Genomic DNA, 144,179 nt, shown 5'->3' on the forward strand with positions numbered 1-144,179 from the left:
GCATCTCTGGGTTATCTGAAAGCTCCCCATATTCTGCAGCAGAGACTGGCATGGATTTTCTGAAAAGGGCCAGGTACAAAGATTCCCAGTTCCACTGTCTACATGGTCTCCCTCTGAGGCAACCACTGCACATTTCTGCTATCCATAGTACAAAAGCAGTCATTGACAATGACAAACAGACGTGGCTGTACTCCAGGGAAAGTATTCAAAAAGACAGATCGGGCACACAGGTGGGCCACCTCCTGTTCTCTAGTCATTTCTGTGACCCACACAGCAGGAGGGGTCACTGTCCTCCCTCCCTCTAAACTACAACAGCAGGGAAATTCTTTCCCATTAAAATACCACAACCAGTATCAGCTCACATATATGCTGTACATGAAACGCCTTCTAGGGAAAAACGCATTCAAAATCTTATGTCATAAAGAGAAAAAGAGTGAGTTACAAGGGAACCCCCATAAGGCTCTCAGCTGATTTCTCTACACAAACACTACAAGCCAGAAGGGAGTGGCAAGACACACTCAAAGTCCTGAATGAAAAAAAAAAAAAAAGCAGCCTAGGATACTTTATCCAGCAAAGTTATCCTTTAGAATACAAGGAGAGATAAAGAATTTCACAGACAAGCAAAACCTAGAAGAGTTTAGCAACACTAAACCCAAGCTGAAAGAAATATTGGAAGGTCTACTCTAAATAGAGAAGAAGCAGGATGCTACAGAAATGAGACAACTGTAACTGGAAAGTTGATAACTACCATGAATTACAAATAGAATAAACACGAAATTGTAAATGAAGACATCTAAATCATTAGGTGTGGGAGAGGGAAGCAAGAAAATACAGAGTTTTTTTCTTCTTTTTAAAATATTTTGTTCTCAGTAGGATGGGTTTGAGCTTATACTACTATCTGTTTAATACAAACAGTTATACTAATGGGTTAACACACTTACAAAAAAACGGTAACCACAAGCCAAAACCTTACAAGGGAGTCACAAAAACTAAATAAAATCCATGATAATACAAAGGAAAATTACCAAACCACAAAAGGAAGAAGAAAGGAACAAAGAGGAAATACCAAATCAACTGCAAAAATTAGTTCAAAATGGCAATAAACACACACCTATCATTAATTACTGTAAATGTCAATGGACTAAATGCTCCAATCAAAAGACATAGAGTGGCAGACTGTATAATAAAGCAAGAACCTTCAATATGCTGCATACAAGAGACCCACTTTAAGGAGAAGGACATACATAGCTAGAGAGAGAGAGAGGATGGAAAAGGATATTCCATGCAAATGGAAATGACAAGAAAGCAGGAGTAGCATTACTGATTTAAGACAAACTAGACTTTAAAACAAAGGCCATAAAGAAATATAAAGAAGGACGTTTTATAATGATTAAAGGATTAATAAAAGATGAGGATATTACACTCATTAATATATATGCACCCAATATAGGAGCCCCTAAGTACATAAAACAATTACTAACAAAGATAAAGGGGGAAACTGATGGGAATGCAATCATTGTCGGAGAGTTAACACCACATTAACATCACTAGACAGATCTTCCAGACAGAAAATAAATAAGGTAACAGAGAAATTATATGATACAATAGAAAAATCAGACTTGGTGGATATTTTCAGAACTTTACACCCCCCCAAAATAGGATAAACATTCTTTTCAAGTGCACATGGAACATTTTCTAGGATTGATCATGTACTTGGGTACAAAAGAAGCCTCAACAAATTTAAGAAGATAGAAACTATCTCAAGCATCTTTTCTGACCACAATGCCATGAAACCAGGAATCAACTACAGAAAAACAAAGGAGAAATAATGACAGCATAACGATTAAGCAACATGCTACTAAAAATCCAGTGGGTCAATGATGAAATCAATGTTGAAATTAAAAAATACCTTGAGACAAATGACAATGAAAACACAACCACACAAAATTTATGGGATGCAGCAAAGGCAGTGCTTAGAGGGAAGTTTATAGCAATACGGGCCTTCCTCAAAACAAAACAAACAAACAAAAAAAAACCCCACCAACCTCAAATAAACAACCTAATCCACCAGCTAAAAGAATTAGAAAAAAAAGAGCAAAAAATCCCCAAAAGGCAGCAGAAGGAAGGAAATGATAAAGATCAGGGAGGAAATAAGTAAAATACAGATTTTAAAAAATATAGAAAAAAACAATCAAACCAAGAGCTGGCTTTTTGAAAGAGTAAGTAAAATCGACAAACTTCTGGCCAAGCTCACAAAGAAGAGAAAAGAGAGAGCACAAATAAGCAAAATAAGAAATGAAAATGGAGAAATTACAACCAATAACATAGAAATACAGAATATCATATGAGAATATTTTGAACAACTATATGGAAACAAAATGGACAACCTAAAGGAGATGGACAAGTTTCTGGAAACATACAGTCCACCAGGACTGAACCAAGAAGAAAGTGACACTTGAACAAATGAATCGCTAGAAATGAAATTGAATTAGGAATAAAAAACTTCCCTGCAAACAAAAGTCCAGGACCGGATGGCTTCACTGGGGGATTCTACCAAACATACAAAGAAGAACTCATACCAGTCCTTCTCAAACTCTTCCAGAAGATTGAAAAGGAGGGAATACCCCCAAACTCATTCTATGAAGCCACCATCACCCTGATACCAAAACCAGGCAAAGACACCACCAAAAAGAGAATTACAGACCAACATCACTGATGAACACAGATGCAAAATTCCTTACCAAAATATTAGGAAATAGAATCCAACAGCACATAAGAAAGATTATACATCATGACCAAGTGGGGTTCATCCCAGGGACACAGGGGTGGTTCAACATATGCAAATCAATCAATGTGATACATCACATCAACAAGAGAAAGGACAAAAGCCACATGATCATCTCAATAGATGCAGAAAAGGCATTTGATAAAGTTCAACACCCATTTATGATAAAAACTCTCACCAAAGTGAGTATAGAGGGAAAATACCTCAACATAATAAACGCTATATATGACAAACCTACAGCCAGCATAGCACTTAACATTAAGGTGAAAAACTCAAAAGCTTCCCACTAAAACCTGGGACAAGACAAGGCTGCCCACTGTCACCACTCCTATTCAACATAGTCCTGGAAGTCGTAGCCACAGCAATCAGGCAAGAGAGAGAAATAAAAGGGATCCAAATTGGAAAAGAAGAGGTAAAAGTGTCACTATATGCCGGTGACATGTTACTATATATAGAAAACCCTAAAAGGTCCACACAATAACTACCAGAGCTGATGGAAGAATTCAGCAAGGTAGCAGGTTACAAAATTAACGTTCAAAAATCAGTTGCATTTCTTTACACTAATGATGAATCAATAGATAAAGAAAGTAAAGGATCAATCCCCTTTAAAATAGCACCCAGAGTAATACAATACCTAGGAGCAAATCTAAAGTTTCGTTTTTAAACGGCGGTTATTGCAGCGTTAGGCTGTGTAATTCCGTGTAGCTGTGTTGATGGGTATGTCTCTCACCTCTAAGGTCTTCCACTCTCAGGCCAAAGCTTCAGTCAAAGCAGGGCCCAGACTGACTGCCATTTCACTGGGACCACAAGTGGTAATGTCATCCAAGGAACAAATATATCTCAACCCTGAAAGCCTAATTCAAACTGGTTAAAAGAAAAAATTTGAAGGGCCTTTAATTTTTTTTAGGGGATTTTTATCAATTTTGGAAATTCCTTCCTGATATTTAAGTAAGCATGAAGGCAAATTGAGAATTAGAAATTAAATTTCAAAACGTGTAATGGATTACGATTTGTAAATAACAAGCAAGAAAAATTCAAGTATAGTAAACTAGCATTTTCATATTCACTGGAGTATGCATTGCTAATCTAAGAAATGCTGAAACTGAAAACCATACATATTTCGTATATATTATTTATAAGCATATTTATGATTTATATGCTTATGTGCAAATAGAAGATCAGCCCTCAGCTGTGTTATCTTTTTTTCATTAATTATTTACTTTTAAGCATACAAATAACAGGTGAATACTATATTTTATAAAATCTCAAACAATATAAAGGCAAATCTCCCTCAATGAGAGAAAAAATTTTTTGATGATCGTAAACTTTCCATTCTTCGGACCTTTCCTCCTGTTATGCCTTCTCCCTCCTTAAGGTCCAGATACTGAGATACCTTGGGGTGTGAATTTAGGTGTTCACAGCGGCTGTGGGTGACTTTGGGAGGATCAGGTACCCACAGTCCGCATTTCTTTGTCACAGAGTCTTGTGTTTCCTAGCAAGTTGGCCTCTTTTGAAGGGCTTCTGCTATGTCCGTGGTGAAGTCTGTAGGCGGTGAGGGCACTGACTGAAGTGTGTCTCAGAAATCGTCCCCAGCCCTCCTCCAAATGTATCTGCTACTGACACACATTCTGAAATTATGTCATTATAGATTGTTGTGAATTCAGTCCTTCAAAGTGTAAGATACTTTGTGTTCAGAAATTTATATTTCAAATCCACGAACTCTAAGGAGGGATAATACGCTATTTATCAACTTCCATTTTAATAGATTGATTGAAAGATAGCTGAGAGGCCAAGGAATGAGGGTGTGGGTCTCCAGAAAGCAGAAGCAGCCCAGAGAAGCTTCCTGTGCTTTGGTATTAGTTAAGAGTGACCCTGATTCTAAGATTTCAGAAGAATCAGGTTGTGGAACCAAGTCATGACCATAACGGTGCCATCTTCCATCACTGCTTACAACCTGCGACCTCCACAGACCTTCTCACTTCCTGCTGGATTCTAGGGCAGCGCCCCAGCTGTCACGTGACTCTCCTTTGCAGCAGTCACCAGGAGCACCTTTCTGTTACATGCTGCTCTCGCTCATCACCTTAACTCCATTTGGCTGAGTAACGTACCTGCACATTTGAGGGCAATTAGGGCTGATTTTGCCAGACCCTATCATGACTCCCTCAGCGCCATGAGGCTCCATAAATGACTTTAGCTGCTCTTTGTAGAGGGGAGTGGCCACCTGTCTTGTGCCCAAGAACTGATGGCAGAAGTCAGATTACTCACCAGGTGCATTGTCTGGCTTGGTATCTGAAATTCCACCCTTCTAGCCTCATTCTTATGGGTCTTAAAAATTTCTAGATATGGATTAAAGTGAAAGTATAGTATGCTCACAGTAAACCTCTAGGCCCTAAGATGCCAACACCCTAGTGACGGGAGGTGGCTCGTGAGGTGCTGACCGCAGCCCTGCAGGGGACGTGGTGAATTCAGTCCTTCGAGCTGGAAGATACTTTGTGTTCAAAAAATCACCAGGTCTCTTCTGTCTCGTGCCGGGCGGGCTTGTCCGGCCTCAGCTTGTGCAGCACACGTCTCTCTGGAGCGCTGCTGCCTCTTGCATGTACAAATCAATAGGCTAATTCCAGGAACTGGGCGGTTAAAAAGTAATTGTGGCTCCTTAATTGAGAACAAGTGCTAAAAAGCGGAAAGGTCACTTGGCTGGGAAATTCGCACAGAGGTTCCCACTGCAGAGAAGCTGCAGGACCTGTCGCGCCCGAACGTGTGTCCGAGTTGAACACGATCACACAGTCCTCCCCGTTCTCTGATGATGCTAAAAGAAGCAGATGGCGTGAGACCTCGGCGACACTTAGAGGCATCACCCACAAGCTAAGGAGGGGACAGCATCTCAAAACTGTTGCAGAGGGAGAAGAAAAGATGTCAGATGATCTCACGATGGCTGTGTCCAAGTTCATCAGGAAAACTGAGTCTTGCCAAATATTAAGTAAGTGATTAATAAACAACACAGGTCTGACAGAGTCTAGGCTGTGACTGAGGAACGGGCAATTTGGCAGAGAATCTGGTCTCCCACGGTCACTTATGGACGTGACTTCTGAAGTCATCTTGGACAACACTTATGGGCTTAGCAGCTGTTCATCCCCTAGTCTCAGCTGTGCTAAGTGCATGGGAGAGAGGGCTGGGGTGAGGGCTGGGAGCGGCGTGGGGGGAATGAGCAGGTGGGAGCCCCCGTGGCTCTGACAGCTCAGGTGAAACGGGGAAACACAATGTCTTTCCTCTTGTCTTGAGGCCCAAATAAATCTGTCACACTCTATTTAAAATTAGCTTTATAACTGATTGTATCTCCCAGCAAATTGTAAGCTTCATTTGCTCTGGTCAGTTCTGTGGTCCCCAAGCCCACACAGGTGCTGGAATGTAATGGCTGCCCCACAGACCGTCCTTGGATGAGAAACTGGACACAAAGCCCAGGGGGAGGGTCTGGTGTGGATGGGGAGGGTCTGGCGTGGATGGAGAGGGTCTGGCGTGGACAGGGGGACGGTCTGGCATGGACAGGCAGTATGATGGAGGAGAGAGCCTTTCATGTCTTCTCAGGTTCTCCTTCAGTTGAGTCTCTCCTGAAGAGGTACAGGACTGGGGCAAATAACACTATATATTCAACCAAAATAAGCAAAGCGATAACCTGGGTCTGAGAGGATGGGAACGTGGGTCTGAGGGGGTGGGGATATGGGTCCTCAAAGGTGAGAGCTAATCATGAGCAAATGTTCTGGAGAACAAGGGTTGCAGGTTCTTCCCTCCCCAGGCCCATGACTCCTTAACCCCCTGTCACAAGTGTGCCCTCCCTGCTCCAGTAATGAGCCCTCTGCCCTCTTACCCACAGTGTACTCACCCCCTCACCCCAGACCACCCCAAGCCACCCAGGTTACAGGTCAATAGGGTCATTTACACCGACAGTCTAAATCAGCAGGAATCTGAAGGAGCTCTTGGTTTAACTCAGGGAACCCAGAAAGCCTTTTTCGTCCAAACAAAATCTTAAAACATTTACTTAACTGTTTCTTTACTTTAGTTAATAAACTATATTAGAACTTCTGTTTGATTACTGCAAAAAAATTAGTTTTACTCATTTAAGAGAATGCTTACAATGCTTTTGGCATAAGAACACTTATACAAAGCACATACTCCAACTGAGTTTCTCAAACCATGCCCCACTGTGACAAATGGCACAATTTATGAGCTCCCTTAATGATGCTTTAAACTTCCAAATAAATAGCATAACTAAAACCAGACCAACGCCGGAGGCAAAGCCCCCCATAACCTCCCCAAACATCCTCACCTACTCCTTCGAGAAGTCTCCGCATTGTGTGATTTGACCTCCCCTGCAAACCTATGGAGTAAGCTGAAGCTATGTTATTTCCATGTCTCAGAAGAAGAGCAGGAACACATTATTTGAGCCGAGGGACCCACCCCCAGGGCACTGCAGGCAAGTAGGACCTAGTTTATAATTTCCTGGCCCTGCCTACTGGGGTTTCTAAAAATTGAAGCTGAGTGGTATGGGGTTGAAGGACTCTCCCCCACTAAAATTATGAAGTCAATATGAGATGTCTTCTGGAAACGCCTTTTTACTTTTAAAATAAAAAAAATTCCTACACTGACTTTTTTCTTACATTCTTTATTTCTCACAAACAATTCAGGTCAATGAAGGCACATGAGTGTTTACATTTTCTACTCAGTATGTGTGAAAAACATTCTTTTCAAAAGAAAAGAATTGATCCTTTGTGATCATAGCCAGCAATCAAGTTAAGTCTAGGAGTCTGACAATCAGTTACATTAAAGTAGTGCCTTTTTCTTCCCCCAAACAATGATTAGGAGGAAAATCTGTAAACAGGGTTGTTTGAGCAGGTCAAGCAACAGAGACTCACTGTGATGACCGCACCCACGGAAGCTTCTGAAACCCCTTCCTCGGGGAGTGTAGGAGCTGAAACTTTGTGCTGGTTCCCGAGAACCCACCGAGGCGGTGAGCTCCAAATCCAAAGCTGATCTCGTGGGGATCCGCTGCCCCCGCTGAAGGGCAGAGTCACGTCCTTGGACTCGGTGTGGGGCTCCTGAGCTCTGCTCCTGCTGAGTGCGGCTTGTCCTCGCTGGGGCTGCCGCAGGCCCCAGTTCTCACCGCTGAGTTCACCCCAAAGCACAGCCCCTGAGTAAGCCTCCTAGAGATCCCTGCGACAAACGTGAATATGCAGGGGGAGGGGAAGGAGAAGGAAACGTGGGCAAAAGAGGAGGGTAGAAGTATGCTGATGATAGAAAAAAAAACAGAGTTAAGAGTGGAAAAAAATTTCCCAACACCAACATGGAAAAGTGTCAGAGCAGAAAAGAATCTCTGAAGCTGAAGCTTTTCATTCACTGAGTTTAATTGCACAGCTTCTCAAAGGGATTTTAGGAAACCCAACTTCATAGAGAAACTAGCGTTCTCATGATTTATTCCATTGTTTATAAGGAGGAAGATTAATGAACAATGCCGACCAATAATACGACAGTGACGGGTGATGGTGATACTGAGCTCTTGCTACGTGCTGGGTGTGATGCCAGACACTTTCCCCACAGCGATCACAAACTGTGGGCATGATTACCCCCACTTTAGAGGCAGAATAAATAGCATCCCTGGGAGTCAGGCCCTGGCTGACCTGACTCCAAAGGGCACCATTTGCTCTCCACATTTACACTTCAAGCTGCTGTGTGGGGGGCCAGGAGCAGGTGTGCAGGGGCTGTGCTGTAACGTAGGGCACCTTCCTGAAGTGGCAGTTTTCCCTGAAGGGTTGGTGAAAAGGTTTTGGATTTTTTTCTAATGAGTATTAAACAGTTCATTCAAAGATTTTAAAGTTAAAAAAAGGTACACAAATACAGATTACATTATACCAAGACAAGATTACATTATACATTATAACAAGACAGTAGTCTACATGACAAAAATCAAAATAAAAAAATTAAAAAGTAAATATACAGGTACTAAGCACGCATAATACCCGATACCCACTTCAGGCTGCATACACACAAAATGCCCTGACTACATACATGCTTATGCAAAAGAAATTTTTCTTAGAACACAATTCCAACCATTCTGACTGTCAACTGCCTTAGTCCCCTGGCGACTAATTTGAGAAAACTTCTATGTAATATAAAAATAATTGGCAATGGCACATAAAGACTACAAAAAACAATACAATTAAAAACATATTTGTAATGCAATTCTGTTTAAAATACTGAAGTAAATTAAAATACACAGAAAATGTTATTAGTTAAAAAAAGATTTAAAAACAAAAAGCCACTCTGAATAATGGTTAAAACCTCATCACAGAAAAATGCCCATCAGTTGTAACATTATGGACAGAAAATTGATTTTTTTTTTGAGAAGATATCTAACTTGAAAATGTCATTCATTCAAAATTTATTTAAAGTTGTAGATAAGATAGTAACTCGCTGTCTCCCCCTTTGCAAAACGTTTTTATCATGAACACTCTAGTGTGTAGCTAAGGACAAAATAAAAAAAAAACTCAGGCAGAGTTTCTCAAAATGAGGCCCAGGTGGGTCAGGTCCCGGTGCCCCTGTAAAACCTCCAACAAAGCAAAGGTTATTTTCTATTCTGCAACTTGTTATTTTTATAGGAGTGCAGAAGTGTCAATATCCTTAAAGGTCAGAGCACTGAGAATAGGCTCTCTGGTACATTTCAGGCTAAAGGCAACATTGTTTTACACAAAGTGCAGAGCTGGCAAGACTAAGCCTAGAAAACAGGGCACAGGTTTAAAGGAAAAGAAACAGATCTAATGGAGTCAGATTTGTTCTTCTCTACTACAGTGCCTTTTGGTGAGAGGTAAGAGGATGTTTCTGGGCAGGTCCTCATCTGCCCAGGCTGGGGTTCAGGCAGGAGCCCTGCCAGGTTCACCATGACTGTGGACCTGCTCTCCCGCAGAGAAAGTAATAATTACTGGTGATTAAAATTACCTCTTAAAGTACCTTCAATTGCCTGTAAAGTATACCAAGGTTGGGGGGTATGAAACGTCTCATTGGCTGGTCAATGGTCAGTCTCCCTGTATGCAAAGGACCAGTGTCATGGCAGGCTCCAAGGTGGCCTGGCCAGCACAGCTGCCTGCTTTGCTCTCCAGCCTTGGCTTCCTAATGTGGACACTTTCAAAGCTCCAGTCCCTCTTCCTCTGCCCTGGCGCTAATGGACAGGGTCCCTGTAACCACTGGGCTGAGCCCAGGCCATGCACACATCCCACCCGCCTGCTTGTCCATGCCGCAAGCTCAGCTGCACCCCCCCCACTGGTCCGCAAGCCCAGCGCCTCCACCCTAGGGGGCCCGATCACCATCAGGGATATCAACAACGGATGGCCCACAGGCCAGTGGCGGGCAGCCCTGAACGACCCTGACCCGCTGGCTCAGACGAGGCACAGAGCAGAGTGCAGGAATTGGAACCGCCTCCAGCCCGACCCGCCGCAGCCTGTAGCCTTGGACACTAGCTGTGTGGCCAGACACTAGGCCAGATCCCCTGCTCCTGGCAGTCGCCATGGAGACCGGAGCCCAGACTTTCCCGCCCCAACCACGGGGTGATGGGTGAGGGGGTCAGATGGGGGTAGTGGTGCACTTGGAGTGAGGGGGGACAGGCTGAGCAGTGAGGGGCCGCTCCGAGTGGAACTGACCCGGCTGAGGGCTGAGGCGGACCATTTCGGGATGTTGCGGTGGGGGTCCTGCGGTGAGGCAAGAGGGGTGAGCAGTGTGAGGGCGGGGACCTCGGTGTGAGGAGGAGCCCCATTTTGGAGGTCCTGTCAGAGACCGGGCCTGGCTGGGGCTACAGGGACAGCAACGGGGTGGGAAGGGGAGTCGAGCATTGGGAGAGGGGCTGGGGGTGTTGCCTGGCCCGCGCCGGCGGTGGTGCTGGTTGGGTGCCAGGACCAGTCAGTGGCGGGATGGAGACCTTGCAGGGCGGTCGTGGGGTGGGCCCGCCCCGCCGCCCCGCCGCCCCGCCGCCCCGCCGCCCCGCCGCCCCGCAGCCCCCAGTCGCCGGGCCCCGCACAGCAGGAGCCCCAGCCCGAGCGTCCGCGCTGCGGGCGGGAGGAGGAGGGACGCAGACGCCGGAACCCTCCCAGAGCGTGTGGAAGCTGGGCGGGAGCCAGGTGCTCCTGGACCAGGTCCCCGAGGAGGAACGCGGCCTGGGGTCTGGGCCGCCGCTTGCCGTCGCCTCTGCTGCCGTCGCCGGGCAGGTAAGGGGGCGCAGGTCGGGGAGCCGGCGGGTGAGGCCCGGGCCGCGCAGCTCCTTAGGGCCCTGAGGCGGGTGCCGGGCGCCGCCCTGGTTCGCGGTGCCCCTCCCCCACATTGGTAGTCCCTGAACTCCGTGTCTTCCCTGCCGGGTATACCCGGGTTTGAGAAAGCGGGTGCAGCTCCAGGAGATGGGAGGGCGCTGGACGGCCAGGGAGCAGCTCCGACCAGCCTTCAGGCCATGGCCTGCTCTTAGGAGGCGGATGAGTGTGGTCACGGGGCCGCAGGTGGCGCCGCGGTGGGATGGGGGCTGCCCCGTGCAAGCCGTCTGGCGGTCAGCCTGCCCCTGGGAGGCAGACGCGGTGCCGTCAGGGTGCGGAGCCCGCGGCATCAGAGGCGGCGGCGGGGAGAGGGGTCTGCCTCTGTGATCCTGTGGGTTTGCTCCCATCTCCCCTGCGTCCTGTCCTGGGTGCGGCCTCTGTTGCCCCAGGTTCGCGGGACGCAGGTGACAGGTCAGTCTGCTCCTGGAAGGCGGGCGCGGTGCTGCCAGTGTGCGGGGGCAGCGGCAGCGACAGCGGGAAAGGGGAGCAAATCCCCGCGCCCGCTCAGGGCAGCCCCAATCCCGCCATCGCTTCCGCAGCCCCCTGACGGCACAGCGCCCGCCTTCCAGGAGCCGGATGACCTGTCACCTGAGTCCCGAGAACCTGGAGTAGCACAGGACGAGCCTAGGGCAGGCTGCGGGGGAGGTAGAAGCAAATCCACAGGCTCTCATAGGCAGATCCCTAAACCCGCCGCTGCCGCCGCCTCTGACCCCATGGCGCACGCCTCCCGGGAGCAGGCTGACCTGTCACCTGCGTCCCACGAACCTGGGGCAGCAGAGGCCGACCCCAGGCCCTGCCGCGGGGATGACGGGGAGAAATTGATCAGTTCACTAGGGGCAGCTCCCCTCTTCTCGCCGCTGCCCCAGGTTCGCAGGACACTTGTTTCCAGGTCAGTGGGCTCCCGGGAGACAGGCGCAGCGTGTTCGGGGGGGCGGCTGCGGGGAGGGGTGCTGCCCCAGGGGGAGAAGGTGGACTTGCTCCCATCTTCCCCCAGGCCTATCCTGGGAGCAGCCTCCGCCTCTGCCTCGCAGGACCCACGTCTTCATGGCAGTCTGCTCCTGGGAGGAGGGCGAAGTGCGGTCAGGGGGCAGCGTCAGCGGCAGACAGGGACTTTAGGAGGACTGGTCTCTAGGGTAACAGCTCTCCTTTCTGATCTTGTTTCCGTCAGTTGGTGGCTGTAGCCGCTTTTCCTTTAGAGGTTATGACCAGATACTGAACATAGATTTCTATGCTATACAGAAGCCACTATATTTAAAATCTATTTTTACGTACAGTGGCTAGCATTTGTAAATCTCAAACTCCCAAATTTATCCTTTCTCACCCCCTTTCCCTGGTAACCATAAGATTGTTTACGAAGTCTGCAAGTATATTTCTATTTTGTAGATGAGTTCATAGTGTCTTTTTTTTAGATTGCACAAATGAGTGATATCATATGAAATTTTTCTTCCTGTTTCTGGCTCACTTCACTTAGTATAACAATCTCTAAGTCAAACCATGTTGCTGCAAATGGCATTATTGTATCCTTTTTTATGGCAGAGTAGTATTCCATTGTATAAATATACAACCTCTTCTTTATCCAGTCATCTGTTGATGGACATTTAGGCTGTTTTCATGTCTTGGCTATTGTAGATAGTGCTGCTATGAATATTGGGATGCAGGTGTCATTTTGAAGTAGGGTTCCTTCTGGATATATGCCCAGGAGTGGGATTACTGGGTCATACGGTAAGTCTATTCCTAGTCTTTTGAGGAATGTCCATACTGTTTTCCACAGTGGCTGCACCCACCTGCATTCCCACCAGCAGTGTAGGAGGGTTCCCTTTTCTCCACAGCCTCTCCAGCATTGGTCATTTGTGAACTTTTGAATGATGGCCTTTCTGACTGGCGTGAGGTGATATCTCATTGTAGTTTTGATTTGCATTTTTCTGATAATTAGTGATATTGGGCATTTTTTCATGTGCCTATTGGCCACTTGTATGTCTTCATTGGAGAATTGCTTAAGTCTTCTGCCCATTTTTGGATTGGTTTGTTTGTTTTTTCTTACTATGTCATATATGTGCTGTTTTGATCGTAGCTCTGTAGTATTGTCTGAAGTCTGGGAGTTATTCCTCCAGCTTCGTTCTTTTTCTCCAGTAATTCTTCCGTAATTCTGGGTCTTTTGTGATTCCATATACATTTTAGGATGATTTATTGTAGTTTTGTGAAAAATTACCACTTCTTTCTACTTATGCCCCTTCTTGAGGGTCTTTTCAGGGAGTAGGATTTCTTAAAAGCTTACCCACTAACTCTGAGCACTGAAAGAGCCAGTCTCTTTCAAATTGAAACTGTCAGATAATTAAGCTACAAAAATTAAGCATTTTGAGAGCTGTGCTGATTCTTTGTGGTAATAGTGCCTGGCTGGGAGGATGAGACTCAGGTAAAGAACACAGAATAGCAACAGTGAGCCCTTTCTCTGCACACCTGTGGCTCCCTGACAGCTGCAGACTGTCTTAGGGAAGAGAACAGCTGCGAAAATTTTGATTGTCTCTTTAATTACATTGAATGCAAATAGTAAGATGGAGCCCTCGTTGTGCCCCAATTTTTTCTATCGGCAGGAAAAGTGAAGCATGTTATGCATGGTAAAACATGATAAAAGCTTCATGTAACTAACTGAATAAAACAAGTTAAAACCAAGCCTAAATGTAGATGCCAGACCTTTAAAAGTAATCATAGTACAGTAATAATCTGTTGTTGGGAATCCTCTTTGGGATTATCTGGGGCTTTTCCCACACCGATTTTAGAAATGTAGAAAGAAAACCGATGCAGTAAATTGCTCCAGGTCACAGCTAAGATGAGAACCCAGTTCTTTGCTTTCTAATCCTGCACTTTCTCTTGTACTGTTTGTTATGTGTCAGAATTTGTTCACGTGGTTTATTTGAATATTTTCTAGTGGTTTGCTAATAAAAGTTTGACAACTGGTTCGTTCTGATATGGATGTTGGGTGATACGTTCATTTTTGTAAGTGAATGAGATGAAAGTGCACCTGTGAAAGCATGTCCCAAGTTCCCTCATTCATCAGTCACGGGACTTCTTTGCTGAATCGTGTAACAGCTTTTGAATATTGGAAAAAAAATTCCTTAATTTTTTTTGTGCTATTTAAAAGTAATGACTCCGACATGCACACTTTTGAGTTTGATTGTCTTACTATCCCTGTTAATTTCTTAACCAGGAATAGGGACACTTTTTCTATAAAGGGCCAGAGAGTAAATATTTTAGGCTTTATGGGCCAAATATGGTCTCTGTCACATGTTCTTTATTTGTTTTACAACCCTTTAAAAATGTCACAAGCCCTGATTTACAGCATTTGCCAGTTTCCATGGCATTAGGACTCCCACCACAGCTGATCGCGATCTACCGCTGCGCCATCACAGTGCGCGTGGAGTGGGGAAGAGATGCGCACCACCTCTTACGCGGTGCTTCCAGCACAGATACGGCACAGTCACGGACCTTGAGAGCGCGCACAGTCAAATGCAGGACAATAAAGAGGGAGGACTGGCTTCAGGTATTAATTATCTTTCTTATTAACTTAATTTATTTGTGTAAGTTTATATAATTTGATCTTTATCAATGCCTGCATTTGACAGCTGGCGTACAAAGTCCCTGAAAAGGCAGCAGTGGGCTGCAGGCAGCTGGTTAAGACGGCCTCAGCAGCGGCGTGGGGATAGGCTTCCAGCAGGTGGGCTCACCGCAGCCTTGCTCCCCTCGACGGTACATTACAGTACTCAGAGTGGATTAAGTTAGGGTTCTGAAGTGTAAAGTTGGGAGGTTTTATTTCTTTTATGTCTTTAAAATTTTTTTCACTTGAAAGTAATCAAATTATCTATGTTTGAAAAATAGTTTGTTAAATGTTTTCCTGGGTTCTGAGAAGGGTTGTGTTACTCTGGATCTTGAACTTAAATACAGGAGAGAGCTTTCTCATGCTACTCTAAGGACAATGTAGTGATTCTATTATATTTTGAGGTTGATTTAAAAATATTGATGTCTCAATCTCAAAATCCTGGTCACCTTTTAAATGCAGCTACTTGGTGTGATAAAGATTAATTATAAGAATCCCAATATTTTTGTTCATTTTTTTATTGTGGTCAAATATATATATCATAAAATTTGTCATTTGAAGCATTTTTAGTGTACAGTTCTCATGAAATATATTCTCATTGTTGTTCAGCCATCACCACCTCCATCTCCAGAACATTATCTTCCCAAACTGAAACTGTACCCATTAAGCTGTAACTCCCCAGTTACCCACTTCCCAACCCCCTGGTAACTATCACATAACTTTCTGTCTCTGTGAATTTGACTACTTTGTGTGCCTCATATAAGTGGAATCGTACAGCATTTGTGCTTTAGTGACTCATTTATTTCACTTAGCATAATGGTTTTAAGATATATCAATGTGTAGCGTATGTCAGAATTTCATTCCCTTTTAAGTATGAATAATACCCCATGATATTTCTATACCTTATCTGGTTTATCCATTTAACCACTGGTGCACATTGTGGTTGTTTGGCCCTTTGGCGGTTGTGCATATGCTGTAGTAGGAGAAACCCCATGTTTAGGTAGAAAAATTAACATGTGAACATGGACACTACCTGTAGGCCACAGATTTTGAAGAATCATAAGCCGTAAAAGCATTAGACAAAAATTTGCTTCTTGAAAGAATATGTATGGACATTTTTAGCTTAGTGGGGAGGGTCAATTAGATGTTCTAATAAGGCTTTGTTTGCAAACACTGGCATTCCCTCCATGTTGGAAAAATAGAACTGTTGTATCTTTTTACCAGACTTAAATACAATATGATCACTTTATAATGGCGGTCTAACAATCCCTTGTGTACGTGAAAGACACGCTGAAAAATCAGCAAGTTATAAGACCAAAAAAAGATACGGTTTGTGTGGCTAAATGGATTCTTAAAGAGCTAGTAAATAAAAGTAGATTGCAAGTATTCTTACTGGTTTATTTTAAATATTAGGGTCCTTTTAGAACTGCTGCAGGCTGGAGGCATAGTTCAGTTTGAAGAGAGTTGGCTCATCCGGATGGTAGAAAAAGCAGAGTTGTAAGTTGTTTTGAAGCCATGTGTTAATCCCCAGAGAACTATTAAATTACATTTCTCTAACTTGAAGCCCAGTTTATTGATGCCTTGTCATTTTTTAATTAAGAAAAGCTATGCGTATAACAGCAATAACCTGAAAGCTTTTGCCTTTTGAGTCTAGAAGTTAGTAAGATTTACAGAAATTAACAGCAAGTAAATTTGAAGTGCTTGTGCATTTGTTTTAGTATGAAAATGGGATAATAGTTTTATGAATTACTAGTTTTTTTACTTAGAATTTCTATAGTATTTGATAGATTTTTGATATATAATAAACAATGCAGAATTGAACATAGTCAATAAGATGCAGTATGTTAGCCCTACTACTTATCTAGTTTGCTGACTTTCGTTTGACATGTTTAATTCTGGATGGGGAAACTGCATATAATTGATTAATTGATATCTAATTTATTACCTATTTTTATGTGACACATTGTTGCTTTAACGTCTACATTGTACCCAGCTTTGAAGTCCCCTGCGTACATAGTACTCGGCAGCACCCCACACCTGTCTAGTTTAGAGGAATGGCGGGTGCTCACCTCCCTTAGATACTGTAACTACATTTAACAGTAGAAACCACTTCTGTACTCATTTTTCCTTAATACTAACCTCTTTGTCTGGACATATATCTTATAAGCTAATAACCACCTGTCTGCTTGGTACGCTGAAGTTTTTCCTTTTATGATCTAGCTATCAAATCTGTGAATTTATGAACAAGGACACCAATATGACAAAATTATTGATTGCTACCTATGTGATCCACTAGGAGAGGGGCATTCATAAGAGCTTTAACCTTTGTTCTTACTCGGTTTCCTCCCCTCCCTTTACCAAATAGAAATAAGTACTCAGTAGGTATAACTTCAGTAGGAATATTTGGACGTGTGTTTACTGAGCCAAGGTTCTCTTCGTTTATTCAACAGACTTTTATTGCATGCCTGCCATTAACCAAGTATATATTGATAAGTAAAACAGACATATAGTTCCTTCCTGCAGTTTTAGAACTTAATAGTTTAGTGATGGAGACTGACAATAAGAAAATCAAATATATAATTGTAAATCATGATGAGTGCTAGAGAAACTGGGTGCAACTTTAGAGGACAGTTGGGTAACTGACTTATACAGAGCGGCCAAGGAAGGAATCTCAGATAAAATGACATATAAACTGAGTCTTGGAATTTGATAAGAAGCCAGTCAAGGAAAGAGTAATGGAAAAAATGTTCCAGTATAGGGAACAGTCTGTGGAAATTCCTGAGGTGAGAAATTTTTTTCACATGTTCAAGGAACTGAATAGAGAGATCGTATAAATGAAGCAAAGGTCAATATAAGTTGAACATAACAGACAAAAGTAAGAGGGATTTGAGATGAAGTTGGGAATGTGAACAGGGACCATCAAAGACAAAAGTTTGATATTCGTTCATGAGATTAATGAAATTGAGACTAAAATGAATTGGCATAGATTTACTTCTAAAAAATTTATAGCAAACATCCATATATGCACCACCTCAACTCCTCTTAACATTTTACCATATTTGCTTTATCACCAACTGTCCATCTACCCATTCCTCCATCAGCCCATCAATCTGTCCTTTTTAATGCATATCAAATTTGCAGATGCCATTACATTTCACCCTAAACATTTCATGGACATATCATCAGCTAGAGTCAATCATATTTTACAGTTTTTTAAAGAAAATTTCCCACACAATTAAATGCCCAAATCTTAAGAGAGCATTTCCTAAGGTTTGGAATGGAAACAGATGTGTAACAGAAACTGATATTAAGCATGAAATAGTAACATCATCCCCAAAAGTTCTCCCAAACACCTGCCAATTGATCCCCACTCCCACTGAGATGCAAGCACTGTCTGTTTTTCCACTGTGGGTCAGTTTTGCCTCTTCTAGAAGTTATATACATGGAATCTTACAGTATGTGCTCTTCTGTGTCTAACTTCTTTCACTCAGTGTAATTATTTTGAGATTCAGCCAAGTGGTCATGTATATCTGTAGTTCAATTTTTTTTTTTTTTTACTTCTGCCTGACATCTCGTGTGAATGAGCCATAGTGTGGTTATTCATTCAGCAGTGAATAAATACTTGGGCTACCTCATAACCAGCTTTTAAATAGAATTGGGCAAGCTAATTCTAAAATATTAATGGGAGGAATAATTATAACCATAGCCAAGCAGAAATCTCTGAGAAGGGGGACTTGCCCTACCAGATATGAAAGCGCATTATATAGTTATAATAATTAAAAGAGTGGGTTTTGAAACAGAAAAGGCAAATCAGAAGGATAGAATTTGAAAGTCCGGAAGGAGACTGATGTATGTAAGATAAATGTGTTTAAATAAAAGGGCATTTTAACAGCCCTCAAAATGGATAGATACAAATTTGAAAACAAAAGAAAAAATAAATATAACATGGAAGAGAATTTCCTAAGAAAAGTGTAAAAGCAAGAAGTCATAAGTGGAAAAATTAATTAATTTAACCAGAGAAAATGTAAAACCATCTGCACAATTATAAAACATAAAAATAAAGAATATAAGGTAAATTGACAGAAAAAGCATAATGTCCTTAGATATTTTTTAAACTCTTACAAATCAGTAACAGTAAGATAACTCCCAGAAAAGTCAGCAAATGAAATGAACAAGGTCACAGAAAAGAAGAAGAGAAATACAAAAGAAAGGAAGCATTGTTGTAAATGTTCAGTCCCACTCATCAACAAAACATTGCAAATAATAGGCCACCAATTGACAAAGTGTTTCACATTGAAAATAGACATTCTTGGCAAAAATTTGAGGCACTCTCACACATTGTTTGCTGGAGAATAAATCAATAAATCCAGCATGACAAAAGGGCATCTCCACTGACCTGCAGTCCCACGCCTGGTATCTAGTGTTGTGTATCTGCAAAAATACTGAGACACTAACACTGTGATATTACAAAATTGAAAATAACTAAAATGTTCTCAAGAGGAAAAAAGGTTAAATTAAACATAGTTTTTCAATACGATAGAATATTATTTAGCTCCCTAAAACCCTAAGGGAGAGGGTGCAGACTAACATAGAAAACCATCTCCAAAGTATACTTTAAAAAAGAGAGTCATAAATAGTATGTATTAGATGATTCAAAACTGATGGGAAAAGATGGTCTGAGTATGTTTATCAGTGCAGAGGGGAAGACCTTGAAGACTGCGTTTTCAAGAGCTGGGCTTTCACTCTATTTCCTTTTCTACTGCTTGGATCTTTACGCTGGGAACGTGCTACTTGTCTGACAAAATGTGTGTGCGTGTGCGTTTTAAAAGGGAAACTCAGTTTAGGAATGTTCATCTTTCCTGTGACTCTTGAATCCTAATAATTACAAATTATTTGTAACATTTATAAATAAAATCTTGGCCCCTTTAATTGCTTGAAAACTAGAAATGAAGGATGAGAAAGCAAAGGAATTATCAGCCTCCCCTGGCTTACAGTCACGAAGCACCCCCAACATGGTGGGCATAATTGGTAATTCATACCTGTGGCCCACCAGGACCCTGCAGAGGGGACACCAGGACCCTGCAGAGGGGACACCGTTACCTCCACTTGACAGAAGAGAAATCTGAGGCTTGGGGTGTCCCACCACTGCCCCAGGCCTCTCGGCCACAGAGCAAGGATTGGGTCCAAAACCTCTCCATATTTCCTCTGCACCCCTAAGATGACACGGCACAGGTAGGACCCCTGTGGAGGCACGGGCCTCCCAGAGGGACACACTAAAGACACTCTCACATCCCTGGTTGGCATGGCCCCATGTCCAAATGGAGTTGCGATCACAGGGGTGTTCAGCTGGCAAGGTTGCCCCTTGGTATTGTAAAGTCAAGTTCACCCTGGTATGTCACCAACATACCACCCACCGTCTTCACATACACACACATATGCATATACATTTATTCCTAGAACCTTGGCTACTCTGGGCAACAAAAGCAACTATATTAAATAGTATTGACTGTGGACAAAATTTTCAAGAATAAGAATGCATCCTTACAATTTCTTATACTTCACATTCAGCACACGGTGCTACTGACACCCAATGTGCAGGCAGGTGACACAAGTATGTGATGACCCCTTGGCTGAACTAGACCAACCCTTCTCCCAGCCCTCTTACCCTGTCCTTCCATGCAGGGGTCTCTCCAATGCACCACTCCAGGTGTTTTAAAACATTAACAGTGTGTCTGGGCTGGACTCCTCCCCATCCCTCCCCACCTTTCTTTCCACTTAACAACTCTCTCCTCCTCCCATTACTTCACCTTCACTCTCCACACAACAGGCTGAGTGCCTGTGCCCCACGCCCAGTGCTCAGTCTTTCTGCAAGTTCCCCGGGGCTGCGGGCACCTCCCTCCCTCTTCCCAGCCTCTCGCTTTCTCTACCCTTCCCTGAGCCACCCTCCACCCGCTACTCAGGGGAAATTATTTTCATGCTTCCACACTGATGACAGATGATAATTTCAAGTGGACCCTCTCGTGTAATGTACCTGAAACCTTCAAGAGCCAAAGCAGGAAATTCTGGTACCAACGGGTACCAATGAAACCCAGAAAAAGTAAATATTTCGGGGTAACTGAGCCTCTTGGTCACCAAATATCATCCATTCTCTCTTGTTATATCTTTAATTGCTGCTGTAGTATTGTAGAGTTAAAATAAAAGTGCATAAACAAAATATCATCATCAAACTCCTCCCACACCATGGCTCTGAGTCTCATGGCCTTAAATGCTTTAGAATTATACAGTGATTCACTTATCCCCCAAATCCATTTTTTTTAAACTTTTTTTTATTGAGTTATAGTCATTTTACAATGTTGTGTCAAATTCCAGTGTAGAGCACAATTTTTCAGTTATACATGGACATACATATATTCATTGTCACATTTTTTTTTTTTGCCGTGAGCTACCATAAGATCTTGTTTATATTTCCCTGTGCTATACAGCATAATCTTGTTTATCTATTCTACATATGCCTGTCAGTATGTACAAATTTTGAAATCCCATTCTGTCCCTTTCCACTCCCCTCCCCACTGGCAACCACAAGTTTGTATTCTATGTCTATGAGTCTGTTTCTCTTTTGTATTTATCTTCATTTTGGTTTTTTTTAGATTCCACATATGAACAATCTCATATGGTATTTTTCCTTCTCTTCCTGGCTTATTTCGCTTAGAATGACATTCTCCAGGGACATCCATGTTGTTGCAAATGGCATTATGTTGTCATTTTTATGGCTGAATAGTATTCCATTGTATAAATATACCACATCTTCTTTATCCAGTCATCTGCCAATGGACATTTAGGCTGTTTCTACGTCTGGGCTATTGTAAATATTGCTGCTATGAACATTGGGGTGCAGGTGTCTTTTTGAAGTAGGGTTCCTTTTGGACATATGCCCAGGAGTGGGATTCCTGGGTCATACAGTAAGTCTGTTCCTAGTCTTTTGAAGAATCTCCCTCCTGTTTCCCACAGTGGCTGCACCAAACTGCATTCCCACTAGCTGTGTAGGAGGGTTCCCTTTTCTCCACAGCGTCTCCAGCATTTATCATCTTTCTTACACACATCTCATTTTCATGAGGATTCTAGAATCTATTTTATTCATTGCTGTCTTCTATCAGCAGAAAATACATCCCAACTGGACCCATGAGGTCCTTACTAAGTTTATTTATTTTCATTTTTAAAATTTTTTAGGGGGGAGGTAATTAGGTATTTTATATTTATTTGTAATGAAGGTACTAGGGATTGAACCCACGACCTCATGCATGTTAAGCATGCACTCTACCCCTGAGCTATACACTCCCCAGTAAGTTTAAGTCTTATATCATTGTCTATTAGCTTGGGCATTCAGAGAACTTTCTTGGGTACCAATCAGGTGCCAAAGCATCATCCAAGATGAAGAGATGGGGAGAACAGGATTGCCACAGGTCCTCTTAGGAAGGGCAGAGGGCATTTGTTTGTAAGGGGACTGTTCTCAGCAGCTCCTGGGGTGGGGGTGGTGAGTGTGTAGAGGAACCAACAGTGAGAATGTGGAGCTTGAAGGTGGATGCAAGTCTCAAGCCGAGCAGAATTGTTCTGGATATCATAGGAGGAGGAACTGAGGGTGCCAGCAGAGGACCCTTCCTTTGCCTTCCCCTCAGAGAGCTAAATACATGCTGGACAAATAATCAAAGATCTTCTGGTACTAAGATGCCCTTGGGACAGCTCATAACTCAGGTCTGCTTTGCTGACACGTGCACACCAGTCCCTGCTGCTGTTAGCTCCCCTCCTTAATGGGTGAAACCACTGACTTTTCCTTCAGTGTGGTTTTCTATAAAGATCTACACGGGTGCCCGGGTCTGGTCTGGCATTGTCCTGGGCAGTGATTCATACACTCGCGTTGAGCAAATGACTTCCCTTCCCTGCTTTTCACGGTGGATTCACAAGCACATGATTTCTGTCTGAATGTGTAGAAAACAGTTATCTCCTCCACTCATTGCCCTGGCTGCCAAGGCTCGCTCTGCAAGTCCAAAGCCCGGCTGCGTTTCTTCTTCAGTTACAACATGACTTAGAGGGCCGTCTATCTTAAATTGCTTTAGGGTAGAAGATGATGATAATCAACAATTTAATTTTTGTTTGACTTTGTTAACAGGGATTCATTTTTATAAACCCGTACTGGGAAGACAGAAGTAAAGACTAGGGAGGGCAGCAGAGTCATCACCTGTAATTTGGGTTTGACCCTGGACACATGCTTTCTTATTTCACGCACCCTCTTAACCCATTATCAGCCTCCTACATTTCCTGCCTCATTTGTTTTCGTGCTCTTAAAAAAAATTTTTTTTTCTTTACACTAATGTTTCTTTGAGGATTTTCGATTTCATGACATGCTTCTTGATATCAGAATCAACTTTCTCCCAACATACCCAATTATTCTGTGGTTTAGTATTGCATGAATTTATTGACCTCACCAAATTAGGGTCATTTCCAAGCTTGAGTTCTCTGGACAGAATTGTACACAGGCAGGCAGGCAGGCAGGCAGGCAGGCAGGCAGGCATGCACGCACGCACACACACACTTCTCCAAACATCTCCAGCAGCAGACCCTTGGCCTCATAGATGCTATATCATTGTGCTGTTTGGGGCAGAGGTCAAGATCTCCACTCATTCCATTCAAGAACCCAGATAGAATACGGTGATCAATTTCTGAGCTGTCAAAATGGAAGCCACAGCCTTGTAAACATAGGTGCTCTTACAAGAAAAATTGAATATGAATGCGAAAATCTAAGGTATGTGGTAATTGCTGGCTGAGTGTCTTCCTCATGGCCCTGTCTCTATCGATGCTTTTATCCTACTGCTGAGTTTACTGAATGCTCCAGGACACATTTAATTGGCTATCTGCATGATTCTCCAATGATGACTGTCCTGGCTTGGCTTCCCCCAGGAAGCAGCTTCATGATCAAAATAAAGTATTGTTGGTGTTTCAAGCCACTAAGTCTGGAGTGTTTGTTATTCAGCTGTAGCCACTGGAACAGGTCTTTCTGTGAGGTCCAGGACATTTCTATCAGCTTCCTTCTTCCTGTTTATGTAGGCTATTTTTACTCAGTCCACTCTTATTAATTCCATGAGCCATCAGACTGTTTATGATCACAGAACCTAATAAAAGATGACCTATTTCATAGACCCAAGAGGCTCAAAAATTTGGCTCCCAAAAATCCCTGTCATAAAAAGTGTAACAAATCATGACATCAGATGACCGCTGATCTAGTGTATATTTTAAAATCAGTTCAAGTTGGAGTTGATTTATGGTATAAACATATGTTCTATTTGATTTATTAATAATTAATATATAAGGTAATATTTAATATGGAAACTTTCATGGGGCTTCTGGTAGCAAATAATACTAGCCCACGTTTCCTGGCAGGGAGCAAATGTAAACTATCTGGATTGAGTAGAACCAAGTACGGTGCCATATCACACAACTGCTGGTAGCTGATGTGCGTGTTGGCACAACAAAGAGACATGATAGTCTTTCTCAGAATGAATGAGTATCCCTTTGGTTTATCAGGACACTTTACAAATCATCAGTCCTTATGTGCAAAAAAAAGAAAGACATTGGATGGGATATAACATGATAGTCACTGTGATAAGAGGTGCAGGGATTTCAAAGAATCTTCTCCACTTATGGGAGTTGCTCTGGGTAATGTAAATAGCCATGGCATGACCATAAATCCATAAACGTGCTCATCGGTAAAATAAAGTGAGGGATCAGTTGTCATTATCTGCTTCCTTCCCACCTCTGCCTGTGGAAACACAGCACCAGAGGTCTTTTGGAACATTTCCAGCAACTCGCCAGCCTGATGGGTGACCGGATACTCAGGTGGCTGGCAGGGGATTATTCCACTAGTTGTTGCAGTCAAGGATGCCTCTTTGGGTTTGTTGCACAAAGCCCTTGTGGATATGTCCACACTCCCTATTACCACCCTGATTCTGTGTGTGTTTGTAGAATGGAAAATCTCATGTGTCTGAGCTACTACTCAAGTTATTTCATATTTTAACCACATTACCAAATTCCCAAAACCTGAGTATACTCCTACTACTGAAAAGAGAATTTTTCTCAGGGGACTCCACAGTAGACTGTATTTTCCAAATGTGACTCCAAAAATATTCTCCAGTTCTCAAGTTCTCCTCAAAGGAATGGTCAGACCAGCCTTCAGACTGCTTAGCCCAGTAGAATATAGCAGAAAGGTCCTTAGCTGGCCTGGCGGCTTCTGCTTCCTGCTCCCTGGAAGCCACCCACCATGGAAGAAATAGGGCTATCCTGAGACCGCCATGCTCTGAGGAGTCCAAACTCCACCGAGAGGCCCTGAGGGTTGAGCTGTCACATGGAGGGGGAGCAGGGACACTTAGGTGGCAAAGAGCAGTACTAAGTCACTAGATGTGGAAGGAAGAAGCATCTTGCAAATGAGTCTTCCAGCCCCAGCCAGGTGGAGTAGAGGTGAAACATCCCAGTCAAAACCACTCCAAATTTCAGACCCATCATGAGTTTAAGCCATTAAGTTTTTTTTAACTGAAGTATAGTCAGTTACAGTGTGTCCATTTCTGGTGTACAGCACAGTGTCCCAGTCATGCACATACATATGTGTATTTGTTTTCATATTCTTTTTCATTAAAGGTTATTACAAGATACTTAAAATAGTTCCCTGTGCTATACAGAAGAGATTTGGTTTTTATCTATTTTTATCTATTATGGTTATCATTGGCAAATCTCAAACTCCCAAACTTATCCTTTCCCACCTTCTTTCCCCCAGTAACCATAAGATCATTTACCATGTCTGTGAGTCTGTTTCTATGTTGTAGATGAGTTTGTTGGCATCTTCTATTTTTTTTTTTTTTAGATTCCACATATGAGCGATACCTCTTTCTCTTTCTAGCTTACTTCATTTAGAATAACGATATTCATGTTGCTGCTAATGGTACTGTTTTATTCTTTTTTATGACTGAGTAGTATTCCATTGTATAAATATACTACATCTTCTTTATCCAGTCACCTATCAATGGACATTTAGATTGCTTCCATGTCTTGTAAGTCATTAAGTTTTGAGGTTGCTTGTTATACAACAATAAACAAGTGAAACAACCCCTGGTGTTTTGCCCAGTCCCAACTTTTCTGCCAATTTATACCATCTATGTTCCATTCAGTTCAAGGTGGCAGTGTTTCTGCTGCTATAACTTAGTTTTTGAGACACTTGTAGGCCTTGAGCATATTTTCACTGAGTTTCACTTAAGATATATCCACCAATGTTTTCCAAATAATTCCTTCTGTAACTTTGGCCTCTGCTGAGAGGGCTGAGGAAAAATGTTCTTAAGTTTCCCCAGGCCCTCTTGACCTTATCAGTCAAACCAGATCTTAATCTCTTAGAAGAGTCATTTATGTGGCTAAAAACTTCTGTACTTTTAAGAACTTTCAGGATTTCAGCAGAGTGGTAGTCACATAATCAGCCTTTTCTCCATGCCATGGTTTGGGCATCCATTTCTGTCTTTTAGGATCATCCGTTATCTGCAGAGGCTGAGTTTTCCAAACCATCAAGTCTTCTTCCTTCAATTCACCTCTCTTCTATCACATTTTACTCTAAGCAGTAATAAGACACCAAGCAACACCTCCAACCCTTTGCTTGGAAATCTCCTTAACTGTGTCTTCAAGTTCATTGCTTGTGAGTTCTGTTTTCCATTAACTGCAGGGCTCAATGTCACTGAACTTCCTGCTATGTTATAACAAGTGTGTGCCTTCCTCCAGACTCCAACTTCCTCACTTCCTTCCTTGCCCTCAGCAGTAATATCCTTTAAGACCAGGTTTCTACCAATAATCTGTTCACAGTGACTCAGGCTTTTTCTGTGATGCTCCTGTGTCTTTACTGGAAGAATCTCTAACACCCATATTTCAGCCAGACAAACTGGAGGGGTCCCTTCTAACGCATCAAGCTGAGACAGTGAATCCAGAATCTCATCTTAAAGAGGCTGTATCAATACATTCAGGCTCAGCCAGCCTGATATTCCTTCCACCTTGATACCACCCCCTTAAGATCCACTCCTACACATATTCCCAAGGATTCTGTAGATACAAAGTAGGGAAGTCACCAGTTTTCCAGAAGCAGACCACACCTCTCTGTGGGTAAACTTTGCACCTCACCCATTAGGGCCTGCTGGGACTTGAGTTCAGTTATAGGTCCAGAAGCAGAGAGTGGTGATGGGGGTGGGTCCTGAGGACAATCAGCACTATCTTCAGGCCCTGTCCAGGGGAAGGCCCACTGCAAGTCTTCAGGCAAAGGAGAACTAACCTCTTCAGTGGGGAGAAGGGCTCCTTCTACCATTGTGCCAGGGCTCCCCACGACCACGCCCAGTTCACCTCCCAGGACTAGACATGTCAGCTGTGCCCAGTGCTGTGACTGCCTCAGAGGGATGGGAATCAAAACCAACCAAGGAAAAAGGCACATGGAGAAAGTCTGGAGGAAACCACGCACAGGACTCTGAGAGCCCCCTCCCCGTGAAGTCACACAGGATGCACTCAACTCCTCCACCGACGAACCGTGAGGACATATGGGAATGCTGTATCCCAGGGAATTGGAGGCTCAGTGCCCAGGGCTTTTTACTGGGGGCTTCCCATCAAACCACCTTCTGTCTAGCACATAACAAAACGTCAGAGTCCCAGAAGGAAAACAGGTCTTACATAAATCCCATTGTTTGCACAAACAGGCTAGGAACATGGAGAGACTTTCATCATTTAAGGAACGAGGGGATCCCTTCCAAAGTCCAAGTTCCCTTGGAGTCAACTGAGGGTCAGCCTTGCAAGCAGACCTTTCTATGTTTAACTCTTTCCTACACAACTTTCCAAGAAGATATGGTGGCCTTTAGGGACTTGAGGCCCCCAGTTTAATTGCCTCTGCTCATACGTCCCTGTTCCAATTTTCCTGATTCCACTCCTTCCCAATCAGTGCAGTGCGGTAATTCAGCCCTCACAGAGTAAGACTCTGGGTTGGCTTGGTTGTCATGATAACTGAGGGCTGCCTCTGGCATTTGGTAGGAAGAGAATAGGGATGCTGATCACCCCACAAAGTAACTAACTTCTCCTGCTCTCACATGAAGTTTGAATGCCCACTCAGATGTTCACACAGATGGAAAAATCCATTTATAATTATCTGAACCTTTCATCTAAATCTTTATACGTAAATACAAGGGATATTATTACACAGGATGAAAACACTGACATTTCCAAGAATGTATCTATGGTGTAAATTAAGAGGAGATTTTTCTCTATTTTGTCTGGAACTTTGCCAGGCATGGTTCATTGTTTTAGAAAATCGCATTCCTAATGACAAAACCACGTGTGGTGTTTGAGTCCCAGGAGCAGCACCTGCATCGTGAGTTTGCATCTGTGGGCGGGGCATCTAGAGTGGTTCCGTGAGAAAGGGGTGGTTATTTCAAAGTGCCAATTATAGAGACAAAAATTTTCAGCTGAATATTGGCTTTCTTCTCTCAAATCCAGCCTTGTTCACTGTAAGTGGGTACAAAGATCTCTGTCACCTCCTTGTCTTGGAGTGAGGTCGCCCCGTGTCTTTGGCCATGATGCATGTTGTTAAGGAGTGAATTTGTTCACATGCTTCAGTTTTCCATTTCTATGCAACAAACCATCCTAAAAAATAGTACCTTTTCAAACAACAAAAACTGTTTATCGTTGATCACAGTTCTGCAAGTGGACTGGAATGAGCAGTGTGGCTTTTCCAGCCTGCAGAGTGCTGTTGACTGTAGATGCTGGAGGCCTGACCGAGCTGGGGCACCTCAGGTGGTGCATGGAGCAGCAGTGACTGGTCAGCGGGTAGCTTAGCTTTATGTGGGCAGGAGGGCCTTGTTACCCTCCACATACCCTGGTGCCTGGGCATCTCCCAGAGCTGTGGGTGGACTTGAAGACACAATGTCCTAAGCCTGGAATAGCCCAGCCTTGGCAGACCCAGAACACCAAGCACTCAATGGCTCAGAGAAATCTCAGGCCCAGCCCAGATTCCAGGGGAAGGGAAATGGGCTCTAAGGGGGTGGCCAATAATTTATGGCCACCCATCACAGTACCCAACAGATAAATTGGAGAATAAGACCACCTCATAAAAACAAAACCAAAGAAAAAAAAAAGCCACTTTCCATGAGGTGGGTTAGCTCTGTGCAGCTATACACCAAGAGGTGTAGGTGATGGGTGCCCTCTACCCAGCTCAAAGCCGTTGCCTTCTGAGAGCTAACACCTCAAGCCCCATCACCCGTGGGCCACACCTGTCAAGTATGTGTGATGCCGGTCCCCGAGCATCAGAATTTCATGATAGAAGTATCCATGACAGAAACTCAAACACGAGAAAGCATTTTGGCTATACAAACCCAAGTATGAATGATAAAGGACAGCCTTGAATATTGAGGAGAAGCTTGAAGTAATAAAATATTTGGTAAGACACGGAGATACGTGTTATTGCAAGAGAATCACACCCACAGGAATCCACGTTGTACAGCAAGAGGAAAACAGCACTGAGAGCAAAAATAAAATACAATAAGATAAAGTGAGATAAGGAACACAAAATAATGATACTATGGTAATCAGCTCCACTAAGTGTGACCAGAAATCACTTGCAGTGAATGGAAGGGGACAACTCTAATGCTGAGTGCAATAGAATTTTGGCTTTGAGCCAGTGAGAAGACACAGAATGAGGATGAGCCATGGCCACCCACCCTAGAATGGTGGCATTTCATCCTGTGAATGACATGGCCCTTCCAAAGCCCCTTTCTCCAAAAGCCACACCCACCCACCAAACCTCACGTGCTTGTCAAGGTAAATGGCAAACTGTTTTGTATTCCTTTATTTATGAAGAATTTAAGATGCTTCACACTGCAGCACTATGTCAGTAAGGTTCCTCACTTATTGTGTAATGAGTTAATTATAAGGTCACACAGATGTTGAATATTCTATTGCTACCATTACTTTCCCCATAAGCAGTTACTACACACAAAATTCCATCACATAGTGAATTTTACGAGCACATATTCTGCTTTGTAGAAGAAACAATCTTAGATTGAAACTCGTGGTATTTTATTAGGAATTATTTTCTTTTTACTTCTCCATACTGTTACTGTTGAACCCAAGCTTGTGTGCCCGATGCACAGTGAGGCCAAACAAACTGACACATCAGAGCTTGGAGCAGAGGAAGTTTTATTGCAGGGCCATGCAAGGAGAATGGGGTGGCTCATGCTTTAAAGACTTGAACTCCCTGATGGTTTTAGGGGAAGTTTTATAGGCAAAATTTGGGGAGAGGTCTGCAGGCTGCGTGAGCTTCCTCTGATTGGTTGGTGGGGAGGTAATAGGGTGGTGGTCCAGGAATCTCAATCATCAGCCTTCTGGTTACAGCCAGTCTAGGGTCCAAGTGCTTATGCTCAGCATGAGGTTCCTGTCCTCTACCTGGGTGGGGCCGTATTTCCCACAGAAGAACTCAGAGACCTGCATCAGGTTGTTATGAGATCTCGTACCCCTTGAGGAGGAAGTAGGACCTTGCCCCGTCGCTGCACTACTGTTTCTTGGCTGCCTTTTCTGTGTTTCTGCATCCCCTCACTCCTCCAGTTAGTAACTGTTTGAATCTGCCATTCGGAATCCAAGGAAACTCTAGGAGGCTTAAACTTTTTCCTGAAAACAAGAAATGGGGGACATGGAAGGACGTTTGTACCCGGGAGGGCCCCACAAGGTTCTGCTGGGTTTCACTGTGGCTAGATACTTAAGTATATCCATGTGAAGATGCATACTTATACACGTACAGCACATATCTACACAAGATGTGTTATGTGTGAATTTCATCATAGGACAGTGAAGGGGTATAAAAAGATATGTTTATAAAAGGGGAAACTGGGAATAGGGCTGGGCATGCACTCCATGATCTCAGAGATTTACCACCAATGCAGCTCATTCCCTGGGCTGGGGTCCAGAGGCCCCTATGTTAGTTGTCTGTTGGCGCCTAAGAAACACTGAGAAATGTCATGGTTTACAGCAACAGTCATTCGTTACCTTTCCTGGTCCTGTAGGTCACAAATTGGACAGAGAGCAGCAGGGTGGTTGGTCTCTGCCCCATGGCATCTGGACTCTGTAGGGGATGTGAAGTGGGGCAGGACCACCTCAAGGCCATCCTTCATAAATCTGGCAGTTTGTGCTGGCTGTTGGCTCCTGGCTGGAATGCCTACATGTGACCTCTCCATATGGCTTGGATTCCTCCTGGCAAGGTGGCTGCTATCCAAGGACAAGCACCCCAGAGAAGCTCAGAAGAAGCCATACTACTTTTATGGCCCAGCCAAGAAAGTCCTACAGCGCCAATTTGCGTGCATCTCTTGGTCGAGGCACATACAAGTGTCCCCCTGGGTTTAAGGGGCGGTATTCCACCTCAGCTCCCGGGGGAGGAAGTCAGCACTGCATTGTCAGGGGAGCTTGTAGGATGGCATAGACAATGGTGTGATCATCTTTACCAGATGCAGTCTGCCCAGCCCCCAAACAAGGGCTTTGGGTAAACCCACCACCAGAGAGGTACATGCGAACTAAGAAAGGGACGGGGGAGGAGGAGTGAGGAGGAGGAAGAGGGAGGGATGAAAGGAATGCTGTAAAAGCATGCACAAAACTAAAGCAGTAGTCAAGCTGAATCTTCCTAGAACATCATAATGAACTGAAATCTCTCAGACTCTGTGATAAACATTCCATGTTTATTTGGATCATGTTTTGAAAGAAAACAGTTTCAGGATTTCCTTAAAAAATGACATCACGTGTAGTGTCTTACCAGCGGATTTTGTGCAGAACTGAACTGTCCTTTACCAATTTAGTTCCAGAGTGTTTTTTTAAAAGTCACATTTACCTTCATATCTGTTGGAGGGAGTATAAAGAAAAGCAGTTCATTTAGTTGTAATTCTTGCTGTGTATGTGGCATGTGTGCACGTGCAATGGCTGTTGGTGTCTGTTAGGTATGTGTGAGTGGGGCACGTGTGTGTCGTGTATGTGTACAAAACAAAACAAATGAAAGAAGGAATATTTCAGGTGTTCAGTTGCTTATTATTTGTGTGACTTGTTACCTTACTGGATATGGACTGGTGGGCCAGGAGTAGCTAAGCCAGTTGCTTCCCATCCAGTGACCCCTCCCTCTATAAAATGGGGGTGGGAACACTGACCCCCTCATCCCATGCCCCTGTGGCATCCTTCCTCCCCTTGGGAATCCAAGCTCCACGCGTGGAGTTTCATAGAAAACCGTAGTGTACAGCACGCTCTTCCCATCGTGCCTGATGGAGTGGCGTGGCCGAGGCGGGTCAGCGTGGAGGGTGACCGCAGCGCTTTTCCTGCAACAAAAACCAAGGAAACACTAGACTTTGGAGTTTGCCCTGCCCACAGTAGGCACCCAGTAAATGTTTGTGAATAAGTGAATCCGGAAAGCTCTACACCCCAGTTTCTTTTCACCTTCCCTGAGCAGCAGGAGGCAGGGCTGGAGCCATTCCAACCAACCAGTCTGAACAATTTGCATTTTCTACACAGGGCAGTTACCATCCATGCCAGAGTAGCACAAGGAAGCCAAACAAACGTGTTTTCAGATTCTCTGAACTGAACGAAAACCTCATCCTCAAAAGAGTTCAGTTCCTGTTCACAACCATGAGTTTGCATAACGTTACCTGGATTGAGACAGTGTCTCTGGAAAACCAGCTGGATAATTACATCTTAAAAGCCAAGTACAAGATGTGACATTTTACACACAGTGCGCCAAACAAAGCGAGATGTTTAATGTTTATTCTGCCCTACTGGCCCTCTGGCCTTCTGTTTGAAAGCACCTTATGAAAATTAAAAATTCAAACAGCCAGAAAGCCCTCGCAGAGACCACGAGAGAAATGACGGTGGACTGTTTAGGAACAGTGGTTCTCATACTGCCCGTCTGCGGCTTCCTCCACTTTCAGGGCTTCCCGGGTCCCCTCCCTGTTCCTTGGGGAAAGGCTTTCACTTTGTAGCTCTGCTTGTGACGTGCAGGGAAATCACAGGGAAGGTGGCTGCCATCGCGCTGCCCTTGTGTGTCAGTTACCTTCCGACCACGACAGGCATTTGGAGTCTTACTCTCACTTTTTTCTCTCTCTTGAAAGCCGTGTCTGGTCAGAGGCCCGGATGTGTCCCAGGTGGGCAAGAGTCTCTTCCAGAATCTCTTTTCTGGAATATGCTAAATACAGATTTCATTTCCAAGTCAGTACAGAGTACATTACTATTATGTTTTTCAAAGTGGAAGCACTGGAATTTGGTTTAGAGATTCTGTGCTGATGAACTAGGGTCAACCTGCCATTCCTATTTCCAGGAACTAGTCTTTTTTTTTTTTTCTTATTCTAGTGATGACCTTTGAGGAATTTGTTCATTTCTCCCCTAAAGCTGTGAAGGAAAGTTGGAGATTGAATGGGAATATAGGATGAAAGAGAAAGAAAGGGAAGAAAAACAAAGAAACTTAAACTCTTGAGCTTTATATTTTTTGCACAATTATTGAATAAATGTGTCCCCAAGATTCTGAAGTCTCTCCGTCCATCACCAAATGATTGAGCAAGGTAGGGCTTGGGGAACAGGGCATCTGTCCTCTGACTCAAATTGGAGAGCACAGCTTGGCTGCACTGGAGATTCTGCAGAGCATCAGGAGACTGTGCCTTGGTTCTGGGGTGCAGCCCAAACCTAGCCATGCACCAGGGTAATGTGAAAACAAACTGAGGTCATCTTCACAAAGGGTATAACTGATGGTCTACCTATGCTGGAAGCCATGATGTTATCTGGCCCTGACTGACTTCCAGCTTGTCACCACCAGCTCTTTTCTGTGTGGAGCCAACGTTCCTTCAGGCCTGAAATCTCCTAATTAAGCGCACCAAGCCTTCATCTCATCAGAGGGGAGCTAATGAAGAAGCTGAGTTGCATAACAGAGCATTGTCCCTATTCACCCACCTCCACTCTTGTGCAACAGGCCGTGGCGATTAGATGGAGCACACAGCAAAAAGGCAGGAAGGTGTCTCTTCAGGGACCTTTCCATACCTGGGAAATGGGGAGCTCAGGCCATGGCAGAACCAAACCGTCTGTGGCCAGCCCTGCGGAGACCAGCACAGCTGGGCCTCTTGAAATTTCCAATCTACTGCCGGGGGGGGTTTCGGCCTAACTTGTTTGGAATGTGAGATACGGTTAGTCTTTGCCTTTTAATTTATTAAATCAAAAACCTGTGATGTCTTTGTCTCTAAATCTATACACACACACACTTACGTTATATATCATAACTGGCTGATACAAATGAAGAACCATGTGTTGGTTTAATTGCCCATAACTGATGCAAGTATGTAGCCATCAGTGTTCAGCTTAGGAAACCAAAAAAGTTCTAGGTACTTGATCAAGAGAAGGTTTAATACTCAGAATTCAGTGTTTTAAAAACTATTGAAGGAACAGGTTTTAGGCTGGGGTTCTTGGAATGACTTTTGGAACAATATGGACCAGCCCAGTTGGGGAATTACTGTCTCTGAGTTCATTGCTGGAGCCACACTAGGCGAAGTTCAGAGCCATTGGGGCTGTGCCCAAAAACATCAAGGTGGGACTTTCCTCATGCTCAGGAAATCAGAGGATGGACACTGGGGACACACTTGGAGGAGAAAGCAACAGAGACAGAACCCACAGGAAGGGCACCCAGCCTCAACCTTGCCTTGCCAATCCTTCTCTAGACTAAGGGTCTGCTAACCTTTCCTGGAAAGAATTAGGAAATATTTTTGGCTCTCTGGACAGTAGAGTCTCTCTCACAGCTACCCAACCAGGACATTATAGTGCCAAAGCAGCATGGATAATTTGCAAATGAATTAATATTCTATGGTCCTGTCCACAAAAACAGAGGGCCCACCAGATTTGGTCCGTGGGCCATACTAGGCCAAACCTTGCTCTAATGAATCTCAATAGAACTTAACTTACCCCCAGAATCCTCATTGCAAGGGAGTTTTGAAAGGGTAGTTTTTAGTTTTCCAGTGAAATGGCCCTGAGACAGTGAGGGAGAGTTGCTTTCCTGCCTAATGAAAGCATGTTATTTCTGCTGCTTTTATGTATTTGAATAAAGGAGAAGCATTAGCCAGAATGGAAGGTATGTACCAGGCACCAAGGGCTATGGTGCTTTTTCTCCAGTAAAGAGACCACATCATGATGAATAACGCCAGTTAGAATTGATTTATAATAACTTTACCGTTATTCTCCAAGAAGTCTCTGTCCTCTGATGGGTCAATAAACAAGAGAGGATGTGGAGCCCCCCCCACCGCTGCACCTTGCAGCACTGTGGTTCTCCCAGAGGTGCTGTGCTGACTTTGGTTTTACCCAGAGGGTGGTTCCAGGTCGCTCCACTTGACCATTTCTGGCAGAGAGGCCCTCTGTCCCTCAGTGAGGGAACCAAGGTGGAGGATGCAGCCAATCATTGAGTATGTTTCTCTTTTTTCTAAATTATTGAGGCACAGTAGACATAACATTCTGTAAGTTTCAGGTGTGTACCATAGTGATTCACAGTTTTTAAAGGTTATACTTCACTTATCATGATGAAAACTTTACCCTAACTGTACATTCAGGAGCTAGGAAAGTGAACACAGGATGGGTTTCCAGAGCCACTGGATCTCCTGGGAAATGGACATGGGTTGAAATTCCATTTATCCCCTGACCTTCCCACCTTCCATTAAGTCCCAGTCCTGGAGTAGACTCATCAGCTCAGAGACCACATCAGTTGCTCCCTGACAAGCTGGGCCTCCCTTTCTCCTGGGCACAGCCACCCTGGTTAATGGCTTCTGGTCATGTGCAGGAAGGGAGAGGGGAAAAGCCACAGTGTGTTCTTGGAGTAGCTTCTCAGGGTCTGAGGTCAAGGGACTCAGTCAGCTCCTCATTCAAGACCCTTCCTCAGGCATCCTCACCCCAGGCTCCAGAGGGTTGACTCAAGGGCTGCTCACCATGGTGTCCATGTACTTCATGGACACCATGGCCAATATGATCTCCCGGAGACCTGTGGCCCAGACACCTTGGTCACAGCTTGGCTCTGCCACTGGTCACTGTGGTCATTCTCATCTTGTCTCTGAGGTAGGGGTTGATAAGGCCTCCTGACATTTCTACCCAGACCACCTGCAGGAAATTCACCACTCACCTGATCATGAAAGGATCATGCCCTTTTCATTTGTTCAGTGAAAGAACTGTGATGTATTTAACACAGACTTCTTGCGTGATTTCTTTACCTACTTATGTATGACTGCGAGTGATGAAAATCTGTGTGCTGTGTTTCAGTGCTCAAAGCAAACACAAATTTGGAATTGTTTGAGTTGGCACCATTTGGAGTTCTGCCTCTACTGAGAGTAAGGATAAAGCCGGTGGAAACAGACCTTACAGAGGCATTTCCTGTTATCAGCCAGAACCAGAGCAGAGCAATAAAGTAATCTGTATGAATCAGAAATCTACTTAGCTGAAGCTTTTTAAAGAAATCCTACCCCATAACCATTGTGGTTGCAAACCTGGAAAAACTCTAGGTCTCTGAGATTTGAGGTGACTTGTCTGTGGCAGCCAGATTACATGAGACTCAACTCAGAAGCAGAGACAGGTGAGGGGCACCCCAAGTGGACAACTGCTTCTAAAGGAGGCATCAGTCTGGGGCACGGCCCTGATTCCTCTGCCTCAAGGCACAGGACTGCCAGCAGTGAGGATGGGGCACAGCCGCAGGGTGGCTCTGAGCTCAGGCCCAGGAGAGGTTAGCAAAAATGCACAGACTCTGGAACCAAGTGGCCTGGGTTTGAATCCCACTTCCATCACTTGCTGGAGAAGTTATTAGTTTTTGTCTTAGTTTCCCCATCTATAAAATAGAGATGAGAGAGATTGTTTTGAGATTAAATTAATTAATTCATGTAAAACACTGTGAGCAGTGCCTGCACATTGAAGCTCAGCACAGCACACACATCATCAATGTTGGGGGTGAGGTGGGTGCAGTGGTGGGGATTAGGGATGAAGACAGAATGCTACAGGGCTTCCGTTATTTAACTGGGCTTCACATACCCCTGTGTGGTGCCTGGATGGGGTTATGCTAACTTTTTCCAATTTTAATTTTAATTTTAATTTATTTTTTTTGTAAATGAGCTTCTCTCTCAATGAAGGGTTAAAAAAAAAAAAAGCATGTTTAGTTCAAGACCAGCCATGCTTCAGGCCAAAAGCACAACCGGAAAACTCTGCAGCCCACCCTCCTTCCCAGGTGTTCCTGCCTGATAAACCCTTCCAGGCCCAGGTAGCAGGAGCTGTGGTCACCCTTCAGGGAGCCACTGGATGTCTCAGCCCTGGATCTGCTGATGCTTCTGAGGACAGTAAGTGGGCAAATAGCCCCTTCCCCTGGCCTCCCTCTTCCCTGCCCTTTCTTTTTCTTTGAATCCCAGAAGTTCTACATCTGCGAGGAAGTTTGAAATACTCTTAATTCATGCAACATCCCTTCAAGGCATCCAAAAAGCTTGCTCCTGAAAGAAATGTGATTTGTGCCGGAGAGAGTTACCCGTGAAGAGCAGCCCACTCCCTCAGTGTTCTGGGTTGAGTTCAGGGTTCTCAGTCAAGCCCCTCAACTCAAGGAACCCCAGCACAGGCAGCCACATCCTCGGTCTTCAAGTGCAGTCAATTCAGCTACCCATGCCTAGCAGGGGATACATGGTCTTTGTGCAAAAGAAGCGCAAACACTCTGGATTCATGTGGTTGGGCCACAAAGAGCTTTGTTGGCATCAACAGCTCTGAGGATGACTAGAGCAGTGTTCCATTCATAAACGGAACCAGGAGCCCCCTCCGGGCAGCCTTCAAGAACCTTAAGCAGGAGAGATTAGAAAAATGAGAATGAGACCCATCAAAGGAGGAGGAGCGAAGAGAGAAAACACATGGCCTATGGCAGCGGTGAACTGGAGAAGTTAGCCCAGTCTTCTAAGAGAGCAGCTAGAACAGTGAGAAAATATTAAAAAAGAAAGAAAGAATTTGCCTGGAGGCACGGAAGATAAAACCAGCCAACAAGGAATTAACAAGGAAGGATTTGGGAGCTAAAGGAAGGACAAGGGTGGTGAACCCAGTCTTCCCAGAGATGTTTACCAATTGCAAAAAAAAAAAAAAAAGGCAGTTAAGAGAGAACAAGAGGGGGCAAGAGCCCCTGGCAGCCTTTCAGTGGAGGAGCTAAAACCTGGAGCCCAGTACCAGCCAAAGGGCAGGAGAGAGTCACAGGCCACCTACACTCCAGGTGGGGGCCACGAAGGGCTACATCCTAGGAATAAGGGTGACAGAGATGTTATTCATCTCTCAGAGGGACTGAATCCCAGCTTCAAGTCATGTGTAAAACTGGATTGTGGTGAATGTTCCAGCTGACAGCCAAGAAAAAGCACAAATCCTTCCTCGGGGAAGATAACAGCAGACTAGACCTCAGATTACTCCTACTACTTGTCATACACAGCATTTGATCCGCAAATGCAAATTCCAAATACCCATGAGACCAAAGTAAAGGAATGTAAGCCAAGAAAGGCAAGAGAAAAGAGAACAATCTCTTAAGAACTCCCCCCAAAAATGGAGTCATCAGAATCAAACTTTTTAAAAACTTTTTTTTATTTTGAAAATTTTTAAGCATACATCAAAGAAAGAATAGTATAATGAACCCCTGTGTATAAATTATTCATCTTTAACAATTAAACACACACACATATTTTGGGGAGCATTTTCAAACAAATTCTAAACATAAAATCATTTCATCTCTAAAGACTTTAGTATATAATTCTAACAACCCAATTATCAGACCATTATTACATTTAATAAAATTAATAATAATTTCTCAGTCTAAAACCCAGTTAGAGTCACAGATTTTAAAATAACTACTCTTAATATGTTCCAGCAGATTAAGAACAAAAGTAGAAATTTCCAGCCGAATGTTGGAAAATTTTAAAGAAAAACAATGAACATTCTAAAATAGAAATAAAGTTATTAACATTAAAGCTCAATTAATGGACTTGGCAGAAGTTTAGACACAATCAAGGAGAAACCATGTGACTAGGAATACAGATTAAAAGAAAAGATTCTGAATAAAACACAAAGACACCAACAGATGGAAACGCAAAAGAGAAAGTAGAAGACCAGAGAATGCAGTCTCCTGTCCAGAGGTAACAGACAGACTGGAGCAGAGGCAGTCTGAACAGCTACAGGATGGTGGTTTACTCAAATTGATGAGAGACATTTTATTGAACACATTCGTTCATTCCTGACTCCAAGTACCTTGGTCCCTTGGTCCCTTGGTCATGGACATCCCCAGCTGCTGCCACCACTGCTTCAGCTACAGCTGCCACCATGTCACATCCAAAGGCCAGGCTGTCTTTGCCTCACTCCTCCATGAGGTAAGGCCCAGCCCCTCCAAGTTCTGTTTCGGCAGCTGTGATGGTGGGAGCTGCAGCATCTCCGGTGCACAGGCATGGCCTGACCAGGCTCTGAGGCTCCTGCTCCATCACCATTTATCCACTCAGCTGATGCTTGGGGTCTGGCTTCTCCAGAAGTATGGGTGTGCCAGACCTTCAAGGGGAACTTTGATAAAGGGAGACAAGACATAAGAGTGCCAGCAAATAAGTTCTATCTTCCTTCCTCTGATGGACTGTTCTAGACAGTGTTTTGCATTCAGCCGTCCTGAAGATCCCTTAGGTAATAAGCACCCTGCTTTGTCCCTCCATTAAGCTGCAGTCAGCACTTTCTTGCAGTTGCTTCTCTTTCTTCTACTTTATTCATCTTTCATTCTCACCATCATGTGAGACCTCCTTCACCTTTAGCAGCAACATGCTTGTCCACAGCATGTGTGTACCATAGTGTCATCAGCAATTCCACCATAGATGGACATTCAAATGGTTTCCTATGGTTTGCTATTATAAAACTGTACAAGAATATCTTTAGACATATATTTTGGTGTATTGCTTTTAATTTTTATAAAATGTATTGTTAAAAATGAGATTTTAACATCACAGAATTTAACAGATACTGCCAGATTGCTTCCCCTAAAAGGTGTAGCAATAGACATGCCCGTCAGTAAAATTACAGAGTGCCAGCTTCTCTAATCTTTTTTACATCTTGGACCCTATCAATTTTTTTAATTGTTAAAATTTGTTAAGAAACTTGATTTTTTTTTGCTTTAATTAAAAATTTCCTGACACTAGTGAGATTGATGATTTTAATCTTTTGCCACTTTTTGTGTTTTATCTTGCCTAGTCATACCTTTTGACATTTTTTTCAACTAGATCTTTGTTTTCTCCCTTTCTGAGGAAGTTCTTCGTGTAGGAGCAATCTTAAACTTTTGTCCATGTATATTGGAAATGTTTTACCGTGTCAACCATTTATTTGATGGTTTATAATATTCTTTGCCATATAGAAATGTTTAACATCTACAGTGAATCTGTCACCATTTGCCTTTATGATCTTTGAGGGTGGTTTTTTTAAATCGCTTGCGAAGGCCTTCCTGGTCCTAAGATTAGATGAGTATTCTTTTCAGTCTTCCACTAATATTGTTACAGGTGTGTTTTACAGTTAGCTATTTAAACCTTCTGGGGTTTATTTACATGGAACAAGGTAGGGGTCTGTCTTTTTTTGTTCTTCCAGTTGAGTAACTGTTATTCACCCGTTAGTCCCTTTTCACTTCGTGCTTACCAGCATAATTCCAGACTTTTTCAAGAAACAAGTTCTGCCATGTTCTTCATGGAAAGCTGACTCCACTCTACTCCAGACTCATGCTAACTTGTCTAATCTTTTTCCAAAGGTTGGTTCAAAAGTAGGCACGTGGCCCAATTCTGGCCAAAAGGATGTGAGGAAAGTCATGCCATCTTTGGGGTAAGATCTGTCTTGCTCATCAGGTTAGCATCCAGAAGTTACGGGCTCTCTTCTTCCTCTGGAAGTGGTCCTGAGTGGGAAGAGGCCAGGTCACCGTACAGCATCTGACCACCTGTAGGGAGGCAGGTGACACAAGAGGGTATAGCCAAGAGACTCACCCGGAAGTTCTAAAGGCTGTACATCTCTAAGCTCATCTCATTCTGCATCCTCCCACAAGACTGTTTAGCGGTCTTCCTTTGTGTTCTATTAAATTCATTATTAAATTCAATTCCATTTATTTTCTAGCTTTCATTTATTTTTATTTTTGTTATTAAATTTATTTCTACTTATTTTCTAGCTTTTATTTTTATTATAAGTGGGGTGGGTTTCCATTTAATTTCTATTGATTGATATTTTTAAAGCTATTGATTTTTATTTATTTTGTGTGAAAAATTCTTTTTTATTCAATATTTTTTTTAAAATTTGGTCTATGGTATTTTCCAAGCCTGCAACCCTACCACCTAAAAATATAGATAATTTAATCCTTCTGTTCTAACATTAGTATAACTTATTTCCTCTTTCTTATTTTTTACATTAGCTAGACCTTCCAAAATCATGTCATTTAATCATGATGATAGAGGGCACTGAAGTCCTGTTCCACATTTTGGTTGCTTAATAATTCACAATTGGACATCTAGATTTTTGATAAATACCCTTCATTATGTTACATTAGTTTATTCCTAGTCTTTTTACTTAGAGCTTATGAAACAAATGACTAAAACTTTAATGTTATTTTAAATCTGTTGATAAAATTGTATAGTTCTTTAATGTGCTTATGTAATGAGTTTGCAAAGCATGTTGAATCATTTTTACATTTTTTTGGAGTAAATTCCACTTTGTCAAGCAAGATTTTTTTTTTAATTCACTGCTGATTTCGATTTGTTAATATTTCAGAGTATTTTGGGTTTTGCGTCTACATTTACAAACGGAATTGAACCATAGTTTTCCCTCTTATTTTATTCTCTTTAAAGTCAGATTTTGGTATTAAAATTATAATGAATGAAATATAAAACAAATGAAAAATTTTCTTCATTTTCCATAATCTGCCATATTGAATAATAAAAAACTACATTCTATTAATTGAGACGTGTCATCTAGCATCACCACTCTCTACCAAATGAAGTGATGTGCTTCCTATTACACAGAGTACCACAAAAGTGTTCTCTTGCCTGAATAAATAGCTTCTTTGAAGTCAGAGAAATAACATTGACTTATGAGGCCCATTAATTTTAACATTTAAAGAAAACATAAATTTAGGAAAAGCATTCCAACTCCTCAAAAAATCAAATAATATTTTATGCCCAAGTTATATTGTCAAATCAATATTATTCTTCATGAGAAATTTATTACTAAATGGCTTCATTGACACATAAAGACACTCTTTTGAGATGATGAAAATTGTAACTTGTAAAGGATTCACATAGACCATCACAGTGACCAGAACCACAGAAAACCATAAAACTAAAATTGTACAGCTGAAATGTGTGAGAACAGCCAAGTTCACTGAGCATAAGGAAATGGTCATTTGATACCACCAATTACTCATCCCTTTCCTACTTTACAATGATACAGTAAAGATAAAAAGTTTCCATGAGAATGCTTCAGAGTGTTTCAAAGGAAGCTTCATTTGCTGTATAATCACCATTATTTTTCAGACTGCAAATTTAAAAATGACCTATCTCTGGGAATGCAGTTTGGTGCAGCCACTATGGAAAACACTATGGAGATTCCTCAAAAGAGTAGGAATAGACTTACCATATGACCCAGGAATCCTGCTCCTGGGCATATATCCAGAAGGAACCCTACTTCACAATGACACCTGCACCCCAATGTTCATAGCAGCAATATTTACAACAGCCAAGACATAGAAACAGCCTAAATGTCCATCAGCAGATGACTGGATAAAGAAGAGGTGGTATATTTATACAGTAGAATACTATTCAGCCACAAAAAATGACAACATAACACCGTTTGCAGCAACATGGATGTTTCTGGAGAATGTCATTCTAAGTGAAGTAAGCCAGAAAGAGAAAGAAAAATACCACGTGAGATTGCTCGTGTGTGGAATCTAAAAAAACAAAACCAAAAACCATAAATACAAACCAGAAACAGACTCATAGACATAGAATACAAATTTGTGGTTGCCAAGGGGGCAGGGGGTGGGAAGGGACAGACTGGGATTTCAAAATGTAGAATAGATAAACGAGATTATACTGAATAGCACAGGAAAATATACACAAGACCTTGGGGTAGCTCGCAGTGAAAAACATATGTGACAATGAATCTATGTATGTTCATGTATAACTGAAAAATTGTGCTCTACACTGGAATCTGACACAACATAAAATGACTATTACGCAATTAAAAAAAGTTAAAAACAAGTACAGTGTACAATTAACTATCTAAAAAAAGGAAATTTCTTCTGTAGAGCACAGGAAACCATATTCAATATCTTATATCACCTATAATGTGAAAGAATAGGAAAATGAATATATGTATGACTGAAACTTTATGCTGTACACCAGAAATTGGCACTTTATAATTGAGCATATTTAAATAAATTAAATATATATATGAGATGCAGATTCTCAAGTGAGCAGGTCAATTATATGTCTAACTGGAGTTTGAAAGGAAATAATGGAGGATGAGGAGGAATGTTTTTCAAGAGTTGGTTGCTGAGAATTTTCCAGAATTACTGAGGGACACCAATGTTCAGATCCAGGAAGCTGAATGAACTTTCAGTATAAACTTTAGAAAATCCTCTCCACGTATAGATATATCGTAGTGGCACTGCAGAACAGCAAAAGGAGAGAGAAGATTGTATAGGATCTCAAGGAATGAAACAGATCATCTACAAAAGAACTGATAGTAGCAACAGGATCCAGAAGACAGTGGAGAGGATTTACCTAGGTTGGACACATTGTCAATAAGAGATCTTGAGATACCACCTCAACACCTCCCGGATCGGCAAAAACATAAAGCCTGACCACACCAAGTACTGGAGAGAATGTGAATCAATAGAAACTGTCATCGCTGCTGGTGAAATTGCAAATCTGTTCAAGCAGTTAGGTGTTACCTAGTCTGGTAAAGTGGAGCGTGAGCACACTCCCTGACCCATCCACCCTGTTTCTAGGGCAGCGCTGACAAACATGCTCCAGAAAGCATACACAGAATGTTCTAGCAGTGCTGTTGATAACACAAGAAATGTGAAAATAACCAAAATGTCCATCGTTACTACTAAGAAAAATAAATGTTGGTTATCATTATGGAAATCTGCAATCAAGTGATCCATAGCTACCTGAATCAAAGTGGATAAATTTCAACAACATGATATAAACAACAGGAATCACATAGAATATATACAGTAGGATTGCACCAGTAGAAAGTCCAAAAGCAAGAAAGCTTAAGGATGATTAACGCATTGTTAACTCTAGGTGTATGTATGTGAGTGTCTGCATGAGTGTGTGCGTGTGCGTGTGCGTGTGTGTAGTAAAAGAACAAAGCCATAGATACACACCAAGTTCAGATTAATGTTTACTTTTGAGGAGGAAGAGAAGAGAATTAGAGAGGGATAAGAAAAGGGCTTCCAATATCCCTTATCGGTGAGATTTTATTTTAAAAAATAAAACCCAAAGCAAATATAAGAACATGTTATCATGCATTCAATATGTGTGACAAGTGTATAGGATTTTTATAGTATTATCTGTAATTTCCCCCAGATTTGAAATAGTCCTTAGTTTTAGAAAGAAAGCAGACTAGTGTACATAATACATAAAGAGCTCACAAAAACTACTGCGAAAACAACCAACCATAAAAATGGACAGAAGATGTGAACAGATACTTCACTAAAGAAGACATATGGATGGCAAATGAGCACACGAAAAGCTCAACATCAGCAGTCAGTTAGAAAATGAAAATTAAAACTACAATGAGACACCACTAGTAGAGACGATAAAATTTAAAAGACCCTATCAGGTGCTGTTAAGGATGTGGAGCAGCTGGAACCCTCTTACGTTGCTGGTGCAGATGTACAATGACAGCATTTGTTTTGAACCTCAGGTAGTTTCTTAAAAATTAAACTTAGAACCCGTATGAACATATAAACTCTGTCACCCAGTCATTCCACTCTTTGGCATTTATCTAAGGCAATAGAAAACACATGTCCATAGAAAAACTTTTACACAAATAAGCATAGTGGCTTTATTTGTAATAACCCCAAATTGGAAGCAATCCAAATGTCCATCGACAGGTAAGTGCACAAACTCTGAGACAGAATATTATTCAGCAATTTAAAAGGAATACATTATAGGCTACAACAAGAATTGCTTTCAGAAAACATTTCATCAAGAGAAAGAAACCAAACAAAAAGAGATACGGTGTGTAATTCTGTTTACTTTTAGGAAATGTAAACCAGTGCATAGCAACAAGAAACAGCTCAGTGATTGCCAGGGGATGAGGTGGTGGGGACAGGAGGGGTGGGCTGGAAGAGAGCATGAGGAGACTGCTAGGGACGATTCGTGTGTTCATTACCTTGATTGTGGTGACGGTTTTCCGAGTCTATTCCTATGTCAAAAGCTGTCCAACTGTACCCTTTAAATATGTGCATTGTTAAATATCACTTATATCTCAGTAAGTTATTTTAAAATAGAAATAAAGCATAGGGAGAAGTAGTGACTGACTACCATGGGAGGAAGTACACTGGCTCGGTGGGGCAGCCCATTAGCGCGAGCCCTCCTCCCGGGCGCAGGCTGACCTGCAAACATGCATACCGGGAACCTGGGGCAGGAGAGGCCGCCCCTAGGCCAGGCCCTTGTGGAGATGGGAGCAAACTGATTGGCTCCCTCGAGGCAGTCTGCTCCCGGCGAGGTCCCTCTCCCCTGAGCTCACCTCGACTGCCTCCCAGTACCTGGCTGACAAGGAGAATTAAATCTGGGGTAGCAGAGGCCGCCCCGAGGCCAGGAGACGGGTAGATGGGAAGAAAAAGAGCAACTCGCCGAGGGATCCCCCTTTGCTGCTGGGCTGCCTCCGCCTCTGCGGCCGACCTCTTCCCCCGACAGCACCACGCCCGCTCCCAGGAGCAGGCTGACTTCAAAGGCTTCAGTCCGGTGAACCTGGGGGAGCGGAGATCGCCCCCAGGCCAGGCCGCTAGGGACATGGGAGAAAATCCTCTGGCTCGTCAGGGGCACCCGTGTCCCCTGTCGGTGACGCCGACCCCGTCCCCAGACCGCACCCCGCCTCTAGTGTGTCAGTGTGTCTGTCTGACTGCCTGCCTGACTGCCTATCTATTGGAGGAAGGGAGAGGCTAGTCTATGTGTGTGTCTGTTTATCTAACGGAGGAGGAGGCGCCTAGCATGTCACTCTCCTTGCCTGCCTATCTATGTATCTCTCACTCTCTCTATCTATATATCTGTCTATCTATCTAGATGAGGCATAGGAGTAGGCTAGTGTTTCTTTTAATTTTTCTGTCTGTTGAAGGAGGGGGTTACTTTGTCTATCTAACTATCTACCTATTTGAGGAAGCGGAGGAGGCCACAGAGGGTCGAGGAGGGACAGGGAAACACAGAGTGCAGGGGGGCAACGAAGGGGAGACCCCACCTCAGGGATGGGAACCTACAGAGGGTCAAGGAGGACATGGACAGACAGAGTTTAAGGGGGCAATGAAAGGGAGACACCCACCTCAGGAACGGGACCCCACAGAGGGTTCAGGAGGACAGGGACACACAGTGCAGGCAGGCAATGAAGGGGAGACCCCACCTCAGGGACGGGACCCCACAGAGTGTCTAGGAGGACAGGGACATACAGAGTGCAGGGGGACAAGGAAGGGGAGAGCCCACCTCAGGGACCCCAAGAGGGTGCAGAAGGGACAGGGACAGTCAGAGTGCAGGGGGGCAATGAAGGGGAGACCGCATCTCAGGGATGGGAACCCCACAGAAGTTTGAGGAGGACATGGACAGAGTGCAGTGGGGCAAAGAAGGGGAGACCCCACCTCTGGGACCCCACAGAGGGACCAGGAGGGACAGGGACAGACAGAGTGCAGGGGTGCAATGAAGGGGAGATCCCACCTCAGGGATGGGTCCCCACAGAGGGTCCAGGAGGGACACGGACAGACAGAAACAGGGGGGCAATGAAGGGGAGACCCCACCTCATGGAAGGGACCCCTGAGTGTTCCAGGAGGACAGGGACACAGAGAGTGCAGGGGGGCAATGAAAGGGAGACCCCAAACTCAGGGATGGGACCCCACAGAGGGTCCAGGAGGGACAGGGACATACAGAGTGCAGGGGGGCAATGAAGGGGAGACCCCAACTCTGGGTCCCCACAGAGGGTCCAGGAGGTCAGGGACAGACAGAGTGCAATGGGATAACGAAGAGGAGAACCCACCATTGGGATTCGACTCCACAGAGGGTCCAGTAGGGACAGGGACAGACAAAGTGCATTGGGGTAATGAAAGGGAGACCCTCACCTCAGGGACAGGACTCCACAGAGTGTACAGGAGGTGCAGGGATAGATGGAGTGCACAGAGACAATGAAGGGGAGACCCCAACTCAGAGACCCCACAAAGGGTCGAGGAGTGACAGGGACAGACAGAGTGCAGGGGGGCAATGAAGGGGAGACCTCACCTCAGGGATGGGAACCCCAGAGTGTCCAGGAGGACAGTGACAGACAGTGCAGGGGGGCAATGAAGGGGAGACCCCACCTCAGGTATGGGACCCCACAAAGGATCCACGAGGGACAGGGACAGAGTTCAGGGGCGCAATGAAGGGGAGACCCCACCTCAGGGATGGGAAACCAGAGACAGTCCTGGAGGGACAGGGACTGATGGTGTGCACGGGGGCAATGAAGAGGAGACCCCAAACTCAGTGACCCCACAGAGGGTCCAGTAGGGACAGGGACAGACAGAGAGCAGGGTGGCAGTGAAAGGGAGACTCCCCCTCAGGGATGGGACGCCACACAGGGTCCAGGAGGGACAGGGATAGACAGAATGCAGGGGGGCAATGAAGGGGAGACCCCACCTCAGGGACAGGACTCCACAGAGGGTCAAAGAGAACAGGGACAGACAGACTTCAGGGGGTCAATGAAGGGGAGACCACACCTCAGGCATGGGAAACCACAGACAGTCCAGGAGGGACAGGGACTTATTGCAGCGGGTAAACAAATGGAGACACCCACCTCAGGGATGGGACTCCACAGAGTGTCCAGGAGGGACAGGGACAGACAGAGTGCAGGAGCGCAAAGAAAGGGGTCTCCACCTTTGGGACGGGACGCAACCCATTCCCTTTGTGCTAGATGAACGAACGTTCATTAAAAGTTTGTTTAAATTCTGCCTTAAGATGCTGGTATTTGGTCTCCACTTCTGACAGTTCTTCCTCGAGCTTTTGAGTAGCTTCTCCCTTTTCACCTAGTTCTGCCTGTATTCTCTGCAGAGACGTTTCAGATGCAGATAACCTTGACTGAAGCTGTTGATAATCTAAGTCTTTGGAGGAAGGCTTGCTTGTATATTCTTTTTACTCACACATTCTTCATTGTGTTTCTCCTCTGAGTATAGTCCAGTTCTTTCTTCTGCAACTTTTCAGTCAAGTCCTGAAATATCAATTTAACAATGTATTTCTTTTCCTAATACTTTCAATTATTCTAATTATTCAAACAATCTTTAGAGCAGTATCATTTCGTACTAAATGTTTTAGTCATTATTACAATATAAAAACAGTGAAAATATCCAACCAAGAATTAAATCATTACATACTAACTTATGATTTTATTATTGGTCCACTTGACTAAGCTCTTAGTACTAGTGTAATAAGAACTACTAACAAAATTTTGACATAAAATGAAAACACTAAAATCTACTAACTAGACTCTTTAAGGTATGCAAAATATTTACATTCTCTCATTTGAGTTAAAAATTAAAACTACTCCTCTATCATCAAAAATTGTTTTACATAACAATATACCTCAGCAATTCTGATTTCTGGCTTTACAATTTCATAGTTGGTAAGAGTTTTAGCATAACAATACCATTCACTGCTGTAGTATGCCTGATTCTACTGATTCCTAGTTTTTGCTCTTCTTAACAAACACTATTTTTAGGAGTAATTCAGAGTTCTTTCTAGGTATGTAAAAACAGTGATCTAAAAATTTCACTAACCTATCTCATGTTTTGTTATTTTACTCAGTACTATCAAGTATAAAGTATAAAAACTGACACCTCCAATCAAAGATCTGGATCAGTCAGCCTAATCAAATGTCAAAGTCTGGTCTTAGTGGGGTTGTTACAATTAATATTGAACATTTTTAAGTCATCATATGTACACATAAGGTATGGATTAGAATTTTAACTCAATTCTGTAACAAAGATAGCCAGGATAAGAAGCCACGGTGAGCACCTGATGAGTCAATCATGGACATTTATAATGCTCACTTTTTATATGCAGTGTGCTAGAAGGGGATACTACAGATGTAGTGGAGGACTAGCAAAGCCTCTGACCTTTAAACAGACTAATCTAAATGAAACACGCATATCAAAAAAAAAAAAAACTTTTCTAACAAAGTTGAAACATAATGCATAGGCAAAAATGGATTAATAGAAAAGCTGTGTTAAATTTCTTGAGTATATAGTCTTAAATAAAATGAGTAATGTTGAGTGGGACTAACTAGTAAGTTAAAAATCACATGAAAATAAACTTTTAACTTGGTAAAGTGGTGAGAGGAGTTAAGCAATAGGTAGACATGACTCATGCTATCTGCTCTATACAAGAAGACATAAATAGATAAAGTCACAAAGGAACAAACAAGTTGCATGAGGGAAAATAACAAATGCTATTTATTACCTCGAGGGGAGTAATAAGTCTAGGTACCAAAGTGGGAAAGGCAGGCAGCAGTAATGATTCTTGAACACCAGTCTGAGAAGTTCGTTAATATAAATTACCAAGTAGGAATATACTATAGAAAAAGCAATGTCAGAAAGATGATATAAGTATATATATAACAAAGAGAAGATGGGAGACAAAGTAAAAAGAACAACCATAAATTCTGGGCAAAATTAGCAGCGATGTGTCTTGACCAACCAACAGAAACAGAAAAAAAGAGACAGAGCCAAAAGACTAGAGAAAAAAATAGTAATTTTGAGTCAATCTGTATATTAGGAAAATTCTTCTTTTATATAAACATTTGTGTCTTGTTAGTAACTCCACATCTTTCTTGACATAATTTTCTACTTTTAAGAAGATAACATTTATTTTAGAATTCGTAAGCTAAATCTATTCGTTGATCATTATAGATATCTTGTATCTTTTTGAAGAAAAGTCCAAGTTACTAAATTTTATGAATGCAACCACACTAATACTGAGAACTTGGGTGGGATATAATTTTTTTTAATGCTACTAAAATTAAGGCTAGTAATGAGGTAGTAAGTCTTCTTCCCCATAGGCTTAAAGTAACCAAGTAATCCCACTAGTTCTACACATAATCCCTCAGACAGCTCCGCTCTTTAAGAAGCAAAAAATACATAACAACCATTGACTGTTTAAAATTCACTTGCCTAAAAAATTAATCAAAATCTTCCTGCTTTACTGCACAGATGAGAGCTAATTAAATTTTAAAAGAACCTAAATCACTTACTTTCTTTTTAAAAGAAACTAATACACTCACATGATGTAATTTTTACATGCAAAAGGCTAACTGAATTTAGTATGACAAACTTTTCATTCTCATTATCATCTTCCCATAGAATCTGAAGCAAAAAGTATAGTGAAAACATGGTTTTTGAAGATTGATTTTTTAATGCAGTAGAATCCATTAAGGAAATCAATAATTGCACATTCTCTTCTCTATATCAATCCTTACAACAAAAAATGAGATAGACATTATCATCCCCATTGTATGGATGAAGAAGCTAAAGTCAAAAGCTTGATATGACTTGGCCAGGTGGCAGAGACACGTATTATGATTCTAAGTCCAATAAACTTTCCACAACACAATTCAGACACTCAGTGAGTCAATTCATGCTCCTCCAAACTTATACTATTCAAATTTAAAATATAAAATGAATGTTAAGATTGGTTTATAACAATTATCATTTGAGTAGGCAAAAGTCTTTCCTTCTGAATGTCCAGTCCTCTTTTGATTTCCTCACCAATTGTTCTTTCAACGTATTTTCTTACAGAGACAATTTCCCTGTATTAGGCTCTATTATCCACTTGTTACTAGCCAGGTAATGAGAAGAAATGCAAAAAGAATGGTATTTTTTATAGCTTGAGAGCTTACAGAGTAGTTTCAGGGATCTCATTTGTTCCTCAAAACAGCTTTGTGAGAAAGAACAAATTAACTATTTGTAGCTCTCCAACATCTTGTATTTTGTGCTCTTACATGTTCCCATGCCTTCTATAGATATATCTATCTCTAAAATGAAATGCCATTAACCCCTCTGCCACATGATACGCTCCTTAGCATCCCTAAAGACTAAGCTAAATAAAGTTGTCTTCTACAAACGCCTTTCCTGACTTACTAGTCAGTAAGATAGGAAAACATCCACCGTGGTCTTGATCCAACTCGGCATCACAAAACTTCCAAATAAAAACAGTGACAACAAATATTCATTGAGGTGCTTTCTAAAAGCCAGACACTAGTCTAAGCACTTTAACATCTATTAATGTATTCAATACTCACATCAATCCTAAGAGGCAAATGGATATAACAGTACTTCTTAGCAGAAGAGGAAACACACTTTAAGAGGTTGTGTGTCACAACCAGTTAGTGGCAAAGCTGAGATTTAAACGGGCTTTTGACCACTGTACTATTCTGTTCATGTCAGTATACCACTTGGCAACACAGTGGTAATACACAGCGATACAACTACTTGCCACATCTGGCTCTCGCTCTGGCCTATGAGCACCTTAATACTGGGACCGTTGGAAAGTGGAGAGCAATGAAGAATGGAAAATGGATAAGAGGTGTAACCCAGAAAACAGTCAGTCTCTTACAGTGACCCATGTTAATCACATTAGTAGCTTTAAATAAACATATGATTTTGTTCAGAATCATACAGAAATAGTTAAACTAAGCTGCAGAATTGTTTAAATGTCAGAATATGATTCTTATTAGAAACTAAGAAGGAGGCTCCCTCAATATTCCTCTCGTTTTTAAGTTTTCCAAGTCAGTAATTAAAAAAACACTGGCTTAATGCTGAGAACTTGACATTAACATAAAAGCAACTATTTTTCCCATTCATTATATTTTAAAATGTAATCTATCCACCCTGATGCTGCCTATGACCCACAAAAGCTGCCAAGGCATTTCATGTAATAGCCTTCAAAAGACAAAGCATAGAGATTTCCAAATTTACAACACTTGGATATCACCACTGTCAACAATTATGATTTATCAAGGACAAAGGGTGAGGAGTGGTGAGGGAGGCAGAAGGCAAAAATTCAAAAAAAAAGAGAGCGAGCGATAGATAGATGCACCTCTATGCTTGCTCCTGCTCTAACTGGTGAAAAAAATCCTAAGCAAGAAAACACTTTGAAAAAAAATTGTCAAGTATTACACTTCTGTAAAGATTATTAAGATTAGTAGAAAATCCTCTTATCCCCTAATAAAAAATTCTATTTTTACCACACTAAACCATCTTGATTCCCTGTAGTGCTCATAAAATAGACAGAGTACTTCCTTTAACAGTGTGTGTGCACGTATGTAGGCATGTGTGAATATATATATATATAATATATATATGATGTTTGTTTCATAAATATTAACGGTTTGATGTTTCAGAAATACGTAACAAACTACACTGATCATAAACATCTGCTGCATGTACACATCTGGCCAACTTCCAAGAGGCAGAAGGTCAACTCTAATCTCAAAAGAAATTAAAAATCAAATTGAGGGACAAAGATAAAACTAAAGTGTATGTAGATGTTTTCTACATAGAGTTTGACAGGAGAAAAAAGGAGGGACAGGGAGGCAGGGAGGTTTTTATCAGCCATAAAAAGATTAAATTTTAAAAATCAGTCAGCACCAAGTGTTGATGGAGAAATAGAAAATGGTAAACTAGTATAATTACTTTGGAAAACAGTTTGGGATCACCTAGTAAATATGAGTATGTATGTAGCCAGTAGCCCAGCAATTTCACATGAGAGTACATAACAATTTAATTCCTGCACAAATGCATGAGATTTATGGTGAAAGTTCATAGCTGCAGTATTTGTAACAAGAAAAAAGAAAAACTGTGTGAAAAAATAGGAAGTATATATGGATCACTTTGGCTGCATACCAAAGAATAATGTAATTGTCACATAGAAAAGCATTTATGCAATTGAGCTAGTTGCTTTTTTCCTTGAAACGCTATTTCAACTGGAAAGAATCACGGACGAACTATCATTATTCAGACTTGGGTAGGAAGAGAATCTGTCATGTCAAAGAATAGAAGTGATCCCGTTGGTTGCCAATGATAAAACTGAAGCTTCAAGATGAAGCTTAGAATTTTGGAAAACTTGTATCTACCACCACGAGCTTGACACTTCCTTATGCTTAAAGCCTGTACTGAGATTGATGGTGATGTTGACAAATGTAACTTGTTTTATACTGTACAGTGAACTGTTCAATATCTGGGAAATCTGCATAACTCAGTGAACCAGTATTTTTCACATGACTAATGCATTATGTTATAAAAATCATGCATAGGAAAGGTCTATTCAAAAGGCAAGACAGAGGAATGAATTTCAGTGTTAGTACAAAAACTGCATTGATATGGTTTCAGAATCTACACTGCAACTAACTTTTGAGAAACTATACCTTATCTAATTTCAGTACAATATCAAATAAAAATAGCTACAATTATCTGAAAAGGCTATTTAGTCCTCCCTTTTCCAACTACATCTGTGTAAAACTAAGTTTTCTATGCACACTTCAACCATATCACAACAGATTAAAGGTAAAAGCAGATAGAAGAATCCATCTGTCCTGTATTAGCTAGACATTAAAGAGGACTGAAAAAATGTAAACTACCACCACTATTTTTTATATTGGAAAATAGACATTTTTAATAAGATTTTTGTTATTTATGTTAATATCTAATGGTTACTGTTTTCTAAATAAAATAATGAACATATATTTTTAGTTTATTTTAATTTCTGACATAACTGTCCATAGATGCAACCAAAAAAATAAATAAATAAAAGCTCTTCGGGGTTCATGACACTTTTGAGAATATAAAGCAGTCTTGAGATCAAGAAGTTTGAGAAATACTGTGCAAGGGCACAAGCAACAAACACCCCAAAACTTAGGAGCTGAAAATTTTATCTATTATCTCACACATTTTCTGAGGGTCAGGGAATTCAGAAACAGCTTAGCTGGATGGTTCAACCTCAAGGTCTCTCTTAGACTATAGTAAGCCATGGGCCAGAACTACAGTCTCTGAAAACTTGACAAGACTTGGAGGATGTGCTCCCAAGTTCATTCACCTGGCTGTGACAAGAAGCTTACTATTTACAACCAATTATTCTCATCTCTTTTTCCCTTCTACCATGTTACTTTCTGTCTTGATTTTTCCTTGTTATATTTCATCAGAATACTAGGTTCAAGTTATTTAAAGCAAAGCCAACAAATTCACCATACCTTTGAGTAAAAAGATTTAATAACTCCCTATTATTCCACCAACAAAAAAGTAAAGATATGGGGGGAAAAAGTATTAATACCATGCCTGCCCTGCCTCCAAACTAAATATTATCTGTTGCTCATCTTTAAAGAAACAAAGTGGAAAATATTAACATTACAAAAAAATACAGAATAAGAACAAAGTTGGAGGTCTCACACTTCCTGATTTCAAAACTTATTGAAAGCTACAGTAGTCAAAACAATGTGGTACTGACATTTAAAAAGACATCTAAACCAACAGAATAAGAATAGAGAACCCAGAAATAAATACTCACACATGGTCAAATAATTTTCAACAAGGGTGCCAAGACCATTCAATAGAAAAAAGGACAGTCCTTTCAACAACTGGTGCTAGGAACACTGGATATCCAAATACAAAAGAAAGAAACTGAACCCTTACCTTATGCTGTAAAAAATTTTTCCAAAATGGATCAAAGATCTAAAACTACAAAACTATTAGAAGAAAACAGGTGAAAAGCTTCATGACAAAATTTGGCAATGATTTCTTGGATATGACACCAAAAACATGGCAAGAAAAGTAAAAACAGACAAATTGGATTAGATCTAAAACTTCTGTGCATCCAAGGTGCGATACTGTAAAATATACATTTGGTCCTGGTCCCCATTTCTGGAACTGGGCTCCTAAGACCCTAGGAATTTCCTATGTGATAAGAGCAATAAAGATATCCTTTGCTATTCATAACAAGCCCCCTTCAGCCACCTATGAGTTTTTAATAATGAGGTGATTCTTTAGAAAGCTCTAAGGATGGGGGCGGGTGCTAGCGGCACCAAACTTGAAGGAAGGGTTGAACTTTTAGCCCTACCTGCTCCCCAGGGAGAGAAGAGGGGGCTAAAGATTGATTTAATCACCAATGGCCAGTGATTTGATCATCTGTGCCTATGTAAAGAAGGAAAGAAATTTGAGAGATTTCAGGTTGATGAACGTGTGGAGAGCTCCCAGAGAAAGCATGGAAGCTTCATATACTTTCCCACGTATCTTGCCCTATGCATCTCTTCCATCTGGCTGTTCTTGAGTTACAGTCATTTATAACAAACCAGTCATGTAATAAGTAAAATGTTTTCCCAAGTTCTGTGAGTCACTCTAGCAAATTAATTGAACCAGAGGCAGAGGCCTGGGAACCTCCCATTTATAGCCAGTTGCTCAGAAGTACAAGTAACAAGATGGACTTTGAACTGGTGTCTGAATTGGGGTGTGGGGAAGGTACGGGTGTTCAGGCACAGTCTGGTGGGACTGCACCCTTAATCTGATGCCAGCTCCAGGTAAATAGTGTAAGAATTGAGTTAAACTGTCGGACACCCAGCTGGTGTCGCAGAATTGTTGATATACAGAACACCCACACATCTGATGTCAGATGTGAAGTTGCAGTACAGTACTGAGAGTAGAGGAGACACACAGGAGTGTTTTTCCTTTACAAAAAGACACAATGAACAGAGTGAAAAGGCAACCTAAAGAATGAGAGAAAATATTTGCAAAATCATGTATCCAATAAGGGATTAATATCGAAAGCATATAAAGGACTCCTACAACTCAACAAAAACACAAACAACCCAACTAAAATTATATGGCCAACAAGCATATGAAAAGATGCTCATCAACCTAATCACTAGGGAAATGCAAATCAACCATGATGAGATACCACCTTAACACTCATTAAGATGGCTACTATAAAAAAAAACAAAAACAAAAACAAACACAGAAAATAACAAATTTTGGCAAGGATATGGAGAAACTGTTGAATCCTTGTACACTGCTGATAGGAATTTAAAAGGATACAGCCACTATAGAAAACAGTATGGTGAAATCCTCAAAAAATTGAAAACAATTACCATCTGATCCAGCAATTCCACTTCTGGGTATATACCCAAAAGAACTGAAAGCAGGGTCTCAAACAGATATTTGTATACCCATGTTCAAAGCAGCGCTATTCACAATAGCCCAAAGAAGGAAGCAATCCAAGTATCCATCAACAGATGAATAGATAATATGATAACACACGTACAATGTAATATTATTTATCCTTAAAAAGGTAGGAGAATCTGACACAGGCTACAACATGGATGAACCTTGAGGACATTATCCCATGTGAACTAAACCAGGCACAAAAAGACAAATACTGTGATTCCACTCATATGAGTTACTTAGAATAGTAAATTCATAGATATAGAAAGTAAAAAAGGTTTGGGTCAGGGGAGACAGTGAATGGGGAATTGTTTAATACTGTTTAATGAATATAGTTTTAGTTTTCCAAGATGAAAAGAGTTCTGGAGACAGGTTGCGTAACTGTGAATGTACGTAACATTAAAAAAAAAAAAAAACTTAACTCACACTGTACTGTGCCAATATATAAATAACATACACAAGATTAAAATTTAAGATATACAAAATCAATTCCCCATTATATATAGTTTTTAAATTCTCACCTGATTTTTTTGTGTTAATTCATTAACTGAACTTTAAGTTTCTGTAGTTCCTGCACATATACAGCAACTTCCTGGGGGCGTTTGGCAAGTTCACTTCTCAGCTGGCTTACTGTGGCCTAAAAAGAAAAAAAAGAAAAGAAAAAATTAGAGCAAACTAAAATGAAAAAGGAAATGAAAGCATCCAGAGGTTTTAAGATTCCATAGATTTTTGTCATTGTTGTTGTTAAATTGAAATAATCCTTAGAAATTTCAACTTGGTTCTTTATCTTACCACCCTCTACTGCCACCCCACAACTTCTTTGACTGAAAATTAATTTTTAAAATTTATCCAAAATGAACAACTTTATTTAATAATACAGTAAGTGAAAAGTTGACATCCTATTTTATGTGTCTGAAGTAAGCATCAAACTGCAAACTTGAATTTACTGGCTTTAAATTCTATACTTTAATCCTGAATTTAAAAAGGATATGCAAGTCATGCCTGTATTTTCTCCCAACTTCTATAGCATAGCCTTTTCTTTTTACTTCAAAATCATGTTAAATGCAAACAACCAACACAGAAACACCTTTAAAGGTGGTGAATCATCTTTTTCACTGTAATTGAAAGTACCTGTCTATAGAAGTTATCAAACAGAAATTATATGTAGTTTCACTAACCTGGATCACACTATGATCATGGATAATAGCTGGACATGAATTTGCTTTAATACATTTTAACATTTTTAAATAAAATTAATGTCTATTATTGAAACAATGATTTGATCATTTAGTAAATAATATAAGAGGAAGATAAGCAAAGATCTTGGAAATACAAACTTTCTATACATGAAAGTTTTAACCACTACAGAGACTAAGTACTGTTTTTAAAGTATGGTTTCCTACAACTGAAAAGAACTTTGTATTTCTAATTCATTGTTTACATTGTTAGTAAATAAACTTTATAATATGAATATGGTAAACTTTTTTAAAAATTTTAACAAATACATCAGCAGTTACTATATTATATATTACAAATGAGTACTTTCATCATCAAGGGGGAAACCTTAGAAGGCTACTAATTTATTATAAAAATAATGCCAAAAGATCTTTTGCTATTTCTTTTGGAAACCCTTCCAGAATGCATGGCACCTTTTTTCTTTTTAAAGATTCTCACTAGTGACAAAACCAAATCCACTATAAATGGATGAATATATAAGTTTTAGAAACAAACTAGTAAACAAGGTAGGTGAACTGAATGATCAAACACTTGGGTTTATCTTATTTAATAACCATAAATTAATGAAACTAGTTTTCTGAGTGTTTTCCCAACTGGTTTAAAGTCAACTAAAAGAGGTCTGAAAATGTTTTGGGGAATGGCAGCATGTCTGAGATATGTTCATGGCCTTACCTTTTATGGAAAATATATGTATAAAAATATATATATATATATATATATATATATATATATATATATATATATATATATATATATATATCATATATTTCAAAAAAGGGAATGTTTAAATATTCATGTCTTTTTAACTGTGTTCAATTTAAAGTATATCCTAACACCTTCTGTCTTAAAATGGTCATGCATCCTTCACATGGTTATAGGTATTAAGAGTTTACTTCAAATTGCTGTATCTAACAACTCTGAATCTCAGAATCATTTTCTATTAGCAACACTATGGATATTAATAAAAACATTAAAACAACCTGGCTATTTCAAATTACTATGTTTTAATCATGTAACACAAATGCCTACTTATCACACAAGAAAAGAAATTATATTTAAATCCCTACTTGTAAATATCCTATCAAAGGAATGACTAGAGTATCTCGCACATAATAAACAGAAATAATAAACAGTATGTACTAAAGTGCAAATTTTGAGTATATTTCATTAAAATACCGATTCCACTTTAAAGTCTGTAAGATGTAACATGTCTATCTTGCTGATAAATTCCAACATGCAGAAGAAACTAAACAAAGAAAACATATCCCAATTTTGTTATTTTTATAGCTTTTAGATATGTTCTTATACATAATTTTATAATGTATCCTTTGTACACTAAATATGTATTTTTTAAAATTATAATTCATATTTTTAAAAATATAAAAGCAAGAATTTTTTTAAATTTAATTTACTCAAAGAGGGAAAAAAGAAAGATGTGGGAAGAGTATATACCTAAAGGTACATTTTAGTTGTGGGGAAGAGGAGAAACGGGAGTGAATTACAGGAAACTTTCACTTTCTCCACTGCACAATATGAGTCATTTTAATTTTTTACAATGATCATGTATCATGTTTCTAGTTAAGAAAAAATACAGATTGAAGAAAGACAAAATTTTCAAAGAAAATAAATACATTCACTATTTAGTTATCACTATGGTGAAATTCAAACAAAGAAGATTCAAGCCACACTGAAACTCCTTACTAGTTAACAGGCGAAGCTCATCTGTGCCCGGAGGCTGTAACACTTGCATTCCCTCTTCCTGAGAATGCTGCTCCCAGTTACTCACCATACTATTTGCTTACTTCATTCTTTCCCATGTAACCTCGTTGAGGATATCTTCCTTGATCATTCTAAAACTGTCCCATATTACTTCCAGCCCCACTACTGCCTGTATCTTGCTTTGTTTTTCTTTATAGCACTTTGCATGAACCGACTTTCTATCATGATTTGGTTTACTTACATATTATTTGGCTAAAGGAAGATAAGCTTTATGAGAGCAGGCACTCTGTTTAATTCACTCTTGTACTCCCCACACCTAAAATAGTTGCTGGCACTCAGGCATTCAAAAAATACTCACTAAAGGGATGAGTGACTCTATATCCTAGAAGTTAACAAATATTTGTTCCCATGAAAACAGTATATAAGATCCTATAAAATAGCCTGCATTCCCTTGAAGCCATGTTATTGAATTTAACATCAAATTTTACTAGAAAACTATAAATTACAAAAGAATTAAAGAATGATATTTCAAGCAAACATCCTGCTAGTGCTTTAGGATTATAATTATTGTCCTCAAATTCTACTACTCTTAGCAAATAATTATTTTAAAGATGGTTAAAAGTTTGCTTGGTTAATAAAACAAAAATGAGTATATCTTTGAAGTTCTTATATTGCCTTGAAACACAAAATTTGCCATACGATGAAAGAAGGTGCTATATTAGAAGTATTACTATTATTCAAAGCCTTCCAAAAACACATTACCTCAAGTTTAAGCATCTCCATTAGAAAGCAGAAAAAAAAAAAATGATGGATGAAAGGTGGAAGACAAGACTGACAAAAGTACACACTGAACACAAGATAAAAAGTCCAAACACACTACTAATCTCTGATCTCTTACACTAGCATACTTTTAAAAGATATTCAAATGCTCTTTCATAACTATGCATGAGTGTAATATTACTTATTTCGTATCTTTTTAAACTTTTTAGCTTTAAAAATTAGGACTCAAATGAGTATATTTGGAATAGAAATAAAATTTTTAAAGAATCATTTCATTAAAGACCACACCAAATAAGCTGATTACCATTTTGATATTTTCAAAAATGCAGATTTTTGGAAATAATACTTTTATTAACCTTTAAAGCCTTAATTTCTGATCTAAAGAATAGCTAATTATTTATAAAGCCCTTTTAAATGCTTTAAAATGAGTTATTTTTCTATATGCCTTTTAAAATATCTGGACCAAAAAAATGAACTGTCTACAAATGCATAAGGTATATTTTCAATGACAGTAATGGAACATATTTAACAATGTACACCAGATTATATATCTTCAGCCTAAACTAGAAATATCAAATAAACCACTGCATTTTTCACTTCTTTAATTCTTTTAATGTGTTTTGTTTCTGATGTCAATATTTAGGTTCAGTTAAAGCAGTAATATAAAAAATAAAATTTTTTTCTATTAAGTTCCTTCAGTGCTATAATTTATTAGCATGTTTGACAATAAATAGAATGGAATTTTAATAAATTAATAAAATACATGTCATATATTTAAAGAGTAAGCAGAAGCTAAAAGAGATATAAACAAATAAATGAGATGGAAGATTAAGACGGTAATTTTTTTCATATGGAAATGGTATGAGACACAACTCAAAGGTATTTTAAGCTATATTCAATACAATATGTCAAAATTTAAAAAGTAATAATAATAAGTATTAAGTAAAGATTAATAGCACAAATTTACTTACAAGGCAATCATCAGATCACCTAAAATGGGAGATAACATGATACAAAAAGAACACGGGCTTTGTATACAACCTGGGATCTAATGCTACCTTCTTTATATTAGGTACATGGCCTTGAATGAGTTATTTAACTTCAATGAGCCCAAATTCCCTACACATAAAACAAACTTAGTACTTAACTTACATGGTTAAAACAAACTTAATACTTAACTTACAGGGATAAAAGAAACAAATGAAACCACATATTTAAAGTGCCTAGCATAGTGTCCAAAACCTAAGTGCTCAAAAAGCGTTTGTTTCTAATAACAATATACTGCTCTGACTCTCAAGCTACTATTTCCTAAAGCTATTCAAAATATTTCAGCATAATCTGAGGTCTTGATCACTACATATTTATTAACTGAACAGCGAGTAAATAGTATCCTTGTTTTATTAAAAATATGATGAAATATTAAATCAACAATTACTCTGAAAGAACAAATCCCTGTATTTTAAAATTTATTTCAAAACACTTGGAAAGATACATTTTAGGAAAACTTAAAAGAAATTAAAATGTGAAGAATGGATTTCTAAGCCACTTTTCTTCTTTCTCAGAAATATCTTTTCTAGAGAAAAAAATAAATCATTGTTTCCAAACAGACACAGATCCAGAGACATAGAAAACAAACTTATGATTACCAAGGGGTATAAATTGAGATTTCGAGATTTGCAGATACTAACTACTACGTATAAAATAGATAAACAAATATATACTGTGTAACACAGGGAACTATATTCAGTATCTTATAGTAACCTATAATGAAAAATTTGAAAAGGAACATATGTATGTATGTGTACGACTGAACATCATGCCAGACTTTGACACCACACTGTAAACTGACTATACTTAAAAAAAAAAAATTAAATTAAAACAAATCATTGTTTCATCACCCATGTTGACAGGTGGACAATGTGGGAAGATACTAAACCCTTTCACCTCAAATCTTTTATGTCTAGTTAAAACTTTCTCATCTCTAATGACCTATTCTCATTATATATAAACATATTTTAATCTACATGAATAAAAACAAATTTATAAAAATCCTCCATATTAAACTTAGAGTAATTCTTTTGCGGGGGGGTAATTACGTTTATTTTTTTATTTAAATGGAGGGCCTAAGGATTGAACCCAGGATCTTAGGCATGCTAAGCATGCACTCTACCACTGAACTACACCGTCCCATATAGAGTAATCCTTAAGTAAAATATTACTTAGATATATTTTCCCACATATATTTTTCCCAAAATATGTAAGTTTATTCTCTTTGGTCAAACTCTACTTATATAAGATGTGTATGTATAACTCCATAATTCTCAGTTGGAAAAGGTCAAAGAGGATTGCACATTAAAATAGATGTATTCTAAAACTACCATTACTGTGATTCAATTTTAGTCACCCTATTACACTTATGTTGAAATTTCAAATAACATTAAAGGAATTTTTTAATCAAAAGAGTGTAACTTTTTTTTACTAGTATTTGAGAAATACTAGTAATCAGGCAGATTTAATTAAAAGTAATTCTTATTGAACCACAGAAATAAATGACTAGATTCACCTAGGTTCAAGTATTTCTACTTTAGCATTGTTTGAATCAGGCTTTTTTCCTCATGAGATTCTTTGATTCAGACTCTCCTTAATTATACATTGGGAGCTTTCATCTGGCTTTTATAAATTCATGAACTCCCTGAAATTGTTTGAAAAGTTGTGAGATTAAATGTCACTGGGCTACAAAGATCACTTTTGGGAAATCTACACCTGAGGTTCATGAAGTCTGAAGTGTTAAGCATCATAAATTCTCACATGCCTATATGTGTTATACCATAAACTTTTACCATTCCCCCATTGATAAGATATAGGAGGAAGTAAACTAAAGAGTGACATACGTTACCTATAATATTTATACTTCATTGGCTTATTAATATGTTACCAATTATGAATAGAGTGGCTTTTAGATCACAAGCTGAAAAACTCTAAGAGATGTAAATTAAAATATCACTACAACTTAACTTTTTAAACTGAAAACATGAAAAACAAACATCCACATCACATAAGGGAGCTTAAGAACTGCACATAGTAGTAGTTATAATAAAATATCTCCTATAATACAGTAAAAAAAGAACAAAGGCTAGGATTTTTAAGAGAAATATTTACTACATATCCCAGAGCTTGTCATACACTGACATAATTACATAAGGGATTTACAGGCCAAAGTCACATGAGCAATAGAAGAAACTGAGAATGTTTATCTTGGAAGACAGAAAACTCAGAGTAAATATGAATAGTCTTCAAATATTTCATGTGGAAAAAAAGAACAATTTATTCTGTGTAATTGCTGAAAACTGAACCTGTGCATGCAAATTACAGGGAAACAAATGTCAACTCAATGGAATGGTTGACTTATGAAGAAATGTATCACCCAGCAAGAGTTGTAGATCACTTACCAGAGATGCTATAAAGGGAATTCTTGGATGCAGTGTTAGACTGGATGATTTTTAAGACTCCTTTCAACCACATAATTCAATAATTGATAAACAAAAAACAAGTCTACTAGAAAATAAGCCTTTCTTGAATATTTTTTTCTAAATATTGGTAATACAATTGAAGAAAATTAAATCACACTTCCTTTACCCAAACTGAATTTAGGTAAATTCAATTAAAACTTATTAACTAGCCTGGAGCAAATTTAACTTTAAATATCATTTCTCCACAATATACCATTTGTTAAATAGAATAATACTCTTTAATGCAAACATTCGTCTCTAAGTTTCTAGCTTCATAAAACAAAAATAAAAAATACTATCAAACCATACTGACTATATACAAATATTACTCAGACCAAATGAAAGAAAGGCAAATACTGTTTGATAGGTCTTCAGAAAAAAATCTCAAATCCTGGCTTTACTCAACAGTATACACTAAACAAGTTAACAATAATCTCATTTAAGTGCAGTGAACTTCCTTACCTCTGAGTTAGCATACTCTGTTTGTAACTTTTTGCATTCATCTTTGAGTTTTTCAGATTCTTTCTCACGTTCCAAGGTCATGTTATCCATTAGCGTTTGAACTTGGACCAGTTCTTTCTTTAGCACAGCAACATCTTCTATACCAGGTCTCTGAAGCTATGAAGCAACACATTTCCATTTCAATTAAAAATTACAGTGAAACTAAAATAACATTTTTAAAATAATTTTACTGCAAAGAAATCAAAATAAAAATAATCTTTAATGTCAATTATTAGATTCCGAACATCAAACACTAATGTCTTCCCTTCAACAGTCCTCTCCTTTTCCCGCTCTGCCTCATATTTAATAGTATTACCACTCAACGTGCAAACTAGCAAATTCATGGTTGTCCTCAGTGCTTTAATTGCTTTCCCTTCCTTCCCAAAGTACACTCACTGGTAATAACAATCACTTGATAAATGCTAAATTCTTTCATTTTCTATCTTAGGAAACTGGTAATAAAATGAAGGAGGAGCAAATATAAGCATAATTAGAGTCTGCTGCAGGTTCAATATAGTTGATTCATTTATTCATATATCTATTAAGTACTAAATAAAGGACAGGAAGGAGGCAAGAACAGATCCCAGGTTGTTAAGCCTGGGGAGAGTGCTGAAAATGGGTAGTACCAGTGACAGAAATATAGTTATGGAGGAAATATGATGACTTGATGTTACACTTGTCCAATCTGAAATCGAAGCTAGAAAAGTATCCTAAAAGTAGGTGGATTTACAAAACAAAGTTCAAAGGATGGTAAGATCAGAGATGCAGATATGAAAACTACTAAGTAAGACAGATAATATTAAGACAGAAACAATAAGAATGTTAACATCATAAATTATGTATTGTAAACTTCAATTTTTACTTTAAAATTCATATATGTAGGGGGTAAAACTATGGAGAATTTATTTCCTCCATTTTACTCAAGCTGTATTTCTAAAAAGTTTCATCAGAGTACATATTTTATTTTTCAATTTCAAATAAGGTTTATAGTCTAATAATGGTTTCTAAATTACCAGTTCAGTCTTCAGATCTTGAATTACAGTCACCTCTTTATTTAATTGGTCTGTCAGATGTGTCACTTTTTGTTCAGCAGCTTCTCGAAGACTCTTTTCTTCATCATATTTTGACTTTATATCTAACTAAGGATAGTTATATAAATATTAGTTTCATGACATTAACTTTAGGGAAAAACAGTTTTATAAATTATATTCCAGTACATAGCTATATCTGTATCTATCTATATATATATCACTCTAATTCAAATTCACATTCCTTAGATAACTATAAATATATACAATAAAATTGTGCTTCTAATTACATTAAATGATAAATTTAAAATGATCAAATGTCTTTGTCTACGTAAATTCCACACACTAAATTACTAATTAGCATTTTAATGTATACTTAATCATACATAATATTTTACCCAAAAGCATGTAGTTGAAAAAATTACATGTAATTGATAGCATAAACAAATACTAACTCTATATTATTTAACTTCTTCAAAATGTTACTTGTTAATCTTTAAGCATACCCCAAAAGAAAATTCATCTTCTGTAAAGTGAGTCTTTTGAAAGGCAGAGATGAGAGGACAAATGAAACAATTTATAGAGCACTCTGTTATCATTATAGCAACTCTCTTACCATTAAATTCCATTAATCATCACCATATTAAGTCTAACAAATGCTTTATCACACTAAAATACGATGTTTATTTCTCAAACATACAATGGTAAAAAGGTAATGAGACTGATTTATTGGCTAAAAAAATTCTGATTCATTTTACCTGCGATTTCAGTGGCAAGTTGGGCTGCTTTCTGTTCAAATAAGTCTTTCATTTGCTTAATATTAAAATTTTCTGTTTGAGCTTCTTCTAATTGTCGTTCCAAAGACTGTAGTTCTACAAAAAAAGTACAGTAGCTATTGAAACACAATATTAATTACATTTCCTAATTGTTATTACTTATATTTTAATCATTGTAGTAATTAAAGACAATCAACATGAGTCTACTATCCAATTACAAGCAGAGTATCTTCACATTTCAAGAATTAAGCATATGTTTCATTTAAGGTCAAAGTCATAATTTACAAACATATAAAACAAATGAAAGGAATACTCAGCATCACACCCAAATGACATAAATGTTTGTTTAAAGATTATTTTGATTTCATATTTCAGTTATTGTCCTAAATCTGTCAACTGACCAAAAAGGAATACATTCTCTCCTCTGATAAAATGTACTATAATATGAAATGTAATTAGAAATGTTTTAAGAACAAGCAAGGCCTTATGTAAAATAATCAACTAAAATATGCAGTAAACTTCTACTATTTCATTCTAACAAAGAAAAGAGATATCAGAGGGACATTAAATACAACAGCTAACCTCAAAATATAATTCTGATTAATTCATTGAGCATTTCTCCAGTTAAAGTCCATTACAAAGATGCTAGTTTCATCTTTCCTTCATTTCAAGAGAAAAAGAGTGCATCTCTTTAATATAGATTTAAATTTTCACTAAACAACCATATTAATGTAATATTCCAGAATTTTGTTTATAACTTCAGAATATAATGATCTAAGGAGACACTAAGATTTTCGTTAACTGATTAAATTATGAAGTTCACAGGCAACAAACATGCTGCTCAGCCTAGAATATGACTGTTAATCTTCACTGTTTTAGAGCCATGAAGTATCCACAAAACAAAATTCACGTAGCAGGCATCAGAGAAAAAGAAATAAGAAAGAATGAGAAAGATGAAAAATAAAAATGGAAAAAACAATAGCTTCAAGTAAAGTTACCTGCTGGTGAATCAGCTACTAATCCATCAGGTTTAGACTCCTCAATGAAAACAAAAGACAAATGCATTAAAAGGAAAAGACAATGCTGTTACAATTGCCAATGTGAAAAAAAAAAATCTCTGAAAGCCACAATCTGTCAGGTAAGTAGCAAGATTTTGACAAAAATTAAATTTTGGACTGCTTACATTCTTCAAGATCACTAAGGTAACACTAAGCAGACTGGCATAAAGATCTAAATACAGCTCAGTTCCTCTAAGACTTTTTGTATGTTAACATATTATTAGATTTTTAGGTCTTGCAATAGATGGCATCTTAAATCCCATAAATCCAATAACAGATAAATAAGATAAATTATTACAATTATAAATATAGATTCTAAAGCAAATACTCAAGTTAGCAGGTAAGATTCAGTCCTATAATATTTGAAAATTTTCATAAGCTAAAATAGGCCATGAAGCAATCACTTCTAAAAAATGGCTTTTAAAACATAAATTTTTAATTCAGGATCATAAACTGTCTTTAAAAGAAGCAGAAATAAAGAATATATTCCATAAGATTTAATTTACCACATGCATTAGGAATAAAATAATATACCACCTGGTCATTACTTCCATATTCTAAAAATTATATATATCTAGAAGAGTTTAATAAGGCTTCTCACAGTGTATCTGACTTTTTATTTTCCTACACATTGATTTAAGCATATTGACTATTAATAATCATCAATATTTAAAATACACTTTCCCCAATGGTAAATTTCTTATTAAGGCAATTGCACTGTGGAAGATGTATTTAATGTATTATATGTAAAACAGTTGTCTCAAATGAGGAAACAATTTCCTCTGTGTTTTCAGGTACAGAAAACAATATAGCCCATTTCTGATTGTTAATAACATCTACATAAAACATGAGTAAGTAAACTATAAGTATTTTAGATTACTAAAAACCTCTTTAATGTATCCTCAATTACAGAAGCTGAATAGTAATAAGACTCATATCTTTTTATCCATTTGTTTTTCTTCTCTAGTCCGAATGACGATTTTTGATGAAAAGATAAAAAAGGCAAAAAGACTAAGAGTCACAATGTGCTAAGATAATGTGCAAAAGGATTATTAATTCCTTTATAAAAATATTAAAGCTACTGTTAAAGGGTATCCACTTTATTCTTATAAATGAAAACTATATATGCATTAGGTAAAATTATTCTAGGATTCTTTATGTAATTTTCGTATAAAAGTCAAGATAATTTTAGTGTAAAACTCGTAATTGGATTAAGACATTTCCTTAGAAAATATATTAAACTATAAAGATTATGAAATATATGTATATATTTATATATATAGAATCTAGGATATCAAACGAAATCACTAAAAATAACCACTTCTGTTACCACAGTGACTTTTCTTTTCCTCATGTATTTTTTTTTGTAAAGTTGTATAGCATATGTATCTGTGTGTGTACAAGGACACATAAAAATTTTTATTGAGTTTTTTAAAATCTAACATTAATACAAGAGTTTTCCCATGCTTTCAAACGATCTCCACTAATATAAACTATCCGCAGTTAATAGTTCTTTCCCTCCTAACAGACATTTTAGTGATTTCCAATTTGTCACCAATTCTTTGAAGAGTTTCACTGTTGTCTGAACTTATTTATACTTTTTAAACATTTAGATATATTGTCAGAAAATAAGAATAATGTAGCCTGATATAAAAAAAAAACCAACACATAGGTAAATGATGCTTAGTGGAACACCTTTAAAGAGTTATATCTTAGATTCCCATATTTTGGTTATATTCATTTGCATTCATTAATATTAAAACGGGTATACATGCAGGATATTAAACACACAGAAACAAATTAGGAAGTTATTCATATCAGGCCACCTGCTTACAAAAAAATATTATGCTTAATTTTCAGCAATGAAAATAAACAACTAAAAACACACTTCAAGTATTTAAAAGCAATTACTTGCTGATGTAGCCCTTGAAACTTTTCTAATTCTTTCTTTCATTCTTCTGAGTACCATTTTTCTTCCTAAAGGAAAAAAATGCCTTTTAATTAGTAAATTTTAAGACTTTTTTATCTGAAACATTAAAAATAAACACGTAAAATCATTTTTATTCTTACCTTAAGTGAAGCTTGTAGGTCTTGGACCTCTTGTCTAAGTAGTGTTATGTCATCTCTAAACATACATTGGGAAAAACAGGAATTAATAGTTAATGTTCTTTAACAAGTCATGGCTAGTGACTGTATATTAGTATTCTAGTTTTCTCAATTCTTAAAAAAACTACTGTACATTTTATGCATAGTGGAATATACATATAAATCCCTTAGGAGAATAATTGTATTCCTAGAGTATGTTACTTATAAGTGGAAGAACATTTTATCACGGAAATGATAGAACTGTCAAATGCCTGAGCCAGAAACAAAATACCATTAATTTACCAGCAAGAAGTATCCATGGCTTCCTATTGCAGTTAGTATAAAATCTAAACTCACTAATAAGGACTATAAAATCTGTACAGTCTAGTCCCTGCCTTACCACTCTCCCCCTCACTCATCTAGCTCCAGCATTACTGGCTTCTTTCTGTTCTTTGAGTCTGAAATGCTATTTCCTGGCAAAACTTCACATTTTGTTCCCTTCATCTAAGAGTCAGTCTGATACAGAATAGTGAGAGACCACCCGAAGTCCTAATGCAGGAGAGATTCCATGAGAAAACACATTTGGGATTATTATTCGGGGTATAAGAAACATGTATCTTCCCCTGTTGGATTGTAAACAGCAGATAAAAGGACCCTCCTTGCTCCATGCCACTGCAATGCTGCCATGGTAGAAGACACAATAACTGAAATGAGTAGACTGAAAATACTCAAATGAATTCATTCTAGTACAAAAGGAATAGGAGAACAGGATCAGTTCTAATGATGGGGAAGACCAAGTCCACTACAGCACAAGCATATGAGAAAGGTAAAAGATAACGGGACAATACTGGTGGAAGAATTATTCTCTAGGATGGGGGTGGGGGTAGAGAGTAAAGGGACAGAATCAGCTTCATCTGTGAAACATGGTTAATGATAGGAAAGGAAGGAAATTGCCAACAAAGAAAAATGTAAAAGATGGAGAATTGAGTCCTCTATTTTTTGTACTCATTCATAAGTAAAGAATTAACTCATTGTTCCACAGAATTTGTCTACTCCAGACTCTCAAGCTGTTCAGTTTAACGGGGGAAGTAAACATGTAAACAAGTAAAAGCAATAGACGATCATCAGTTCTATGACAGAAATAAAAGCAGAGGCATAAAGACAGTGATCACTTCTACCTAAAAGCACTTCATGATGGAGATAAACTCTGAGGTAAAGTCTTTAATCTCTGAATACAGAAGTAAAATTAGATAATAGATTCCTGTGTCTTTTGTTGACTCTTAAAATTTATCTTTATCTGACACTTTCACTAATTTTCATTTCTCTGTTGTGTGTGTGTGTGTGCGTGCATCCCCATCCCTCCCTCTCTCCCAAGTGGCCCTAGGAACATATCTATTTGTAGAGACCACAAGCCAACTGGAGAAGACTTAGTCTTTACATGCATACGGACAATTGTGGGTGTGTTTTAAGTTTTCCTTACTATTTATTAATCTTCCAAATCCATGTATAAACTAAAATGATGAAGAGAGGAATTAATAACAATATACTTGAATGGCTCATAATAAATTGAATCAAATTGCAAAGAAGATAATCCAATTCAGTTTCTAATTGGGTGAACTTAGTTATTCCAATTAATCTTTTAAAAAGTGCCACTTCAACAAATTTGTGAGAGTAATTTGCCTATCAGTGTTTAGAAGGAAATATAATGAACTCTGTTTTCAAAATATCAACAGTGAGATGTTCCTTTGGAACATCAAAAGATACCTAGTAGGCAACTTGGGAGATAATTCTAGGTTGGGAATGTAGTTTAGGAGGAAGTCATAGATGTAGATATCATCACACATATAGAGGAAGAGGAATACATTAAACAGATCAAAAAAGAATGATAACAATGGTATGTTGTCTCAAAAGAGCAGAACAAAAGACAGCCAGTAAACCAAATTTGCAGAGACTGTGACATATGGTCTACAAAGATGGCTGCCATCAAGTTCTTCCCTTCTCATATGTAAAAGCCACCCCTTCACTGAAAGACAGTTTACTTCTTGGCCTCTTGAATCATAACTGGCATTGAGTAGTCTTGTGGCTACTTAAACCAATAGAATAGGGCAGAAGTGACATTCAGACACTTCTGAACCAAACCTTAAGAAGACTGACAGCTTCTGCTCCTTTCCTCTTGGAATGCTCTTTATTAGGACCTAACTGCTATCCTGTGGGCAAGTCAAAGCAGCCACATACACAGGTCCATATAAAGGAGAACTGAGCCCCCTGACATATAGCCCCAGCTGAGCTGCCAGCCAGTATCCAGTTATATCCCCCAGCCATGAATGTGAGGCCATTTTGGCCCTTCTGGCCTTTTCAAAACCCAAGTCTACATAACTTAAGGCAGAACCACCCAGTCAAATCAAAGAATCATGAGAAGTAATACACTGTTAATGTTTTAAACCATTAGGTTTTGAGTGGATTATTACACAGTAATACGTAACCAAAACAAAGGTCTACTAAGATAAAAACTGAAAATAATCCTTTTTTTTTTTTTTTTTAACTGTTGGGCTTTGAGGGAATAGTTTCAGAGCATGGTAGGGCAGAAACCAGGTTTCAGTGAGCTAAACATTGGATGAAAAGTTAAGGGTAGACTGAATGAAAATTCACGTACTAGGCACTAATTCGTAGATGAAAAAGCAGCTCTGTTAAATTGACACTAAATATAAAGGCACTTATACATGATTTAATATAAATATATATTTTATATCTATTTCTTAACAAATGACAAAAGAATGGTACCAAAATTATTAACTCATACACAAAAATCTTAAAGAGCATTAATAGTCACATGAAAAGGAAAGATTCACACATCCCAACAGCACTGGTTTTCCCACATATTTTAACAAATTAAAACAACCATATTTTATAGTTCTTTATTATCAACCATAATGTGGTCATAACCAACTATGAGCCATTTTTTAAAGAAAAACATGAAACAAATTTTTTACAAGTAGAATAAAATCAAGATTTCTCCCTTAGTGGGAATATAAGATAAAGAGTTTTCACCAATAGCAGAAGAAAAGGAAAGTTATATTGTTGAATGCCTTTCTAAGTAATTATATTTTAGCTTGATTTAATTTTAAAATGGTCAGGCAAAATTGCCAAGAAGCAGAATGTGTATGTGTGCTTGTTATTATATTGGTGATTACAAAAGAAATTTTTAAAAATAATTATTAAATTTAACTCTTGGCTAAATTAATTATTTTAATAACTTACTATAAAATCTTCTAAATAAAGTATATCATTTTTTATTAAGCAGAGTATGCTAAATATAATTTAACCTTTTGATAAATCACAACCTTCTTTCAAAACATATCCTCTGAACCATGTTGTAGATGCTGATATAGTTATTGGTCAAGGATAGAATAAGTTATAACAATAAAGGAGGAAGAAAAAAAAACAATAAACGAGGAAGCCACAATAAATGAAGACAGATTTAAATTAAATAATATAAAAACACTATTTTCAAAAACTAAGTATTCACAATGAAACAATGGTATCACACACATTCACTACATTACACTTCAAAACTATTATACTGCACCGCTTCAGAGCAAGAGCTTCTCCTCCATGACCTGAATCATTGCCAGCATCATGAACTGCCTCATAGTGTTTGAAAAGTTCATCAGCAGATCCAAGAGATTTCATACACTGGGGACATATGAAACCCTAAGAAAGAGAAAAAGGTTTCAAAATAGTATTTTAGTATTGCAGAATAACCGTTTGTATGTTATGAAATACAGTCACATGTATTATTCACACCAATGGTACCATTAAGTAAACTCTATGGTGTTAAGTCCAAATTCTGGTATTGCGCAAAGGTACGTCACTGCTTATCCTGGATGCAGTTTACAAGATACAAAGAAAACCCTTACAACCTTCTTTTAGGTTGAGTAAATTAATGGTAAGAGAGTTTTATCCTGAAAAGTCAATTCTAATCTCGAAGTCTAGTTGAGAAGATTTGTCTTCATATCCTCCATCTCTCTAGACAATCCTCTTCGTAGATAATACCTGCTCCAATCTACTTCAAAGGAATGATAACCAAAAAATTAAGAACATGAAGTACTCTGATCATTGAGAAAAAAGGTAATGTAAATAACTCATAATTACCACAGAGTTATCTACAATGGTTGAGAAGTATTCTAGTCAGTAATGCTAACCGAAGACTAACATAAAAATTTTAAATTTACATATAGCCCTGTACTTCTCTTCTAAGAACTTGTGGTTCCTCCATACCCCATTTATACTTCTGTAATTTGTCTCTTCAAAAATTAAGTTTCTTGAATTACCTTAAAAAATATATATATATAGTCTATATATATATAGTCCTGTAAAATAATAAAAACTTACAAATAATCCCAGAATGACTATATGGTTATGGCATACAAGGTCCTTCATGTGTATTACCCGAATGACCTAACCAGTCTGATGTCTGGACACCCTTCCTTACTCTATACAACATGGCTCAACTATACTGAAGTACCTATGCTTCTCTGAACACACCATGGTATCTCACATTTTTATCCTTTTGTATGTATATTGCTATTTTCCTCCAGCATTATTATTAGTGTGTCAAGTTTCTACATTCACTGCGACACACAACACAAAAAAAGATTTTAATCTATGTTTCCCTAATGGCTAGTGTAGTATTTTGAACATACCATGTATTTCTATACTGTGTATTTATTTAGTGAAATATGAATAAACCCAGTAGGGAAGAATTTGGGGGGTGGGGACAGAAGAGCTTCAATAGTTTGCAGATCACAAAGCTTCCAAGGGACAGATTGAGCTAACTAATAAAAACTCTGGATACATAAAAACTAAAAATAAATAAATAATTTGTGCTCTTTTGTTGGCTGTTACACAAGTAATATACCCTTACTTATCATTTGTGCATATTATATGGCAAAACCAAGGCTCACTGAGCATAACATTACCAGACAATGGTGTAACAAGTATATATAAATGATTATAGGAACACAGGAGGAGAGGTATCCAACTTTGGCTGTGGTAGCAGTTAATGCTTTACAAAAAATACAGATACACATACATATTGTGTATATGTGTATATATACATATATGTAGAGATATGTATATATGAGACATTAGAATTAGGTACTAAAGAATAAGTAGGAGGAAAGAGACTAAATAGAAGTTTACTTGTCAGAAATAAAGGCATTCTAAGCAAATGGAGGAGCATGAACAAAGATGAAGGAAATGGTATGAAATACAGTCGTGCTGCATTTAGGAAGCAGAGGTCTGTTCTGATTACAGAGCAAGAGTGAAGGGCAGGGGCACTATAGGTGAATGAATGCAATGATCTCCAAGAAACTCCTAAAATAAGCAAAGACAGTAGTACTGAGGCTGTGCATTTGGACATCAGAATAACGCATCAGGATCCACAGATATTTGATGCTCTGCTGAATTTGATGTCTTCTGAATGAATGAATGCTCCCAATCTATGAGTTAATCTAGCTGATGTTATGCTCTTTTTTTAAAGCCACCTATTATCTACCATCATGTTTCATAACCGCTCTATATTATGCTTTATTTGGCATTCTTGTAAACTTCTGCCCAGTAACTACTGTATCACACAAGTTAACATGCTTTTGGTGCAACAGCACATAAACCCCTATAATATTTAGCTTGTCATCTCTCTTTTGCGTCTCAGCTTCTTCTAGTAACTAGAAGGCAAATTACAGTGTTCCTCAGGGAATCCACACCCCGTTACATTATTTAATCTTCACAACTTTGGCTTCTTGACTATTGTCTCTACTTCCAGGTTTTGGCTTTAGATACCTAAGTATGCCAAAAAGCTAGTGATCACATTAAGGTATGTCATACCCTCTTAAAGCTTCTAAGTATTACCAGATTAATATTCCAGAATGAACTGATTCATCCCTAAAGAGAAATTTTAGAAATTCAGTAATAAATATTTAGTTATAGAAATATTCCACCTAAGTAAATTTTCCATGTGATTAGAGCTTTCATGGATGTTTAAATAAAACTTCAGTTTGGGGACATTTCTGATAAAAATAAATCTTCCTAAAGTACATATATGCACTTTCTCACCTTCTTAAATAGATGATATTAAACCTTTGCTTAATGTCTAAGCAGCATAAATATTAATCACTGAATGAGTATCTTCCACTCTGTGAATTCTGGCAAGCATCTTTAATTCCTGTAACCACATTTCAGTTTTTTCTAAACCCTGTTTTGTCTTTCAACAATCATTTCTAAAAATTATTCACGTGCTATTTCTAGCAATGCTAGCCTCATATGAATGGGAAGGGTATACTGGGGGGGAGTCTATTAAAACTATATCACTCATTTAAAATAAAAGTAAAATAAGCTCAGAATGAATATCTGAGAGATGTCCCATGAATGGGACTTTGTGATACTAATTCTGGATATTAAGAGATTCCTCTATTTTTTCTAAAATATTGTCAAGGGGACTGAAGTTGCTAGATAGCATAAAACACCAAATAATAAAATACTCAAAATAGCTAGCTACATTTATTTCCCTTAGTCATTCCAAATTTCTCACCAACTTACACACACACACACACACACAGGTTAAAAGCAATTAAATACCTTACTCTTAGCTTTCAGTTATCTGCAACCCTTTCTCAGATCCACTGTAGCTAAGAGCTTATCTTAACTTGATACTGATGATACCCTGTTGTACCAAGTATCCTTTCAGGTAAAAGGAAAGTTCTTATTAAGTGACAGGGAGAACAGGTTGTCACTTTTGATTCTGGCTAGCCCATAAAGAAAAGCTGACCCATATGTTCTGGAAGAAAGACAACTGGTAAAATGCTAAGCAGAGTTCCAAGACTTTTATGCCTCTATCTTTGTTCACACTGCTTCAGCTAGTTTAACTGTATCCTCCCACAGGCACCCGTTCCCCCATCACCCTAGAGAATGTCTGGTTTAAGTGTTCCCCACCAAAGTTTTTCTGCAGTTTCCCTTAAGTTGAATTAGACATTGCACTCTTTTGCAAATATGTATCATAGAAACTTCCTGGCATAGAGATCATATCTTATTTACCTTTTTTTTTTATCCCTTTTATCTACCAAAATACCTGGAACATAAGAGGTACTCTATTAATGTGTTAAATAAGTGGAGGTTTGGTGAGATTGTGTTCCTTATATGTCATTATCTCATAGGAAAAAGTAAGTGTGATTTTTTTGTCTTTCATGGTTAAAAAAAAGTTTCATTCTTTTATAAAACTTATAGAAGAATTTTTTAAAATCTATGCCTCTATTTGGTTATAGAATACTGTAGTCATTTTCAAAGGAAGAGACATAGCAGGATCATCTGAGAAACTGTTTCCAGCCTAAAAATTGGCAACAATTCCCCTCACTGGTTCCCACCCCTAGCCTTAGATATGCTTAGATATGCCCCACACACTACAGAGAAACATTTGGGTAACCCACAGTTCATGGTAAGTATGCCTCATTCTTTCCATCAGGTCTGGGTAGTCAAAACAGAGGTTGAAACAGTGGTAGACCCAGGTTCTAATGCAGTGTATTTTCCCAAATAAAGACAGTGACAGTTCACATGCAAAGTCGTCTTTAAGAGTAAAGCATTAATCTAAAACATTGTAATATATTCACCGATAAAACATTAACTAATAAAGATATAATTATTGAATAAAAAACTCACTTTATATTTCAAATTTCATGGCAAAATTTATGCAAAAATATTAACTTAAATGTTTATATTTGTTTACAGATTCACAAAGAATAGCCAAGCCAACTTCCCAAGAGCCTCTTTTCCTTATTGAAGCTTCTTTAAAGCATGCATAATTAAAGCAATCCATATTCCCTTGTAGCATAAAAAATTAAGCAACACCAAGGCCAGGAAAAACAAAGCTATTTTGAGCAACCCATAACCAAGCTGCTAAAACAAAATATATAGGACCCACAGTAACACTGGAGTCATTAAGAAGTTCCTGTCCTCTTGTCTCATTTTCAGCGTGCACTTTCTGGTAATGCTCCGACAAATCAATAGCAGTTATACATCTTTTCATACATAATGGACAGATGAAACCCTGTGAAATAACAACTTTTAGGAGGATATACATAAAGTTATTTATGAAACAAAATATAGACAGTAAAAACAGACATAACAGGAAAATAATTAGTATATCTCTTTTTAGTATATAGAAAGGAAATTTTTAAGCAGTAACTGCACGAAAGGTGAAAGACCTATCCAAAGTAGGACTTTGAAAATTAGTTTCCATCCTCATGCTACAAGTTTCCTCTGGTTCAGTATTATAGTAACCAGCTGCTTCAGTTGGAATATAACTACTCTTTTTGTTTATAATACTTCGTTCTTGCTTATCTGAGAGCCATTATTGGCAAACTAGTTTTTATTTTAGATCAAGAAATGACTGGCAGTTTTAACAAATACCTTTATGTAAGATAACATTCTCAACAAAAAAAAATTCTTATGATGAAAGCAATTTTTAGTCTTCACCATATTCCACTAGCCTAAGATTCTTCTTGTCCACACCCATGTGTTCCAGTAGGTAGGTTTCTAGTAGGTAACCTTTTATTCTAACTTTATGAGCCAAATAAAATCATTTAAAAACAATTTCCCAAAATCCCTATACCTAACAATATCTATATTTTAAATGTGAGATGTTACACTTATCTTTGGTTTGGGGTTTTGTCAGACAGGAACAGTAAAAGGATAAGAGGATAGAGGAATTGAGAGGATCAAGGAGAAAGTAAATTAAATGAAGACAGTGGTGAAGGACAATAGGTTATAAAGTTTATAATGTTATGGGTTTGGTGTCAAAAATAGATGTGGTTTTGAGTCACAACCAATATTGACTATATGAATTTTAAAAGTCACTTTATTTTGCTAAATATCATTTCCTCATCTATAAAATGGGGCTGATATTAGTATCTGTTCTTCTAGAGTTATTGTATAGTATATAAAATGCTTAGTACAGTGCCTGAGACATTATAAGTGCTAAACAAATATTAACTGTCATTGGATGTACAGTTAGAGAGTAAAGGAAATGAAGCTAAGAAAGGCTGAGAGACTAGAATAAAAAATAGAAATTAAAAACCTGAAATACTCAGTAAGGCCAAAGAAGTTAAGTAGTGAGGAGAGAAAAAGTTTTTGCGAGGACAAGCGGTTAAGGTAAAGAATGCAGAGATACGATTTTATTTAACATTTCAGATGAAACTATTCTACCTGATAAGAAGATGGAAGGTACTACCATGGGCTTGAGTAACTAGAAAAGAGGTAATAAAGATCATTGGCACTGATAACATTAAGAACTGGGAGGCTAAGATGTTCCTTGAGTCTCTAACATCACTTAGGACCATAGCAAGCAAGAAGACTGCAAACAAATGTTCCAAAGTGAGAAGCAAGGCAGGGTAGCAGTTAAAAGCCAGTCCTGGGCTTGAAACCTGGATTCATACCACTCTTAGTAGCATGTATGACCTTCAATTTCTTCATCTTAAAGGAGGTAAAAATAACACCTACTTCATATGGGGGAGTCGCATGAGATTTAAATGAAATAATAAATGCTAAGTGCTTATCACAGCATCTGATATAAAGAAAACATTCAATAAATGTTAGCTATCATTAATATCATTGTTCCTTTTGTTAACAACCCTTAAATGGGACTAGCTAGGGGATGAAAGTAAGGAACATGAATTCACTTTTTTTCTTTTTACTGATGAAAGTGCTGTCTTCCAGGCAACCACAGTCCCGAGTACTAAAACTACACAATAATTTTTCAAAAGAATGCACTGTTGCATTTTTACCACAATATATTTATGCTGCCTACCATTTTACTCATTTCTTCACTGTAAGCATCCGCATATCATTCAATCATTCATTCAAAAAGTATTTACTGAGTGTGATTACTAGGTCATTATGCTACCGTGCTGAGAACACAATGGTAAAATAAAATGAAGTCCCTACTCTCAATAAGCTTGCAGGGTTCTTGAAAAATTTACTAAAGAAAATAATCACATTTTACACTCCACTAATCAGAAAATCCTATTAAAACTACCTTCAAAATATATTCAGAATCTCAGGACCTTTACTGTTATCGCTTGATCCAAACCACCCTCACAGTGTACATGGATCACTGCAATAGACTTCCAACAGTCTCTCTGCTTCTACCCTTACCCCACTAACAATTTTATTTTCCACAGAGCAGCTAGAGTGTATCCTACAAAAACGTAAATAAATTTTGTCGTTTCACTGCACAAAACTCCCAAGTGACTTCCCATCTCACCAAGAGTAAAACACCTAAGTTGTTACAAAAGCCAAATGGCCCTATGAGGTGGGCCTCATTACCTCACTATCCCAGCCTCCCCTCACACTCACTGTGCTGGAGCCACAAAAGCTTCCTGGCTTTTTCATCACGCCAGGCATGCTCCCACCTCGGAGACTGTCTACTTGTTCCACATGCCTGCAACATGCTTGTTCCAGAAGTTCACATGACTCATTTCCTCACTTCCTTTAGTTCTTTCTGAGCTATCCACTTTCTTAGAAACATCTTCCCTGACAATCCTATTTGAAATCGCACCCACCCAAAATACTTTCTGTGCCCCCTTCCCTGCTTTTATTTTTCAAAATAACACTGCCTCCTTCTGTACAATTTTAGTGTGATTTGGGTTTTTTGCCTGTTTCTACCCACTAGAATATAGGTTTCACCAAGATAAAAACTTTTTACTATTTCACTCACTGCCATATCTTCAGCATTCAGAACAGTGTCTGGCAATAATAAATATTCGACCAAGAACTGAATCTCATAATAATAGTCATTACCAAAAGGATAAGGAATACTTTTCCATAGAAGAACATGGAAGAAGTCTCCATCCTACATGTGAGCCAAGGAAAGTTTACTGAAAAAAAGTAATTATCTGCGATGAGACTTGAAGGATAACCAGATGTTAACCAAGAAAAATGAAAAGCCAAGAACAAGTAAGGCATAGAGATCAGCATATTCAAAAGTCCAAAGATAAGAAAAAACTTGGAACACCTTAAAATTAGGAGTTCATTATGCCTGGATCAAAGAACATTAAAGAAAAAAAAAAACCACATATATAAGGTTGACTGATTTCCCACAAAAGTAAAAATTTAATGCCATGGGGAAAGGTAACATTTTCAACAAATGGTCCTGACAGGCATATGGGGGGAAATGTGATTTCCATATTCACATGGAAAAAATGAAACTCAACCAGTACCTCATACCATACATAAGAATTTAAAAGAAACCACAGACTTAAATGTAAATGCTAAAATGATTTTTTCATCCTTCAGTCTTTTTTTCTGAAATATAGTTGATGTACAATATTATATGTTACAGGTGTACAGTATGATTCACAATTTTTAAAGGTTATACTCCATTTATAGTTACTATAAAATATTAGCTACATTCCCTGTGTTGTACACTGTATCCTTGTAGCTTGGGTTTTATTTTTTTAATCAGGAGAAAGTTTTGCAGTCTTGGGGTAGGCAAAAAATTTTGCAGAACCCAAAAAGCACTAACCATAAAAGAAAAGGATGACAAACTGCACTTCACCAAAATTTAAATCTTCTTCCCTTTGAAAGACATCATTAACAAAATGAAAAACAAGCCAGATTGTAAAAAAAATATACACAACACATATTTCTGATTGTGGTATAAGGCCTAAAATTAAGGCCCAATATTATATGCTGCCTTGACAACTGGTGAAACTGGAAGAGCTTCAATGATCTAACTACAAGCTCCCCTCCTTACTCTGCTCCAGCAGATAAGGTCCTCTAGCCCAAAAACCCTCCTCTTCACTGGGAGCAGGCACAGGGCCTGCTTAAGCCTGAGCAGCAGGTTTCAGTTTCCTACCAGTCCCTGGAATTATTCAAACAAGCCAATCACATCTCCTGTAGGAAGCACACACCTCACCTTCCTGATACTATAATGACTGCTTCTCACAGCCTCTGAGTGTTCGTTTCTTCCCCAAGTGCAATCCTTGTGTGGCCCTACTTGGCACACAGTGTCCTCCTCACCTGGGCTGTGAGTATATGTGAATAATAAACTGCTGTTGATCTCACTTATCGAGTGTCAGGTTAATTATGTGTTGAGCCATCCCCATAAGTCTAGGGAGGGGCTTCCCTTAGCAATGGGGTGAATAGGAGGCAATCAAAACACTGACAAAGGACTTGTACTCAGAATAGATAAAGTCATCTTACAATTCATTAATAAAAAGATAATTCAGTTTTTTAAGTGGTCAGATTTCCAGTTCCAGATAAAATGGAATAGATACCCTTCTTTATTCTTCCAGCTAAACACAGCTAAAATCCCTAGGCATTATATATAAAACAAACATAAGACAATTTTGACAGATAAAGAGAGAAACACAGACCAGCTAAGGAGCTCAGAAGCCAAGGACTGAGACAGTGGTGAGTACTCTGCATTTTCTTTTTGCATCATATATTCTAAACTAGGTGCTAGAGAAGCCGGCAACCTGGAAACTTCAGTGGACCCTTACCACTTACCAGTGGACAGCACCACAAGAAAAGGCTGCTCTCCCTAGCCAAAGGAGCAGAAAAACGAAGATTGGATTTGGTAATATGGTGGTCATTAGTGAGTGCTTTCAGTGAATACTAAGGATGGAAACCAGACTGGAAAGGGTTAAAGAGTAAATAAAGACATTTGCTTCTGCAATGTGATATAGTAAATAGTCTGAACAACTACCCTGACAAGAACAACTGACATAAAAAATCACTTATTACATTATATATTATATGTATTATATATTTGTTATAGACTGAATGTTTATCTACCCTCAAAATTCATTTGTTGAAATCTTAATCCCCAATGCGATGGTACTAGGAGATGGGATCTTTGGGAGATAATTCAGTCATTAGAGTAGAGCCATCATGAGTAAGATTAGTACCCTTATAAAAGAGACCCCAGAGAGCTCTCAAACCCCTTCTACCATGTGAGGACAGCCATCTATAAACCAAGAAGCAAGCCTCCATCAGACAAAGAATCTGCCGATCTTTGATCTTGAACATCCCAGTCTCTAGAACTGTGAGAAATAAATGTTTATTGTTTAAGCTACTCAGTGCTTTTGTTATAATAGCCTATACTAAGATACTGTTATATATATTATTATACGTAATAATATATAAAATGTGAGAAAAATGAGCACTAAAGCAAGGTATTGCTTTATTTCTATTTCTTTAAAATCCTGGAAGCCATATTTCAAATTTCATTTAGATGGCTGCTAAAGGAACAATGTTAAAACCTAGAGTTTGTTCAAAGTGGGAAGCCAACTTCAGAGTAAAAGGGAAATAACCTGAGAGAAAGATTAAGAAAAAAAGAGACTGAGGGAGGGGGAGAGACATCGACCAACATCTTAAACAAGTCTGTACCTTAGCATGGGCTAACGGAAAAAACAACATCTCCTGAGAATTCATAATCACCAATAACCCTTGGGTGGGTAGTTGGATTTTACGCTAGTGAGTAATCTGAAGAATTTCAAGCACCAAACTTAATTTAAGGGAGTCTCAGGTTAATGGCACCTCTAAAGCAGTATTTATACGCTGATGGGAATAATTTGTGGCATGGGTAAAAATCAAAATCGTAGGAGGGAAAGATGATAAGCTGAGAATATGAGAGAGAATGGAATCCAGAGCAAAAGCAAAATGACTGAAGTCTGATAGCAAAAGAGACCTGTCTTTCACATACAAAAGTAAGAAAAAGAACAGAGGTGCAAGTATAGCTTTTAGTGACAAAATGAGCACATTCATCTAATGGTTCCTATTTTCTCAATGATGTTGAGAGTGACCAAAGGAAGGTGAGAATAAGGTAAAACACACAGAAGATTTAAGGATAACAGAGAGAGTACAGCTATCACAGACAACAGAAAAGGGACCCTGATAAGAAAGCACAGCAGGATTACCAGCCACTGCTCACTACCTTTTGGAGATTCTTTGTTGTTTTTGGTCTGAATGAGGTCAGCAATTACTACTAAACTCCTTTCCAGGGTTACAACTGAGCACTCTGAGCTCATCACATCATGAACACAGTTTGGAATGTTTTCCTTGAATGTATTTCCTTAAACTTGCTCATAATATAAAGTTCAACTGATACTTTCCTTCTCACTTTCACAGTCTTGTTACATCATATTACAGTTAATACACATATACATGAAGACAGATGGCCAGAAAGAGACAAAACAGAAAGATGAATGGATAGAGACATACCCAGAAACAAACACAAAAATAGACTCACCAACCAAGAGGTGGGGAAGAGTAGAGAAAAGGGGACTGGGTAGATAGTACAGTTAGATTCAGAAAGGGACAACTGACAAAAACTGTCAGAGCAGAAACACAAGTGTATCAATCTCTTAGGGGCAGTATTATGGGTGGTTTTTATGTTCTTCTCTCATCTTACCTCCTTTTTCTGTGATGATCATATATTGTTTGTTAAAACTAATAATAACAATAAAGCAACTACTAAGGCTGACTTTTGGAAAAATGAGGGTTTTTTTAGACTTATTTACTTTATCCATTAATTTTCAATAAGTTATCAAAGATAAAAGTTCTTACAAAGTCATAAATGAAGACAACAAATAATGTATAAACTTTATAGCTAATCTAATCTTTCATTAGCTTAGTAGTTCATGACAGTACAAACATAATTAGATACTAATCAACTGTAATTCTTCACAGATTTAAAAATCTTCATTAAGTTGAGATGACATTAACATTAAAGACAAATTGGTACTACTATTTTTCGGTCTTAATATACACTTTCTCAGTCTCAACTAAGCACAAATAGCTATCCATAAATATGATTCAAAAGGTGCTTTTCAATTTGTAAGAAAGATTTCTGAGAACTTTTTCTACAAAAGTTTAAATTACCAGTTGTTACTTGAAATATTTGCTATTTTTCCTTAAATATTGAATTTTATTGTAAAATTTTATTTTCATACCTCTGAAGAGCTTTCATTAGTGACATCCACAGTGTTTACAGGAGCTGCTGATGAATCTAAATCAGAACCTTGAGAGCCAACTCTCCCAGGAGTCTGAAACACAAGCAGAAGGGGGAAAATCAAATTAAATATTAACAATATATTCATAAACTATTTAATAACCTAAACAGTAATCAAGGCTAGCCTTATACATAAAAGTAGACATCCTCTCAATAATAACAAACAGTAGTAGAAGCTATCCTTTACTGGAGACCAACTGTACCTAATATTTTATCAAGATCTCTACCTGGATTCTCTCAGTTTTAGTTTTTTTGAAACTAATAAAGTTTATTTTTGTATATAGTGCTTTATCATCCTCATCTCACTTTCACAGAATATCTTATTTAATCACAATGACATCTCTGAGAGAGGCAGGGATAATGTTATCTCTATAGATAAGAAAAGAGAGAAAATATCACAAAGCAGCTAAAAGATTTCTCAAAATTGTACTGTTAAAAAAAAAAAAAGGAAGCAGAACCAAAATGCTAAAATTTTAATTCCTCTTGCATTGATCTCTACTACACCAACTAAACTACAATTATTTGAGGGGAGCTAAAAAGATCAACACAACACACATTATCTAGTCACCCATCCATCTACCACCATACTAACCATTACCAATCTATCTCCAATACTTAATATTCCATTGTCAGAGACAGTTTGGAGGGTTCAAGATGATGGTGTAAAAAGATCCTGAATGAACCTCCACCCACAGACACAACAAATATACACTTACCTATGGAATAGTTCTCCCAGAAAGGGACCTGGAAACTGAATGAACAGAACCTCCACAGCAAAGGGTAAAAGGACAGCAATGAGATGGATAGGAGAGGCAGTCACAAAACCAAAACTACAGCAAGCCACAATTGGGAGGGATCACAAAGGAATAGATCTTTCCCCTGAGAAGCAAGGGATTTAAGCATCACATTAAGCACCCCAATGCCTACACCCTGCACGAGAGATGAGAACCAAAACATCTGGGTTTGAAAACCAATGGGGAATATGCCTGGGAAAACTAGAAAACTATAGGGAATAGAAAATCTGCTCTTAAAGGACTTGCACAAAGACTCATTTGACCTGAAAACCAGTGCAAAAACACCAAGCTGTAAAGTGCATGAACAATGGGTAAAGGGGACTCACCTACTAGCCTTGAAGCATCTGCTGGAGGGGCAGGAACCAGTTGGCACACCCCCAGGGACTGAGTCACTGGCAGGAGCCATTTATGTGATCTCAGGCTACTTTGCTAATACCAGTGCTGGCTGGCACCATTTTGGAATTCTCCATCCAACCTGTTAGCGCCAATGGTCACACCCCCACTGAAGCTAGCATTAACCTGATACCTAAATCAGACAAAAAAGAAAATTACAGGCCAATTTCTTTGATGAACATAGATGCAAAAATCTTCAACAAAATATTAGCAAACTGAATCTAACAATACATTAAAAGGAGCATGCACTATAATCAAGTAGGATTTATTCCAAGATGCAAAGATCATTCAACATCCACAAAGCAATCAACATGATACATATTAACAAAATGAAGGATAAAAATTATACTGTTATCTCAATAGATGCAGAAAAAGCATTTGACAAAATTCAACATCCATCTATGACAAAAACTCTCAACAAAGTAGGTATAGAGGAAATGTACCTCAACAAAATAAAGGCCATATAGGACAGATCCACAGCTAATATCACACTCAACAGTGAAAAGCTGAAAGCATTTCCTCTAAGATCAGGAAATAAGACAAGGATACCCACTATAGACACTTTTATTTAACATACCATTGGAAATCCTAGCCAAAGCAAGTAGGCAAAGTAAAATAAAATAAAATTTAATTTAATTTAATAAAAAATTAAGGAAAGAAAAAAGCATCCAAATCTGAAAAATAGAAGTAAAACCATCACTATTTTTGCAGATGACATGATACTATATATAGAAGACCAGAAAGACTACACACACATACACACAGTTAGCACTAATAAATGAATTCAGTGAAGTCACAGGATATAAACTCAACATACAGAAATCTGTAGCATTTCTACACCAATAGCAAATATCACAGAGAGAAACTAACAAAACAACCCCAGTTACAATTACATCAAAAAGAATAAAATAACTAAGAATAAATTTAACCAAAGAGGTAAAAGACCTGTACAGTGAAAAACCAAAAGACAATGATGAATGAAACTGAGGAAGATACAAATGGAAAGACATTCCACAGTCACTGATAGGAAGAATTAATATTCTTAAATTGTCCATACTTCCCACAGCAATCTACAGATTCAATGCAATCCCTATTGAAGTTCTAACGGCATATTTCACAGAACTAGAATAATTCTAAAATTTGTATGGAACCATGAAAGACCCCAAATAGTCAAAATAATATTAAGAAGAAAACAATGGAGGTGTCATGCTCCCTGATTTCAAACAATACTATGAAGCTACAGTAATCAAAACAGTGTGGCACTGGCACAAAAACAGACACACATGTCAATGAAACAGAATTGAGAGCCCAGCAATGTAAACCCACACATATGTGGACAGCCACGTGCAAAAGAATGAAACAACTCAAAATGGATTAAAGATTTGAATGTAAAACCTGAAACCATGAAATTTTTAGAAGAAAACATGGGCAGTAACTTCACTGACATCAGTTTCTGTGGATCTGACTCCAAAGGTAAGGGAAATAAAAGCAAAAATACACAAATGGGACTGTATCAAACTAAAAATCTTCTGTACAGCAAAGGAAACTATCATCAAAACAAAAAGGCAATCTACTGAATGGAAGAATGTATCTACAAATTATATACTCGATAAGGGGTTATTATCCAAATATACAAAGAACTCACAACTCAACAACCAAAAAACAACTCAATTAAAAAAATGAGCAGAGGATCTGAACAGACATGTTTCCAAAGACATGTGCCAACAGGCACAAGAAAAGATGTTCAATATCACTAATTATTAGACGAATGGAAATCAAAACCATAATGAGATATCACCTCACACCTGTCAGAAAAGACAAGAAACAACAAATGCTGGAAAGGGTGTGGAGAAAAAGGAACCCTGAAAACTGGTGATTTGACTATAAACTGGTGTAGCCACTATGAAAAAAAAGTATGGAGAGTCCTCAAAAAATTAAGAATGGAACTACCATATGACCCAGCTATTCCATTTCTGGGTATTTATCTGAAAAATACAGAAACACTAATTCATAAAGATATATGCACCCCTATGTTCATTACAGCATTACTTACAATGGCCATGATATGAAAACAACCTAAGTGTCCAACAATGGATGAATGGATACAGAAGATGCGATAAACACACACACACACACACACACACACACACACACACTAGACTACTAGTCAGCCATAAAAAATGAAATTCTGCAGTATTTGCAATAACATGGATGGACCTTGGCGCATGATGGACTATGCTAAATGAAATAAGTCAGATGGAGAAAGACAAACACTACATGATTTCACTCATATGTGAAACCTAAAAAAAACAAACAAACTCAGATACAGAGAACAGATGAGTAGTTACAAGAGGTAAAGAAGGTTGGGAAAATAGGTAAAGAGGGTCAACTGTATGGTGATTGACAGCAACTAGACCTGGGGTGGTGACCACTTTGTAATAAACACATATGTCAAATTATAAAGCTGCACACCCAAGCTTATATAATAAAATCTTAAGTGGACTATCTTCAAAACAAAGAATAGGTTAACAAAATTGTAACAAACACACTCAACAAACCTGACAATTAAAAGTGCCAAGAGTGAAGGTTGTGGAGAAAATTTACAACACATGTGATATGATGTTGAATTTGTACAAGAGGTAAAAAGTACAAAATTTGCATATATTATGACTTCAATTATGTAAAGACATAAACAGAGTTCGAAAGGTCATAGGAGATTGAGGCATTTTACGCTAGGGTTATTTTTGTTGTTGTTACTATTTTTTCCCTATGTTATTGAAAGGATGAGATTTGTGTTAATGATTTTGTTAATCACCCACCTACCTCCTCCCCAAAATTTTTTATTAGCATGGTCATATTATTCTAATTTTCAGACTTTTTTAAATGTAAAAAAATTGGGGCTTGCAAAAAGATCTAGATGATTATATTTATCCAACACCTATCATTATTCCTTAGCGGCCTCCACCAAACAGATCAAAATTTGAAAATATAAGGAAAAAAGTTTATATCGTATGAGGAAAAAAATGTATATGGTATTCAAAGTATTTACTTCAACCAAATAAGAACTGGTGCCTGCTATATATTTGGCTACCCTAGGTTGTTGATAATATAAAAATACATTCCTACTACCAACAACTATAAGATCAACATAAAGTAGTATTAATATCTGCAAAAACTGCTTTCAAAGAATCACATGCAAGTTTTTGAAGAAAAAACAGTACTTCACAGGGGGGGAAGTTATCATTGTTTACTGTATGCAATACCTTGAAAGGAAGTATCACTATCATACAAGTTTTAACAACATGAAATTTCTTTGAAATGCATATTTGATCTATTTCAGTTGATCTAAACAATCAACTTGTGAAAATGATAACTGCACTGCTCTAATCCAAAGCAACCAATAACTAAGTCTTCTAATTGTGACTGAAAATCTGATAGCAAAGAAGACCAGAATCAAAACAAACGCCTAGTAGCATATAAAAAAACAACTATTTTATAGATGAAGAACAGAAGTTTTTCTAATATCTGGTGATATACTGAGTCAGAGCTTTCAAACTCAACATAATCTCCCCACCCCTACCACTATTTATGACTCTACTCCAGAGAAGATCAAGCAGGAAGAGAACAAGAATTTCACTGGAAAAATAACTCAGTTTCACAACCTAATTGCTACTGAAATAAAGAACCTCATCTTTAAATTCTACCTAGCTTCAAAGCACTAAAACTAACTAAAAGGATAACTAATCTTTGTACACAAAAGAGACATAGTAAACGCTTACTAAGCAAATAAACAACCCATAACACTCTGAAACTAGACTGGAAATAAGACAAACAGGCAAAAGCTGAGTTAATAATAGATTAATTGCCACACACACACACACACACACACAAAGGTGACTTGACTAAAAAATGAATTATTGCTTTTAAAAAAATATTTGAAAAAAATTGTTATAGGCTACTAAACACACCTTATGCTTAGCAAAATTATTTCTGAAAATGGAAAGGATACAAGTATTAGAAATTAAATGACATATAACCTCAAAACCTTGGGGACTTAAAAGACATCTATTAGGATTTCTTATAAAATGTAACTTTCAGCACTGATTTTGTCACACTATTTCACCCTCAGCCCACCATAGAAACCAATTAGGAAAATTTTCACAAATTCAAAAAATGTGAAAAGCCACCTACTATATGCAGACCCTAAGAAGGGTGCTTTAAATACATTACCTGATCCTTGCACTAAAAACAATAATCGAAGATTTCTTAGGGCCCTCACTACCTCTTTACTACTATTAAGAGCTAAGACCTTACCACATTCAGATGAACTGAGAAGTATATTTGCAAATGATACTGTTTTTATGTCATGGAAAGCATTCCAGGGCTTCCCAGGGAGTTTTCATGCTCAATCTCTTAGCTTACTGTACACTATTCAGTGATCTCATTTACTCCTTTAATTTTAATAACCCCCAATGCAGACAAAAACAAAATGCTAAATCTAATCCAGATCTCTGCTGAACTTCAAATTCATATTTTCCTGTCCTGCTAAATATTTCTACCAGAGTGCCTTGGAAGCACCCCTAAGTCATTTTGTTCAAAACCAAATCCATTATCTTTTTCCACAAACCTTTTACCTGTCTGCATTCTCTATCTCAAATTACAAAAACATCACATACTCATCTTGCCTAAATCCAAAGCATTACCCTTAACTATTCTCTTCCTTAAACGTCACATCCAATCCAAAGTTAATTCAATCATCTACATTATCTGACATGCATCTCAAAAATGTTCTCCTAGAACAGTCTACCCAAGCAATAGAAATAGAAGAATAAACAAATGGGACCTAATTAAACTTACAAGCTTCTGCACAGCAAAGGAAATCATAAGTAAAACAAAAAGACAACCTATGGAATGGGAGAAAATTTTTGCAAATGAAACCGACAAAGGCTTGATCTCCAGAACATATAAGCAGCTCATACGAGTTAATAAGAAAAAAACAAACAACCCAATCCAAAAATGGGCAGAAGACCTAAACAAGCAATTCTCCAAGGAATAAATACAAATGATCAATAGGTACATGAAAAAATGCTCAATATAACTAATTATCAGAGAAATGCAAATCAAAACTACAATGAGGTATCACCTCACACCAGTCAGAATGGCCATCATTCAAAAATCCACAAATGACAAATGCTGGAGAGGCTGGTGGGAATGCAGTTTGGTACAGCCACTGTGGAAAACAGTATGGAGATTCCTCAAAAGACTAGGAATAGACTTACCATATGACCCAAGAATCCCGCTCCTGGGCATATATCCAGAAGGAACCCTATTTCAAAATGACACCTGCACCCCAATGTTCATAGTAGCACTATTTACAATAGCCAAGACATGGAAAGAGCCTAAATGTCCATCAACAGATGACTGGATAAAGAAGAGGTGGTATATTTATACAATGGAATACTATTCAGCCATAAAAACCGACAACATAACGCCATTTGCAGCAACATGGATGCTCCTGGAGAATTTCATTCTAAGTGAAGTAAGCCAGAAAGAGAAAGAAAAATACCATATGAGATCGCTTATATGTGGAACCTAAAAACAAACAAACAAATAAATCATAAATACAAAACAGAAACAGACTCATAGACATAGAATACAAACTTGTGGTTGCCAAGGGGGTAGGGGGTGGGAAGGGATAGACTGGGATTTCAAAATGTAGAATAGACAATCATCTACATTAATTTTGAATCTATCCTTCTCCATCTCCTTTGCCGTTAACTCAGTTCAAGGTGTCATCATCTCTCACCTAGACTATAAAAAAGACTTAATTTAGCACTCTATCTCTACACCACAATTCCAGTTACTTTCTAATTTATTTCCCAAAGCACCTCAAATGAATCATATCCAAAATCAAACCCACTTATCTCAATGTTCTACCATCCTAGGGAAAAAGTTCATTTCCTCCTATGTTCTCTAGCTGAGTTAATAACCCTCATTTATTGAAAACCTCAGCTAAAGTCTAACTAAACACAAATTGGTATCTGTACATCACTGTTCATAGAAGCATTATTGACAATAGCTAAAAAGGTGGAAACAACCCAAATGTCCACTGATAGATATGTGGATAAACAAAATGTGATATATACATACAATAGATTATTATTCAGCCTTTCAAAGGAAGGAAATTCTAATCATGCTACAACATGGACATACCTAGGAAGTATTAAGCTAAATGATATAAGCCAGACACAAAACGACCAATATATGTGACTCCACTAATATGAGGTCCTAGAATAATCAAATTCATAAAGACAAAAAATAAAATAGTGGTTGCCAGAGGCCAGGGGTAAGGGGAATAAGGAGTTATTGTTTAATAATACAGAATTTCAGTTTGGTAATGATTTTAAAAAATTCTGGAAATAGCTGTGATGGTTGCACAACAATATGAATGTACATAATGCCACTAAATTGTATGCTTTAAAATAAAAACGCTGAATTTTATGTTGCCACAATTTTTAAATTTTTTAAAAACTTCTAAACCTAACTGAATCTCAAGCTAGTGGTATAGCCACACAAAGAAAATAATTATTTCAAGTGTTTTAAGAACAGTGTTTTGACTATATAGCCTTAGTGAGCAATAGTATAAAGATAAACAGAATTGCTTTAAAAAAAAAAAGTAAAATTCATATTCAGTAATCTTATTAACAATATTAACATTGTTATTTTAAAGCTATTTTATGTATATATTTATGAAAATTGTGTTAATGTTAAGAACCAAGATATTCAGTATAAAATTTAAAAATATAAACTCAAATAAGGAAAAAGCATTTTATAATCTTAAATTTGAACTCTTGTTTTGCTTTTCAAATCTATCAATATGTATATGTGTATATATAACCTAGTTCTAATCTTGAAAGCTTAAAAGCAATGAAAACAGAGAAGCAATGAGCACTCTAAATGTCCAGACAGCGCTATCTAAACAGCATTCTCCATTTAAAAGAGCCAGGACTCTTTGGAGAAATGGATTATTCCAGCCTGGAGGAGAAATTTTATAAGATAAACCTGGGATATGTTGTTATGCCACAAAGCAAAGAGACTATCAAACACTGTTAGGGTCCAGTCAAAATAACAAGTCACCTTCAAGGTACTTCCACTAGCCACAGCTGGGACAATCTGCACATCAAAAAAAATCACACTGACTTCAAATGACTGAAACCCACTAAATATATATAAATCCATGAATTCGTGAAATATGTTAAAAATCCATGAGTTCTCTTTTCTCGAAGAAAGAAAAAGTCAAAAGACAAATAAGCAAGCCTCACTGATCACTATTAGAGTAGTGTATCAACTCTTACTCTGAAAATTCATAATTAAAGGAAAAGAATTAAGCGTTTATCCTGCCCATCCAGTATACACTGAAGTTCACAGCAACCAAATAGCCCCGAAAGATACTGAAAACTTCTTTACAGAAAAATGTCAGTTAATACAGAAAAATGTCAGTTAAAAATCTAGAAAATCAACAGTTTGCAAGTGTCGATGAAATCAGTCTTTCCAACTTTGGTAACATCATACAACCTTTCCTTAGATAAGAAATATTTCTGTTCTTAAAATTATTATATCTTTTATTTATACTTCTCCTGTAACCCTTACTCATAATACAAGGAGGAAGAAAGTGCTGGTAGGTTGTTATAGTAATGACCGTCAATGAACTGTGCCTATGTTTTAATGCCCTTGTAATTTTTATGTGTAATCCTCTCCCACATGGGCTCTGGGCTGGCCAGACTTGCCTTGGCTATTGACAGAGTAGCAAATGAGATAAAAGCAAAGATCTGAGAAGTGCTTGCACAATGGGATTTGCTCACTCCTTGCTGGAAACTCTTCTGCCACCATATAAGCCCATAATACCCTTGGACATATGTGGCTCAATGAATATAATCAGCAATCTGAGTGAAGCCACAGTAGACTATGATCCCAATCAAAACCACAGATATCTCCAGCTGTATGAGTAACTCCAAGAGAGACCAGCAGAAGAATCACTCAGCTTAGCCTAGCCCAAAATGCTGATCTACAGAATCTAAAGCAAACAAAATGGTAGTGATTTTAAACCAAAGCCAAAGTTTGGGGATGGTTTATCATGCAGCAACAGATACAATTAGATACAGTAGATATAATGTCATACCTTCTCCTCAAAAGAGAAAAGGAACCTTTTTGAGGGCAGGAGCCCGATACAGAGTGAGTATTCATCACAATTCCTAGTAAGGATACAATAAAAGTGTCCACCTGAGTTTAATTTACACACAATAGTTTTCAAACATTAAAAATAATTAATATAACTACTCCAAGATTTACATTATTCTACTTCCATTGTTTCTTTTTTAACTTTTTAAATTAAACCAGAGATTAGAAGACTAAATGACAACTGCCAATATGGTTTTCAGGGTATTTGAGTAAAACCAAGTTTTTTTTTTTAATCTTTGACAATACTCATTGGTAGAAAGGGTATTGGAAAACCATCACTCTCATACATTATTTGTGGGAGTGTAACTATATACAAAAAATGTACATACTCTCTGGCTCACTGCTAGGAAATTATGCAGCGGACAAATTCATTAAAGGGAGACCTATCTATGTGTACAGGCATGTTCACTGCAGTGTTGTTTATAATAGCAAGATTAGAAACAAATGAAATGTCCTTCAATAGGGAAATAATTAAATTTTGATAATCCATATAACGAAGTATAATGTAGTTATTAAAAATAAACAAATAATATAAGACACAATTCTGAAAATGCTAATACTGAAAGAGCTCCAAATTGTATTAAGTGGAAAAAAGAACTCAACTCATACGAAGAGTATTATTATACTGTATAATGTTAATGGACATATGCATAAAAATTGTGGAAAAATACACAAGAAACCATCAGCAAAGATTACTGGGGAAGGACCTTCTACTTTTCATATTATAGCTTCTGTACTCCTAATCCCTAACTCCTGTCAGCTTCAAACTTCATATAAAATTTGTCTCTTGTCCTTTCCTGCTTGCTCTCTCTTCAATCTTGAAAATAGCCACTAATATTCTTCATTCTAATCTCCATTATAACTCTAACACCTTTAAACTTGTCTCATAATTCATTTTTGCTAATTATTTTTTGTCCTGAGTTCCTTCTCATTTCTCCACTTTCTTCTTAAAACTCAATATATCCCAATCTATATCAAATCCTGATGTAGAAGGCTTACTCAGACTTTTCCATAAGATGACCTTGACCTACCATTATAACTCTACAGATGCTTTCCTATCCATCATAAAATCGTATACAATAGTAAGCTTCCCTAAAAATATACCACATGCAACCCTAACTCACTTATATCAGCTTTCAACTGAAAACAATTCCTATTTTTTTGAAATGTGAGCAATTCCACCTAACTTAGAGCCATCTACAACTTCAGTGAGTATGCAAATAGCCATCTATGTTATTAAAGTATTAATGCTGAATTAAGTACCATCCCTATTCAATTTGTCTTTTAAGTGGCTTCTAAAAGGCTATATCCCCCCTGTTGTACCTGATTCTAGCCCACTCCAAAATTTCTCAAGCACCACCACACAATGTACTTCTGCATCCTAAGTCTTTCCTGCCTAACCTACTGACACACTACACTATGCCAGAGAACGGGGCGAGAAGCATATACTTATCTAAATGCAATTGGCTCTCATTTTCAGCAGGGCCTGTCAAGTGTTCCAAAAACAAAAGTACATCTAAATCTAGGAATAGTGATTCAGAATACAGTGGTTGGAGTCACACAGACCTGAAATCAACTTCCAGTTTACCCACTTAGAAGCTTTATAAATTTATTTAACCTAAGACCCAAATTCCCATTTGTAAAATGAAACTGTTAATGTCAGCCTCACAGAATTGTTGTGAGGATTAAATGAAACAGTATGTGTAAACTGTTTTAGTCAGTGCCTGGCATTTGGTCGATATACTATAAATAGTAGATAAATGTATTATTATTAAGTGCACCTCTCTCAGAAAAGACCTAGATTCAAAATTCAAAACCTGGAAAACATCTCAGAAATCATGTTCTAAATGTAACACTTCATAGATGAAGAAATGAAGCCCTAGAAGGTATAACTGGCTTACCTGACATCACTATGCTATCTAATTAATGAGAGAGTTGCAATTAAAACTTAGGTTTCCCAAGTCCTAATTCAATATTCTCTCTGATATCTCAAATGTTTCTTGGCCATCTCTCTGATATCCATCAAGACACTTTATCTTTCTAATCTCAGCTTCTTCAATGACACATTACAGGGACAGAACAAGATCATGGTTCCTTCTGCCTCCAAAATTCATATTCCATGATTCATGTGGGCCCTAACCTGGCTAACTTAAAAGCATGCACACAGATATAAAGTCAAATATATTCCCAGTCTCTATATATGCTTAGCTTTTTTATGGATACTTTCAAAACTCAAACTTAGTTATTGGTTACTAATAGTTACATGAAGTAATTTACCTCTCAAAGCAGTTAAATCAGAAAAAAAAAAAAGCAGCCAAGTCACTGAGACTACACAAAACTAATTATAGACAAGCTACTAGTAACTAAATTGGGTTTATAGACATCATACAATGAACTTGATATTAAGTAAAAGAATAAAAGTTGTTAATATCTAACAATTTTTAAATATCAAACATATAATAAAATATCTAACACAGTTAGAATTGATCTACATATCTTAAGCAAGTTTAGAGTATAGGGTGTTTTGATTCAATAAATATGGATAGACAGATGCAGAAATACATCAAAATAAGAATTCACAGTCTAGTTCTAAGAAGATGCCACTTTTCATTCTTCAAGTCTAAAAATCACTTGAAGGAACTGGGAAAGGTGCTAATGATAAAATTTCCTGAACAGACTATATGTGGGCCATGTTCAAAATCCCAGAATGTGCTTGAAGACCTACCATGTAATACTCCAGTATCTTTAACAAAAATTCTAATCTACTGGCTATGGATTCTTCTTATAAAAGATATGTAAAACATCAGTTTCAAACAAAATTCATAAAATTAAAATCCATCCTGAATATTACCATCTTTTATGATACAATAATCCCTGAGAAAGACAATCCAAATAGCCGATGACTCGTAATTCAGGCTCCCAAGGAAACAGATTCTGAGACTAAAATCTGCAAGCAGAACGTTTATTGGGGAGTGCTCTCAAGAACACATGTGCAGGCACATGGGGAGCATGACTGGGCCAAGGGAGAAACTGAACAGTATTGATCAAATAACACAGTTGGAACGGCAGCCTCAGTTAGTCCGACTAAGAGTCATGAAGCTAGAATGACCCTTCATATTAGTCTCTAATCGAGGCAAGAGGATGAATCTTTGTATGCCCTACATTAACCAGTAATGAAGTATAGGCTGCTTCCAGGAAGGTGACATAAACTTTGGTGAGGCAGCCATGATTCCAAGCAACTAAGAGAACATGTTTCCATCCTGAAGAGGGGAAATCTATCCACTACAACAAACGTAACTTACTTGCATTTGAGATAACCATAAAGTGCTTTATATTGGGGAAAGGGGGTGGGGGAGGGAACTCAGTAGAAAAAGAGATCTACTATCTTCTAGAGCCTACTATGTAGCAGGTGCTGTGACAGTCACTTTGCATGAGCTATCAAATTTTACCACTGAATCCTTGCTTTCTTCTCAGCAAAGATGCTAGGAAACAGGATAAAAGAGATCAGGATTTGTTAAGTAACACCTAAAATGCTACTCTGGGGTTGCAAATGATCTGCAGACTCAAAATCCTGGTACTTATAATTTTCAACTAATATTTTCCACTCTGAAAAGCACTTTAGAAATCACCTAGATGGTACCCTCATTGGACAGACAAGGAAAGTAAAGCCAAAAGAAGTTCATGATTTGCCTAAGATGACATTGATAGCAGAATTCAGAACTTGAACTCAAGTTTTTTGATTCCAAATTCAGTGATTTCTCTACTTGCTCTGGTGCCTTTATACTCAAAAATTTAACAAAACCAGAATAACCCTAGGCATGAATCTTACTGTAAAGCTCAGAATATCTTCTCCTAGATCATTTGTACTTTGAAAATCATGCACACTAGAAACCTGAGTTTTAGACTCACAGACCTAGAAAACAAACTGTGGTTACCAGTGGGGGAAGGAGCGGGGATAGATGAGGAGTTTGGAATTAATAAATATACATTACAATACATAAAATAAACAAGAACCTACTGTATAGCACAGAGAACTATATTCAATTTCTTATAATGAGCTGTAGTGGAAAAGAATCTAGAAAAAAATATATGTATGTACATGTATAACTGAATCACTTTGCTATACATCTGAAACTAACATTGTAAATCAACTACACTTCAATAAAAAAAAAAGAATTAAAAAAAAACCTTAGTTTTATACTAAAGAAATGTCTATGTGTAGTCTGCTAAATGAAATATGTCTTTCTGTTAACAATAATAATAGCTAACATACAAACTCTATGACAGGTACAACATCAAGATCTTTATATACATTATATTATTTAATCAAAGAATTAAACAATTCTTTGAATAAAGTCAAAGGGATTGTTTCCATTTAGCCAAGGGGGAAAACTAAGGTTAAAGTTGTTAAGCTAAGATTAACATAAACTGTTAGCTAAGATTACAGATATAATAATGCACAGAGCTGGGATTCTACTTGATTCCAAAGTGTTAAACTACCCCCTATGCTACAAGCCCTATGTTTCTTCTCAATTTTCCTGTTCTGAACTTTTCAGATTTCCATGATGTACATGATTTATTTTCATAACCAGAAATATATTCTTTTATTATTTTTAAATATTTATCATTGCTTAAAATATTTAGAAGTTGAAAACAGATACAATAAAGTTATATCAGAAAAATGTCTTGCCAAACAAAATAAATCCATACTTCCTTATCAGAGAGCTAACTTATATGATTTACCTCTTAATCCATTCCTCACTACAGTCTATTTTGGCATAGAACTATATAAAGACAGGAATTCTTAAAACATTTTCCAAGTATTATTTAGATAATTAGCTAATAAAGTCCAAATAAAGTATCACTGAGACTTTGGAAAAACTTTTTTACTTACGTAAAACTTAGCCATAGCATGATATTAAAAATTGAGATGAAGAAAATGTGGTTTTTATTCAATTTCAGCTACCGCTATGGCCCATGGAACACTTAACCAGATATCTATGTAACTAAGTTATTCATGTTATTGTATGAAATATGTCAATCAATCATAGTGCATGCAATGGCCATGGATCCATCCTAAAGTAAGATACCCTACCATAGCCCATGTTGAGACCCCTCATCCAAAACAGCCAGGTTGTATGACCCTATGTCTATCGACAACTGACCATATGTGATCACCTGGACCCAAAAGTAGCCATTTACAAGCTAGCTAGCAACCAATAAAATGGTTCAGTAGCAAAACAAACCCCAATGTGAAGAATGAACTACTGTTGAGCTCCATGCTTAGGCCTCTGAATTGCAAACTATGAAAAGAAGTGACTAACTAGCCACACAAACTGGTACTAAATAGAAACACAGTGCAGTCATGAGGTAAAGTAAGAGTACAGGAGGGGCTTGAGCAAATCAAAATTATAACCCAGCAGAACTTTCAAAAGACTATAGACTCTGAGCATGCAGAAGGTATGAAGAAAACACTACAGTGTAAGAAAATTAGCTAGAATCAAATGAACCTAATCAGAGCTATTATCACTATTTCAGAGCCACCGTAAAGCTTATTTCTAGAAGAATGATCTGTAAAAGATGTCTTTCATGTATCACAATTCCTAAAAGAAGGAATCCTAAGTATCAAATAACCCCACTCCACTCCCAATCTCAGTTGATCAAACCAGCAGTGGACATATGACCCAGAGAAAACAACTTTTTATTGGCCAACAGGAGACCTACACATGATCTAAAAAGAAAAGATGAGGAGGGCATTTCAGATTCTTCTCTTGGGATTTGGGAATTGAGACACTGGGCCAGCAGACTATGCAAAGCTAAGGTGAAAAGCAAGTAGAATCATGTGGTCAGATGGCCATTTGGGGTCTTGGGCACACTGAGTAAGCAGCAGTGAGGAGGATGGACACGGAGATGCAAAGACAAAAGGCCAGTGGTCTATGAGACTGTAGAGACAAAGAGTGCCGCCTCTGTCCCTGACACCATTCTAGGTCCTACTGTCCAGAGACTCAACTGTACAGCAGTTCTTGTTCTTAGATCACTTTGAAACCTTACAATAAATCCTTTCAACTTAAACTGATTAAATGAAGTTTATAATCCTTAAAAATAAAAAGCATTTGTTAGATGCTGTCCAAGGATGACAGATTACATTTATATATTAAATATTTTAGTTTTCTCTTCTCCATATATCTTGGAAGAATAATAGTGTGTGCTCCCTGTTTCTATTTCCTTACTTCCCAGCCAACCATTTTTCCCTATGACTCTCCTGAAACCAAACTAGACATGCCCAAACTGTTCCATTCAGTGGACTTCTTAGTCCTTATTTGACTTGACCTTTCAACATTCACACATATCTAATACTTGACTCCACCTGTCTCCTGAGTGCTGGACTTATATTTCCACCTGCCTGGTGAACACTCCATAGGGATGTCCACACCTCTAGTTCACGCTCATTTTCCTCCCCAAACCTGTTCTTCCTCCTCTTCTATTCTTTACCTTGGTCCATTCCACCAAAACTATTCACAAGTCAACAAGTCCTATTAATTCTCTCTCTTAATTTCTTGAAAATCAATCTGTTCTTTCCCTATCCCCAAAGCCGCTGCCTGAATTCAAGTCTTCATCATCCCTTGGACTGACAACCAGAGATCCAGAAATTCTGATTCAATGAAGGTACCTGAGAACATTTTTTGGGGGGATTCCAAAGGATTCTAATACATAACTATTGCTTTCTGTTGTTGGTCTCTCCCTTTATGGAGCCATCCTCTTTACACAGCCACCAAGCAGTCAACATATAGTACTGAAAATACAATACACTAATGGAGAAAGAAAGAAAGAAAACAAAGAAACCAAGAAAGAAAACAAAAATTCCCACCCTAAAGGAGCTCAAACTAGTAAGGAAGAAGTCAGGTAAACAAATCACAAAAACAATGTAATAAATTTTGCAGAACTCTGTAATGTAACAGCTACTGCATACTAAGTGTTTACTGAATGCTGGAACTGTGGTGAGTGATCTGTGAACATTATTTCATTCAATCCTTCCCCAATACTGTAAGGTACATATTACACTCAATTTACAGATAAAGCAACTGCGTCTCAGAGAGCTTGAAATTTTGCACAAGATCTCACCTTCATGAGTGGAAGAGCCCAGGGCTTAAATGACGGTCTAATTTCAAAAGCCCATTCTCTTAATTAGTCTGGGGTGCTTTGGGAGAAGGGAAAAAAAGCAAGCAAATAACTCCTAGTATCACCTAAACTGAGCAACGTGGACAAGTGATGGTAGGGTACTCTGAGCAGAATAAAGAGTTCTATAGAGATGAGGGGATGAGAGAACAGGAAAGTTGTGCGACACACAATTAGTGAAGATGGCAAGGTCAGTGCACGTAGAGAGGTATTTGGAGATGAGCCTGTAAAGTGTAAAGGAACCAGAGCAGTATGGGCCTTGCATGGGTCATCGGTAAAGAGTCTGGACATCTTCTGTGGGCACGGAGTAGTCACCAATAGATTTTAGACAGAAAACTGATTCACCTGATTTGCTTTTTATAAGGATTACCTAGGAAAAATATTTTAAAGGGTTTCCCTTATTACAAATTAGATCATTTGGAAACTTTCCATGGCTCCATATTATCTATTGTATAAAGTCCAAAATTCTGTCCAATCTCATCTCACAACTGTCCCCATCCACATGCAGAAATACCCACAAATTCCCATATGCTGTGCTAGGCTGCTCTGTGCTTTGGCATCTGCCTGGTCCTTATCTCTAAAAATGCCTTCTCTCTCTTGCTCCACCTTGCCTGAGTCCCTCTGGCTTCTGCAAACCTTCAACAATCTCCATTCCCTGTCTCCCCACCTTTCACCACGGAATTAGTTGCTTTTTCTTTGTGTTCACACTCTTCCTCTGTGTATCTATTAACACTTATCACATTGCTTTGTAATTATTTATGTCTTCCCCATTAAAACTCAAAAGTTCTTTTTAATCTCCCAGCCCAGCATAGTAATTAGCACAGAATAAATGTTCAACAGTATAATGAATGACTAACTTCACATACACACATAAACATGAATTTTTAAAAAATAAATGATAATAACAAGGGAGTGATAAGAAAGCTGTTCCCTGAAGAAATCTGGAATATGTAATAACAAAAAATCAACATTAGCGACAGCTAACATTTATAGAAAACTTACTATGTGCCAGTTACTATTTGAAGATCTTCACATGTATTAATTCATTTAATTCTCACAACTCTATGAGAAGGATACTATTGTTATTACCATTTTAAGAGAAACTGAGAAGTAACTTGCCCGGAGCTACCCTGCTAGTAAGTGAGTACAGATGCCACCCCAAGCAGTCTGGCTCCAGAGTTCAGGTTCTTAACCACTAATTATACTATCCCTTTAGCTCAAGTGAAAGACCATCAGTATATGAAAACAGTTCTAGCCCTAGTTCTTTTATATCTTAATCTCTTTTTCACTCTTAACACACTAAAGATAAATTCTACACAGTGAGAAAAAAAATTCCACTTTTTATAGTTTCGTATTTTTTTTAATTGAAGTATAGTCGGGTTGCAATGCTGTGTTAATTTCTGGTGTACAGCACGGTGATTCAGTTATATATATCTTTTCTTTCCTATCTTATTCTTTTTCATCATAGGCTGTTACAAGGTATTGGATATAGTTCCCTGTGCCATACAATAGAACCTTGCTGTTTATCTATTTTATGTATGTGTAGTAGTTAGTATCTGCAAAAATAAATAAGTAATAATTTCATCAAATAATTATGTAACTAATTTGGGACACCTTCCCTAATATCTTACTTTAGATCAAGGCCCTCTTGCTGTAAGCTTTTGGGGCTCCCTGTGCTTTTCCTTCCTAACACTCACCCGAGGATGTGACCATATACTTAATGTGATTCTTTTAAAAGTTCCTCTGTCCTCCCCTGGATATGAAGCTCCATGGGGTTCAGGTCTGTTTTACTCATCAGTGCATCCACAGCACAGAGTAGGCCCAAAATAGATGTATGAGAAGTAGATATTTTTCAAACGTTCTTCCCTATTCATCACTTTTTTTCCTGCTCACATTGACATCAACCTTATGCAAGTCATAATTACTTAGTGCCTAAAATATTAAAATCAATCTCATCTGATCTCTGCTTATACCCTCCTATGGTTTTAATATATCACATGCAACACCAATAAATTAATCTTCCTAAAGCCTTCAATGCTCATTCAATAAATATTACCTCCTATTGTGTGCCTGAAGGAAACCAGAATATGTCACCCCAAAATATGCCACTTTGGCATACTGATTATTTTTAATTAAAGGCATTTAAGAAAGAGCAGGTGCAAGAACACTCTGACCCTCATTTCTTCCTGAAGGCAGGAGATAAAACTCCCATGTGAAAGTCACTCTAACTGTACCAGGAGGAAAGACGTTCTCATCACTAGGGGCAGAGGATGTGGGGGCTGAGAAATCTGTACAAACAAACCTTGTTAAACTAACACTTATCTTCCTAGTTAATTCTTCACCATTTAGTTTCTCAACCCAAAACCCTTTGTCTTGTCAGTTCTTCACAAATCTTGTTTCTTTGTCTAAAAGGTGTAAGTGTTTCCTGCTCTGGTCACGTCTTCAGGTCTTCATTCTCATGTGAAGGCTCCCATGTACATGTAAAAATTTAATGAAATGTGTATGCTTTTTCTCCTGTTAATCTGCCTTAGATGAGTCTGATTATTAGGCCCAGCCAGAGACCCAAAAAGGGTAGAGGAGAATTGTTCCTCTCCTACATACCAATTTCACTGCTTAATAAATAAATCCTTTTAATTTCCTAATGCCTATAGGATGAAGTTCAAAATGTCAGACTTGTCTCCTGAAAAAAATAAATAAGAAAGCCACCCCAGACCTTAGTCTTTAATGCTATTCCCCATTAAAAGGAACAGGGTTCCTCAGAGAAACAGCTAATTTCAGGGCTGGGAAAGGGTAGATAATGGATAAGCTTGGAATACCTAGAAATTTACACCAGAAAGTAAGGAACAATTCAAAAAACTGTCAGGGGCACATCAAAGAACACAGGAGCCACCTGAAGGGGCTCCCACTGTTCACATTTGGGACAATTTGAGCACCAAAATAATTAAGTGCAGTGATGAGTTATGAACCACTTTTTAAAAATGAAATTATGAGTCCATACCAACAGGAAGGAAAGAGGAAAGGAAGTTAGGTAGGTAGGTGTAGGAAGGGAGGGAGGGAGGGAGGGAGACAGAGGAGGCAGGGGAGGCCAAGGACCAATTGGTAAATACATAAGGAGTGCTGGAGTGGGAAAATCATCAGTTTGCAGTCACTATAATAAAAATTAGATCTAGCAAGAATCAACAATGAATGGTAAATATAGGGAAAATTCTTGATAAAGAGCAAGATATTTGCATGTTCTCATAAGTATCTGCCTATTAACTGCAAAGGAAGAAAAATAATCATTATCATACTGTCAAAAAATTGGGCTACACCTTGATCTTTGACAAGGTAATCAATATTAACATCACCTATGAAGGACCAAAAGACTTCATGGACTTCCAGGTGTCATAACCAGAGAAGGACACAACTTCTTGGCCAACTTCTAATCAAGAATGCATAATCTGAACCTAATCAGAAGAAAATGTCAGACAAACACAACATGAGGAACACTGCAGGAAAAAAAAAAAAGCAGGACAGTATCTGTATTCTTCAAAAATGTCATAAATTACCAAGAAATACTGTGGAAATTTTCCAGACTAAAAGAAGCTAAAGCAACAGAACAACTACATTAACCCAAATTGGACCCTATACTGGTGAGGGGGAAATGCTACAAAGACATCAGATCAATTGAAAAAAAATGCAATTATGAATAGTAAACTGAATCAACATAACTTCATGAAGTTGACAACTATACTGTGTCTATGTAACAGAATATCCCTACTCTTCATTGAAGCATTCAGAGGTAAAGAACCATAACTGATCCTTAACTGATTCAGGGGAAAAAGAAAATTACACACAGAGAGAGAGAAAATAGGAGAGAAAAGGATAGAAGAGAAGAAAGTGGGCAAATAATAAAGTAAATAGGATAAAATAGTAACAATAAGTAAATCTAGATAGAGTATACAGCTGTTTCTTGTATTATTCTTGTAACTTATTGTAAGTTTGAAATTAGTTCCAAATAAAAAGCTAAAAATTATATAATACATGTATTCAAGCAGACCTGCACTGTCCAATACAGTAGCCACTACCTACAAGAGGTTATTGAACAGTTCAAATACAGTTAGTCCAAAGTCAGGTGTGCTGTTAGTACAAAATACAAACCAGATTTCAAAGACGTAATACAACTAAAAAAAAAACTCATTAATAATTTTTAAGACAACTCACTATATCACTTTTATATTGATTGTATGTTGAAATATTTTAGATATATTGGGTCAAATGAAATACATTTCAAAAATTAATTTCACTTTTTATTTTTTTAAATGTGGCTACTAGAAGCTTTAAATTACATATGTGACTCGTTTGCATTGGACAGGGCTGAGCTAGACAATCAAGAATCTCCACAATATGGTGTCAAGACTATCTTTGAAAGTTTCTCTCAATTTCTTTCTGCTCTAAACAGACCTCTATCTCTAAGTCACTTGGTTTTAAGCTACTTACAGATACTGTATTTTATTCACTGTGGTATCTCCAGTATCCATGGAGCACATATCCAGTGTTATAAACATCTGTTTATTGAAAAGCAATATGCAAAGGAAGGAAGGAGAGCAGGAAGAATGAACTCATTCCCATCTCTGAGTTTTTGTTTATACTGTAACTCTTTCCTAGAATCAAAGTAATTCTCTTCCTCTTCTAATCACATTCTTCAAATCTCATGCCCATTTTCATCAAGGAGACTCCCCACTCACACAAGTTCATTCTGATCATTCCTCCTCTGTACTACTACAGCCTTCGCTGTCTGTATCATTTACTTTGGCACTAACTTATGTAAGTTCCCTGAGGGAGAAGTTAGGTCCCATATTTTCCAGGGTGAGTGGCATAGTGCTAACCAAATCAGTTGAGTAGTGAAAGAAAGGGTAACAAGGTGCCAGAAACAGGGAAATGGTTTGACAGTAGTAGTCTCAGTTTTGACTACTACTACTACAATATACTGTGTTGCCTTAGATAAATCACTTAATCTCTCAGTTCCTACTTCCTCATTTTTAAAATCAGAGAGAGAGACCTGTTAACCAAAAGAGAAATGTTCTATTTTCACAATTCTAAAATTAAATCCATCTTTTTCTTTAACATTATTGACATACACTAGTAAAGGGCAATCTAATACACTAATGTTAAATCACAGTAAGATCCTTAAGAAAGAAACAGCAATAAAGTTTATAAACTGCCTAAAGTACTAAATGCTGATAGTCTTTCCAACCATGAAGCACTTTAAATTCACATTTCTCTTCAAGGCCTATTAAGCAAAATAGTCAATACATACCTCAATTTTTTTTTTCACTCAAGCCTCAAAGAAACACCTTTTAGTAGCTAATGGGAAAAAAAGAAAAACCAGAAACTAAATTTTCTATACAGTACCCTGGGACCTTATTGGTGATGTTCAAAGACTGTTATAATTGATTCTAAGCACATCATCTGTCTCTTCTTTCAAAAATGCTATTTAAAGGACACTATTGAGAAGAAAATTATAGCAGTTAAAATGAAAAGGCCACATAAAAACAGAATATTAAAGGTATGCGACTTAATTTCAAAGCATGGAGACCATTTCAGATAAACCTGTAAATCAGCAGTTTTAGTTTTAATCTTATATCTTATTATCTCTGCTGAGAAGTAAGATTATCAGGGTGGGGTAAAATAAAATGGTTGCCATGTTACATAATTCAAAGATTCAAGTTATCTTTGTTAGTAAATACCACCTGTGGAGTTAACACTAGTTAATTCCATTTACAAGATTTCTTCAAGGCTTTATCCAAATGCTGAGAGTTAACACTGACCCACCTGTAAGGCAAAAGCGGAACGCCTGCCAAGGGACTCTAGGTTGTCTCAGGAACTGGTCTGAGCTACCTCTGCAGCCTCATTTCCCATTAATTTCTGCACATCATTTCACCTTCTATACTTAATTGTTCACATTCCTCTTTACATTACCTCCCCCTTTTCTAACTTATTGCCCTGGCATTTGCAGTTTCCTCTGACTGACAGGCCCTCCCTTCTTTTGAGTTGCAAATATAACCTCCTCCCTGAAGTTTTCCTGATTGCCCCAAAACCCTCCCAGACACTATTCATTCCTGTATTACAAAGCACTGTCATTACTTTTAAATGTTCACTTCACCAACCAGCTGTGAATACTAAAGGGAGGGCCCAGATAGTATTTAACCTCAACTCCTAGCAGGTGCCTTGCATTTACTGATCCTTAATATAAGGACACTAAAAAAAGAAAGTTAAGTAATTAACTATGAGAAACAGCTGAAACTTTCCCATAAAGGTGTATATAAATTTAACACATTGGTTCTCAACCAGGGCAATTCTGCTACTAGGTGACAGCTGGTAAAGTGTTTAGATTTTTTTTTTTGGTTGTCACAATAGGAGGGTGGAGATTTTGGGGGTGCTACTGGCATCTACTGAATAGAAGACAGGGATGCTGCTAAACAACTTACAATACAAAGGACAGCCCCCTACAACAAAGAACTATCCAGTCACAAATGTCAATAGCGCCTTGATTAAGAAACTCAGTTGTCAAGTGGGGGCGGGGCACGTGTAGCTCAGTGGTAGAGCGCGCGCTTAGCATGCACGAGGTTGTGGGTTCAATCCCCAATACATTCATTAAATAAATAAATAAACCTAATTACCACCCCCCCAAAAAGTAGGTAAATAAAAAAATCTTAAAAAAAAACTCAGTTGTCAACTCACTTATTCATATATGATGATTCCTTTTCACATCTCAGCAATGACCAGCATGAATTCCAATTTTGTAGTTTCAACTGAAACTTCGGTAGCTGTTACTGTGTATGCCCCAACACTAAAAGTTATCTTTAATCATCGTAATGCTTAACAACATTAAACCAAGAGCACTGGAAAGCATCTTTCTGAAGGCTAATCTATAACTACTGGAAGCTACTCCTAAGTCAGAAAACACTTTGTTTTATGTATACACTTTAAAGCAAACCACAAGCAAACTAATTTTCAGCTGTGAACTGTGTGAAAGAAACACAATCTGAGGCATGAGGTAATTAATCAGCTCCTTTAGGTCTGATAAAAGAAAAATCTCTTAAGTACTGCAAGTAAATCATGCACAGATGTCTACTGTTGAACACAGGAACTGATGGCCACAGTAAAGGGTATGCATGACTTTACTGCTGCCAAAATCACCATTTATCGAGGTTTCAAAAACCTCTGACAAAACACTGTAAAAAAATAAATCATCAAATGTCAATACAGGGTAGCAGATTCAGAAGTTAACTATTTTTCCCCTTGATAGATGACCAAGTTTCACATGACGAACATTTCACGAAGCTATGCAGGCGCAAGGACATTCCCTTTCTATATAGTGGATGACTCAACTCTCTTTGGTACATTCTTTGACTGAATACTACAAAATCACTAATTCCTTCTGTCCTTTGAACTACTTATCCTACTCCCTCAGTAACCAATTATTAGGTTGGCCGCCAACTTTTCAATCATTTCTATTTTGTTGCACCCTATCAGTATCAAAAATAAGTTGGGGGGGCGATCCAAAACAAAAACTTGCGTACAGTAACTCTTACAAGGATTTTGTTATTCTAGGAACTGATTCCTAAACAGTACACCTACAGCTTTCCAATGCTCTAATCTTTACGTCTTAAGGTTTTTCCAGGTTTCAAACAGATAGCACTGGCAGAAAGTAAAGGAGTAAGTGTATGCCGCTAGACAAAGCTTACAGCGGATTTATTCTTGGATGGCTCAAAAAACATACTGGGCTGGGAGGGGAAAACGCACTTTCAATCGGGGGAAAAAAGTTTCCAACAGTAATACCTTCCTTTGCAGCTAACTTTGCCAGTAAGTGTCCGTACCACGATTGGACCGACGCTAGGCCGGGTTTCACATTACCCTGCAGGGTTGTCTAGACGAGAAAACCAAGCCGTGTGTGGCAGGTGTGTGTCGTGTAAAGTTGGGGGGCAAGCTGGGCGGGGAGGCTGGGGAAAGAGCCCAGCTAGCCTCCCGCGATCTCCCACGGGGCGTTCTCCAGACCGGAGGGCGGCTGGTCGGCCAGTCCCCAGGGCACTAACTCCATTTTCACCACCGTTCCAGGATCTAGAAGGAACGCGCTGGCTCCACCCTCCCGCCCCGCCGCCCGCTCTCACTGACAGCCCGCGAGGGAGCGGGTCCCGGGCCTGGACGCGCAGGGCGGCGGGGAACCGGGCGCCGGCCCCGGCCCCGGCCTGCCCCCCTCGCCGCCGCAGCCGCCGCCGCCGCCGCCGCCGCCCCACCGGCCCGCCCGCCCCTGCCCCCGCCCCCGCGGCCCGGCCCCGGAGCAGACGACCGAGGCCTAATCGCCGCCTGGGCTGCGGGGCCTAGAGAAAGGAAATGCGCTGAGGAGGGGGCGTCCGCGCCACCACCTCGGCTCCTCAGCGCGGCGGCGCGGCGGCTTCTTCGGCCTCTGGGCTCGGGCTCTCCCGCTCACGTGCTCCTGGAAAGACGGTTTCACTTTCTTACCCTCTGTAAAATCCTCCTTAACATGGTTTAACCACCACCCGGTGCCGCCGCGGTGACTCTCCGGACCCCCCGCGGGGCCACCCACTACTTGCGGGTGCGCGGGCGGGAGGGACTGAGCCAGAAGGGGTCCGGGGAGGAGGTCGCTCAGGCGGCCCAGACTTCCCCACAGGCGGCGAGAGGGAGAGCGCGCGAGCGAGCGACGAGATAGCCAGCGAGGGCCTGCCCGCCGGGCCGCCCCTGTAAGTGACAGCTGGGCGGACCCGCCCGCCTCCGCCGCCCCGCCCCCTAGGCCTGTCCATCCGCGGTGGGCGGGGCTGCAAGGGGCCTGGCCCGCGCCTGTAGCCAATCGGAAGCGGCGGCGGCGTGAGCGGTTGCGTGACGGACAGGCGGCGGGACGCTGGCCCCGCCGCTCCTTCCGGCGGGCTGGGGAACGCCGCGGCCGCCGGGCGCACGCCTGCGCTCCGTCAGAGGACGCGACCGCGCGCAGACCGCGTACCCGAAAGGGGGGCTTGGGGGACCCTGACCGCGACGGAAAGAGGGTCTCGGGGCGGGTACCTGCGACGGCACCTCACATTGCTCTGTAAAATTTGTCAATGTGATCCTGGCCTTGACTGTTCGGACTACACCGTCATTTCTGCTGGAAGCGCTTAGCCCCTGGGTGGAAGGAAAGGAGAGAATCGCAGACACTATTAACCAGACTGTTGGGCTTCCCTCTCCTGGTCCAACCCCTCGTTCCTTTTCCTACTCCCTTCCTGTTTCTAATTTCAGCCAAAAGAAAAGTAAAGAATCTGAAAAAAGGGTAGGAAGATATTGGAATTTGAGTTGGTAAAAGAAGTTTGGGGTCGTCCTTTTTGGACTATAGCGACAATGTTTAATGCACTGATACCGCTAACGTGTTGCACTATCTAAAGCCCATGCTTGTCCAAGGAATTTTAAATCCTCTTCTGATAATAGATGTGTGAAGTGAATCGACATTAATGCGTCTGTTTCGTAGATTAAGAAAAATGAGGTCACAGAGAAACAGTGTGCCAAAACAAGGACGTGGACTCGGAAGTGGACTTGGAACTGACTTCCAAGCACGATGTCATCATTTAAGTTCAAAAACCACAGCTCCAGAATCGTATCATTCTGCCAGTAATCACAAGCTAAGAAGTTCGACTTTTACCCCCGGTGAGGGTCGGGGAGCGGAGAAAAGCCTTTAATATTGTTTAAACGGGGAAGGAGGCAGGGGAAATAAGGTAACTAACCTTGCTGGGGTGGGGGAATTTGAATTCTATCAAACAATGAGTGGAATGCCTACTGGAATGTCTAATGGAATGCTTATTAGGATATAATTTTGATCTTTTGAAAAGATGCAACAAATATTTTCAAATGAGTCCATGTAAAAGTATTTTGTAAAGTGTATTTTATGATGTAATATGTTGTTTCTATCCCAAACATGTTTTTTTTTACTATGTGTGTCTGTATCCGTGTCTGTCTATAGTGCAGCAAAAGTCATGCCTGTAACTAATACATTATTAATCACTATTGATAATAGTGCACTTAAATACTTCTAGAGAAACATAGAAAATCACATACTCTTTGATCTTTCCAGACACAGGTGCTTTATTTTCAGACACTGAGAAATATTTTTAAGAACACAGGGTGATAAAACTGTATGACACAATAAACATATATTTAGTCTCTACCCCTGAGTGATATCCAGACAGGATGTTAAGAACATCTTTTGTTCTAGTATTTAATCTTTGACCCTGTTTCCTGACACCAGAGCATCTAAGACCCTTGGAATCCCACAGTGCTGCGTGTCTTTTTGTATGCTAATTAAATGATGAGTGGTTAGAGTCATTAGCTTTAGGCTGATCTCTAGAAAGACTAAGGCAAGATTAGAAGGTTGGAATTTTCAGTCCCACCCCCCACCACCCCACCTCAAGGAGAGAAGACAGGCTGAAAAAGTTAATCACCAATGGCTGAAGATATAATCAATCATGCCTGTAATGGAACGTTTTTATGGAACCTCCATAAAAACCCTACATAATGAGATTTAGAGAGCTTCCAGATTGATGAATGTAAAGATGCTAGGAGAGTAATATGTCCAGAGAAAAGAGGGAAGCTCTGCACCCCTTCTCCCATACCTTGACCTACGCATCTTCCGTTTGGCTGTTCCTGAGTTGTACCCTTTGTAATAAACCAGTAATAGAAAGTAAAGTATTTCTGTGAGTTCTGTGAGACATTATAGCAAATTATCAAACCCGGGGAGGATGTTGTTGGAACCCCCAATTTATTAGCCAGTAGGTCCAAAGTATAGGCAACAACCTGGGACTTTCAACTGGTGTCTGAAGTAGAGGGCATTCTTGGTGGGACCAAGTCCTTAACCTGAGCCATTCTTGGTGGGATCTGTGCTAACTCTGTGAAGTTATTGCCAGAATTGAATTAAATTGTAGGATGCCCATTTGGTGTCCATAGAATTGGAGAATTGCTTAGTATGGAGAAAAAAACTACACACATTTGGTGCCATGAGTGTTCTAAGTAGAGAAATGAAACAGTTTTTCCATTTAAACTGACATTTGCTTCTACTTTTTTGTTTTTCAAAAATTAATTTAGTTTAAATCTGCTTATTAATGTCACATGCTAAGGCCTTCTCTACTGGAATTCTCCAGTGGAATCTTTTGACTAATATAATAGACCCTCATCTACTGCTTAGCTAGATGGGTTATTCAAAATCTGTGTGCTCCCCTGCAGTTTATGATAATCCCATCACTAAAATAATATAATGGAGAACTTAATTACCCCAAAAGAAAACAAGTGGGTGAGACATAATCATGTAAGAATATCCTCCACTAATCTACCGGCTTCCCATACAAAACAGTCCTGCTTACCCTGTCTGGCCACTAATTCCTAACCATTTACCTCTCTTACATTAATATTCCATCAATTATTTGACTCCATCAAGACCTCCAGTCCATTGGCCCTTCTTTCTTACGATCAGTCATTTCCCTGGCATCCTCATTTTCATCAAAACCCAGCTTAAAACCTATCATCCAACTTTATAGCACCCCCACACATACTATACAAATATGCTTAACTTCTTCAGCTCTCTCTTCCTCCATTGTTTTCATCTAGCAGAACCCAAGCTCAACTTCCCACCTACTCTGTGCTGCACAGGGGTAGCTGAATATCACTAGAGATACACATATGCAACTGGGGCTATTGGGCTTACTTTATATTAATAGTTACAGATCTCAGACAGGCACTCAACACTCTCCACCAGCAGTCCTGTTATACTTTCTTCCTGTCATCTTTCTCTAGATCTCCAAAATGGCTTTTACATCTACAGTTGTTTCACTCTCTTACCTTGCATTTTCTTCAAAAAACAAAACAAAACAAAACAAAACAAAACAAAACAACAAACCTTAGAAATAAATCTGACCAAGGAAGTGAAAGACTTAAATGCTGAGAACTGTAAATCTGTTAAATGAAGTTGAAGATAATTCAAAGAAATAGAAAGATAGCCCATGTCTTGGATTAGAAGAATTAATATTGTTAAAATGGCCATACTTCCCAAAGCAATCTACAGATTTAATGCAATCCCTATCAAATTACCCAGGACATTTTTCATAGAACTAGAACAAATAACCCTAAAATTTATATGAAACCATGAAAGACCCAGAATTGCCAAAGCAATCCTGAGGAAAAAAGACAAAGCTGGAAGCTTAACCCTCCCAGACTTCAGACAGTATTACAAAGCCTCAGTAATCAAAATAGCATGGTATTAGCACAAAAACAGACAAAAATGGAACAATGGAACAGTATAGAGACCCCAGAAATAAACCCACACACCTATGATCAATTAATCTTTGACAAAGGAGGCAATAATATGCAATGAAGAAAAGACAGTCACTATAACAAGTGGTGTTGGTAAAGCTGGACAGCCACATGTAAATCAATAAAGTTAGAACACTCCCTCATACCCTACATAAAAACAAATTCAAAATGGCTTAAAGGCTTAAATATAAGACATGACACCATAAAACTCCTAGAAGGGAATAGAGACAAAACATTCTCTGACATAAATCATAGCAATGTTTTCTTAAGTCAGTCTCCTATACAAGATCTTATGGTAGCTCACAGAGAAAAAAATGTGACAATGAATATATATATGTTCATATATAATTGAAAAATTGTGCTCTACACTGGAATTTGACACAACATTGTAAAATGATTATAAATCAATAAAAAATGTTAAAAAAAAAAAGAAATGTAAATCAAAACTACCATGAGGTATCACCTCCCACCTGTCAGAATGTCCATCATTAAAAAGTCTACAAATAACAAATGCTGGAGAGGGTGTGGAGAAAAGGGAACCCATTTACACTGTTGGTGGGAATGTAAACTGGTGTTGCCACTGGAGAACAATATGGAGTTTCCTTAAAAAGCTAAAAATACAGTTACCATGTGATCCAGCATCCCCACTCGTGGGCATATAACTGAGGACACTCTAATTCAAGATATATGCACCCCAATGTTCATAGCAGCACTATATACAATAGCCAAGACATGAAAGCAACCTAAATGTCCATCAACAGATGAATGGATAAAGAAGATGTGAGATAGATAGATAGATAGATAGATAGATAGATAGATAGATAGATAGATAATGGAATACTACTAAGCCATAAAAAAGAATGAAATAATGCCATTTGCAGCAATATAGATTAACTTAGAGATTATCATCCTAGGTGAAGTAAGTCAGAAGGAGAAAAACAAATACCATATAATACTTACATGTGGAATCTGAAATATGATACAAATGAACTTATTTACAAAGCAGAAACAGACTCACAGACATAGAAAACAAACTTATGGTTACCAAAGGGGAAAAGGGGTAGGGAACAGATAAACTAGGAGTTTGAGATTAGCAGATACAATCTACTATGTATAAAATGGATAAACAACAAGGACCTACTGTTTAGCACAGGGAACTATGTTCAAAATCCTATAATAAACCATAGTGGAAAAGAATATGAAAAAAAATATACACATATATGTATATGTCTCTTGGCTTTAAATTTCATCTGTTTGCCCAGGACTTCCAAGTCTATTTCTCCAGGACTGACTCTTCTCAGGTTTCCAGACTTGTATAACAAACAGTCTACTTCCAATATTTTGTCTTGGATGTCTAATTCACACTTAACATGGCCCAAACAAAACTGTTTCATTTTTATCTTCAAAACTGCTTCTTCACCAGTCTTCATCTGTCTTAGTCTGTACTACCACCAGCTACTTAGTTGGATCAAACCAAAAATCTTGGAGTTATCTTTCATTTCTCTCTTTATCTCATCACTATCTCTGCCTCCAACCAATCCATCAGAAAAAACTGACAGGTGTCCCTCCAAAACATATCCCAAACCTGCCACTTCTTTCCATCATCACCCAGTCCATAGCACCTTCATCATCTGTCCAGACTACTTTATTTGCTAGTTGGTCTCCCTGCTTTTACTTTGGCCTCCCTATAATCCAGCCACTACACAGCAGCTAGGGACAAGTTTTTAAAATGCATATCAAATAGTGTCACTGTCCTCCTTGATTGTAGCCTTTCATCATAATCACAATAAAATCCAAATACCTTATCCTGGCTCACACACCCTGTCAAGCTGGCCCTGCCTGCTCTGCCTTCTATTTATAACACTTAGCTAATTATATGCCCCAGCCTCCTTGAGCTTTTATTCCTCAGTTGCACAAAGTTTATTCCTGCCTTTGCACCAACCAGAAAAGCACTTAAGAAATGCTTTTCCCTGCAATCTTGTGGTTAATATCTTTGCATGCATATTGTACCTTAAAATTCATCTCCTCAGAGATATCTTCAAGGATCACCTCATCAAAAGCACTAGAGCAGTCTTCAATCTACCATAGCATCCATTTTAATTCTCTGCATAGCTGCAAAAACACCATTTCTGACTTTTCTTGTTTCTCTATTTGTGTCTCCCCAACAAGAATATGAGTTTAGGACCTTGTCTCTTGTCCACTGCTGCATTCCCAATAATTAAAACAGTGTTCAACCCATAGTTAGCAAAAATGAATATTTGTTGATGAATGAAGAAAGGAAGGAAGGTACTATGGTTTAAATGTTTGTGCCCACCCCCCTCAAATTAACATGTTGAAATCCTAACCCCTAAAGGTGACAGTGATAGTGACATCTGTGGGAGGTGATTAGGTCATGAGGGCGGAGACTTCAAGAATGAGATCAGTGTTCTTATAAAAGAAACCATAAAGAGTTCTCTAGTCTCTTCCTCCATATGAGGGTACAAGGAGTCTGTGATCCAGAAGAGGGCCCTCACTCGGCCATGCCGGCACCTTGATCTTGGACTTCCAGCCTACAGAACTGTGAGCAATAAATTTCTGCTACCCAGTTTGTGGAATTTTGCTATAGCAGCCTGAAATAAGATAGAAGGGCACATAATTATTCCTTTAACAGTTGCCTTGCAGGGTTCCTCAAACTAATATCTTCCTGCTTGTGAAGAAATGGTCCAAATCCTACAATCTTGAGAGCAATTCATCATTTTTGATCCTACTTTTGATATAATATCAAAAGATATATGTATGTATGTATGCTTCCTGACTCTTCAGAATTTCCCAATATTTATTGGAAATAGCCTATCCCCCACCTTCTGTAAATTAGAACACTTTTCTTCTTATTAATTTCATTTGCAACTAGAAGCAGATCCATGAAAGATAGTTTAGAGATTCTAAGGAATACACATAGGACTACTAATGAGCTATTTAGCATCAAGCAATTTTTAATTTTCTCAACTTAACTGAATTGTTCAATTTTTAAAAAATTGAAGTATGGTTAGTTTACAATGTTGTGTCAATTTCTGGTGAACAGCATAATAATTCAGTCATATATATATATATTTGTTTTCATATTCTTTTTCATTATAGGTTACTACAAGATATTCAATATAGTTTCCTAAGCTATATACAATATAAACTTGTTGTTTATCTATTTTATATATAGTAGTTAGTATCTGCAAATCTCCAACTCCCAATTTATCCCTTCCCACCCTCTTCCCCCTACTGGTAACCTTAAGTTTGTTTTCTATGTCTGTGAGTCTGTTTCTGTTTCGTAAATACATTCATTTGTCTTTTTTTTTAGATTCCACATATCATTAATATCATATGGTATTTTTCTCTCTCTTCCTGGCTTAATTCACTTAGGATAACATTCTCCAGGTCCATCCATGTTGCTGCAAATGGCATTATTTTATTATTTTTTGTGGCTGAGTAGTTGAATTGTTCACTTTTAACAAATTATGTTAGTATCATTGAGCCAACTAATTGAAGCCTAGTACCAATTTGTGCTTCTTTCCGCCCTTGAGGGAAGGATGAAAAGGGAGACAAAGGCAAGAACTTCAAAGGAGTGAGGAGACATAGGAATTCTCCAGAAGTCCCTACTGATTTTCTTCATATTCTCGTTGACATGATTAACCCCAAGAAAAGTATCAGGTCCCTATTAAGTTTCTTCAAAGGCAGGTTTAGGGAAGGTCCAAAGTGATAACTATGTTTTAAGATCTATTCAAAATTATAAATTATATATATGGCTATGGCCAAGCCTATTGCATTTAAACCACAAATTGAGTTGGTGGAATACAAAATAGACCATGGAATCATGTAGAGGTGACACAACAGAAATTCCCATCTATGATAACAGGGTGGAATCTTGATGCCAGTGTAGCTCCTTCAGTCTTACACAGAAAGTTCATGGTTGGGACTTCTGAACCTGGTAGACATCTCATTCTGCAGGGGTTTTCTAAAACTACACATTTTGGGAACCGGGAAAACAATGGGGAGCTGGGCTAACTCATCTTTTTGATCTGGTGACTATTCCTTACATTGCCTATTTTAAAAATATCAGCGGTAAACCAAAGTGAAATTGATGTTAAATCAAATCCAAGTCATCATTTTTATCAGTCTTCTGAGACCAACCTGTGGACCTCCTACCTGAATAGCTAACTAAATGGAATAAAATACATGGACTACTACAAAAGGTGGTGTGAGTTAATTGTGGAAATGCAATTAATATCTGAAGCTGTGTTCTCACATGTTTCTAAAGTGTGTTTATGAAGTCAGATGAAGTTATTTAATGAGTTTGGTAGAGAGATGTCACCTGAGTGTTGGTCAGGGCTAGCATTCCCTTGGATTTGCTCAGTACAGTGTTCTTCTGAGTTTGTCTCTCTAAGCCCTACGTGGTCCCTCAGAGGCCACATCAGTGGATGGGAAGAAGCAAGCAATTGAGACCCTACATTAACCACCCTTGCATCAGCTGGTGTAGTTTCACTTTTACCTGTTATACATAATGGGGTTCTGAGTAAGATTTGCTTCCAATAAAAAGTAAAGTATCAGCCAGGGATCCAGAAGGAATATGTAATTGAAAATATTTTAAAGGAGGAAACTATTGAAATAGGTACGGTCAAAGGTTCAGAAAGCCAGTTAAAAATGGTGAGGCACACCTAGGTTAGCAAGAGCAGGAATTACCATAAATCTAGTTGGACTAGTGCCCAAAGGGGCAGGGAGAAGGAGCGGTTACCAGAATCCAGAGAGAACTAGGAGAGAGAGCTGCAGGACAGAAACTGTGACCTTCAGGAGAGGGGTGTTTAGGAAACACTTAGACATGAAAGGGAGGGTACCAAGGACTCTATGTTCTGTCCTCATTCCCTTCTCAACTTCTCAATTTCCTGCTGGTGCTTTCCACTGGCCCAACTCAACAAGGAGCCGAAGGGCAAGGGAGCCTGTGGCCGCAGTGAATGGATCAAGTTCAGCCTCCAGAGGGAGAGCAGTTAAGACCTCATGTTAAATAGGAGTCAAGCTATCCTCCCTCCGGTGAAATGCTGGAAAATAAACTAGTTTCTGTATGTTCATATATATTAGGTCTAAGCTACTAAGAGCAAGGAGCCTGCCCAGTGCTAGACGTGTCATATCTGCTGTCTACAGCTCTATGTTAAATATCATAGACAAGTTTGCTGAGGATCAGAAGTTTGGAATTTGTCCAGGCCTACAAAGCTGTGATGCTTTCCATCTACTACATTAAAAGGAAATACAAAAATAATGGTCAGCATTTTAAAACTCTTTTCAATTAAAAAGTTCTGGAAATGGATGGCAGAGAATAGTTCCACAATGATTTGAATGTACTTAATGCCACTGAAGGGTACACTTAAAAGTGATTAAAATGGTAAATTTTATGTTATGTATATTTCACCACTATTTTTAAAAGGCGATAGAGATTGGACACAAGGCAGGGAGTGCAAGATGTGACAACAGAAGCAAGATGTTGGAATGAGGCAAGGAAGGGGCCAAGAGCCAAGGCATGCAGGTGGCCTCCAGAGGCTAGAAACATTCTCCCCATGAGTCTCCAGAGGGAACCAGCCACTGAGGACACCTTGACTTCTGCTCAGTGAAACTGATTGCAGCCTTCTGGCCTCCAGAGCTGTAAGGAAATAAATTTGTACTGTTTTTGAAAAACAAACAAACAGACTTTTCAATGAGCAATATAGCATTGAATTCAGAGTGTATTGATTATGACACAGTGTATGGTCCATATCTGTAAATGAGTTCTGAAAGATAAAAGGAAGGAAGGGAGAGAGGGAAGGGAGAAAGGAAAAATTAAATTTCAGGCTAGTTATTGGTAATAAACTTACTGGGAAAACCCTCCAAAACATGTAAGTATAGCCTCTTTCCCCCCCCAACTCTGGTGATTTTAAAACATATCTGCAAATTCTTTGACACCCTCCCACCAAAAGGTAGAGTCTAATTCTCCTTCCCTTGAAGGTAGGCTGGACCTAGTAACTTGCATCAAATGAATAGTCGCTGTGTGACTTCTGAGGCTAACATAAAGCTGTTTAACAAACACAATATTTTATTATGTGATAGTTAGCTCAATATGCCTTCCAAGAAGTTGCCTAGTTTGGAAAAATCATATCATGAACTTAAACTTTAAGCTTCCAGTCATGTGCTAGAACTAGTCAACTTTGGAAGGACACTGCCAAAATGTACATGGAAGAATGACTGGTATTATTATGTTGATTTTAGGAATTTGGCTAAACAAGGTGGACCACACCTAGGTTTACAGCTACTGGGCCATTTCTATCCACCTCCCATACATTCTCAAAAGGTGACCAGACACTTTTAGGGTTTCTATTACATGTTATTTAGTTGCTGTTGATTCCCAAATCTGCAGTCTGGCTCTATCTCCTACATATGAAACCCAAGTATTTAACAGCCTACTGAACAAATTCACTTCAATGTCCCCCAGAATGCTCAGGCTCAATTCAAAACGTCTGGGCTCTAAACTGCAACATCATCTGCCTCTTCCGCCCACTCCGCACTCACTTCTCTATGACCTCCTGGCTTCCTATATCATTGCTGGACCGCCGTGCCCAAGGTAGAAACCTGCCATCTTTGTCTGTTCCCTTTTTACTTCTGCCCATGCTTAACTAATCACCCAATCCTGTAAATTCTCTCTCACATCGTCCCAGTTTTCAAGTCACTCCTTTCTGACCTAGAACTCATCTCTGGTCTTGGTCTTGCATCCAACTAGCTCATTCTCTACCCTGCAGCCAGAGTGATCTCTCTAAACACAAACCTGATTGTCATTACTCCCCTACTTAAAATTCCTAAGTAGTCCCTATGATTTTCAGGACAAAAACCCAAACTCCTTACTGTGGCTTGCAAAGCCTTCCATAGTCTTGCTGCAGCTACCCCTCCCCCTTATCACTTGACAGTATTTTCTTGGCACTGTACGCTTCAGGCATGCTGAACTATTGCAGTTTCCTGGCTCATCGCAGTCTCTCCTTGACTTTTGGGCCTTGACATATGCTATTCCATATGCCTGGAATGTTTCCTACATTCATCCTCCCTTTGTCTCTCTAATTCCTACTCATCCCCAACTCTCACCCCACCCCAAAGTAAGCTATATGACCTATGTGTGCCTCCACTTTGTACTGAACCCTATTATGGGTGAGAAGGAAACACTGTAGATTCAAAATGCTCTAGGCTACAAGCCTGCCCCTAAGGTACATCATTCAACTATCTCCTCTTATTCTGAACACAGACACCACCCCCAATTTTCAATTATAATTGGCTTCCCAGGTAGTTTTGTCTTTAAAGAGCAAATGCACTTGTCCTGTTGATGCAAGCAGAACAATCCACATGAATATTTTATTGCCCATTGTAAATTAATAAAATGACATTCCAGTCTCTGTAAGCTTGAATAATAAGAGTTTGCCAAGAGAAGACTTTACTTTCAATGTGCTGACAAAAATTCAAGTTTTGAGCCTGCAAAGCCAAGATTCAGACCTTGTACTACAGTGAGTTTACCAATGTAAATGAATTTCCTGAGATCCCTTGACAGCTAGCCAGCTGGCCTCCCCAGGCAGCATAATTAGACTGAGGAGTTGTATAGAATTTAGACTTACTGCACTTCCATCTCCCCTTAAGATTTGATAGAAACTCAGTGACAGAAGATTTCAGAGGCCATATAATTCAAACAGTATGTTGCTTAAGCCCATAGACTGCTTAGAATGGTCTGAAAATCTACAGCATTGTGGTCAGGGCTCAAACAAATGGTCTTTTGTAAAATATTAATCTGAAAATGTCTTGTTACTACAGGTAGCATAAGTGAGGAATGAGAGATGATACAGTACTTTACTTAACATAACTATTAGTAGTAGTTCAATTATTATCGTATAAAAAATATTCTGGATGGAAGAGACTCTCTTTGTCTCTGTATCTCTGTCTCTGTCTCTCTCCCCTCTATCTATATCTGTCTGTATTAAGAAATGTGTTTTCTTTGTTAAGGGAGAAAAAATCCACCTGATAACTCAGGGCAATCAGCTCATTCATGGTATCATTTCTAAATGATACTGCAATAGTATACTTGATGCCAGCTTTGCAAGATTACATATAAAAATAACACAGTACCCTTTTTAAAAATGTTTTAAGAATAATGCTTGTTATGGATTAGTTGGCTAAAAATGAGATCCAAAAATACAATTTATTTGACAGATTTTGGTTAATATATAGAACAGATACTTGGCTGACAAAAAACCAAGAAGACAAATTAATCTGCGAAGAAAATTAAAGAACCACTTTTGGAAAACACAGTGTCCTTCTTCTCCCATTTACCTTGTAGGGGAAGAAAGGCTTCCTCTACCCTCTCAGCTCAAGTACCTGGGGAAATGCAAGTTAAACTAACGAAAGACAGATTAACAGGAGAGACAGCATATGAATTTAATTGATGTTAATATTTGCATGTGTAGGACAATTTCACACAAAAAGAAGTGAAAATCCAAAGAAGTGTTTAGACTCAGGGACTTATATGTCATTTCTAACAAACGGTGATACACTGTACAGAAGTGACTAGACAGAGGGGTTTGGGCTTCTAGAGCAGATAAATTGTGGGAAAGTGACAAGAAAATATATGGGTAGAAGGAAAGGAGGATAAGGGTTATTTTAGTACGGTTTGTTTATGCAGACTCATCTCAGTGCCAGCTCTCCATCTCCAGTGTCATAAATTAATCAAAAAGGAGGCCATTGATAAATTAATTAAATAGAAGGCAACACCTTAGCAGCCTACAGAAACAAACCAAAACCTAAGTCCAAAATGCCTCAGAATTGAGAATTGAAAACCTAAGGACAACCAATCACAAACGGCCAACTAGGCTTTCCCAGTTAATGCAATTGCTTAAACTATAGCCAAGCAAATAATTTCCTTGCTTAGCTTCCACCTGTTCTCTGTCAAAGTCCTTCCCCTAGCTCCTGTTGGTAGACTGTTCCTAAACACTTCCAGTCAGGCACTGCACAATTCAAATCAATTTTTGCTCAAATATACCCTTAAAAAATTTTAATATACTTTAGTTTATCTTTTAACAAATAATAAAGATAGCTCTCCTTTACCTGGTACAGGAGAAGGGAGAAATATATGCCCTGCTTTTAAGCAGAAAGAAGGATGGTAAACTACTATTTTCGAAAAATGATCAAAGAAGACAATTTAGGTGATACAAACAAACATATCATGGTATTCATGGTCTCCTTTCAGAAAACTGCAAAATGAGGTGGAAGACAAGAAGTTTTTATACAATATAAGAATAAAGAATAAGGAAGAGACAAATAAAAAATATCTGATGGCCCAGGACCGCATAGTCAAACTTGTTTGGGTGAAAAAGCCCAGAGGTGGCTTGGCATTTGGGGTTTGGCTGAATGAATATTCAATGGGCCCTCTGTATTCATGGGTTCCGCACCTGCAGATCCAACCAACCATGGATTGAAAACATTCAAAAAAAGAAATTCTAGAGTGTTCCAAAAAACTTAAATTTGCAACATACCAAACTCCTATGAGAGTTTGGTATCGTTGCCCTGATACCAAAACCGGACAAAGATATCACCAAAAAAGAAAATTGCAGGCCAGTATCACCAATATGAACATAGATGCAAAAATCCTCAACAAAATACTAGCAAATCAAATTTAACAACACACTGAAAGGATCATACACCACGATCATGTGGGCTTTATCCCAGGGATGCAAGGATGGTTCAGTATCCACAAATCAATTAATGTGATACACCATATTAACAAACTGAATAACTAAAATACAAGAGAATCTTATCAATGGGCACCCACCTAAATGTGCATAAGAAATGCTATCCTTCATTAGTAGGTTTTTCCTGGTAACCTCCTGTAACTGGCTTCCTCCCACCAACACACAGACACAGACACACACACACACACACACACACACAATACACACATGCCTTCCTTTCTTTTATCTTTAGCTGAAGATGGTCTTTAAACTGATAGCTTAGGCTAGTTAGGGAGTTACTCATTTTTCCCTCGGTATATCCCATATATACATGAGGTATGCATGTTAATACACTTCCGTTTGTTTTTCTCTTGTTAATCTGCCTTTTATTGCAGGGTGTCTCAGTCAGTAACTCAGAAGGGTAGAGGGAAAATGATTTTTCCTCCCTACAGTTCACTCAAGAAACTAATTAGTAGATCTTGGGGTGAAATTTAAAGCTAATAATAAATAATTTAGTCTTACGATGAGAAATAAATGCCAAAATCAATTTCAAATCCTTTTATATACTGAAGAAAAATTCTGAGATATCATATGTTAACAAGAAAAACTACAGCCCCAAACCATGTCAGCTGTGCTTAAGATAAATATCAAACCCAGATTTAATACCAAACTGCAGTTTCCATCTTCCTCAGGAATATAATTTTTTTTTTGAAGTAGCATAGTATTGGTGTAAACTTTATACAGTTGAGCCTTGAACACGGGTTTGAACTGTGAGGGTCCACTTATCTGCAGATTTTTTTCCAATAAATGTACAGTTGACCCTCCCTGATCTTGTGTTGCACACCTGCAGATTCAACCAATCACCAGTTGAAATTTCCATCCACTGTTGGTTGAATCTGAAGATGCAAAACCCACAGATAATGGAGGACCGGCTGTATTCACTGTACTATTCTATTTTGTATAAGGGACTCGAGCATGTGTGTATTTGTGGGGGGTCCTGGAACCAAACCTCCATGGATACAAAGGGACAAGTATATAACATATTTACTGACCTCGCCCCTTACCTCTCTGAACAGTTTCTTAGAGCTATGTGAGAGGATGTCTCTGGGGCTACAGTCCTCAGTAAGATACTGAAAAAACTTGACCCACAGCTTTCATGTTGTACATTTCATTTTAGTTGATAGTTCTATTCTTAATTTTTTGGGAGACCTCCATAGTGGTTTCAACAATTTACATTCCCACCAATAGTACAGGAGGGCTCCCTTTTCTCCACCTTCTCAGCAACAATTTGTTATTTCTTGTCTTTTTGATAACAGCCATTCTAACAGAGGTGATAGCTCATTGTGGATGTGATTTGCATTTCCTCAGTAATTAGTGATGTTGAACATCTTTTCAAGTGTTTGCTGACCATCTTTGTGTCTTCTTTGGAAAAATGTTTATTCAGATCCTCTGCCTCATTTTAAATTAGGTTGTTTGTTTTTTTGTTATTGTTGTGTTGTTGTTGAACCCAAGTTCCTGTTCTCTGTGCACAGTGAGGCCAACCAAACCAAAACATCAGGGTCTGAAGCAGAGAAAGGTTTATTGCAGGGCCAAGCCAGGAGAGTGGGAGATGCTCAAAAGACCCAAACTCCCTGATGGCTTTTAGGGAAGAGTTTTTAAAGGAAATATTTGGGGTGAGGGGTGCAGGGAGCATGACTTTCTTCTGATTGGTTGGTGGTGAGGTACAGCAGTCTTCTAGGAATCTCAATCGTCAAACTTCTGGTCCTAACCAGTATGGGGTCTCAGCCTATAGTTACCATCCTCCATCTGGATGGAGGGGCCTTAGCTCCTGCAGAACAACTCAAAGATATGTATCAGATTCTTATGTATATCCCTCCAGGAGGAGCTCAGACTCTGTTTTATCAGCAAACTATTGTTTCTCTCAACTGATTTTCCTTTGTTTCTGCAGTTTCTCACTTTGTTAATTAGTAACTGCTTGAATCTGCTCTTTGGAAGAACTCAGGGAAGGCCTAGGAGACCAAAGCCCTTTTCTACAAGCAAGAAATGGGGGACCCGGAAAGGCTTTTGCACCCAGGAGGGCCTCACAGGATTCTGCTCATTTTCAATACCCTCTTTTGCTTTGATACTCCTCTATCCTGAGGGGAACCAGTACAGGACAAGAAAGGGAATAATGTTTTGGATAGAGAGGTTAATCATAAACTTGGCAGAGGAACTTTCTTTTAGAAGGATTCAGTTTCAGTGTAATATGAGTTCTTCATATATTTTGGATATTAACCCCTTATCAGAGGTGTGATTTGCAAATATTTTCTCCCATTCGGCAGTTTTCTTTTCATTTTGTTGATGTTTTCCTTTGCTGTGCAAGGCTTTTTTAGTTTGATGTAATCCTATTTGTTTATTTTTGGTTTTGTTTCCCTTGCCTAGGGAGACCTATCTAAAAAAAATATTGCTAAGACTGATGTCAGAAAGTGTACTGCCTATGTTTTCTTCTAGGAATTTATGGTTTCAGGTCTTACATTAAAGTCTTTAATCCATTTTGAGTTACTTTTTGTATATGGTACAAGATAGGGGTCAACTTTCAATCTTTTGCACATAGCTGCCTAGTTTTACCAACACTATTTATTAAAGAGACATTCCTTTCTTCATTGTATGTTCTTGCCTCCTTTGTCATAAATTAGTTGCTTGTATACGTGTGGGTTTATTTCTGGGCTCTCAAATGTAACCTTAATCAACTAGTTTGTAATGTTCTGGTCAGCACCAATGAGGTAATCTGGAGACATGGCCCCTCCCCAGCCCCCAGAGGAAGAAGAACCAATCTGCATAATAAAACCCTTGATATTCCTCTGCTCCTCAAAAGAGGATAACCCAGCCCAAAATGACTATTTTCTTTTGCTAATGACTTCCTTGCTGTTTAGCACAAGGAACTATATTCAATAGTTTGAAATAATCTATAATGAAAAAAACATGACATATATATATATAAAACTGAATCACTGCACTGTACCCCAGAAACTAACACAACATTGTAAATGAACTATACTTCAATTAAAAACAAAAAAGAGAGAGAGTGCTAAGGCTTAGATTAAATAACTTGCCGAGACCAAGAAGTGGTTGAGTCGAGATATGAAGCCAGGTAGTCCAAAGCCTGTTCTGTTAATGATTTCAAACACTTGAATAGCTAGTGGACTGGTGGAAAACATCAGTAAAATAGGCAATATCATTCTAGGAGTTTAGTTGTTTAATTTACTTATCTATTGTAAAATTAGTTATATAAGATATCCATTAGACTGAGTTGGTTCTAATACCTTAGCAGCCTATCTAAGCAAATCAAAACCAAAGCCTGAAATGCCTCAAAGTTAAGAAATCAAAATCTAAGGACAACCTAACACAAACATCCAACTAGCATTTTCCAAATAAGACAAATGCTTAAGCTATAGCCAATCAAATAATTTATTTGCTTGGCTTCCACTTCTTCCCTATAAAAGTCTTTTGCTTTGCCCCTTTTGCTAGAGTGCTCCTAACCACTTCTAGTTTGGTATTGCCTGACTAGAACAGATTTATGCTCAAATAAACTCTTAAAAATGTTAGTATGTCTCAGTTTATCTTTTAACACCATCTGTATATTTTAAAAACATTTTCATAATCTTTCATCTCTTAACTGTATGGTGTTCATAATTTTCACTTCTAATGCCTCGTATTAATCAATATTAGAATGTTAAAAATCAACTCATGAAGGTTTTTTAAAAAAAATATTGTATTATATATTTGTATTAGTTTTTATTTGTTTTCTCATTAAAGATGCTTAGCAAATCAGAATTATATAAAGCATACTTTATATGTTAATATGTAATTTTCAAAAAGTTAAAAACATGACTCTCAGAGTTGTTGACCTCATTAATGAGAGAACCAGCAGGATAATATACCTGGTTCAAATGGGGCATAGAAAGACAAAAGTTATTTATAGTCATTGAGAAAAAAGTGCTAGAATAAGATTACTCAATTACATAAAAATTGGTTAATGCCCCATAGGGCAATAAAACTAACCTTTGGGTTACAACCCAGTCTTTTCTACCAGACACAAATCATTTCCATCTCTAAGAGACAAAGATAATTGCATTGCTAAAACATAAGGATTATCTGCATCAATTACTGGTCTGGTTTTCTACAATTTAACATCTACTCTTACAAAGTCATTTTTTACCATTTATCACCATCGTACTACATTTTATGTATTTACCTTGTTTATTGTCTGTTCCCTCCATTAGAATATAAAGGCAGAACCCCCCCTTTGTGCATTGTGATATCCCCAATACCTAAAATAGTGCCCTGTCCCATAGTATGTACTCAAAATATGTGCTGAATGAACAAATTAGTGAAAACAAAGAAAGACACGGTTCACTTTGACTTTAAAAACATAAGCCATTTTAGGACAAAAAATGTAAAGTAACCAAGCCCAAAGTAAATTAAAAAATAAACCAAATTGCCCGAAGGATAGCCAAGACCTCATACTGGTGCTTGAATAGAGGAAGTTTCCAGCCCAACTTTCTGCAGAGAGAGAGATTAATGGAGATGACATATGATGAGATGGAAAATCAAGCAGCACCTGTAGAAAATCTGTTAGCCTCTCATTCTCAAGGTGAAAGTAGAGAGGAAACAATCGTGTGCTCTCTGAAGAGAGCTGGGGTGGGGGAGGGGGAGGGAGCAAGAACCAGATTGTAAAATTCAACAAAATAAATTCCACCTCAAGAAGCCACTTGTTACTGAAAGAATCAAAATATGTTGCTTTAGCATAAGGATTATTTTGAGCTGAAGGCAATTAAGAAACAGCAGGTATAGGGGGGAAAAAAGTATACTCTTTCACATTTAATTCTTTAGCGCATCTGAAATTGATTTTATACATGGTATAAACTAGAAATCCAATTTTTTTCCCCATATGAATAACCAGCTGTGCCCACTATCTCTCACTGCTATTCATTTCCAGCTCTGTCAGATATCAGGTTTTTCAATAAACAGATATGTAATTTGGGTAGGTAGTTTTCTATTCCATTCTATTGATCTGTTTGTCTGTCTCTTGCCAGTTTTTCATTACCTTAATTTGTTGTAGCTAAGTCTTGATATCAGCTTGTTCTTTTATACTTAACTTTTAAGTCTTGGCCCTTTGCTTTGTACATAATTTTTAGAAACATGTTGACAAATGCCACTCAAAATAAATTCTCTTGAGATTTTAATTGAAATTGACTTGAATCAATTTCATCAATTTTGGAAGAACTATATCTTCAATTATTGAGTCCTCTAATCCATGAGTATGTTTTGTCTCTCCATGTATTTAGATCTTCTTTAATACCATTCAGTAATGTTTTACACGTTACTACAAAATGGTCTTAACACATTTTGATTAAAATGATTCCTATATACAGTTTTTGCATTTTCTAACTGTAGCTACTGTATCAAAATGTAATTAAACTTTTATAGGTAGAGATAGCAGGATACAAGATTAACATACAGACAGGCTGTTCAACTAATCACTTCTGTGGCAGACACTGGGAATTTGGTGTCTGTATCTTGCCTTGTCATAGGCAAGGGGGCCTTTTGATTCTTATCTAAGTCATACGGGGAGGTGTGGTTTCCTGCAGTAAGCCATTTTCCAGAACACGAAATGGCAAGGGTCTTTCTCAACCTTCAGGTAAAATTCAACATTGTCCAAACACAAGTACAAGGTGGACAAAGGATGAGAATGAGATCAGACCTGTCGCCAAGGCCCAAGCTACTTAAGTCCAAGGTCGACTCTCCTCACAGGAAGGAGGGACAGAGAAAAGCTAGGAAGTTCCTGGTTTCCAGTGGAGAAGGGCGAGCTGTCATAGGGGCTCAGGCCTGCTGGCTCTGGGCACACAGAGGCCGGCCTGGTTGGCTGAAGGTAGCCACTGGAAGGAGTATCATCAGTTCCACCAACACCAAGGGAGCAGGTGCAGACCTGGTAGGTCACAGATGTGGGCCCCAAAATATCCTTAAAAAAAATTGGGAGCCATTTCAGGATTGGGGAGCCAATAGAACATGCAGGACCAGAAGACCCCTTGGATTTTACTCATAGCCATCCCCACAGCCATCATGAGCCATCAGGAAAGACTCAAAAAAAAAAAAAAAAAAAGGACATTAGTAGGAAAAAAACATAAGAAAAAGACTCAGAAAAGTTCCAGGAATCAGTTGATGGCGGCTTGTGTGAAATAATATTTTTTCTTTTGATTACTATTATCTTGGACCCTCACTGTATCTCAGGGTGATGTAATCTGGGAGGTGATACTTGCCACATTACATTTGTATAGATGATCACATTCTCTGTAGGGATGCAGGCCACCGGGGAATGCCCTTCAGTTAACGTTTCATTTCATCAGATCCTCCTTTCTGTTTAACTTGATCTCATCCCCACCATTCAACTCAGATTTATTGCCTTTGTCTTACAGTCTAAAGAACTGAGGGCTGCTTTTGAAGTGGACATGAAATGTGTCACCCCAAATAGACTACCCACATATCATTGAAAGTTTAAAACAACAAACAGAACAATACAAATGCCTTCCACTGTTTTGAGCATCCCAGGAGGTCTTCCCATTGTTTAAGTCACTTTTGAGTTTAAATTGTTGTCATTCTAGTAAATTAGCTAACATCTGCTGTGCATCTGGCAATGAAGGCCACTCTATTAAAAACCAAATACACCCTCAACTTGAGTCATTCATTTAATGTTCAGGACAGCACTCACTGTCTCACAGTAATATAATGCAAGCCACATGCCACTGTAAATGTTGCAGTAGACACATTAAAAATGAGAGAATGAAACAGATGAAATTAATTTAACAATATGTTTAATTTAGCCCAGTATATCAAAAATATTATCATTTAAGCTGGTAATCAATATAAAAATTATTAATGAGTTATTTTACATTTTTTTCTTTATACTAAGTCTTCAAAATCTGGAATGTATTTTACTCTTTGGGCACATCTCAATCCAGACTTCCTACTGACTTCCTAATCTTACTGAAGGGGGTCGAGATATGCCACCCCAAATATGCCACTCTGGCGTAAGGATGAAAGCAACTGAGTATCAACTGATGCAGAAAGAATTCTCTGCCCTCCCATTATCTGCCTAAAAGCAGAGCATACACTTCCCTTTGTGAAGGTGCCCCACTCCTTGCACCAGGAAGGGAAGAGCAAATTTTATCGCTGGAGACGTGGAGATGAATTTGCATCTGCAAGCCTTACTAGATAACTCTTATCTTCCATTAGTTCCCCAATATATTCCCTAGGCATTTCCCCATGATTTATAATTCCTTGAAATCCTAACTCCCTTTCCTTTGTTTAAATGGTATTTAAGCCCCCAAATCTAACCACTTCTTTGAACTTCACTTCCTTTCTGTGAACTCCTATGCATATCAATAGCTATAAAACTTGTGTGCCTTTTCTCCTGTTAATCTCTCTTCTGTCAGTTTATTTTACAGGTCCCCAGGTCCTGAATTTAAAAGGGTAGAGAATGTTTTTCCTTCCTGATACTACCTTTCAAGTGCTCAATAGCCACATATGGCTAGTGGCTACAGTATTGAACAGGGCAGGTCTAAGAGAATGACACGTGGTATTGTTCTAATGTAAACTTCATTTCTAATCTCCCCCCCTTCTTTCTTATATAAAAACTATTTTTGTCAGTATTTTCCATGGTACTGCAGAAATTCAACAAAAATAGTATTAAATTTTAGCAACTGGTAGAATTAATAGCTTAATTGAGGCTATAGTATCTCAATTTTAGATTCTTGAAGGTTCCAGAGCAGGAGAAAAAGTCATTCCTTTCCAAAATTCCTTCATACTTTGGTCTTGAAAAAGGTTTTACTAATAGTTTTCCAAAATTAAAAAAAAAACACTCAATTCAAAAATTATATGTGATTTTTATTTAAAAAAAGACATACAAACCAAGACTAAATCAAAGTAAAAGTCAGATTTGTACCTTGATGCATTTTCTATTATGTAATCAATGGTGGCTTCTAACAGTGCTTTTATTCTGGATCCACGGTGGGGAAACTCTTCAGATCCCAAATAAAACAGCTACATGTTCTGAAGTTAATTAGAAGTATAAATCATTCAGTTATAAATATTAGGATATCTTATTCCGTGGCTTTAATTATTTCAGATCTTTGGAACAAATGGATTTGATTAAAGTGCAATCTGATTTATAAAAATCTAATTGAGGGCATATGTTTTAGCACTTCTAATATTTCTCCAAGAACTTAAGGATGTGCGTTTCTCCCTTGGTATATTTTTTGGCTTTATTTAAGATTGACACAAGTGTTCAATATCTAAAATCTAAGATTAGGATTAGGTGTAAAATCACTACAATACTGTTATTTTGTTCTTCCTACCACAACACATGACAGACATAAAAAATGAATTGCAGATCTTTCATCCTACTTTTCTTCCATGCCCTGCTCTGCTGCAGTACTTGCCTACTTTTCTGAATGAAGACTCATGCTGTGGCAGTTCAATGAAAATAATCTTCCTTTCTCTTTAGCCTATTTTTACCCCAAAGGGTATTTTTTTCATTGTATACTCTCTGGCAAAGAAGAAGTTAAAAATTCACCATCAATAGCTTGGATCTATGGCTTGGTTGGCTCTCTGGTGATACTAATTAAATATGTAATAAATGAATGACTCTGTGAGTCACTAGATGAGTGAAGATGGCCATAACCCAGGATATGACAAATGACTAGAAAACTGGTGCTAGAATCAGTTCTGGGAAGGCTCTGAGTGTCATCCACAGTCTTTGTTCCATCTTCCAGAAGTAATCCATGATGACTCTTATCTAGAAGCTTGTACAAAAGTAAATCTGCAAAAAGTGATGGGTTTTTTTGGTTGTTAGCACTGTTCTTCAAAGTGCCTGAGGAACTGGTAAGACTCTTTTTTCCATCAGTAAGAATGTTTTATTTAAATTTTGCTGTTTTGATGCCTGGTCAGATTCTGTACAACTCTGCAGTCCTTACACCCTACCAAGTCACAAATACACAAGCTGTGGCAAGCTGCTGTTCAGTTTAGCTGAACTATTCACCTATAAAACTGAAACTGTTAAGAAAATGAGCATATCATTTGAGTGGCTCTTCTGAAACCAAAAGTCAACCCCACTCTGGTGCTTCCAGCTTTTTTTCTATCCTCAGTCTACCTGAAGGGTTTTAAATTATAGCCCACAGACCCCTACTCAGATTATGGCTTTGAAACCATGGTTATGAACTTTTGGAAATAATGTGCTTCATTTATTTTTTCATTTTTCTGGAAAGAGCTTTCAGTAGATTCTTGAAAGATTAGGAACCCCTGCTCAAAGCAGACACTTATCAACTGGGAAGAGAGGAGCAGCATTGTTATAATCAGCCAACAGCGAAGACCCTACCGATGCTGGACTGTCAAGGGCCTCGCTCAGCTGTTTTGCATCAAGAGAATGGACAATCCTGGCTTAGTATTTACACATCAGCAATGGGGTGGCTTTTGGTGTGGAGGCCTCAATTCACTCTATGCTTAACTGTAAGCCACACTGGGCTTTATTAATGAGAAGCTTTAGCCATAGAGAGATCTGGTAGGAATGGTACATGAAATGGTTGTGTCTTGAGTCTTCTGTGGCACACCTACACAGAGATGGCAATTAAAGTTAAGAGCACCATCTTTTGATACAAGAGCAAAGGAGGAGCTTGACCACAAGGCAACTGCCCTGTCATACCGTGAAAATAGCTACATGTGGGGACATTCATCTCTATGAATCAATTTCCAAGTTTATCTAGGTTATTGAACTAAAAACCATGGGGAAAAGAGAACAATTATATTCATTCTTTTCTTCCAAATTTTACTGAGGTCACAACAAGCGTAATTTATCTCCCTGGGAAGTTTTATGTGTCTGCCTTGGCCCAAGTTCTTTTGATTAAAGAGGCAGAGAATAAGAACAAATTATTTTTTCAGCAAAATTAGCTACAGTTGCACTTTAACCCCTTTAATTTAATTAATATGAAAAGCTACATGCTTTATTCTATATTATCTAATACAAGAGAGTGTTGAGGGTAAATTATAACAGTATATGATTTATCCCAGGAATGTAAGGATGGTTCAAAGACAGAAATTATGGCAGTGTAATTCATATTAATGGACCAAAGGACAAAAATCACATGATTTTCTCCTATATCTGCCAAAAATAAAGTTTAAATCTATTCTGAACTTTTGAAAAAGATGTTTAGAAAACAAAGAGTAGAGAAGAAGTCCCATAACTTGATAAGGGCATTTTCTAAAACTCAGCAGCAAATTTAATATTTACTGAAGAAATATTAGAAGTATTTCTTTTAAGGTTGAGAATAAAACTCAGGTGCCTTTTCTCACCCTTAATTTCCACGTGATATTGGAAGCTTTGGCCACTAAAATAAATCAAGAGAAGGAAATATGTATAAAGATGGGAAGGAAAAGAGAGCCAAGAGGCTCAGCTATGGTTATTTTCAGATGATATAAATATTTGCAGAAAACTCAGAAGAGATTCAACAGAAAAACTAGAACTGTCGATGTATTAACCTAGGAATCAACCTAACAGGTATGCACAAAATCTCTCGGAGAAATCTTTAAAATTTTACTAACCTAGTATATTTCTAACTTTAATTACATACAAATCACCTGGGGATCTTGTTTAACTAGCAGATTCTGATCCAGTAGTTTTTTTTGGGGGGGGGGTGTCTAAGAGTTGGCATTTCAAAACCTCCCAGGTGAGGCTCATGCAGCTGGTCCATGGACCACACTTTGATATCATAGCACTGAAGCAGTTAAGAATAAGTGGAAATATAAGACATGCTCACGTGGAGAAATCTAACCATGATAATGATTCTAATTCTCTTCAAACTATTCTACAATTTTAATATCATTCACAGCAAAATTTCAGTAAAATTTGGGGGTTTGGGGGTGTTTGCTTAATTTATATGAAAAAAATTAAAGTTCCTTTTTTTCCAGAAAAAAAGAGCCAAGTGGGGGGAAAGGATATTCCCCTACCATATATTAAAACATATTACAAAACTAAGGTAATTAAAAAACACAATTTGGTAGTGGCAATAGGAACAGACAGTAGAACAATAGGACAATAGAACATAGAGTCCAGAAAGAGACCCCAAGATCTTCATTCATGAAAGAGGTGGCATCAGAAATTAGTAGAGAAAAGATAAATTGTTTGGTAGATGGTGTGGAGAAAACTGACTCACCATAGGGACAGGTTAAAAGTTATACTCTAACACGCACACACGTACACACACACACAGGGAGCAAAAACCTGCAATGGACTATGTTTCTGGATGGAACTGACTTAGGCTTCTGATTCCAAGACAGAAGCAGAGGAGAGACTAACCTTACTTTCCAGCAGGATGTTTCCCCACATGAGCACGTGGGATCTACCACTTATCCCCTTCAGTTATTTTCTCTGAGTCTTGTACTTCATGGAAATTCCTCCAAGTTTCTCACAATGAGCCAGTCCTTGGACATGGTCCCAATATATTGCATTGTGAGTTTTCAAGAATTTTTTATCTTCATATTTTATTGTAAAATTGATAAGAGCCACATTAACAGCTACTAGCCAGATGCAGGTTCAACTACACTCGACTTTTTGATTATTGAGTTCAACATATTAGCAGTTTTTTCCAACTTTGTATTGTACACAAATATGATTTTCATATCTTCTTTGTTTTCATTCAGGTTCATAATAAAAATATTTGAATAGGCCAGGGCCATGGACAAAGTTCTCAGACAAATAATTAAGAGTTTCCACAAAGCTGATATGGATCCATTAACTAATCAACAGTGTTCGGGTAAGGCCCTTCCTGATTCCCTCCCTTTGTATATCTACTCTTTCTATAGCCTCAGCCATAGAGAATTCCAGCTATGGGCTTGGCCTCCTTTAGTGTCTAGGAACAATCCTTGGAATTTGAAGGTCTCTAAACTAAAACTCTAGAGCTCAAAGTTGGATCATGTTTCCTCTTAGTATAGTATTGGCTTTCATCCAAAGTGTAACAACTAGGCTTCTACCATGTGGCCTATTCTTAAGTTACTGTTTTGATGAGTTGCTTTTTAATCCCTATTATCCTATGATTAGCACATTTCCATTTTTTAAAAATAGTTAAACTTGAGTTCTTTTCATTTACTTCCCCTACGTCTCCACACAAGAATTTTTTCCACCTGAAATCCAGCACAAGAACTGGAAACCTGCAACCTGTCAATTTTCCTGTGGTGCCAACTCTTGCCTCCCTAGGTTTCTAATGATCATTTGCACCCTATTCCCAGCACACTTTCCATCTTTTAGTATGTCCCACTGTTTGTATTAAACACTTGTCAGCCCTCCCCATGCTGATTGCTTGCCTATACCATCATCTATTTGCTATTTGTCACAGTACTGTTAAAATGCCATGACCTGCCAATCGACCAGCCTTGTTTTCCTCTAGCATTCTGTCTTTATTCAACATCTGCATCTTTCCCCAATATTTTCCCATTTTGTGGACCAAGACACTATAAGCAGTTTTATCTGACATTTGCTGAAATCAAATATTTCCGTGACTTTCTCTGATATGTAATTTACTATCCACTAGTTTTATCAAAAAAGAAATAATTTTAGCTTAGCACACTTGGTCAGAGTAGATTCTACTGTTTACCATTCATTTCTCTAAATGCTTGCATATGAAATAGTGTTCCATTCTCTGGGATGACTTTTATCTGGGTAGGAGATTTGAATGTCCATCTCCCACAAAGTTCTGGACAACAAAGCCATCAATTTATAATCACCAATGTATAGACAATAAGAAAAATTTACTATCTCATATAACAAAAAATCCTAGAGTAGGTCGGTGCCAGGTTGGTTGATTTAGCAGCTTAATGATATTCTCAGCAGCCCAGAGTCTTTCCATATCTCTGCTCTGTCATTATCACTATTTGGCCTTGCCCTTGCCTGGCTGCCTCCATGGATGCAAGGGAGCTCCCACAGCTCTGAGTATCATGCCCAGCCAAAAATAAGGACTGTTTTCCTTGTGAAGTGCTCTTTTAGGAGCAAGGAAACCTCTCCCAAAGGCTTGCTCTCACTGGCCTCTCATTACGTTTTATTGCGCAGAACTGGGTCACCCGCCCCTTCCAAACCAATCACAGACAAGCTCAGACTGATCAGAGTTTAATACTGAGACACACAGGGAAAGGATGGGCACCCCTTCAACTTGGCTTTTTATCAGACAGGAGAAAGCAGGCAAAGGCTCTTGGCTAGGCAACCACACTGTCTATTCCAGACAAAGGAATTACTCCCTAACTTGGAGGGCAAGGATATTTGAAGACAGTTACTGAAGAAGACCCATTAAAATAGCATGGATTTTTATCTGTTCAAAATAGTTGAAAGCAGGATTGTGTCCAAAACAAAGGGGTAGATTAAGTTATCTCTAAAATTCCCTGCCAACTGTTTAATGCAGTGATTCTGTTCTCATTGTTTCCACTGGGGAAACTGCTTGCAATTTGGAATTGTGCACATCAGCAATGTCTGTGCTGCCAGCAAAAGTGCACAGTTGCTGATCTGTGAACATTTCCCCTAATAGCACATTTGTGGAAAACTGAGTCACAGGGATTCTAGGTACTGTGAATCCATTGTCTGATCAATTTTCTGAATGCCTTATATCTTAGACACTGGCAGCTTCCCTGTAAACAGACAAACTGTAATGAAACAATTGACATAGAATATGCGTTTGGGCAAAGCAAAGCAAGTTGGGCTAAGTAGCTTTTCACTGGCAATGTTCCATTTTATTTAGTTTGGGCTGAAAGCAGGAAATTGTGTTTTATAAGGCAACAAATTAAATGTGGATGTGAGTGCTACGAGAGAAAACTTGCAGCAAGTTGACCTGACTCATTTAATCATGTGCAGAGACATGACCATGCTACTTGGTGAGCTATTCAAATGACATACATTCCATGTGACTTCCACCTCAGCAACCCAAGTCCTTCTAGAGAAACCTAGAGGAATGAAGGGGAAAACTGGATGAAGAAGAAGGCTATTTTTGTGGCAGTCAAGGTATGATTAGTTGCAGATCCATAAATTATCAGCCAAGGTTCTTGCTTCTCTGGCAGTAAGACTAGAGAGAAGTAGCTAAATGTAAGTGATACTGCAGGGGTAGTAGCATCATTGGACCCAGCCAATGATTGGATCTGGGGAGCAAGAAAGACTTGACGATAATGTTGAGCTTTCCAAATGAGAGGTTTAGTAATGTTGTTGAAAAAATTACTGCATGATGGACACTATGCTAAAGTGGGTAACATAATTTTTACGTGTCTCACTTCTCCCCATAGCTCTGTTAAGTCAGTACTATTGCTATTTCGATTTTATAACCAAAGGAACTGAGGCTGCAAGGGATTCTCTTAGTAAATGATAGATATGAGATTAAAATCTAGATCCCAATTCTTTTTTTTTTCCTACATAGAGGGAGTTTGTTTTTTTTTTTTAAACTTTGTCCTATTTTTTAATTGAAGTATAGTTGGTTTAAAATGTTATATCAATTCCTGGTATACACTGTAATGTTTCTGTCATACATATACATAAATGTATTCCCTTTCATATTCTTTTTTCATTATAGATTACTACAAGATATTGAATAAAGTTCTCTGTGCTATCCAGTAGAAATTTGTTATTTATCTATTTTATATATAGTAATTAGTATCTGGAAATCTCAAACTCCTAATTTATCCCTTCCCACCACCTTCCCCCCTGGGTAACCATAAGTTTGTTTTCTATGTCTGTGAGTTTGTTTCTGTTTTGTAAATAAGTTCATTTTATTTTAGATTCCACATATAAGTGGTATCATACAGTATTTTTCTCTCTGGCTTACTTCACTTAGAATGACAATCTCCAGGTCCAGCCATGTTGCTACAAATGGCATTATTTTATTCTGTTTAATGGCTGAGTAGCATTCCAATGTGTGTGTGTGTGTGTGTGTGTGTGTGTGTACCATAACTTTTTTATCCAGTCATCTGTCAATGGACATTTAGGTTGTTTCCATGTCTTGGCTATTGTAAATAGTGCTGCTATGATCATTGGGGTACATGTATCATTTCAAATTAGAGTTCCCTCTGGATATATGACCAGGAGTGGGATTGCTAATAGATCCCAGTTCTCAATTTATCACTACACTCTGCCTTCCCGGGTGGATAGAAGGAAAGTGAGGCATTTCCATTTAGACATAGTATTTTTTAAGCATAAGTGGGCATTTGATTGAAGATGTTCAATAGGCTACAGGAAATGTGAAACTAGGTTTAGGGAAAAAATTAGGCTGGAGGATAGATTTGGCAGTCATTTGCTGAGAGGTACAAGTTAAAGTCATGAGCTTGCCCCTGGAGACTCTGAGGTCTACCAAGTCAATTTTGCTGTGCAGATATCTTTAGGCACCTCAAACATCAGAAATTGGAAGAAAAACTGATTAACCCATAGGCTCGTCTTACTGGTTTGACTGGCCCACTAGCTCCCTGTATGACTTTGGGCAAGTCACTTAACCACTCTGAACCTCTGGTAAATGAAATCTCTTCCGTTCTGAAATTCCAGGCAAACAAAGTCCTAGACTAAAGCAGTTGCAGGGGGAGAGGAAAAGAAGATGACTACAAGAGTTACTGCAGGGACAACTGACTGGATGCCAAAAGATGCAAGAAAAGGAGAGACAGAGATGGAGGTAACTTTTCTAACCTAGAATTTAGGAGAATCGGTACCATTAACCAAGACACAGAAGGAGGTGTTGCCAAAGAGTTTGGGAGAGATAATGGGCTTCGTTGTGAATGTGAAGAATTTGAGGTGTTGTCCACATGGTATTTTGTTGGGCATTGATAAGTAAATCGTTGGACTAGACATTTATTTATATAGACACTGAACATAGATTTGAAGGTAAGAGAGCAGAGCCAGATGATTCATCAGATAACCCTTGAGATCTCTTCTGTCTCTGTGCCTCCCTGACCACCATCTCCATAGCAACGTGACTCACTGGTGGTGTTGGATTACCTCCCAGTGGATCAGCTGGTTTTCATGCTGCTGACAAAGGGCAGAGCACCCTCAGTATTTTCTGAATGAGCAGCAATGTGGCACTGGGGAGTTTAGGTAGTTTCTCCCACCCCTGTTCAGTGCTCCTTCCCTTTCTTTTTATACTCCTTTCTAATAAGCCCCACCTTGAACTTTTCCACATCTTGAAATTCCTTCCCTTAATTTTTCTCCCATTAGTCACTGCTCCTTCAGTGGGCAGCTCTTCACTATTTCATTCATCTTTTTCCCTATAGCCTCCAGTTTCATTCATACCCTTTCTCAGCCCCCATGGAAAGCTTCCTGCCTCCTTAATTACTGACCATCAGTAATTCTACCCTTCAATCTCTTGCATCCTTATTTTCATTATCAATAGCCAGTTTACCCCAGGCCTTGAATTAAGTGTTCTGTATGCATTAGCTCATTTAATTGTTACCATAATTCTGTGTGGTAGGTACAGGGATGGAACCAAGGTTTGGAATAACTGCATTACTGGCCTGAGTCCCACAGTGAATGGGGGGAGCAAGGAGTGGAACCCAGACTGTTCGATGCCACAGCCCACACTCTACTCACTCTACGTGTCACTGCTTTCTCTGGTCAGATAAGTGGTTTTGTGATTCTTACCTTTGACCTACTTTGTCCTACTTTTCTGAAGTGTTCTCAGCATTTTCATTAATGAATACAACAATTAGTTAAGCAACTAACCCTTAGATACAGTTTTACAGGAAGCCCTTTTAGTTGTACATTATCACTCCCAAATCAACCAAACCCACACATCATATACACAAGGCATTCATCTACATTTAAAAATTCATTTCATTCCTGCTTATCTCAATTTAATGAAGCTAACAAGGAAGAGTTTACATATTAGGGGAGGAAAGCATTACAAGAATATGAGGCATAGACCCAATTTTGGTTAAAAAAAAAACACCCACTTGCATGAGATACAGATGTACAAGATACAAAGTAACTAAATAAAAGTAAACAACAGTGAATGATTACATATTCTAAAGAAAAACAAAAGCAGTAAACACCACAGGAATCCATGGAAGAGGAAAACTTTAAGGTTGAGTGGAATTAGGTGCCTGGAGGACAGATATCAGTGTGAAGACACAAATCAGTGTCTTCATCACTGACCATTATTTAGCAAGCACCACATGGGTTGGATATTAAATTAAAGTTATTGGGATAAAGAGATGTATAAGCTACTGTCTTTCTCTCAAATAGTTGGATTATGGAAAGGCCCAATTTAGAGATAGTGAAATAAGTAGCAATACGAAGAGGCACATAATACATGGATCAAGAGTTGCAGTAATTCTGAAAATGAAAGGAACTTATCCTAGCAACAGAGATAAGCACAGGGACAGAGAGTGAGCCATTAGGCATGGAGCAAAGGGCTCACTTGTTGTAATGATAGTTCTCTGTAAGTCAGGCAGTGAATACAATTGATACAAGGAGTGTAGAGGCAACTGGAGGAAACAGAAATGTGATTTGTGAGGGCAGGATATGAAGAGGGGCTACTTTTCCTAGTCAGCAGCATCAGAGAAGGCTTCCTGGTGGAGGAAAGTAGGTCACATGGGCCATAATGGTCAAGCAGCATTGGCAGGACCCTTCTGAGCAAACGCACAGGTTAGAAGGTGCACTTGGAGTGTAGGGAGAAAGAACAGAACCTACAGGTCATTCACTATTGCTGTGAGAGCATGTGGAATGACCTTGAAGACACAGGTGGAGGCTGAATTGGAAGGGTCCAGGTGGCCACATTAGGGAGCCTGGACTTGATGTTGAACCACTGAAGGAAGTATGTCAAGCATCCTTCAGGTTGAGGGGCTGTAGGAATTCCATTTAGGTTGGGCCCAGCTTTCAACGAGCTTCATATGCCAAACTGAGAGTCTTTCCTCCATGTGAGTTTTCTATGATCACCATTCTTGTAGTTGAGAGAATAAACTGGGCACTAGACATTCCAAGAAAACAGCCCAACTCAAAGTAGAGCTGCTGAAAATTTATCAGCACCTAAAAGAACAGGATGACACAGTATTTCAAAGGGCTGTGTATGAAAGGTGGGCGTTCTCTGGAGTCTAATTTCAAAGCCCAGAGTGTCTCCTCCTCTGTATCTCCCACTTATCACTAACTCAAAACAGGTCCAGAGAACACTCTTCACTTCCTCTTTTTCTCTATCATCAACCTTTCAGTTCGCCTTGAGTCTTTTTCTTTTTCCCACTTATGATGACCGCTTGGTCCTAATGTGGAGAATGCACAGCTGAATGCCATTTTCATCCACTGAGTGTCTGCCATGTCCCAGGCATTGCTTTGGGCACTTTAAAGCATGATCGCGTTGACTCCTCATATCGACAGTCAAAGGTGAGTGCCGGTTCACAGATGGAGAGTCCAAGGCACAGACAGGATCAATAACTCTCCCTGGTTCACACAACTAGTGATGGACAGTGGTAGGAGTCACACAGGTTTTTCAAGTACAAATTCAAACACACCCTTCTCCATTTCAAACCCTTGGTTTGATGTCTCAGTGCTGTTATGATTAAAACCAAGTATCTTCGGCATGACATACAAAGACTAGCATGGTGATTCCCTGCCCTGTCTCTCTCTCACCTTACAAACAAACTCAGACAGCTGGCGTCCAGGGCTGGAGGTCCTGGACACTTTAGTATACAGTCTCCAGGTTTCCAAGCAGCTATTTAAGTTCCTTTATATACTGCAATTATAAATTGTACTCCAGCAGTTTCCGATATAAGTTAACAGTCTTTCTCACCAAGAAGATGATCAACAAACAAAGAGCCTTTCAAAGGATGGTTGAGTCTGGGCTGGGTTCCTCATCTCTTGGTTTATTCGAGGTCTTCAGTGTGTCCCACCCTCCTCAGAGACTATCCTGTGCTATGGCACAAGGCTGCTTCCCTGTATAGGGGCCCTCACTCTCTACTGTCAGGAAGTCTATGGTTTTTCCTCCTGTTGAACTTGGCTGTATCACTAAGTGGCTCTGGGATTTCGTGTTGTCAAGTCTCCTTTCTAGGTTTCCTCCTCTAGGCATAACACTGCAGCCAGACTGTTGTCTCCAAAGTGTTGCTCCCTTCAAAAAGTTTAGAATTCCTTAAGGGCTTTACCCAGTATTAGAAAAGAGAACTCACAAGTTTATTAACTAGGACCCCATATTGCTATTGTCCGTTATAATTATTTAAACTTTCTATCTTTAGGACATTTATTGTTACTTCTTGTAAATGATAACTGTGGAGAAGGTCACAAGTTATTTAATGCCTTTAAATGTCATCCAAAGGTACTTTCCAGCTGAAAAATTCCATGATTTTACATTTGTATCAATTTCATGTCAGGCAGGATCAGAGGCTTGGTCAATATTATTTTTTCCACAGTGAAACTGTGTAAGGCAGGAGATCTTCCTTAAGCCAAAAAATGTGTATCCTTCACAATGGAAGAATAAATGAAATTATTACTTGTGAATCTGCTAAGGGTTCTTTCTTGATAAAAATATTAACCTCTTCTACTCTTTAGCAAGAACTTAATACACATATATAGGTGTTAGATTAAAATGTTTGTGAATTTTTGTGTCTTACAGTGATTTTCTATGAATTTATTTTCCATCTCCCAACTGGATCGTCTCCAAATGTTCTCGATGTTATATTTTCATGTATTCATCATCATTGAGATCTTTGGCTCCTTCATTTACTGTGCTCAGCCTCACCAATATTTCCATATGTCCTAGATCACTTTTTTTCTACAAAGAAAGTTCCCTCAGATATTTCAGTATTTGAAAGTGGTTGACACCAATAAAGAATTTACTCTCTGTTTACTTAAATATAAGGATCTACCCAAATTAAGACCTTCCATTTTTTATCTACTTATTTCTAACAAAAATCCAATTATACTTAAGTTGTGATAACTGCAACATATTATATCTAAGTAGTCACTATTAAATTGTTTCTAAATACTAACAGTAAAAACTATAGTCCAGGTAAATTTTGGAACACCCAAGTAATCCAAAGGGGAATGAATTTTAAAAAAAATAGAGGGCACAGTGCTGCACATTTCAGTCTCCAGCTTCAGCAGGGAACTGCTCACAAGTTACCTTTTCCAATTTTGCTATTAACACAGGTTAATGTAAAACTACCTGCTGTGGGTGAAACACTCAGCCTCTGCAAACGGTCTCATTCTGAAACCATAGGTGTCATGGAAATTGCGTTTCCCTGTATAGCTCATTGAAATGGAGATGGGATAGAATGGAGGAAAGGAATCTGCTTTCTAATGAGGCAAAATGAGATTCATTTGAACTGGGGCATGGACTGAAATGAAGGGAAAATCCAATCAGTGCCCTGTTTTTACATCCTTACAAGGTCTTTAAGCAGCTGAGCAGAGCAAAAGTACACCCATACTCAGAATGTCCCAAGTAGCACAGGAAATTATATTTAATATCTTGTAATAAACTATAATGGAAAAGAATTGAAAAAAAGAATATAGTCATGTACATATATATGTGTAACCAAATCACTTTGTTGTACACCTGAACCTAACACAATATTGTAAAATCAACTATACTTTAAAAAATGTCCCAAGTAGGATGCAAAATTCATAAGGAAATATTTTCAACATTTGTGAAATGGCCATATTGCTTATATTATACAATGTAAAGGGGAAAATGACTAACCTCAGAAGCAAATTTCCGTATTTTTCATCACCTGAGTTTTTTTTTTTTATATAAACATAAGAAACCACTCCAACTGTTATAGAGAACATTTTGCAACCTTCACTATTGCGTAGGACTCGGGTGACAGCAAGAACAGAGGTATTAAAGCAAGCACACACACCAACGACAAATGAAAACCACAGTAAAAACTTTATAACATATTAATCAGTGAAAAATGTATATCCTAAAAAATTGTGATATACTATGTAGCTATACTATATTCCAGTTCTACCATTTAAGTCCTTTTAAGACTTCGTGTCTATAATACAACCTAGTAGAGAAATGGTAGAAGAATGAAATTTTACACAATGGATCATGTGAAACAGAAACTTACGAAACCACATTTTCTAAATTCTTAATTTACATAGAATTATTTTTATTTTTGTCTTTTTAATTCTCCTGTATTTTACAATGAGAGCATTTTTAGGTTAGTGGTTCCCAGACTTAACTATCTCAGGACAAACTTCCCAGAGCGGTTGAGAGCTAACACAGAGTTGCCAAACTGCTAATTTTGCCAACAACAACAGTAACAAAAAGCTACCATTTCCATCATTTCAGAAAGGAAAGGAAATTTCAACACCAAAAATGTAGGAAATTCGTAATTTCAGAACAAAAGAAAGCTCTTCCCAGGAAACACTGTTTGTTAACCAGAGATTATTTTAAAGGATATATTTATAGTTTTATATAAATACAGAAATATTTACAACATTAACATTTATTTTATAATACAATGTATGT

At 38.4% G+C, this 144,179-nt stretch overlaps 1 pseudogene; it reads right to left on the reverse strand.

Annotated features, from left to right (window-relative positions):
- Positions 1–44,853: 44,853 nt before the first annotated feature.
- LOC141576843 (early endosome antigen 1-like) lies at positions 44,854–109,370 on the reverse strand (annotated as a pseudogene).
- Between the last annotated feature and the right edge of the window lie 34,809 nt (positions 109,371–144,179).

Source organism: Camelus bactrianus, unplaced genomic scaffold (genome assembly GCF_048773025.1).
Source record: "Camelus bactrianus isolate YW-2024 breed Bactrian camel unplaced genomic scaffold, ASM4877302v1 HiC_scaffold_41, whole genome shotgun sequence".
In the NCBI taxonomy this organism is placed as follows: Eukaryota; Metazoa; Chordata; class Mammalia; order Artiodactyla; family Camelidae; genus Camelus; species Camelus bactrianus.